The 143,622-nt window shown below is 41.9% G+C and overlaps 5 protein-coding genes and 1 long non-coding RNA gene across 16 annotated transcripts in view; 3 read left to right on the plus strand and 3 right to left on the minus strand.

Annotated features, from left to right (window-relative positions):
* The window catches only part of DYNC1I1 (dynein cytoplasmic 1 intermediate chain 1), a 196,646-nt gene extending 158,153 nt beyond the window's left edge, over positions 1 to 38,493 (minus strand). For 2 of the 7 annotated variants that reach the window (XM_042889253.1, XM_042889251.1), the window contains exons 1-4: positions 22,789 to 22,842; positions 7,627 to 7,744; positions 5,670 to 5,784; positions 2,884 to 2,941 (exon numbers count right to left, since the gene is read on the minus strand). In XM_042889253.1, coding sequence (XP_042745187.1) covers positions 2,884 to 2,941; positions 5,670 to 5,784; positions 7,627 to 7,734 — 281 coding nt within the window. In that variant the 5' untranslated portion in view covers positions 7,735 to 7,744; positions 22,789 to 22,842. Of the gene's footprint in view, positions 1 to 2,883; positions 2,975 to 5,669; positions 5,785 to 7,626; positions 7,745 to 12,196; positions 12,258 to 22,788; positions 22,856 to 38,474 lie in introns of those variants that run through there. The other 5 variants (XM_042889252.1, XM_042889246.1, XM_042889250.1 and 2 more) reach the window with 4 other exon arrangements.
* An 11,026-nt stretch (positions 38,494 to 49,519) lies between these two features.
* Positions 49,520 to 59,127, plus strand: PDK4 (pyruvate dehydrogenase kinase 4). Its single transcript, XM_042888418.1, has 11 exons — positions 49,520 to 49,768; positions 50,280 to 50,421; positions 51,390 to 51,461; positions 52,058 to 52,242; positions 52,688 to 52,777; positions 53,267 to 53,344; positions 53,923 to 53,999; positions 54,642 to 54,740; positions 55,034 to 55,144; positions 55,746 to 55,859; positions 56,593 to 59,127. The coding sequence occupies exons 1-11, from the start codon at positions 49,612 to 49,614 to the stop codon at positions 56,722 to 56,724; spliced, it is 1,257 nt and encodes a 418-aa protein (XP_042744352.1). The 5' UTR covers positions 49,520 to 49,611; the 3' UTR covers positions 56,725 to 59,127.
* Positions 59,128 to 66,657: 7,530 nt separating this feature from the next.
* On the minus strand, positions 66,658 to 97,222 carry ASB4 (ankyrin repeat and SOCS box containing 4). 4 transcript variants are annotated; one of them, XR_006181907.1, is made up of 7 exons: positions 97,116 to 97,221; positions 81,885 to 82,172; positions 78,493 to 78,792; positions 75,223 to 75,713; positions 73,901 to 74,014; positions 70,161 to 73,693; positions 66,658 to 67,674 (listed from the first exon to the last, which is right to left on the minus strand). XR_006181907.1 is itself a non-coding variant. In XM_042888993.1 (6 exons), the coding sequence occupies exons 2-6, from the start codon at positions 82,096 to 82,098 to the stop codon at positions 73,505 to 73,507; spliced, it is 1,308 nt and encodes a 435-aa protein (XP_042744927.1). In that variant the 5' UTR covers positions 82,099 to 82,119; positions 97,116 to 97,222; the 3' UTR covers positions 72,812 to 73,504. The 4 variants fall into 4 exon arrangements, 3 of the variants coding, with proteins under 3 accessions (XP_042744927.1, XP_042744926.1, XP_042744928.1); XM_042888993.1 differs by lacking the exon at positions 66,658 to 67,674 and having other exon boundaries at positions 72,812 to 73,693; positions 81,885 to 82,119; positions 97,116 to 97,222; XM_042888992.1 differs by lacking the exons at positions 66,658 to 67,674; positions 97,116 to 97,221 and adding an exon at positions 85,079 to 85,148 and having other exon boundaries at positions 72,812 to 73,693.
* Positions 97,223 to 97,283: 61 nt separating this feature from the next.
* On the plus strand, positions 97,284 to 112,194 carry PON2 (paraoxonase 2). Its single transcript, XM_042888794.1, has 10 exons — positions 97,284 to 97,387; positions 101,630 to 101,700; positions 104,916 to 104,971; positions 106,117 to 106,282; positions 107,324 to 107,450; positions 108,245 to 108,445; positions 109,079 to 109,160; positions 109,705 to 109,833; positions 110,700 to 110,866; positions 112,011 to 112,194. Exons 1-9 carry the CDS (start codon positions 97,314 to 97,316, stop codon positions 110,856 to 110,858), a joined length of 1,065 nt encoding a protein of 354 aa, XP_042744728.1. The 5' UTR covers positions 97,284 to 97,313; the 3' UTR covers positions 110,859 to 110,866; positions 112,011 to 112,194.
* Positions 112,195 to 117,543: 5,349 nt separating this feature from the next.
* PPP1R9A (protein phosphatase 1 regulatory subunit 9A) overlaps positions 117,544 to 143,622 on the minus strand; it is a 126,449-nt gene continuing 100,370 nt past the window's right edge. The window contains exons 7-18 of one of the 2 annotated variants that reach the window (XM_042888792.1): positions 143,499 to 143,552; positions 140,906 to 141,135; positions 139,539 to 139,635; positions 139,244 to 139,415; positions 133,334 to 133,491; positions 132,478 to 132,778; positions 127,789 to 127,876; positions 127,618 to 127,695; positions 124,620 to 124,818; positions 122,160 to 122,279; positions 118,972 to 119,154; positions 117,544 to 118,017 (exon numbers count right to left, since the gene is read on the minus strand). In XM_042888792.1, coding sequence (XP_042744726.1) covers positions 117,805 to 118,017; positions 118,972 to 119,154; positions 122,160 to 122,279; positions 124,620 to 124,818; positions 127,618 to 127,695; positions 127,789 to 127,876; positions 132,478 to 132,778; positions 133,334 to 133,491; positions 139,244 to 139,415; positions 139,539 to 139,635; positions 140,906 to 141,135; positions 143,499 to 143,552 — 1,893 coding nt within the window. In that variant the 3' untranslated portion in view covers positions 117,544 to 117,804. The remainder of the gene's footprint in view (positions 118,018 to 118,971; positions 119,155 to 122,159; positions 122,280 to 124,619; positions 124,819 to 127,617; positions 127,696 to 127,788; positions 127,877 to 132,477; positions 132,779 to 133,333; positions 133,492 to 139,243; positions 139,416 to 139,538; positions 139,636 to 140,905; positions 141,136 to 143,498; positions 143,553 to 143,622) is intronic. The other variant, XM_042888793.1, reaches the window with a different exon arrangement.
* On the plus strand, positions 122,373 to 125,063 carry LOC122189533. Its single transcript, XR_006181848.1, has 3 exons — positions 122,373 to 122,507; positions 123,439 to 123,572; positions 125,020 to 125,063. It is a non-coding gene; the product is annotated as an uncharacterized LOC122189533 (long non-coding RNA).

Raw genomic sequence — 143,622 nt, forward strand, 5'->3', positions numbered from 1 at the left:
TCAGCAGAGCTTCTCTCAAAAGCATTATCTTCTTACCAAACCAAAACCTATGATTTTACAGATTTTTATTATTATTATTATTATTTAAATATCCACATTTTCTTCTGGAAATCACTTCATCAATAAATAATCAGTCTGCCTTCAGCCTGTGTAGCTCTGTTCTGCCAGCCTGTATGCACCAGTTCTTCCTGCAGCAGTGTCAGCAGCAACAGCAACAGATGAGCTGTGATCTCTGAGACTGGGCATTAGCAGTTCTAGAATTAATCTGCTCTCCTCCTGAGTCTATGCTCAGTCTACAGTTTCACAGCCAATTTACAGCAGAATGATAAAAAGGGGGAGATCTCACATGCATAAAATCATAGAATAATTTAGGCTGGAAAAGACCACTAAGATTATCTAGTCCAATTATAACCAATCCCCACCATGCCCACTGACCACGACCCTCAGTTCCAAATATACACACTTCCATGGGAGGTTGATCACACTAGAGAAAGGTGAAGTTCATGGTTTGGTTGTGATTCTTCATTTAGGGTAGCTATTTGTGTTAAACCATCTTTTAGCCACAGAATCATTAATGTTGGAAAAGACTTCTAGGATCATCCAGTCCAACTGTCCACGTACCACCAATACTTCCCACTAAACCACGTCCCTCAGTGCAACACCTACATGCTTCTTGAACACCTCCAGGGACAGCAACCCTGCCATTTCACTGGGCAGCCTCTTCCAGTGCCACAACACTCTTTCCAAAAAGAAATTTTTCCCAATATCCTACTTGAATCTCCTCTATAACTGAGGCATAAGAGATGACATGGCCAATGTACCCTCTTCATAGAGAAAGCAAGATGGAGGGATACATAAAAGGAAGAATAACCTTCCTTATACAGATAAACAGGCATCTGCACATAATCAAAATAAATCAGAAATAATGTCTCAGCATTCCTCTGGCAGAATACAGCAAAGGTGATTTTATCCTGCTTACCTCCTGTGATGACAGCTCTGTTAATATTTTCCTCTTCAAGTTGGGCAACTCTAACACACATGCATGCCTTAGTGTACTGATGCACCCAAACGCATACTGAGTACATCTTCTGCACCCAATGACAAACAACCATCCACTACTGTCCACCAGTTACAGAGACGCCCTGAGACATGGACAGTAACTTGTGGAATTGCCGTTATCACAAGTCAGTCACGCCAGGCAAATACCCATGGCATGATGCAAAACACAGCACTCTGAATACCAGAGAGGATGGCAAGCAAAGCCATGAACGGCAACCAAGGCCCTGGGATTAACATACTGAATTCCTAGTACAGCCACAACAATCTAGACAATTATCCAGAAGGATAGCTCATAACATAAGTACATCATGACCCTTGAAGATGAGAACAAATTCAATTCTCTTCTCTAGAGAAATGTGACCATATGCTGTCATTGCTTGCTGATGGCAGTGGTAGTATAGAACATGTTAAAATAAATTCCTTCAAAATACATTTCATTGTCTTAACATCAAAAAAGTTACACCATTACCATATCATGAGGAACTTAGAAATGTCCAGTTAGCATTTTCACAGCTACTTTATCCTGAACAGCAGTCTACACTTTGCTTAAAAACAACTTTTGAACTCTGCTTTCGTTTATAAATGTAGCATTACATTATTTTACATGTTTTGAACTGCCATATTTTATAGGCTAGAGCTTTCCTACTTAACGACCTCCACCCCTTCTAGAGGGCTGCGCAGCTTTTAGAAGCAGTTTTGCAACTTCCTCATCTCAATGGACAGTGTCTGCATCGGGCTGAAGGGGAATACAATGTACTTTCAGCTTACAGAACTGTGTTTTTTTTTAACCAGAAAGCTGGTGTGGAATTAAATCTAGTAATCCAAGCTCTGTAACATTACTGGTTATGTATGTAGAAGTACAGCACCTGACTATGCATGTAAAAGTATAGTACTGAAAACTGTACACTGCAGAGAGAAATCAGTGAGTTTTCATGCTATTAGCAGAGGTTTTGGCTCACAGATTTGGGTGAGCTGGTTTTATTTTGAGAAAGTTTAATACAAAAGAGCTACTAGGACCCGTGTTTTACATTTTTCAAAATACACAGTATAGTTGCTTCAAACTCTTCTTATTCGAACATATTCCTCTGTGAGCACCAGCATCCTTCTTACTTTTTTAGCAGCATCCTCGTTACTTTTTTACTCCAAACTAGAAATTACTCATAGATTGCCACTTGCATTTCCAATTTCAGTCATATAAACCAAGATAAGAAGGTTGCCCCTGTGCCCATCCCTTACACACACACCACCCTTTTCAACAAGAAGAGAGCTGCTTACCTCCCACCTTACACAAAACAATCTGATAACTACAGTTTCCAAGAGAGGATTGCCAGGAGGTTCTGGGGAATTTCAGCCTGCTTCTTTACAAGCTCTACCCCACCACTGTCAGTGCCGCACACAACAATGAGCAGCAGTACAAGAATCCAAGGCAGCTTGGTGTCACATGTGAACAGTTAACAGAACTTCACAAGGGATTGGTTGTATGCACAAAGATTACTCACATGAATAACAGGGTCTACAACTGGGCACTTCCTCTATTTTTAGCATATATCCACAAAGAATGACAGATTTCTGTGGGCTTCTTTAGATGCATCAGTTCAGTCCTTGCTTCCAGTATACAGCTTCTGGCACCTATCACTTATCACCAGCTTGCTGTGTATGCTTATCTACCTCATGTCTGAGACCAGTCTGACTGGATGGTGTGGAAAATGCACAAACAAAAGCACACATCAGATAGAGCACGTTCTTATTTATGGAAGCGGAAAGAAAAATGGGGGAAGTAAAAGTGAAGCAAACAAACACATTTATTCAACACCACTGTCTTACCTTCCTATGGGTCCCAGATCTCCAGAGTCCTGGCTGCCTGCATCACTGGGTGTGCTCACTGATTTCGAAGAGGGAGACATAGGGGTTGGGACTAAATAATGAAAATAACAGGTATCCCATGTTAACACATGCAGCGACTGCACTGATGAAGAGCAGTGTCAGACAAATCAAAACCAATGGACCAAAATGACAGTGGATGAATGATTAGGAGAGTTTGAAATGGTGAAAGCAAATAAGGAAAGGAAAGAAAAAGAAAAGGAAGAGAGTCAAGTGAATTTTAAGTCTTCTGGAAATGTTAAAACTGACATGAATTTAGACAGGACTAAAAGCCCGATGTGATTCCACAACTAATCAGTGGCGGAGATATCTGCAGAAACAGAAGTTTTTTCTTGGCTGTATTTTAAAGCTGACTTGCAAAAGATTTTAAATGTATGAAGAAATACCAGGGGCTCGTCTTGTCAGAAATCTAAGTGAACTCTTCTGGTAGCCACAGAGGCAAAACAGCAAGCAAGTTTCTCAAATTTTCCGTTTAAATTAAAAGCCGCTGCCCATTAGATATGTTCTAAGACTGCAGTGCAGAAATGGCATCCAAAATAAAAGTTAAATAAGGAAATCCAGCTAAGTTAAAATCATTTCCCAAAGATGGTGAGAATACGCACTAATTTGCTTAGCGAACATCTTTTCTTAAATAATTTAAGTTGTATTAGATTGCCATTTTGGATGATATACGATTTCCACACTCAAGGAAATATTTCCCTTGGCTTAGATACTATTTGCACTCTCTAGAAATGATTTTCTCTTTGGTTTGCTGGGGCTTTTGAAGCATATTCATGCAAATCCAGCCTTGTTTCCTTTAACAGGAAAGGAAGATCACAGCTCAAGGTCAGCCCAAGTTTAAGCTCTTCAGCAAGGAATAACAAATAAAAAAGTAGAAGTATCCTGATTTCTTTTAAAATGGTTACTCAAAAATATTTAAAGTGCAGGAATGGCTCCAGTCAAGATTTAGCACAAGTATTCTTCAAAGCAGCCACACTGAATAAAACACAAAAAGGAGTTCTAATGCAACAGTGAGGTTTCCCATTTGGTTTAAATCATGTGCATTTCTTTTTATAGATTTAACTGAGCGAAACTTTAAACTATTTTGTTACGCTCTATAATGTATAATGACAGACCTGTCAAGAGACTTGGATTTTCCATGTGGTCAAACATTTCATGCAGATTCTTACTAGAGACTGTCACAGAAATGAATGCAGCATGGAAAGTGAATTCATCTTCATGACAGCCCTTTGGCAGGTTACAGGTATGGCATGGCAGTTTATGTATTCCACGTTCACAGAGGGATCTGGGCATCATATGTGAAGGCAGAATTAAGCTTTCCTTTGTATACTAATTGTCAGTGTATACAAAAGGGAATCAAGGAGGACAGAATACTACTGCTTAATTAAGATCATCTTACATGTGAATTTTAATGTTCTTCAGATAGCACAAAGAAAATAGTTAACTAAGGTAAGAACTGTTATTTTGCAACATTAATAAGTGTTCATTTATTATATAAGGAAATGCATCCACATTTTTTAAGATAAATATGAATATTCTAAACGAATAAATACTAAAAATGTATTGAAGTGATGTATTTGTATATACACCACTAGATTATTTACAAAGCATATTTTATGATACGTTAAAATAACCCAACATTTTTTTCTGAGAAGCGGTATTTAAAAGTTCCAATCAGTAGATTATAAGTTATTAAAATGGTAACTTGTCCCAGAAAATGTCGGTTGATGCAAGGTCGGGACTGAATTCCTCAATTCATGATTCAGAATGTCACCATCTACTTTCATGAGGAACTATGCAAGTGCTTTCTGAAACTAAGGCTTCTGCTTTCTTTTCTTTTCCCTAAATATTACAGGCAAGAGTATTTAGGAGTAAAATCCTAGTCTCAATGCCAAAGAACTTAATGACACCTCCAGAGGTGCCAATATTTCTGCTAAAACAATGAGAGTGATTCTATATTCAAAGGAGAGGAAAACACTTGAAAGAGAAGGAATGAGAAAGTGAGAGGAAGAGGGGCAGGGCAAGGCAAGGCAGGGAGGAGAGAAAAAGGGAGAAAAAGGAAGGAAGCAAGAAAGGAAATTTCTCACTTCAGGGCCAACTAATACATCAGATAGAACTTAATCAAGTATTTCAGATAGTATTTTCCCATGTATTTTTCTTAAACTGAGGACTCTAGATTCTATAATTTAAATACCAGAACAGCCATGTCCAAAAAACCATAAAAATAATCTGTTGATCAGCTTTCTGATCACTGTGATTTGCCGTTTTATTTTCTCTCTCCATTTTGCTTGAATTTTAGTGAAATAAATGGGAGTCCCCACATAACTATGCTCCACCTTCCTTAGCAAATGCTTGTATTTATGAAACAAAGATTGGGGCTAATGAAGTGCAGTGTTTATTATATTACTTGTGGATCATCAGGTGTGAGAGAAGATCTAATAGTCCATCAGAAAAGAAATCATTACTGGTATGCAAAATCAATCCTCAATGCAAAAATTTCTTCTAGAAATGAAACAGATGTTTTTGGCAATGGTAAGTGCTCAAAATGCCACGAGCTGGTATATCACAGAATCACAGAATTGTATGCGAATGATATGGTAGGCATTCAAACAGAAGAGTTCACTTCACTAATACAGCCAAAAAATCAAAAAAAGCAAAGCATGCTTTAATAGAAGAATGCATTCATTGTGGCAGAGTCGAATGCTTTACAGTATGCTTCTCTTAAATACCTAGAGGTGGTTCTGGGGATATGCCAATGCTCTGCAACAAAGCTTCTGTCTCTCTTCTCTTGCGGTCTAGGTCAGAATCTTCTTGAGCTGGCTCCTTCTTTTGTTGTAGATCAGCCTCAATTAAAAAAAAAAATAAAATCATCCACATATAATCAGCTCTAACAATTAAGTGCGTGAAGAATATTCACCATTGATTAGGAAAACTTCAAAATTCACTTAGAACGTTTAGGTAGCTAATTCATACTGTTTATATGTCAGTTACAATACTTTTGCCTGACTACATGAGAAAACTGATCTTTGCAAGTATTTTTTACGGAATGCTAATGGACATCTTTTGCCTCTCACATATCAGATGCAGTTACTCTGTAGAAAAATGGTAGCCAAAGCATTCTTCTGACCCCACATACCACAACTTGACAGACTGAAAATGCCAGTGTGCTGACTTATTCAGCGAACATGGACACTGACCATAGAATAACAGATATCATGAACCTGATTAAAAAATTACCCCATCCCTACTTCCTCAGGGATCAAGAAATAAAATTCCATTGGACTTTGGTGATGTAGACTGAGGGCCTACATTAGGTCCCAAGCACTTGCAGGCAGTAAAAATACTGCCTTAGAACTTCAGCATCAAACAGGAGCAAAGAAGAGGACTAATACTTTAAAACAGTATTTTGGCAGCCCCTGACACTGACAGCCAAAATTAACAGTCCACCAGATGTCTTCCTCTTTGCTTAGACAACTACATCTTCACAGAATCACAGAACGGTACTGGTTGGAAGGCACCTGTGCAGGACACTTCAAGGAGCTTCCATGGGTTAGACTCAGTGGCTAGAGCTGGCTACTGGGGTCAGTGGAACATTCCAACCACAACAGGATCTCCACAAGATGTAAAATCAGGCAGGGAACAAAGAAAAGAACTCAGTAGCTTCCTCTAGCCACTGGCTTACCTCCCATCTCTTTAATTCATTAACAGGCTAGTGCTGAACACTGAAAATACTAACATCTAAAGTTCTGCTTACAGAGGACTCACGCAGTGACTCTAGGAGCCTCACTGGGATATGTGCTGGTAATTGCACAAAAACGTCTCAGATGAAAAAAGACAAAAACGATGACCAAAACTGAAACATGGATTTCTTGGATCACATCACATTTCCACAGTAATTCTGTGAAATTCATGTACGATATTAAAGTGTCAGTTTAAAAGGAAACCAGTTATTAGTAAAGGATAACAGGTGCTTTAAACAATAGTAAGTGTTGACATTTGAAGGAAAGGAAACATAATCACTTAATGCTTCTCTGACTTTGCATGAAAATGAATATCCACTCCCTGTCAATTCTCACCTCTGTTCCACTAAGTGAATGAATAAAAAGAAGTACAAATCCCTTAATGAAAAATCTAATGCATATTGTCAAGGACAAATAAACTAATATGTCAATCAAACTTTAACAGAACTGAAGGATGCACCCATGCCAGAAGATGAAAATGCAATTGCAATTATGTTTTACTTTACTGGAGAATAATAATTGTAAATCTGTTACCTTAGCCAGTAATCAAGCTGGTCTTCAGAGAAGAAAATACATATTTAGATTGTAATAGCTCGAAAAAACTCAAGACCTTTTTCTGTCTTTCTGCACTCTCCACTCCCTTTCCATTGAAGGAAAGCCCAGCAAAAAGCATTGTGGCAAATCAATTTTTCTTTCTACACACACATACACATCATGTTGTCTAAATTGTTGTCATCTGACAGCATGTTAGTTTTAAAAGCAATTCCCTCACCCCAACTTTCTTGGCTAAAAATAAGCATTTTGATTTTAAGGTTAGATTGATGTGGCTTTGGAGATCTCATCCCACATGACAGTTACCTTGGAGTATACAATACTGAGATGTCAAAACCTCAGCGAGACCCTTCTGCAGGCATGAGCTATTTAAAAGGCACTCCTGCATATTTACCTCTTTCTTCTTCCTTTCTTCTTCCTTCCGTTTCTTTTCTTCTCTTATCTGAGCCAAGCGCTGCTTTTTGCGCTCAAGTTCTGCTTTTAAATCACTTTTGTCCGACATTTTGATTCTGCTGGAAACAAAATACGGAAACCAAGTTGAAAAGAGAATTAAAAGTTTTCCCTATTTACTGAAAACAGAACCCAACGATATCAAAAATAATGCTTATAAAATTGCTACAAATATACTCCTACATAATTGCTGCCCTTGGAAGAGGCAGGATATTTGGTTTAAACTTCAAGAAATTGGATCAGAATATCTCCAATCACGGAACATATTTCAAAATTGTCTTTATTAGAGAGCCACCTTTGTGAAGCAAAGTTCAAAACAATGCTTTAATATTTCTAATGCACTGAAACTGATGCCCTTCAACTTTCATCAGCTTCAGCATCTCTGCCAGACCGTAAGTTACAGATCCACAGTAGAAGAGGATGTACTTGAACAATCTCTGCCCCAAGCAGCCCTGTGTATCTTAGACAACTAGGAATTTAACTGGCAAAAACTGGAAACCTGGTAGCTTTGCTTCTGCACAAGTCTTGAGAGGCTGCCATCCCAGCACTCCCTCCTGTCCCATGGTACAGCCAGGCACAGGCCACTAGCCCCTTTGCAGCCACGGGATACATACAATACCAATCCTTTACTACAGTCCTTGAGCCTCACCGATGCTGCAAAAATTCACAATCTGAATCACAGATAATGTAACTGCTCTATATCATAATCATTACAGGCTGTCATCTAACTGTATCAACACTGATTTTCTTCTTAGTTACTTCAAAGACAGTCCTGATTATTACAGGCGTTCATGGAAAGAGTTAACTCCTCCCTTGACCACATCCACTACTGCAACTCAAAATCAATCACGTAGATGGCAATATCACATATATGTAATGGAAGCCTATTGCTTGCTGGACGCATGGGAAATTAAATGGCAGCTTTCCATTAATACTAATGAGAACTTCATCCACATTGCTGCCTGGGTGGGATAACAACCAGAAAGTAAACCCATACGGTAAAAATGATGTGGGACTTTCACTTGTCATCAATTGCTCTGCAGTTGTAAGCTTCCTTCTCTTCAGATGACAAAAGCATAATTAGCCTGTGATATGAAGGACATTGGCAACAAAACACCACCTGCATTTTAAGCACAGTCTTGGCCCCAAATGATTTGTTCTCTTCACAAGTATTTTCCTCTTACAGCAAAGACAGATAAAATGTGGAATGAGGAAAACACTGAATGCAAACAGCAGGCATAACAGCAGTGTGAGGGATGCCAAAGGGTTAACCATGTGCCAAACACACTGCTCCACAGTCCAACACCCAACTGAAGCCTATCAGCAAGAATCGCACCCATCCTACCAGGGGTCACCACAGATTCTACATCCACTGCTGTTTGCTGCTCATTCCCACATGGGACCTGCTTTCCTTTCCCAGCCCAGGGCCTTCTGGTTCAACCTACAACACAGTAAATGGCACAGCCAAGATGAACATCAAAGCACCAGTAAGCTGGACCATGGAGTGCTCTAGCTGTACGCACACTGGGTGCACTAGCTGTACACAGAGGACCACTGTATTTTTTTATTCCTCTACCACTGATCCTATTTGCCTATTTGCAATGATATTTCAGACATTGTTTCGAATCGGAGAAAGAGAGATCAAAATTTTCAGAAAACTTGTATTTGATATGGATAAAACCAAGCGGCAGCACCTTCACTAACTCTAATCTGATCATTTGACGTCAGCAAGTTATTTTTCAGGTGGGAAATGCCAGGAGAAGAAACTGAGCTTCTTAATAATGGCACAAGCAGTATTTTGCCTAGCAGCCTGCTCGGGATTTATGGGTGTCTCCTGGATATTGTTGAAATCCTATTTGAAGTCATTTTCCTAATCTGTTGTGCACATTTGAATTCTGATTATGAAGTTTCCCCTCCGAGCCCTTTGGACTAGATAGAGTTTTCGCATCCTTTTAGTTCTGCAGTTTAGCAACAGAGAACGAAATCCTGTTTCTATGCAGAAAATATGCAAATGTATTTTAAAGCTCCTAGCAGAGACCCAGAGGGTTTGGCATCCCTTTCAAGCTGTTTGTCAGATATCAATGAATAGCTTTTAAAAATTCATTCCCCTAATGTCAGGGAAGCTAGCTTTTCCCCTGATTTAGGCATCAGCTACTTAATGCCTGGCCCCTTCTTTACAATGCTCCAGTCAGGGTGATCAAATTCTATTATAAGTTTGCCCTATTTTTAACAAAACAAAGCTTACATACAACAAAGATGATGTATTAAATTTCTTTCAAAAAACACTTACAGTTTTGAGTTATAGAAAGAAATTCATCTCAAGTTACTTTCTTCCTGTCTGCAGCCATTCCTTAGCTGCCCCAAGCAGCTTATCAACCTCCAAACTTGCCACGTACAGTTTCAGCAAAATGGAGCACCACACATATGGAACCACCTTTCTCAGATGTCAGCAAGGCAGCAGTTAGCACAGAGGCAGCATGCTGACGCACTCATTGCTCCGCTTGGCATCAACTACAGTTAGCACTCTGTATTCATTACTAGGAATAAATTCCTAATAATTGTCATTCTGCGTGCTAAAAGGCATGCCACAGGAAGAGAGAGAAAGGCAAGCAGTAAAAAAGGATTTGCTTTTCACGTTCTCTGTGGTGCAAAACCACAGCCCCAGGCTTATGGATGACCTCAGCTTTCCCAGCTGGTCAGAGGGAAACGGTAAGGAGCACATTTTGTAGCAAAGCCATTAAACCATCTATCGGAGTAGGAACACATTGGATCGAATTGGATCCGAGATCTGCATTAACTGTAGAAATAGTTCTCACAGCAGTGCAGCAGCCCAGGGCTCCACTCCTTGAGGGAAGCGCATAATCTTGGATCCAGTTTATTTTATGTGACTCAGGTAACTGTGTCAAGTGACACAGTTCCTAAAGCAGAGTCCTACCAGCCCAGACCAGCTTACAGACCAAGTGCTGAGACACATTTGTGGCTGATGTGAGCTGCCTTGTACAGAGCACTTGCCTGCACTTCCCACACTCAAAGGGAATTATCCTTTCTTTGAGCCACAGGATAAAGCAGTCTGCTCCTTCTGTTATGATTTTTAATGAAACTTGGCTGTTGTATTTCAAAATGCCCTTTTACACTTCATCGTGTATGCCCCAGAGTCTTCTCTCAGGCATGGAAATAAAGGCAATCGCACTTACATATGACAGGGCCACCCAACCCCTCATTGGGACAGCACCCAGGCACATGCAAATGCAATGCTGAGGCTTTGAGAACAGCATTCTTGCCCTTCACCACCCATCATACTCCTCTTGCTGCATCTGCATGGCCACAGCACAGATATAGTGCAGGGATGAAAAAGAGAAACCAGGCATCCTAGAATGTGATTCTGCTTTGCCTAAAGCAGATGTCTAAATGAGGTCCAAAAGCCAACAGATTCCCTCCACTGATGATAAATGGCCCTTGGTTAGTAGTTAAGTTCTAGAAAACCCCATTGTAAATGTCTCAAAGTGAATGAGAAGAATCCTGTCCCTTCTATCCTCCCAGCAGTTCGTTACCCTGTCATACATGAAATAAGAGCTTTTGAAGGCCAATTACTTTAATCTCAAATAATAATGGTGTTTTTGTAAACTTCTCTGCTATACAGAACATACACAGAATGACTCCATCCACTTCTCACACAGGTGGTAACATCTCATGACTATTTTCTCTGTGACAGCAGTAAGCATGTAAACATGGAAGGTGCACATAACAGTGCTCTATACCTGAACTAACTAAAAGCCATGTAAAGCCTTGTACGGGTACAAGCCAGTAGCCATTACAGCTCTACAGCAAACAGCAGGGTTTTATTAATGATCTTTAATCATAGTATTTGAGCAGGTATGTTTTATGAACCGTTTCTATGAACACTTAACAGCAAGAACAGCCACAGGATCTGAAGAAGTTTACTATAAGTGCAGAACTAACATATGAATACTTGCAAGAGTAAACCTGCAAAGCTACAGAGGAACAAACTCATGGACTTGTCAACTATACTCAGTCTGTGGTTTGGACCAAATGTAAGAACAAATAAGCACAAAGAACACAATGAATGGAGTGAAAAAGAAGTCAAAGATGATGACAGGGAAAATTTTTATCAGCAGAAAAAGAGAAGTATTACATCTCCCTGCTCTTAAAGCCGGTACCTTTTTTCTAGAGCATCTCACCTGTATGTTATTGCCAAGCTCATCTGAAAAGAAACTTCAGTTTCCCAAGCTAATAGGAGATGAAAAAGCCTACAGACTTTATTGCTATTTGGCACTGAGAGGATTTTAACACACTGTTCATTCAGCAGGCTGCACTGCAGAACTACATTCACCATCTCATGAGCCTCCAAGTCTTTTCTCTTTGCAATTATCTCCATTCTGATTATCAAAGAGGTTCATCAAACATTGTTACATATGGCATTGGTCAGCACATACAACTCATCATAACTGATTGGTTAACACACTTTTCTAAAATAAATAAGCAAGCTGTAATACCTGTAGATGCTTCACACTAAATGCCTGATAAAAAGCCAGTCACTTTTGAGTCCAAAACTGCAGAATATCTATCAAATGAAAGATAAAGTATGTTACAATAATAAGTATTATATGTGTATATATTACATTATGTACATATATATATGTATACATATATATATTTATATTAATGTAATATACATTACATTATGTATATATATATATATGTGTAACAATAGTAAGTATAATAATAAGTATACAATAAGATTGATTAACCAGTAATTTTTGGTTTTAAAGAGCAGCTTTGTAGAGTAGGAGTACTGTTGCTATTGAAACTATTAAAAGTGGAGTTTTCTACTGGAAGAAATTACTCATTTCTATACTGCATGGACCACTTTCATCTCTCTTCTGTAGAAACAAACACATTTCCTACAGTTATGAGTATTATACATTTTTACAGTAGAAGACATTCCCATGGGATCTAAATTTGACTTTTTAAAGTGGAAAACATGTATTGAAAGTATAAAATTGTATAAAGCAGATCAACTTCTTTGGTCTGCAAGAAACCAGAGGGAGCTGCTACACTAGCATAAATGTATTCTAATCAATGGTATTCATGCTTCAAATGGGCAAGAGGGGCTGGAAATATTTTCCTGACAGCAGTTTTTAAGTAAATACAAGAGCACCTATTTCATCATGCATTACAGTTTCTTCTTGACATCAATCACATAACCCAAATATTTTTGTTAGATAGACGTACCAATGTTTACAAGATCACAACAATGGGCAAATACTTGCAGATGCAAAATCTCAGCGCTGGCAGTGTTTTTAGAAGTGTCCCATAAGATGAATCCAGAGAAACTCTAAGTAAAATTGGAGATTTTTTTTTCTACATAACCTTGTTTCTAGCAGGTGGGCAAAGGTCTTGTACTTTGTTCTGTGAGGGTTTGCAATCACAGCATCCAGAGCTTTGGTACCGTGCTTCCTCCTGGTTGCTATGCAACAGGTCAGTGTACCTCCAGCCTATTTATTTCAAGGCTGACAGAGTATAAGATATGTGCCCACAGCTGCTTAATTACACTTCCCTTATAATCTATTACCATTTAATCTTCTTGCTCCTGTTCTTCCACAATGGCCCCTCTACAAAAAAAACTCAGTTACAGCAGAATGATGGGGTCCCTACACAGCAGCATATAAGCAAAGTTCTTCTATTGCCTATTCTTCAGGCACAGGCCTTAGTGGCAATGAAACATCATCTGCTCATCACCTCCTTCTCTCGTGCCTCCTTATCCTCCTAAATTTACCATGACCTTTCCAATTCCAACAAGCGCAGTTCCATGGAAGAGTCATCAAGGCTGAAGAGAAGAAGTTGCTGGCAACAACCTTCTGGAAGCACATAAGAAACACAGAGCATTCCAGCTAGAATTGTAAAGAATCCCACCTAACAGGTCACTGTTAGGACTACCTACTAAGAGGTAACAAAGTGGTTTCATAGCTGCCACTAAACTTCCTCCCTTTTCACTGAGTACCATGGAACTCACTGGATGTACCACCTCAAAGATAACTACACTATAAAAAAACATCTTTAAAAACCTTCTATCTTCCCTCAATAAACATTAAGAGCACAGTTACAACAATCTCAGGCGTGCTGGGAAATAACCCTCAATAATCCAACATGCACTGATTTGTACCTCCCAGAATCCAACTCAGCAATAGAGCCCTAGTTACAAAGAATAAAGATTTAAATAAAACCGTCAGCTGCATGCTTGGCAACATTTTGATATTGTGGAATATAAGATTTGGGGGAATTTTTGGTCATTTCCCCCTCTATCAGCTTCTGTTATCTTCTACTGTTTGGCTGTATGTTAACTGTTCCATTCTATCTTTTACAAATTTCCCAGCTAACTTCAGAAAGAAACTGGAAGACTTGGCAAGGTGCTTCAAGAAGTTTCTGGATATTTGAAGAAAACCAAATGCAAGTGATAAATTGGTATGATTTCAGAGATGTATGAAGAGATGACAAAATTCTCATCCACAGGCTGAAGATCACTTGCCTAGATTTAAAAGAAGAAGAGCCCCGTATTTCATGGTAGTAATTTTTATATAATACTCATATTTCAATGATATTGGCTGCTAATACCTCTCCACTTTATCACAACCTCTATAGAATATTTGGTTCTACACAAATCATCATAACAGTACCAACGTGCCTCCCAGGATGTCTGTTAGTCTCTCCTGGAGCAGAACGATGATTCATTTTCTCCTTCCAGCAAACATTTCAGATATTAAAACACATACTTCTATTCCTTATTGGGCAATGGAAGTAAAACAGAAACAAGAAATGGAAATAAAAGTGACCTCTCTGACACTTCTACCCTCCTCTTGAAATAATCCCAGTGGTTTATGTCCAGCAACCTGATACTTAAAGCCATTTACCCAGACATGAAAAATACACACTCTAGTCTCTGCTCCTGGACCCCGTTATGACAACGGCCAGATAGATATCAAAGATGAAGGGATGCAGGTTTTCTGGAAGACTTACCCAGGTATCAGCTCTTTCTTAAAACACTTTGCTTTGCAGGTGATGTTTGTGAGTATATAATTAGGTTAAAAATAGTATGTACCAGTTTAATCTCTGAAAGCAATACACCTAAATCTTTAGAAAGATTTAGACTTAGGGAATAGCTCTGGCTGTAAGAAATACGTAGTCTATTTCACATGACTTGTCATCATTTCTAGGGAAGAAAAGTAGAAGGAACAGCACTCTACTCTTCATGTACTTGCCAGTGCCGCTCCTCCAACAAAACAGTAACAAAGCAACATGAATGACCAGAGTTAGCCTTAGCCAGTCATCCCTGTTGGTACGCAGGAAAATGATAGGCTAAGATAAAAAGAAGAGAGTATAAATGCAGATATCTAACGGCATAATTCAAAAGACTTTTAAGAACTGCAAAGAGAACCAAGTCCAGCACTGGGAAGGCTTAGACCCTCTTTGAGGTCACTGACAGTAAGAAAACTTTGAGATTTAAGCTTCAGGCCTGAAAATGGTCAATGCATTTTAATACATTTAACCCAAAGAATATACAATGCAATATGAAACCAGAAAAATATTATTTTGTGATATTCACTATGATAGGAGTGCTTAAAAGATTCGGCCAAGTTGAAGAATGCTACACTCAGTGCCACAGAGACAAATAAGAAGAGACTCTTCCAGTCCTAAGGAAGTTTTAAATCAATGAGTGTGGTGGAGGAAGGATGAGTCATTCCAGTTTTACCTAGGAAGAACTACAGCAAATTAAGGCCAAGGGGCTAAAGCCTCTCAAGGGCTTGTTACTACAATGCTCAGCAAGGCCATTTCAGGGCATCTGATCCTATAAAGATCCTTTCTTCACCCCAGGTTCCTACGATGGCCTGGACTGAGAAGTCATCTCCATGAGCAAGCTATCCTGGCAGCATGAAGCTGGTTGGACACTCCATGCCTCATTACACAGCCCTGCCAGAGGACACCTGCCTATGCTCAGCATGCTCAGTACACAAACCCTTCCCAACAGAAGACAAAAGCTTCTTTCACAAAGGTGAGAAAGATTACCCCTCTGTTTTAGAAAACATTGACAAGAAAGAGTCTGCCAACCTCTTCAGTGTATCTTCTCAGCGATTGCAGCAATCCGCCCAAAAGCAGGAAAAGTTTATTTTCAGGAGTATTCATCTTTTGTTGCTTGTTTGTTTTCCTTGAGAAGACCAAAAGCCACCTCCCTAGGGCAGCTGTAGGCCAACAGATTAGAAAGACTACAGGTATGGAGAGTGCCTTCTCAGCCACTGAAGATGCTTTCCAGTAGTTTATTTTCAGCAGGAGAAGCAGATACAAGAGAGCAAATACTAGTCCCTAACTGAGGCCCCTGGGTCCTAGTCTTTGTTTCAGAGTGAGTTTATATTATACCCAATGACTGTTTAGTTTAAAGTACAACACTGTATTTAGTGTTTGGAGGCCAAGTCATCTCTTGCTGGGTGCTTGATGCAAGGAAGTGAAGAGCCACTTCTCTTTTTCCCCACAGGTGTTCTCAGGTCCAAATAATCTTTAACATTTATATGGAGCAGCTTCAGAAAGCACCTTCTGAAGAAGGCATATAGCTTGCTGATTACAGGACAGACGTAGATAACATTTTTAAGCAAAAGCAAAAGATACCTGAGACTCTTTTACACTCCTTTGGGTTTATCTCCCTATAACTAGGGCATACTGAAAGAGGGAGCATGTGCCATGGGCTAGAGTTCCACATGGAGCACAGTCTGATAAATGGACTCAAGAAATGAGTCAACGAGAGGAAGACAGCAGATACTCAGGTTGTAGAATCTGAGGGTTCAAGGGTAAGAACACATCCAGCAGAGGAACTCTGAGGAGTTATTAAACACTTCATCTACTTCTAGAGCTACATCTAAGCAGAAATTTTGAGGATTGCAGTGTGGAATTTGTTTCTTCACCATTTTGTCAGTCTTGATTTACCTGGTGGTCAGGCACCATAACAACTCTGAATTTGAGGAAGTCAGGTAAAAATCCCAGGTTCAAGATACTGTATGCCTGCACTTAAATCCAAGATTCCTACCAAGGCAAGGCTGGCTGTAAATCAACTCTTCTCTCCCATGCACCAGTTGCCACCAATTATCTTCAAAGGAAGCTCAGTGCTGTAGATATTTTTGGAAAACACATCCAGTTTTATTAAAGGCTTTGAAAATACAGAACCACTGCTGGTGTGCAGCGCAGTTGCAGTCAGCCTGGTTGCCATGCCTGGACTTACCACATCAGAAGGTGACAACTTTAAAGTCAATACCTGCATTGACTAACCCTAGTATTAAACTATATTACAACTTTGTTCGAAAAGATTCATATTTCACATTGACTGCCTGATAGTCTTTACTTCCCTGTCTTCTGATTAATTGATACAATGCGAGTAAACAACAAACAGCCTCACACATAAAGGGCTGCTGTGGAAGGCACGGGGAACATTAACAGTAAAGCTGCAAAGACTTTTTTTTTTTTTTAACCTTAGCCCCTTCTAGAGAACATAATCTACTGCTGCCTTTTGAGTTTTAACTTTGAATGTATGAGAAAAGACCTGAAGAGCAGCATCTTATAATTATCGGCTAAAAAGTACTGAATTTGCACAGGGTACTGTTAATATATGTGAGGAATCCCATGCAGGCTGACAAACCAGGCTTGCCTTTTTTTTTTTTTTTTTTTTTGCTATTAATCAACTTCCTGTGAAAAAGGAAAATATTGTGGGAAATAATGGGACAGTTTTCCCACAGGCTCTTTTGGTGCAAACAGAGAATGGCATCACTGTTCAGGTTTTTTTTTTTGTTTTGTTTTTGTCTCCAGCACAATACCCTCCTACCCCATCAGCACAATTTTTTTTGTATTATTATTACTACTATGGAGATACTGAAAGGCAGGAATACAACATTCACAGGCTGTGCGAAGTGCGGCAGATTACGTACATGAATAGCCAACTGCACACTAGGGGGTATGATTTAGGTCAGATTTCTTACTTCACTCCAAAAGGTTATAGATTTTTAAGCCATTCATTGTTTAATGCACCACACAGTTTGCACCCATGCGCACACAGAACATTAAATATCTTTTCACACATTTTTCCAGAAGTAATTTGTTTTCCCCAGCAATGAAGACAGGCAGAAGTTGATAATCTGTAACAGACTGCTATGCGTGTAACAAAGCTCTATGGGTACCTTGAGCTTGAAAAAGGGCAAAGAAAAAGGAATTTGTTTTGGGGCAAACGGAGATCTGAAATCCTTCAGGATTATAATACAAAACACTTTGTGGTTCAGCAACTGCTCAAAATGTAACGAGAAACAAATTCACAAAAAAACCCACAATGTCATACAACTTTGAATAACATAATTAATGAAAATGGTGATTCTCTTGTATTATTTCAAGAGACAAACACATTATGAAGCTAGTCACATGAGTTGAGATAATCCCCCAACTTTGTCTGCGCTGTGAGAATCAGAGGAGGAAACCTTTTAAGCACTCAGTCAATGGGACAGTCTTTAAAGCAGTACGAACACTACTGAATACAAGGGGACACACCAGATAGCAGCTCAGGTTTCTTTTTTTATTTTTTATTGTGACTCTATTTTGCTACATATTTTAATTTTCTCAAAATTAAATACAATACAATAGCAACCATTTGATATGTCTTTGCCCCAATTACCAAGTGACCTGGTAACCACTCTGATCCTCACAGTGGTGGCCTAACGTGCAAAACATGAAACAAGGACATGCCTTGAATGGTATGGATTTAATACTGCTTTCTATGCACTTTAAAAGCTAAGACCTGTCTTAATGGATACAGAGAGGAAGGGCCAAACAGTTTAAAGCAAAGAGATCCATATTTTCCCAGCAGGTGGTCTAGGACCTCCAGCGAGTCATTCTCAATAGTCACATAGCGTTAGTTTGGGAGATAGATTTTGCTCTAAAATTCAGCCTGAAAATATTACGTGTGTGCATTACAACAGGCTTGAAGATATGGAGATACTTAGATAATGAATATATCCTCCTTAATGCTTATTTATATATTTAATCATTGAGCTGTTTTCCAGTACTTTAACTCCCCACTGTTTGGGCACAAAACACACTATGTCTTTCTGCTGGACTGAACTGAAAAACGAATTACTGACGAGCGGGATTTGAAATTACTTGCATTACACCATAGAAAGAAGGAAGAAAGGATAAGGAACTAAAACCAGTTCTCTCACAGGGAGAGGCGACAAAAGAGAAGGAAAGACCAGAGAGGAGGGAATCAGTATTAGCAAGAGGGCAAAGAAATGTGAAGAGGAGAAGATACCTACGGAAAAGAAAACCTATATCCTTCAGAGATTGCCTGTGTAATTGTTTTCCGCTCAGTGGTAGTAAATGAGCCCTCTCCCTCTGCTGAATTACTCATTAATTATTCTAGGGCCAAACAGGGACAGGCAGACAGCTCCCAGGGAAGGTGCAGCACAAGACTGAACCAGGTCCATAAGGGATGTTTGCTCCTTGAGACAATATACCACGCTCCTGAAATCAGGCAAGCTGAACCGCAGGCATGGCAGCAAGTTAAATATGAAAGCAGATTCATATGTCCTTTTACTCTAAGATTAACAGCCAAGAATCACAAGAGTCATCTGAGCAGTGCCCATTCATTGGGTAACACAGTTATTTGCACATGGGTGGAAGCAGCAGTTACACGAGAACTCTTCCAAAGACCATTAAGCCAGTGCAATCACTCTTGCTGACTTCAGTAAGAGCACGGAGATACCTCATGGCCTTCAAACAAGGTGCACTGCTGATTCCTGGCCTCATTCTGGAGGCCAGACTCACCCCCAGGATAATCACAGAGATACTCCTGATAGGACCAGTCCTCTGAACACCCCCAGCTCTGTGCCTTCTGCTGCTGCAGGGCACTGCCACGCAATCACCACAATGCTTCTGCCTCAAAGCAGTGAGCAAGAAGGGCTGAACACGGTGAGAGATGCCTCGTCTCCATGAGATCTACACGTCAGTCTGCTTCCAGCTTCCTGACTTTCCTGCCATCTGCCTGGAAGTAGCCATTTCTCAGAAAAGTTGGCAAGCTTATGGCACCTAAAATGAACAGTGTGGAGGAGCAGGCTCATGTACGCTGCATACTGCCTTATTTTGAGTGCTCACAGATGGCCAAGCGAACAACAGCTTCCAATGTCATGTCTGAGTAAAAAGAGCTTGCATGGTTTTAGATGGATAATTACCAAATAGTGAAAGGGACATATTGTGTCTATATGAGACTCAGACAGAGCCGGTGTCTCCCTCAGGCAACCTTCACAGATTTGCAGACACATTTTCCCTAAGATTTTTCAGATTTTCTGTTTTTAAGCTGTGTCATTTCTCCATTACCATTTCTTCCTGCCTATACAGGTCAGCCATGCAGATATCACACAATCTCCCATCTGGATAGCAAGCTCCCTTACATACATATGAGCATATATTCACCTGTATCACTTGTGTTGTTCCAGTGAACTAAAGTAAGCTACACTGGCTAATCTTAGCACAGTCTTGCTGTACAAGGTGCACTTGGCTAGCACACTCACACTCTACTAGCACTCTTCCTGGAAAACATCCCTTTTATATACACAGAAGTTTATATATATACAAAGCAAATCTATGGTCATTATGGCTTTTTTTTTTGTGAAAATACAAAAATGTCAGATGAGCAATGCACTAAGGCAATAATGGCTGGCTGCGGCTGCAAAAAGCATGAAAGGCTGCACCTTTGCAGAGGCCAATACTTCCTCAATGGGGACTTCTTTTAAATTTCTCTGGAAGTTAAAGCCCAGGGATATACAAAGATCTTAGGGTGAAGATTCCACCACCACCACCTCCAAGTAGCAGCTTGCTTTGGCACCAGGCATAAGGCTCTGAAAGACTCCCAGTTACTATCTCTGCTGTTAGTCAGACCATGCTGAAGGAACTCAACAAGGCTCTGGAGACACAGCATCAGTTTATGAGCCCAAGCAGTCCTAGAGTATATTCTTCAGAGCATAATTACTTGAGTTGTCAGTGTAAGTTGGTGAAGCTTCAAAAAAAGGCATATACACCCTTTCCCTCTATGCTCTTTTTCTTCTTTTCAGTTTTGCTCCCTTATCTTTCTCCTTCTCCACCCACTGCCCAGCACACTGTAGTAGTGAGAGCTCCGCCAAGGTGCTCTGCATGGCTTCCATCAAAGCAGCTGAGGTCTTGGTTCATCACTTTGAATATCAACACAAAAGGCACCTGCTCAACCAAGGCTTTTATCTGTGAGAGATGACATAACAGGAAGCAGAAGCTGGAAAAACACAGACTGGAAAACAAATAAGTGTATTTCAATGAAAAGAGCCTAACAACCAACCAACTACAGAAAGGTTATCACAATGAAATGCACCAGGCTGCCTTTACTTCTGTAGAAAATTTACTTCTATAGAAAGAGTTCGCAGATCAGATTTGTAAAACCTGCAGGATGCAAAAAAGTGTTTGCCTGAATGCTATTTGAGTAACCAGATTTCTGGTAATCACTGCATGTGCAGGGCACGCCTTACTGCTGCTCCTTGAAGGACAATTCTTCTCTTGAACTGTACATAGGAAGAGCTACAGGTAATGCTTGTTTAAAGGTATGCTATGGTTGGGAAGAGACATGGAGAGCTAGAATAACAATCCTGTTAATCTAAGCAATCTCTTCCTTGTGCTATAACACAAGGTCTTCAGAAGTCTTTTGAATAACAAGGAAGGGGATAGCAAGCCACAATGCTCACAGCAGTCTGTGTCCAGGGAAGGAGGCGCAGAAGGGGCAATACATTTCACATTGTCATAGATTACTAACACTACAGAGCAGCTAATGACGATGACACTGAGTGCTCCTGGAGGCAAAGACCTGGGTGCACCCCCAGGGCAGGGAATGAATACAGCTGCGCTAAAGACAGACATTTTTGCTAAGAATTATAAGGAAATCACAGTGAGAGTGAATGAAATTCATTCCAAGCATGAGACTCCTGCTAGAGAAGTCCTCGTAAGTGAAAAGAAAGTAATAAGAGGAACATAATTGAATCTGAAAGGAAGACACGTAACTTCATCCCATTAACACAGCGAGAACAAGTGAGGCACTTCACCAAAGCACATTGGTAGCAACAGCAGTGAAACTCCTCCCAGAGGCTCTGACAACACCATCTACCAGGAGACAGATGCAGAGTGCTGGGCTTTGCATTTCCATTTGGAAACTGATTTAACAGTACTGTGCTTCATAACATTTAGAGTAATTTCAGAGGCAATTCAACATCCTCACGTGGAAGCGAGGAGCGAACAAAACCCAGCGTGTCAGGGTGAATTAAGAGGCACAGTGCCAGAGCCATGTGCCAACTTCACGTCAGGTCTTTGCATTTCATTCCTGCTGTATTAGGAGGTTGCATTCCTCAGTCTGGTTATAAGCTTTATTTTATGTGTATTCACAGCTGATTTTTTTTTCCCGCTTTTTGCTAATGTCAACATCACTGCAGAAACTTGCTTTGCTCCCATTAATGAGAGAGGGGCTTTGTCTAGGAGATGCCGTGGGGCCTTCGGCTATCTGCTGACCCGGGGCATTCCAGGAGATGTAACCGCAATCACACCCTTTTGACACTGTATAGTTGACCGCCTCAAAAAAAGGCCTCTCACTGATCATCCTCTGGCCCTGCCCGCCAATCACCTGGAAAAGATCTCATTCTCCATCTACTATCGCTGTGGACTTTAACAAACCCTCTGTTGCTCACGCAATGCTAAAAACAAATTAAAGACGGAAAACTTTGTTTTTCCTCCCTCCGCGTTAACCTCCGCGGCGCTGAGGCTCAGAGCAGGCACCCGGCGGCCGCCCTCACCAGAGCAGGTGCGGCGGGTCGGGGTGCTGCCCGCTGCCCCGGCCCCACCTCCCCCATCCTCTGCCGGGGCCGAGCGCGTTCCGCAGCGGCTGCCCGCCGGCCCGGCACCCGGCGGGAAGGCGGCACCCCGGCGTCCCCCAGCTGCCAGCGGAGCCCCGCGCACGGCCGCCTCAGCGCGGCCCCCACCGGGCCCCGCGGTGCCTTACCTCCGTCGGCGCCCGAGCGATGCGGAGCGACTCCCGTTGCCGCGCAGCTCCCACCGAACCCCGTAGCCCAAATGGCCGCCGCCGTCGCGGCGGTGCGCGGTGCCGCCCGTTCCTGCGGCAGGACCGCCGCCGCCGGCTGAATGTGCTGTCTCACGCTGGACAGGCTCCTCCCGAGAGCTGCCGCCTTCCTCCTCCCGCCCCCTCCTCCTCTTCCTCCTCCCGCGCGCCCCCGGCAGCGACACCCCCCACCGCCGCCGCTCGGCGTCCCCAGGGGCGGCAAGGAGGAGCGGGCGGGGCGGGGCCGCAGGGCAGGTGGCGGCGTGGGCCCAGGGCCCGCTCGGACGCTCCCCACTCTAGAAGCCCCCTCAGCTGCTCCGAGGTCTCCTCACTGTCACCTCCCACACGGGCGCAGCCTTCGGCCCGTGACAGCTCAGCCACCAGCTCAGTGGCAGCCTCGTTATCACCCCTGCAAGGGCCTTGCCATCACCTCCTGCACAGTCCAGCTGTCATCCCCCATAGCTTCCTTCACATCTCCCTTACACCAACTCAGCCAGCAGCTCTACCACATCTTTTTCATCACCCTTAAAGCAATCTAAATATCACACCATGCCTGCTTACTCACCCCCTCCTCTACCACCTTGGTACCAGCTCCATGGTGGCCTGGCTATCAACCCCATTATGACCAGACCAACAGAATCATAGAAACCTTTGAGTTGGAAGGCACACTTAAAGGTCATCTAGTCCAGCACCCCTTCAGCAAACAAGGACACCTACAGCTTCATCAGGTTTCTCAGAGTCCCATAGAGCCTAATCTTAGAGGTCTTCAGGGACGGGGCTCCACATTTGCCCTTCTGAGCTACGAGGGTACACTGCTGACTCATACCCAACTGCCATCCATCAGTAACCCTACACCCTTTTCAGCAGGGCTGCACTGGTAACTCCTAACATTCCCCAGATTGTACTGATAGTGCAGGTTGCCACAGCACAGGTGTAAGACTTGCACTGGGATTTGACGAACCTCATGAGATTCACCTGGGCCTGCTGCTCAGCCTGTTTAGGTCTCTGAATGGCATCCCATCCATCAGGCACGTCAGCTGTACCACACAGCTTGATATCGTCTGCAAACTGCAGAGGATGCATTTGATCCCACAGTCAATGTAATTGATAAAGATGTTAAAAAGCATTGGTCACAGTACTGACCCCTGAGGGACACACCTTGTTTGTTTTAGCAGGATGTACCAACACCAGCCATTGTCATTCCAGGTCCAGCCCTGTCCTGAGAAGTGTGTGGTAGATCCAGACTAGTGGAAAATTATCAAGGATTTGCATCTCATCTTGTTTGTGTTAGACCTAGATGGACTGCACCTGGCCAGGAAATGAAGAGCCTTGAAGAACAATGGCACCCATTGAGGATGAAGACATGGTGATGAAATAATTGTTTCTCAGTGTAATTGGAACTGAAGCAGAGAAGATTCGTGTCTTGTTCTCCTGTAAGATTAATTTTAAGACATCTTCTGCTTGTACAGCCTGGGGCACGTGGAAAAATTCTGTTTTTAAGTGCACATTTGGGGCAGTTCATAGTCATTTCTGAAAGTAAGGCCCTTCCAAAATCAGATACTCAATACAAATTTGGAAACTGCTGGTTACTTACAAAAGCCTTGGCCTTGGTTTCAACTTGAGCGTCAATCTCAAACTTGTCTGAGGTTGTTGGGGGATTGTGTCTCTTTTGCAAATACACTTCAAACTTAGCTGTCATTTAAATTATTCCTGTCTGGTTTCTAAGAGGGCTTTGGATTCATTTAGTACTCCTGAGCTGACAAATCAGATTGGTTTCTGATGAGGTCTGGTGAGGATTCACTGTGTTAACATGATATCTTACATATGTGACAAAGATATGTTGGTATCATATACATACAACATGGCATCATATGGTACAGCATGCCATCATGCTGTATGAACATATCAAGTATTTATCGAGTGTGAATGAGCACAGCGTCTCTTAACTCTGCCCTTTTGACTATGATGGTCAAAAACCTACACTGTTGTGGCATTTTCTCAACTATTTCATATTAAATGTCCATAGTAGCTATTAGTAGCCATTAAAATAGTATTTTTAAGCACTATTTGTACATCATAAATAAGTCTGTAAAGCTGTTGAGTCCCACGTTTTTGTTACAAAGTAATAGCATTTTATGTTCTATTAACAACTCACATAGGAATTTATTTAAAACACACTGTAAAACCCTGTCCAATGGGACACAGTTTTGATACTCATTAAAAGTGGCAATATTTGCTGGGGTGGTCCACTGTTTTTCAAGTATAGGAATGAAACATCAAAATGGTAATGTCAAAGGAAAAGTGAAAACAAACCAACACTTATGAAACACAAGAGGTCCAGACAAAAGCTCATTGAGTGGTGGGAGATCGTGTACAAAAGTGTGTCAGTGGCCCTATTAGCACAAAAAAAAAAAATACACAGCTTCTCTTCAAAATTACCTACTGTGAGGAGATTTGGAGGGAAGCAAGTCCAGCTCTGTATTTTTAATAGGTGATCCCAGAATTGGCAGAATTTGGGAACATGAGAAAAATATGCAGTTAGTCCCATTAAATAATTATCTGAAGGAATATCTAATTTCCCTACAAGCAATGCTCTGTTCTCTTTGACCTCATTCCCGCCACTGTCTTCCATAATTTTCCACAGCATAAGCTCTTGTCATTTTTGTTTATTTCTTGTTCTAAAGTAATTTGTATCATTACTAATTTTACAAAATGGGATAAGATCTTTACATTTCTAGAAGTTTTTTTTTTTTTTTTTAACAAAAAGTCGTCATAATCAATGGCACCTTTTTAACAATGCTTCATGAAAAACATTCAGTCATTTCAGTGCACCACAGGACATGCCTTAATTTTATGTTTTCTCAAACAAATCCATAATATTATCCAACTCCTTATATGCTGCCAGCAGGCATTATGTGATTATGTATTGGGCTTAATTACCAGGTGAATGTGCAGCAGGGCAAAGTTTAAATTTAAAGTTTTTAAAATAATCTTAAGTTCTTGCTCTGTGAACTCATAAGGTAGTATTTTAGCTTCAAACTACGTAATTAGATCAAGAGGGCAAAACAATTAGCAATTACGCACATCTGACAAGCAGCTTTCTCTTCAGCAAAGGTCAGTTGTACACATACACACTAACCATGGCACCATCTAAAGAGAAATTGGAAATTAAGGGGAAGTTCGGAGCTCATCACAGCCTACTAATTGCATGGGATAAAAGTCTATCCTTAAAATACCCAAAGCACATTATTTGCCTGTCTCCCCTCTTCCAACTTACAGAAACACAATTTTAGAGGTTTCTGTGAACATTTTGTGTAATATATTTGGTTGCTAGACTTGAAATGTCTAAGGGAAGCAAATTGACACCATTTTGTTTTGAAGTCACTTTATGTAGAGATGTTCACATGCAATTTACTAATGAAGATTGGCTTAAGTTGCTGTGACAGCCAATAACCATTTATGGTGCAATGTGAGACAAATGATTATCAGTGCATTGTATTTCCCTCCCTTAGGCACCAACAACTCCTCCTTCACAAAGTGCAGTAACAGTCTAACAGAAGTAGGCAAACCCTTTTGGAAATTTGTGCCACAGGAAGATTAAAAATTAATTTCAAAGCCAACATTTGCAGGGCTTAATGTAAATGATGCTACCACTACTTTTCAGATGCTTTGCATGATAGACCTCTGCAGATAATTGAGGATGTTAAAAAATGCCTTGCAGCTTTTCAAAGGCAATGGATTAAACAAAGGATCAAAAGACAAAAAAAAAAAAAATCAAAGCACCCTTCAGAAAAAAAATGTAGAATATCACTTCTAAAGTCAGGTTTATTGTTATGGCACTAATGTCTCTGTAGGGCACTATTACACATGGCTTTAGAAATCTTTTCACAGATGATCTGGTTGCTGGTCTTTCAAGAAATGCATGGGCAGTTGGTTAGTATGAAAAAGTAGTTTAAAGAGAGAGCATTGGAGAGCTTTTCTTAACTGTTTGCTAAAAGCACCTAGTTCTCCAGGCACATCACTGGGTCTTGGGCTGAAATTTCTGCAAGCTGGGATAGTCTGAATATTCACAATAGGCTCTAGTACCAAACAATGAATCTAAAAGATTTCTGGCACAAAGTCAGTAATAGTTCCTCTAACAATTGATTTGCAATTAATAGATTCCCATTTGCTAGATCTTTGCTCAAATACATGTGCAAAGCTGAAAAAACCTTAAGTACCTTAAAAAGAAGAAATTTTCCCCTCAGAAAGGAATGGCAAAATTGTGAGATGTGATACAGAAGTAGAAGGAACAAGGATATCTCTGGTAGATGAGCAAGTTCCATATTGATTAGAAACAATGATTTTTGTGACAGAATATTTTCTAAGCCTCTTTTCATATTTTGTTCTTCACTTTCCTGCAGCTCTGTCACCAAAGAGATTAGTTAGAAGGACAGATAATAACAGTTTCAACAAAGTTGGACTTTGGGCACCCATCTGTACATGCACATAGCTGAGGGACCTGGAAGATAAGGTGCTGGTTTCAGGATTTGTAAATCAACCTGATAGCAGTAAGGCATGAGATGCATTGGGTGTCTAGCACAGGAGTAGTAAGTCTGCAACAAATCATTTTATTCTTACTGCTCTTCGAGTAACAGAACAGAAAATGAAGGAGAGCTAAGAGCAAAAAGAATGGCACTTGCAGGAAGGGAAAATGCCTATGCACAGAAAGCAGCATTTCTCACAGAGCAATCCACATGAGTGCTCTTCTTTCCATCCTACCTTCAAAAAATAGAACAGCAGGCTGCGTTCATAATGTTAACCATACACTGTGATTGATATACGCCCCATATTTGCTCTTTATATGAAACTATAAATTCCAAAGTCTACCTACCTATAGAGAAGTTAGTTGATTCGTCTATCAACTGTGATTGAAAAGACTTGGTAAACTGTACTACAAACATGAAGTGATAATAAGCACCAACTAAAACAGCAATTAACTGGAAGTTAGATCTACATCTCTGTAAATTAATGAAAGGAAGCTTAGCAGAGATGCCAAGCAGCATGACTGTGGAGTAAAGTTGGTTCTCAAGGTAAAATTAATCGTATGGAATCCTACTCTTCCCATGAAAGATAACCATAATTCTCCAAGAAATTCTTTTTCATGTCATCCTAAAACTGAGCAGTACAGCACATCTGAAATAGGAATTATGGACATGGCTTCCTGTTTGAGGCTCTGCCCATTCAAACACAGCATTACCCAGGCTTCTGTTTTTGCACTTTTAACTGAGGCATGGAAATGGTACACAAGGAAGAAACGTCTGGAAATTTAACTACTGCCTCTTTAAATTGCAAATGCTTGCCACGTAATGCAAATTGTTCATTTCATTTGAAAAGTTTTGGTGTGCTGGGAAAAGTTTGGAAACTTAGCAGTAAACCAGGCACTTTGGGAAGGAACTGAGAGTTTCTGAAAGACACTTTCCTGAGTGGAACTCAGCGGCTTCTAGAAGAAGGACTTGAGACTGGAAGGATTTCGCAGTGTTTTGTTCCAGCTTGTGCTCTGAATTGCTGAGGAAGCTGCAAAAGGAGAGTTCTAGAGCTTGTATAAAGGACTCAGAAGATAAATAGGCTGAAGTGCCCCAAAAAACAACACAAACCAAACCAAGGAACTAAATGGGAGAGTCCACTAGGGTCTGTGTCAAGTTCCTTATGACTCAAGAGCTTGGTCAAAGGGGAAGGAAAAATGGCTGAATTTACAGAAGCATTAGCAACTCATAGATCTCTACAGCAGTTCTCTTCTCTTTGCAAAATCCTATCTAATTTCCCCACACTACCTAGTTTAAAATCCAGTCCTTTGTATTTGATTAAAACAATAGCTTGCATTGACACAGACATGAAAAGGGATGACATTTCTGTGCACAATTCCAGAGATATACTAAATATTAACTTAAAGCACAGCCTTACCAGTCCAAGTTAAAGTCTGCTGTACATATAAGGTGCTCCCTGAATTTAACGTATCTTGGAGATGTATTAGGATGTAACCTGGTAAATGGTATTTTTGACAACAAACTGAAACTTATGGCACATAATTCTTGTGATTGAAGGAAGCAGAAATGCATACTGGAGAGAAGATCCTAAAAAAAAAAAGTGTTTATCTAAAATGTCTCTTTGAAATACTTGTTATTTTTTGTACTTCTGCCTAAGACATTGCTGGCCTCTCCATTGTGCTTTAACCATGAGTTGGACTGACTATTGGTGTAAGTTAATCAGAAATTCTAGCTTAATATCCCATCTACAGAGACAATAACAGGGACTTATTATGGAGGTGATCAGGATCTCTTTAGAACTGGCTATCAACATTTCAGTGCCTGACAAAATTTTCAAGAGGTGCCCTGAGTTTTTGCTATGTATAGCATTAAAATATGTCTTTTCTGTATAGCTGTTCTAATCCATACCCGTAGCTTGTTGACAAGTAAGTCTGCCTTTTTTGCTTTCTCTTGTTTTCCCTGACTTGAAGTCTCCAGATGAGGATAAGCAGCTATGCTTGCCTGGAGGCCTGGATGGCACTCACAGAGGGAAGATGAAAGCAGCAGAGAAATATAACAATTTAATCTTCTTAAAAGCGGGTGGATGATAAAACAGTTCTGGGTGGAGTTTGTTGCGCTGCTTTAAATTGCTGCTTGGTTAAGGGAATTTAATGTTGCTGTGTGTGAGCATGATTATTTCTACACTGCTTCTGATCCCAAATAGCTGTCAGTATCCAGGATTGTAGATAGGTATTTTTTTCTTACTTAATTCTAAAAATAAATAGTGGAGGAGCTGAGGAAAATTACTACTGAATATGATGAGCTTTCAGACAAAGTAACCATCTTAGTAAGGGAGCCTCAGGGAAAAGATAGGGCAGCACACATTGTTCCACCAACACAGTGCAAATTAGCATTCAGCAGGCAAGTAGCCTTCGTACCATTTTATACCATACATACCACAGGTCCTTGCAAGATCAAATCACTTATGCACATCAGGCTGGAATTTGGTGGCTGGCTCATGTAGCCAAAATTAATAACCTATCTATCATAATAAACACCCAAGCAGAAAGTTGCATGTCAGTGGCATAAAAAGGTGAGGTGATTTGGGATCCCTCAAATTGCAGATCTGAAAGCCAGCAGGCTTCTAGCACTGTTACTGTAGTTGTACAATCAACGAACATACAGATGTTATGGTTATGAGATACACCAGAGAGCTTAGCTACAAAATTATTATACCAAAGCAGAATAGATAGGATGCTTACCCATATCCTGGGCTCACTATGAAACTCCAGCAGAGAGGACCTCCAGAAGAGAGCCTTCCCCACTGGTAGTCAGCTCTTAAATGGGTCCAGGAGAGGTGCAGCACAGCTGAATTGCCTTCACCTGTGTTCCTGTGGCTGACTGGTTGCTCGCCTCAGGTGATCAATCAGAGGTTCAGGCCGTGATTCAGCAGTTTCCATCAGTAGTACAAGGCAATTCTTAATCTTGACTTCTTCCCCGCAACTGTACTGCACATCCATCTCCTGCATTGAGATGTCTGTTCTTGGTGTGCAGTTTGATTCAGACATTTTTTGGTCTGAGGAATGCCTATATCTCCCTCATGTATACGAATGTAACTGACAACTATCCTCTAAGCCACCCCTTGTGATGTAGGCATTTCATGCCTGATGCCATTCTCAAGGGCTGCCTGTCCACCCCCCTCAAGCATAACCCAGCTATGCCTGCAACAAAAAAACATCTCTAGAATAATGTCCTTGGGGCAAGAATGAATTTTGTCCACTGGTAATAAAAACTCCTGCTCCATTCTGCTTAGCCTAGAGGTCTGCAAACACCACAGAAGAGATGGAGGAAGCAGGGTTGTTTAGGACATCATACACTAGATTGGTATGAAGCTAATATTTTTTAAAGTAAATAGGGATTAAGGTGAGTTAAGGCCTCAGATGAACTTTAGGACTGGACAGAGTCAGAACAAGTAGCTGTGCAAGATTTATGCAAGGGTCCAAGAACAGTAGGGCTAGAAAGTGAGAAGGGTGTGAAAGGGATTGGTGTACCCCTCCTTTTTCTCCTAGGACTGTGGGTGGAAAAAGCCACTCCGAAGCAGCAGAGACAGCAATCGTTCTGTGAATAAATGTCAGCAGTCACAGTGCAATCATTCCCTGATCAGTGAAAGGAGAGACAGTGACAGTCAAAGATGAAGCTGTTGTGATTTCAGGTTGAGGCATCCCTCTAGCACGGCCCAGATGATGTCAAGTCAGTGACAGAATGAGGAAAGAATTGTATCTGTGTTTCCACCCAAGAAAATGGAGATATCAGCATGAAATTCATGGCCCCAGGAGGTGGCAGCTTCTCTTACCTCTGGAACTGTGGTCATCAAATGCAGCAGGACTATGAAGGGGCTTTCCTTCTGCACAACAGGTAAACAAAGTTTATTACTGCGGGAATTCTAGGATAGTAATCCTGGAGAGATGGACAGAAAGATATCTGTCACAGATATCTGTTGCAGTAGTGCTCTGTAGTGTCAAATTGATCCCACACAGCTCTTTGAAGTATAGCTGCTGGCCTCTGTTTCCTGGAGCAACTGGGCAACTTCAGAAAACAACAAAGCTGGAAATGCTAATTGAAAAGTTAAGACAAAAGTCATCTTTAAGGAAGAGTTCTCTCTGCTAGAAAGCTACTTGCTAGGAGAGATGGGCTACAGTGGAAAATAGGGAGGGGTATTAGGGACATGAAGGATTGTATATGCAACTCCGTTACTTCTTGGACAGTTAGAGGGTGGTGAGGCTTCCTGATGGCCTAATCAAGGAAGTGCCCATCCTCAGACCATATTCCCATGTGGCCCATGAGACATCTGACAACAGTGCATGCAGAGAAAGGAAAACTGTACAGTCTGATTGTATTGAGTTATTTGTTTCATGCCGTACCAGTGCACAGCAGGAACCTCATGAACCCACGTTCCCTGCAGGAGTATGAACATAATGCAGGGAATGTGACAGTCTTCAGTCTATCTGTTCACAATGCCCACTATAGAGGAGGAAAGGGAGTTCTTGTCAGGGTTGTGCTGTCTCAGATGCCCCACACCTTGCTGTTGCGCTCCAAAAAGCGTTTTATCCTAGTGGTGGGAGCAGAAGGCTTGCTTCAGAGTGACTAAGACAAGTGCTGATTCCATGTGTGCGTGTCTGACCTACTTACAGCAGGGCTATTCAGCATCACCCAGCAGGGCTGGTGCAGAGCTGCTGTGGGTCTCACTGGCTGTGTGGTGCCAGTCAGCCTAGGAAAGCTGGGAGAGGCAATCTCTTAACCTCAATTGAGGATCAGATTTGTTGCCCATGAAATACTGTGTGTCAGCCACAAAATCTGTCAGTGCTGTCCTGACACTGCTGCGTTGTTCCCCAAAGTGCCTCACTATGAGCCCACTCTACCCCAGCCTTTCCCAAGACAAGTTGCTTCCGCTCATGGAAGCTGAAGAACACCGAAGTTTGCAAATGCACTGGAGACCAACAGTCCCTAGAAGCACAGCTGTCCTTCATCCGTGCAGTGCTGCTGGCATCTCCTGGACCCTGTGTTACATGAGGGTCTCATCTGTTGAAGAACAGCATGGGCACAGATATGGTAGGTGAGGGAGAGGCTGAGGGGCCTTGGCAAATAGCTCAGGGAGGCTGCAGCACTGCCCAGCTCTACTTGCCTCCTTCAGAGCCTCCAGGCCTCCCTCTGAGTGAGCAGAGCAGCTGGATAGCTGCTGCATGAGTGAGTGCAGTCCTTGGTGCTGGGAGATGCCTGTAGCCTAAATGCGGATGACATCTTTTAATCAGATGAGCTGCAAATCAACTCTACCTGTCTATTGTAAAAGATCACATAAATACGTGTCGTGAAAGATTCACCTCTACCCACCGCAGTTCTACCAGCCTGCTCCTGCATGGTTGCCACTAGTCACTAGACAATATACATTCATCTTTCTCCAGCAAATAAAAATCTCTTCTGGGGGTGCCCACATATTCTGCTTTCCACTGGTTCATCTATGCATGTACTTTCTTTATATCTCTCCTAAAAAAGGGCAGCTAATATTCTGCTTTATTAATATAGGCTTCATATCATCTCTTTCCTGTTTGCCTAATAAATGGCTCTCTGTGTATGCAGTAAACATCATTTCAATGAATTTCAAAGCATGCTGAGGCAGCTCTTTCATAGTGCACATTTTGATTTCTATGGGCTTGCTTCATATCCAGGAAGTATCTATCCTTATCCCCACACCTCTGGTGAGCTGTGAAACAGGCTGCGAAAAATTTCAGTGAGCGGCATGGATATATTCCAGAGCAGTGCATATACATGATGCATCAGAAGGATTGGAACAGTCACCAGTCATTTTTTATTCTTTGTCAATTTAAATTCTTGTTTAACTGAGTTTTGTGTCTAAAACAGGAGATAAGAAAACCAGCCATAAACGATTACAAAACCACTGGAGCAGTATTTTTTCCCCCTTACCTTTTTATTAGCGTGTGTTCAAATACTGCTGATTTGATGGGACTGCTGCACTGCTAGTAAAATACAGTTATTCAATACTCTTGATTTTCCTATTCATTCAGACTTCTTGGTATATACAAGAAGGCTCTGACATCGATTGATCTTTTACTATAAAGAAGTTCTAATGCATGAAAAAGAAATGACTAAGAGAAAATAATAGAAGTGTGAGAATTCTCAAGAAGAAAGTGTAACACTTAATTACTGCTACGTAGTGAGATACTGCCACTAGGCGGCAGAACGATGTGCTGTCTGCTGCCTTACATTTGTCTCTTCGAGCCTTTGAAAACTGCGATGGAATTGTAAACTATTCTGTAAGAATTGTACACTTGTTCATGTCAGTCATACTTAGGAGCTTCCTAGAAAATTTACATGCAAAGAAAGTATAAAATGGAGGGAGATCAGTGGGTATTGTCAACCTGGACTACAGTAAGTTCTTTGATGCTATCTCCCAGAAGAGCCTCATCTTGGCCAGTGGGGTAGATTTAAAACTGGCTAAGCTCATTTGTTCAGATGGTGGTTGATGGTATGAGGCCTAGCAGGAGGGTTTTGCCCTGTTAAACATCTTCATTAGCGATGTGGAAGACAGACCTCCAGCGAGTTCAAAGGTGGCAGAACTGGGAAAAACAGGGATACACCCAGAGGGCCGTGCTGCCACCCAGAGGGACCTGGGAGGTCTGAGACATGGACTGATGGAGCCACCCCAGCATCAGGACTCACTGGGCTGGAGAGCAAAAAGAAATGTGGGGTGCTGATGGATATGGAGTCCAACGTGAGCCAGCAGTGTGTCCTTGCTGCAAAGAAGGTTAATGGTACCCTGGGCTGCCTTGGGAAGAATTTTGTCAGCAGACTGAGGGAGGTGATCATTCTATTCAGCACTGGTGGGGCCTCACATAGAGTGCTGTGTCTAGTTCTGGGCTCCTCAGTGCAAGGCAGATTAAGGTTTACTGGAGAGTCCTAATGAAGGGCTGCAAGAATGGTGCAGGGATTGGAACATCTGTGCTGTGAGGAGACAATGAGAGAGCAGGAGCTGTTCAGCCTGGGGAAGGAAAGGCTCTGGGGGATCTGACCGATGTGATGAATACCTGAGGGGAGGGTGCAAACAGGACGGAGGCAGGCTCTGTTCATTGGTGCCCAGTGCTGGGACAGGAGGCACTGGGCACCAAGTGGAACACAAGAGGTCTCTCTGAACACCAGGAGCACTGCTGTGCTGTGTGGGTGCACAGAGGGTACCCGCAGGTACCAAAGGCTGTGGGATCTGCTCAGAGACCTTCAGAAGCCACCTGGACATGGGCCTGGGCACCCTGCTTGGGGTGTCCCTGTTGAGCAGGGGGTGAGCCACATGGACCCAGAGCTCCTGCCCACCTCAGCCGTTCTGAAATGCTGTGATTCTGTCTAGTGATTTTCTACCCTTTGAGGAATACTGTAATGATTCTGCACACTTGACTGTATTTGTCATAGGTAATTTGCAGGCTTTTTCAAAAGCCTATTTGATAGTATTTTGACAATACAGAAGAGAAGAACTTAATGTATACACCAGTCTATCTATATGATGTAGTGCCTCTGTCAAAAATATCTTATTTGACACTATCTGTTAGATTATAATTCTTCAAAATAAGTACTATTTACTCATAATGAGTACCAAATGTGTCTCCTAAATTTTCCCATTTATTTTATTATATGTAAGAAAACTGACCACATGGATACACTGGGACTATGCACTGCACAACATCTAAGCGACCTTCCTAGCAAGTAAAAGGATGTAAAATTTACTATATCTTTAGAATTTAAGAGAAGATTTCTACAGATGGATATTTAACATACTAACTATTTATCTTCATTATTATCTTGCAGATGTTGCCATCTGACTTTGTCCTACATGTTGACCTCCAGAACTATCTCAGATTCCATTTGCCAAATTACTTGACAGTTAATACCTCTTTGGGTGTGGGTGAAGGGACTTGCAGCTGGAGCCCTTCTACTATATTTTTAATATTATGTGGGCGAAGGATTCTTGTTTTATTTTAAATCAGTGCTGCCACCATCAGAAACATGAGCTGGTCTGCAACTAATAAGAGAAGCACTGGACAAAATGATCAGGGAAAAGAAAGATTCTTTCTCTAGAATTTGAAATAAAATCACCTGCAAGTCACAGCTTCCTCATACACTGCCTCTTGTTCATACATAACAATGATATGAGAAGCTGCTTTTTGTGTATCTTGTGACACACAATGCAGGAATGTACGAACTAGAAAAATAAGGGACCACTAAAGCAGCTTGAAGACTTTTCCTGAAAATTTATTTGTTATTTCTACTTAGAAATCAGCAAATAAAATTCCAAGAAACTTATAAAATATATATAAATTCTTTAGTGAACATCAAAGGACACTGCAGTGACCAAATATAAGCACTGGAAACAAATATAAACAAAATCTGGAAAGCAGGGTGTTTAGTATGGCTGAAAGCAACCAGGCACATAAAGGGTGAGCATAATAAAAAGAATTATAAGGATCTCAGCAAGGAAAAGACCTGAGCTCAGGCAGTTCCACAAAAACTGGGTTAGCTGTCACAATATCATGCATTGCCACACAGGGCTGAGTGTGGGGTGTTTTGTGGAATAGGAGATAGAATTTGTTTACTGCAGTAGTTTCAAACCCTTTTTCTGTCTGTACAATAGTTTTCCTCAACATTTTACCTCTTTGTTTATTAAAATGCAACTAATTTCAGCTCAGGAGGTAGCCAAATTCCACCTTTTCTCTCTGATTATTTACCAAGAAAGGCTACAACACACATGTGACTGCAACAGCCACACCATACCTGCAGAGTGCACACCAAGATTTTTCACATTTCAGGAGTGATTTCCACTTAAATGCACTTAGCAGAAGCTCTGGGTCAAGAGGAACAAGCAGCAGCTTCCCTAATAAGTATTTCAGCCCCCTAAATGTGGGTCTATGATAGTGTCTCATTGCTCATTTAACTCTGGAAGTCAACACTTTGAAAGCAGGATTAGTCGTTTGTTTAACATGCTTTAAGTTATGTTTCCAGGAAGTTGGGCATATAGAAGGTATTTGTCAGTTCTAACAAACATGTCCTTCTATTTTTTGATAAGGTGCCTACACAGAGGTTAGTGGCAGTACTGTCCCCTACTAAATGCTTAGCTGGTATCTGTTTAAACAAAGGGATAGACTCACAGTTAGTGAGAACTGGCACAGATTTGAAAAATTTAGGTAGGAAATGCACAGAATAATTTCAGAGGAATCATATTGAATTTCCATGGAAGTTTTGATTTTCAATGCAGAAGAGAGCGTTGCCCCACAAAATGTTATAGAATTTCCCTGTCTTAAAAGAGAAAAGAAGATACAGTTTGACCAGAGGCCTGGACTAGGTCTCACAATGACTTTTTAAAATCCTAGATGATTAACTGTTGGTGTGCACATAGGTAATGTTTTCTCTTACCATCTCTGCGTAAACACCAAACAAAAAATAAGCTGTGCTGTATGGGGACACTGTGACATGCAGGCACACCAAGCTCCCTGACAGATATGGGAACTGCTTCTTTCTGAGGTGGGAAAAGTGTACCGGCTTAGGGAGATGCTGACACTGTGCCAATGGGAAAAACAAGGCATCCTCAAGGATATCAGGCATAGGGAGGGGGATAGTTTCCTGAAATATTAGTAAAGAATGTTTCATATTTTGTTGTGTTCAGTTGCAGGGCAATATTTAAACACCATCTCTCTCAGTGTAAATTAGGAATGCAACAAAATTTTATAGATTCAGATTTTTCCTAAGTAGGACATTTTTAAAGGATTAACACCTAGAACCACCATGCTACCAACAGAAACAGATTGTCTGAACTGTTTGTTTCTCTCTTTCGTGCTGTCCTCAAGCTAAATACTTTCCATGTATCTGAGCTAGTAGCTTTGGGTTTATGTCATGCAGCAGATGTAATCCAGGCTCTAACGAAGCCTATATTTAGTTCAAACGCTCACAGCCTGTTTGCATGGAAACTAGACAGTAATATACTATTGTGCTTATTGTCCTAGCCGCATTGCATTGCTGGTGTAGAATTGCAATGAAGTTCCTTACAGAATTAGGGTCAGTTCACACCAGTATTCTGTGAGCTTAATACTTGCAGAAAACTGATATCTTCAGAAATACTGCAGTTCTCAGAACAGGTGGGGAAACATATTTGCCTTTTTTTAGCAGCACAGAACCTGAGCTGGAGAAACTATCCGGCTGTATCAAAGCTTGCTCACAGCCTATAGTAGCTAAAACTGTCTAGATCTGAGGGGAGTTTGTTGTTGTTTGATTTTGTTTGTTTAGGTTATTCTTCTAGATGCTGTTTGTTATGTTATGTTATATGTTAATATAGCGCAGCCTACCAAACTGTTCTGTAAAGATCATCAGAAATCCAACGTTTACCCCACGTAGTTCAAATCTGACCACAATTACAAAGGTCTTATGTACTTGCTTGTCATCTTCCTTTCCTGACACAAAAACTTTTGTTCTCCAGATCAGAAAGATGGTTTGTTTCTCTGCCACCGGAAGAATATGACATGCTAGAGGAGTCAACACAAGTACTGTATAAAGAATGCTGAAATTTTGTGGTTGACTTACTGGGTTGGTTTGCTTGATCTTGGCTGGTTTGAGGTTCTTTGTAGAGGCAAAATATAGAAAGATAGACTCATTAAGATTGAAAAAGATCCCCAAGATCATTTAGTCCATCAATCAACCCATTCCCACCGTGCCCACTAACCCACATCTCCCAGTACCACACTTACATGTTTCTTGAACGCCTCCAGGGTCAGTGACCCCACCAACTCCTTGGGCAGGAGGATGCTCCCTGTCCCAAGAGCAGTAACTCTTTTGGAGAAGAAATAGCCTCTCTGTTCACCTGATATGGACAAACAGGTTGCATGCAAATACTTGCTGATCCATAGCAGAACTTTTTTGTGTGTGCTAACATTATTATTTTTTAATTTCACTTACTGTAACATTAATAGGCGATGGTAAATTTTCTCTGAAAGAAGACTCAGGAAAGGTCTGGAACTGCTGGAGAGCAAATAAACATAGGTGGCAGCAATGTCTCACCCTGGAGATTACACTCACCCTCAGCAGTGTCTCTACATGCAACATTTCAGACAGATATTTTTATCCTGAAAAAAACAGACAAGGAAGAACCATAAGACATGTTTCATCATGAGACAAAGGATTTTTTTTTTGTGGAATTAAGAGGAAAAAATGTAACTCAAAATGTGTTTTAAAACAAGGCTTCCTGATGTAGAAAGAAAAATGAGCATAAGTAAAAATAATTATTTTACCTCCTTCATTTTAACTGCTTCTTTTACGGAAAAACAAACAAAATTAAAACACAAGTAAATATTTATTAAATTATTTTTTAAGCTCTGGAAGGTTTTGAACCAGATTCACGGTATTAAAAAGAACTTTCTCCTCAATTCTTCAGTTAAACAAGACCAAAATATGTAAGGAAGATCACATATGATTCTCTATTTCCGTTTATCCTTTCCTTTTTTCGTTCCTTTTTCCTTGCCTTGCCTTGCCTTTCCTTGCTTTGCCTTTTGCCTTGCCTTTCACCTTGCCTTTCCCTTTCCCATCCCACCCCTTGGACAAGTTATTTTCAGACACAAATCTGTCATTTTCAAAGCAGTTCAGAAGCTTCCTTGTAATCATATTTGTAGAAGCTTCTCTGTAAAAATCAACTGGAAGATCATCTTTAAGCCCAGAAAAATGTTATGAAGGAAGATAAGCACTCAATCTATCAGTTGAAGAAAATGAAAAAGATACACTCTAGCAGCAAGCTTAGGAGGTGCAGAGGGAGTATTTTAATTCTGAACTTCTGAACAGTGCAAAAAAAAAAACCCTCTTATTTGTCCTGTAATATTAGGGAACAAACTGAATTTATTGGTCTCAGCAACATGAGTAGTAAAATTGTTTTTCTGTTGATCAGTGCTTGGCGTGGAAGTTGTACTCTTCCAGCCATATTGGAACTAGGAATTGTGATTTTATGAAAGACCTGACCCCAAAAGCTACGCTGTAGATGGGGACCATACCACAGGTATCACTGCTATCTTTGTACCTGGAAGCGTTAGGAGATGCTCCTCAGAACACAACTTGCTGCACTTCCTGAAAAAAATTGGATTATGACTGCTGGATCTGAAAAGTCTCTGACTCACAGGTCATATGAAACATTCCTTCAGTGCTTTCCAAGCCCAGTCCTTACTTCCCTTGACCTTTACTCAAACGCAAAGCCACCCTACTACCACCTATCCAAGTAGTCAAACAGAAATGGTTATTTGTCCAGAGCTTCCTCTTACGTGGCTCTCACAAAGAGAGATACCTTCATGGACTTGAATCTTTGGACTTATTAAATAAAGTATTAAAAAAAACCAAAGGGTTTCTTATTTTAGCCATGAAGAACAAAGCACAGAAAGGGATTTTAAAACAAGCACATAAATGCCTATCTTATTTTCTTTCACTGTAAAGGCAGCCTAGGTCACTGCTTTCCTCAAGTTAAAGAGTGGTAAGGAAATAATTTTCAACTCATGGAATTGGTCTATGTGTGATATATGAAGCTGAACAAAAGGCAAATAAGATACCAAATAATTTTCTTATAAAACAAAACAAAACAAAACAAAGCCTTAGCCTATCTTTTTCCTTTCCCAAGTTGTTTTACCCTCTCAGGTTCAAGAGGCGTTTGATCCAGTTCATACTGAAGACTTCAGGTAAAATAACTGGAAACACTTCACTGAATGCAGTGAACTTTGGGTTAGGACTTCATTCGCAGCCGTTGATGCACCACCTAGTAACTGGAAATAACAGATAAACAACTTCCCTCTTGCTGAGATGATAACCCATCTTTTCGGGGATGTCCCAGTGATCCCCTGTGATACAACGTGTTGCAATGCCTATATGTCATACTTAATACTATTTGCAGCTGGCAAGATTTCATGCCATCCAGTTGAAAATCGTACGCTTTACGCATACATGAATGCGTCAGTCATTATCTGAACTCCGACTAGTACAGAACACTGCAGCAGCTCCACAGCAGTGCAGTAGATAGCGAGCACACCAAGCCTGTCCTTTCCAGCAAATAAATTCTCCTTAACTTATTTTCAGATAGACAGCTGCCGGGTGTCCCTGTGTACTCAGCAAAGAATTTGTAAGTCCGGGTTGAACACTGCTGGTGACAGCGCAGTTTTGGTCAGAACAAATCTATAAGCATTAAGATTTTCTTATAGGCTACATCAGGGCTATGCAGTACAAGCACACAGCAGCTGGGATCACACTCTCCGTACATTTCTATTGGAGCCAGAAAATGCAAGTATTTGGCTGTGTTGTAAACTGTACATGAGACATAAAAGTTTATTTTTGAAAATGTACAAACTAGTCACTTTCCTAATGGAAAGAATTGGAAAGCTAAGGTAATTACATAGCATACTTCTGGAAAACATGTTTATTGAAACCAAAATAGTAGGACAGGACAAGATAGGAGCTGTGGAAAAAATAATTCAACTGACGTGATTGCAGGGGAATTGTTACAGGGCTATTTAAATCAAGAAAGATGATGCTCTTCTAACTCAGATCTGGACTCTCTCCACCAGTTCCCAGCATCTAAGACACAGAGGCACTGTCGGGTCATGGAGTATTTCCAAAGGCATGCTACTGCATTTTTGGTCTCTTATCAAGATCATGAGAGACACTCCAAATGCCACCCTCGATGCTGCAGCAGTCAGCATGTTCACTGTGTAGAACTGTGAGAGAAGCTCCTAAGGAGAGTCCAAATGTCACCTGCATAGCTAATGCATCTGAAATGGTACCTGCTATGTACCGATGGGATGCTGGGATACATGATGCTGAAGTGTTAACCATGTCCTGCAAGCTGATCAATACAAGAATAAATTTGACAATGCTAACAGGTGTTCAGACTACTTTAATAAAAGCAGTAAAAAAAAAAATTGCATCCAGAAAGACATAGAAAAGAGAGCAAGGAAAAAGTTCTTATCACAGTGCTAGGAAAAGAGCCAGAGACAATGCTTTGTATGAGCAGTACCTTTGCCTTTATTGATTCCTTTGAAATAATGGAATGTGTTTCTTTACACTAGAGGAGAAAGTTAATGGCAGAGTGGATGGATGGAAATAACCTGAAGTGATTTGTGTTCAGATGAGGGTGGTGAATTGTGGCTCCCATGAGCAGGAGCATTTAGTCTCTAAGGTGTACAAATAACATACTTGGAAAACTGTAAGTTGCAGGTTGTAGCCTTGTTTTATTTGGCTGTCCTAACTTTTAACTGGGGTTCAATAGATCCAATTTTTCAATTTCAGACCATTAAAGAGAAGGAGAAAGAGAAGCTGTAATTTTTTTGTCTTGACTACCTCATGATCTTTTCAGCACATAAAGGTCACCTACAGCCAATATCAATAATCACACTCTTTATAGTTTCCTTAAAGTTCATCATTTTAGTGAACCACTTCACAGGTTACTAAACCAAACCAAATTACTGCTCTGCAAAAGTGAATTGGTGCCTTTCCTATATAATTTTATATGTTCCCTCTGGGTCTTCTCTACTCCGAGGCCTTCAAGCATTTGGCACAAGATTTGAAACATGAACTGACTATAAAGGGCTGGAATTATCTGGATGTTTCAAAAGTACAGTATCAGTCAGATTTTGCTAGGAATGGATAAACATGGAGCACATCCCCCTTTTTTTATTTGAAAAAGAGAACTGGGAGTCAGAATGCTGCAATTTATCTGTACACTTGACTTGGGGTAGAAATTTATCCCACGTTTTCAAAATGCAATGAAATTCAGGATGTTGGTCAAGCCTAGCACATAATTTTCCAAGGTGAAATGCATTCACCAGTCTGACCTGAGACTCTAGAGCTGCGGGGTCTCATGGCCCTTGTTAGGCAGCCACAGCTGAGTCACACACAATTACAGGCTGCTTTGGAAAATGCAGTTTTGAGCTGTTCTTGTGGAAAGTGCGGGGCTCATGCTACATATATCGTATTTCACAAGAGTAAAAAATGTACTGAGGGTTTGACTAAGTTTTTTTTCAATGGGAAATATGATAGAAGTGATTCCATTAGTTCACTGTTACACAGCCTGATTGTTTTCAAGCCATTCAAGAAAGTCATCTTCAATAAAGTCACATTCCAACTAGGATCCTTTAATCCAGCAAGGATTTTACTTTTTGATTTAATACGTAAAATTTAAAGGTTCTATGTTCCCATGCATGAGAGAAGATTCACGTTTACATCACTTTATGTGCATGCTCTACTCTAAGACAGCCAAAAACACCTGTAGAAATAAATACAGTTGCCTTCATTTACTTCAGCGTAGCAGCACCATTCCAATATCAGCATATGTTACTCAAATTATTGCTCTGATCTTGCTGGAACTACACATGCATTTCTTGATAGCTTCCTTTCTGCTGTTTCTTAAGTTTCAGCATATGGGCAGCTGCAAACAAGGATCAGGTTCTGAAGCTTTTACAACAGAATGTCTGGCATGGGACACAGAGGGTTATGAAAAATTCATAACTCTTCCCCAGTATTGAATGAACCAGGGAGTAAGCTTATGATCTTTCTAGGAATGAGAAAATCCCCAGTATTCAAACTTATTTAAATGTATTTTAATAATGAGTAGCCATGAAAAGGAATGCTTGACAAATCACGCTTCAGGAGTAGTTGTGTGACTGTATAAAGGGAAACTGCAATGTTTCCCATCAGGATGTAAATGGAGACCTTACACATTTCTAACAAATATAATTTTTTTGTGTGCAGTGAAAATCCATATTGATATTATTTCCCCCTCCCCACCCCCCACATCTAATCTCATAATTCAACTGATCTTGTGGGATTTAAAAAAAAAAAAAATTCACCTCTGTTTCACAGATGTTACTGCTAGTATACAAAAATACTATTTATTTCAGAAAAGGCTTTATGAAATCAATGCCTGCAAATAAACCACTGTTTGTTTGTACTAAGACTCTGGTTCCCCGACAAATGAAGGGTTGTATTTGCACATGTTAAGAACATTTTACAAATAGATGAACAGATCAGTTAAAATGCTACTTTCATCTTCCAGTGTTTTTGAATGCCTAAAGTTTTTCTCCCATGCAGAAACTAAATAACACGTGTTTGTGAATACTTGCACATAAACTTCATTACCACAATGCATTTGTTGCGCTGGCATCATTTAAACCAGTGAAATCAAGAAAAATAAAACTAGATGTTGGTTTGGCTGGCTGGTGGTTGGTTGGTTGGTTATTTTGTTGTTTCTTTTTTACATCACTTTACCTGAAATCTTGGAAATCAAATACCAGCACAGCTCTGACTGTTTTATCTTTCATTTCAGTGACTATTAGATGAGGACTGCACCAAAGATTTAATTTGAATAAGTCAGTGTGGATAAAGTAACAAAGAAAAATTAAAGGGGTTACAAGAAGAAAACAAGCACTGCATAGTGAAACTGTGTATTTTGCTAGTCTGATGTGCAAGAATAAAACAATTCCACAATTAAAGAAAAGCTTCCCTTGTTTAGGCTGTTCTTGATATTCCAGCGACACTGGAGTAGATGATTTACCCCTACTTAAATATTTGTTCATTATGTGACACAGAAATGTTGCAGTAATTACACAAAAACAATGACAAAATTTTAATTGTGCAGCACAGAGGTTTTTTCTTGTCCTGTCTCTTTTCCAGGACTATTCCAACAGGTATACTTCATTTCTACATGTAACTACAGCCATTATGACTTAGCCTGCGGTTATGCATTTAATCAGATAAGAAAATTCCATTAGCTTGCTGCGTGAATATCTTCTGCACAGTATGTTATGGGAATTCAGCATTCGAGTAGTTATGAGTTCACGCTTGAGTAGTAACAGTCACAATGTTGCAAATAAGCAACAAAGTTCCTTTGGGTAACCTGAAACATCAGGAGCAAGTGGCATTCTGGTAGTACCCAGGCACCCTGCATCCCTTCTGTAAGGATGATGAGATTACGCCACAGTGATTCCTCTTCTGGATGATGCCTCACATCTTAAATCAGTACTTCCTAGACTATATTTCTCTATCAAGTCCCTATACTAGGCACTAAATAAAACAAAATCTTCCAACTGGGGAAACAAAATGCTTTCTAAGATCAGCCTCAGACAAAATAACCTAGAGTAGTGGCTCAAAGTTGCTCTGAGCAGAAATTCAAGCCATTACCTCCACTTCACCAAGTGTCCTGCTATAGGCAAAAGTATCAAGGACAGCTGATAGAAAAGAATTAGCAACGCATCTTCACTCAGAGTGATCCTAGCCGCGGCCGCCCCCGCCCCCCCCCCCCCGAAAGAAAGCAAACAGTAAGTGCATCAGTTCAAGGCCCAAGACAACTGCAAGGGACACAGGTGAAGCTAGAACTCCTTCTCATAGTGCTAATCCAAAGCTTTTGGATTGAACCATCCTGTTTTATTAACTTCCTGTATTCCCACAGAACTGTATGTGTGTGTATGTGTGCATCTATGTGCATATGTATGTGTATATGTGTATGTACAAACTGTTTCCTAATTCTGCTGAAACACATCCAGGACTTAAAAGTTATATTGTCCCACTATCCTTCAATTTTGTTCTGGCTCTGCTCGAGCTGCCCACCTCTTTCCAGGAGCTCTTATGTGGGGCAGGGCTGTTCAGGGGACAGGCAGCCTTAGCCCACGGTGGCAGCTGTCCCAATGGCACTCCTCTTCTTTCTCTGTGTCAGCAGCTCTCACAGAGGATGACACACTCACTCCCACAAGAACTGTTAAGGTAGCAACCAGGCCTAGAGAGGGCCATCCGCCCAGCTATATACACACTTAAGGGCAGCTCCCACCCATACTGACAGTTCACCTGTCTTCTGCAGTGGGATTCTTGGCTGAATATTGAACAACACTGAATACTGTTATTATCTGACATAGTTAGCAGCTTCCTGAATTGAACAAGCAGCTTACTGCCCCAGTGACAAACTTTTCAACATAAACAGTATGAGTGAGGCATATCTTACCACAACTTGAGTCCCAACCTTTTTCCTGAAGGGTACAGCTATATTTCAGAACTGTTTTCTTCCTCTTTCTACACTCTCTACCCTCCTGGTTTAAAACAAATACACTCAATGCTGTGCAAACCTCTAGAAACATTTTGGAAAAGCAAGGTCTGAAACCAGAAAAACCATCACCCTTCTCCCTGATTTTAAGGCAGTTAACACAACACTTCAGACATGAATTTCAAAGGCAGAGAAGCAGAAAGGAAGGCATCTCCCACCGTGGCCGCTCAGTTGCCACGAGCACGCTAAAGGATGTTCCCAGCTCCCAGACTGCTGCTGGCCAGAGTTCCAGCAGTAAAATGATCCAAATACTGTACTCTTGACTCCTGGGAGATATGAGCAGCCAGCGAGAACAGCGCAAGCGCAGTGCAGCACGACCTTTCCCTCAATGAACGCGGGCGGCAGGGGCAGCCAGCAGCCTGTTTGTGTGCTGCTGCACCAACTTTCACCTACTTCTGCTATTTTGATCGCGCCGGGAGCCCTTGGCAGCTCCTGCAGCTGCAGCAGTGGGTGATAGAAAGATGAGAACAGGAGGATATGAGCCTTGTTTGTAAGGCTATTTCTGTCTTTTTTCTTCTTCTTCTTTTTTTTTTTTTTTTTTCCACTCGAAGGAACATGTAAATATTTAGAAAACAAATGTGTTCCTGGATTAAAGTATCAAACCGGCCGCGTAATCGCAGCCCCACACACAGGGTGAGTGCTTTGTCTGTGGCGCTGCTGGAAGTTTCATGGTGCACGGCAAGTGCTGCTCGTGCCCTTCGGTCAGCGGATGTTCCTTCCACTGATGTTCAAAACTTCCTGGTGGCACTATTCATTTCCAGCCCGATGCACTGCTCATTCTAGGTCACTGTTTGCCCTTACTTAGAAATGTTGAATCAGAAGTTGGCTTTGTCCCTAGTAGATGTGTGGGGAGGTTAGTCCGATTTCCTAAGGGAAAGAACTTCAGTATTGCCTGCTCACCTATTTGCCAAGCCATCCACCTTAACTACTGGCCCATTTCAGCCTAATTTCAATAGATAATTTCTCACAAGCTTTGTGCAAACTGGCAGATGATTTAGGGAGGAGAGATTGAAGTTTTGGTCCGCGCTGAGGAAAGAGCAGGTGAAATTCAGCCAAAATTCATTCTGCTAGAGTGCAGCAACCCTGTCAGTTGCCATCACCTATGTTCTGGCTGGTCAGGAGAGAGGTCTCACCCCAGTGCAGTACATTATGTCTCTAGTGCTCATTGGCAGGTGGGTTAAGAAGGGCAGCCTTACATTTGTGTTCCCACAGAGGAAAGGTAGGTCTAAATCAGCCAAGATAGTTTCTACTAGATCTCAGCAACACCAGCTCCTGTCACGTATTCTGGCTAGCTGGGAGAGCTGCTCTGACCTAAATAAAGCACACTGTGTCTTTGGCACCCACGATGGCATTAGTGACATCAAGGAGAGATAGCTAACTGTGATGGATGACATTTAGGGGACAAATGGACAGGAACCCAGGCTTCCATCATTTGACTGTTATGGATGTTGCTGTTGTGCAAAGTAATAATAATAAAATGTTAACACAGCTCCATTTTCTTAAAGATAGCCTGCAAAACATTACTGTGATTGAGCAGCTGAGAGCATTATCATTACCTTTTCAAAACATGTCTCAGGGTAGTTCAGAAGAGGAAAATTAAGATACCAAAATGACAGAAATAAGATTGTATCAGATAAATGCTGCAGTTCAGATCCTGACACTGTTCTTCACTATCAAAACCATTTTCTCTAACATCAGCATTTTGCTGTGTGCACTGGGGCTTCAAGAGGAGGGGGAAATGGCTTTATTGTAGTTAGGGCAGCTTGAGAATTTACTTCAAGTGGTTTAATTTTCACAGCCTGGTATTCACATGCAGTTTGGCTGATAATGAATCCTGATTTAGTGCTACATTTTCACACAAAAATTAGCTTTCTTGGACAGCATTCAGGGCATCCTTAACAATTGTGTCCCAAATACTTCACTTCTGTCTACACAAATGGAAAATCATGTTGCTCAGAATGCACTTTGTTGCATCATGTCTCATATGAAGAGCAAAAAGCAAATTTGTGTTATAAAGGAGACACACTTCTCCCAGAGTAATAGAACTCTGTTAGTAGAAGGGCTGCAAGTATATAAAATTCTTGTAGAAGTCTGTGCTGTTTTGAGAAATGCCCAAGTTTTGAATGAGCCTTGCACTCTCAACAGTTGGAGAAGGCAATGTTTCCTATATTTCCTGCATTTGACTAAAAGGAAAAGAGGGGAAAAAAATGTGAAAAATGAAAAAAATGTGAAAAACAGAAATTGTTTCCAGTAAACATTTTTCTATTCAGAATAGAATCTGTAATAAGCCTACTTATAGAGGTAATTCAAGTTATTTATATTAGCCACAGTCAGCTCACCAGCAGATTAAAATAAATTATCTCAATAGAAACAGAAACGGCGACCTTACAAACTAGAATAACGTCCAAGTGCAAAGAACTTTCTTGATTCAAATTTGACTGCAAAGTGTTAGCCTTGAAATTCTTGCTTCCCCTTCATTAGTAGCTCCAGGAAGAGCCTAATAGAAAACAAAAGCTGTTACACTCATATTCTGTAACTGAAACCACTTTGTAGGTTATTTTCAATTCCATGAGTCATCTGCAACATGCAGGTAAATGAAGTTAAACAGACAAAAGCAAACCCCAACGTCCCTTGCCAAATTTTCAACTTCTGGCAGACACCAGAAAAATCAAAAAGGTTATGTTTGTCTTGATTAGATATCTTCATTTTGCTTCATTACACGTTTTCATATGCCAACATTCTGTCACTGTGGTAAAAATCTGATCCATCTGATGGAAAAATAACCGAGTAATTATCCCGTGGGGAGCAATAAAATAATAAAAGAACAGGTAGAAGAGAAAGCAGGCATAATAGACATAATGACTAGAAAGAGAAAAATGAGATAAAGGTTCAAGAAATGATAAGGTGTTTTCTTCTGCATGTTAAAGTATATGGAGCTCTTTTTAGGAAATTATCTTCCTTCCCATGAAAAAGTATATATATATTTGTGTTTAGATGTATAGAAAAGTGCATATAAACGTTTGTATATAAAAATTGGACTAAGTTATATTCAAGTATTAAAACCAGATTGCTGTATCGCTGTTTCATCGTTACATGCTAAGATTTGGGGTACCAGGCACTCTTCTGCTGAAGGTTACATTATTAAAACTGCCTACAATGTTGTAGCCTTAACTTAGGAAAATGCCGACCAGGTTGGAGATCAAAGATCACTGAAGAGGTGTGCAGACTTTTCCCAGCCCATCTGCAACCCTGAAAGATTGGCTAACAGTGAGAGAGCAGTTTGGCCCACCAATTAATGGGTCAGCTCTAGAAAACATAAGGGTTATGTGGAGCTTTGGGACCAGCGCGTCACCAAAGCAGCTGTCTGCAGAGATTTGGCCACTATTAATCCCGGTCACGATGCTGACCTACACGTCAACCACTGAATCATGGGGTTAAGATCAAATTTTGCTCCCTTTGAGCTTCAGTGCACCGATCCTAGACTTTTTGTAATTCCACACTAGCATCCCCTAGGCTGACCACAAGGCAGAGCCTGCAAACGTTACTGTATTTTCCTTTTTGGCTAACCGTTAGCACCGGCATGCTCCAGGGTCGGCAGTGCAGCTGGAGCCGGTAACAAGGCCCGCGTTTAGCCCGAGGGAGCACATCCAGGCAGGGCACAGGCAGGGGACGCTTCGCAGCCCCTCAGCGGCCACGGTGGCGCGACGGGCCGCCCCGAGCGGGCAACGGGCAGCGCGGAGCTCTCGGGCCTCAGCGAGGCCGCACGGGGCTGACATTGCCCTGCCACCAAGGTCAGCGGGCACGGCGCGGCGCCAGGGCGCGGGGCAGCCGGTGGCACCGTCACTTCCCCGCGAGGCTGGCGACGCGCCACCGCGAACGGGACGGGACGTACAACGAGAGCAAGGGGGGCCGTCACGAGCTCCTTGGAGAGGAACGTTCCGTCGGCGGGGCGGGGCGGGGCCTGCGGAGCGCCGCCCCCCGCGGGTGTAAATAGAGGCGGCACGTGAAGGTGCTCCCACAGGCGGAGGGGCAGCGAGAACCCCGTTGGTAACTGGCGCATCGCCGACCGACCGAGCATCCCCGATCGCCACCTCTGCAGCCATGAAGGCCGCCCGCATCGCCCTGCGTACCGCTGTCCCCCTGGCCGGGTCTGGGGCCGGGGCCGGCAGCGTCCGCAGCAGCCGCTTGCCGCGGGAGGTGGAGCAGTTCTCCCGCTTCTCCCCCTCCCCGCTCTCCATCAAGCAGCTGCTGGACTTCGGTGAGAGCACCGGGGCCGGCGGTCAGCCCGGGTCTTGGGGCGGTGGGGGGCTGCGGCTCTATTTGGGGGTGTTAATGGGGTGTGGGAGGCAGCAGTTAATGGGCTGATGGATGTTTTCGCGTTCCGCGGCGCACGTTATTAAGGAGGAGTCATTAGGCTTGTTCCGAGGGAGCGAACAGGCTGTACCCGGATCCGATTACGGAGCTGGCAGCGTGAGCTGTGCTGCTCACGTGGCACGGTCAGACCGAATTGTTTACGAAGGCTGGAGAGCTGCTTCAAGAGGATTACAGAGTCACCGTTTCCCTCCTTCAAAATAGGAAATGCACAAGTATGGAGCGGGCTATGTCTTACTGTCACATAAATGCAGCAGTGTGCACATAGGAGAACTGGCCACTGATCACGTGCGCCTTTGCAGTCAGTGTGATCCTGAAGTCTGGGGAAAGGTGGCAGTTTGTACTTGTATATTGGAGAAAAATAGTTCCAACGTGCTTTTCCTGGATTTGTTTCATAGGCTCGACTAATGGATGTGAAAGGACTTCCTTTGCGTTCTTGCGACAAGAGCTCCCCGTGAGGTTTGCGAACATACTGAGAGAGATTGAGCTCCTTCCTGATAAATTGCTAAGCACCCCATCAGTGCGGTTAGTGAAAAGCTGGTAAGTGAAAATGGCCTGGACTGAGCCTGCAAAAGAACACGGCTTCAACAGCTCAGTTGTCATGGATGTGTTTGAGTAATGGAAGACAGTAATAAAATACAGAAGGAATGCAGTTTATTCATCAAAGCTGAACTGCAAGCTGTTTTACCTTGTCCTTGACTAGCATGCAAAAGTTAAACTAAAAAAAAAAAAGCGTCTCTTCAGCTAACAACTTGATGTAGCAAGGGAAACTTGCTTCTACTTCTTAGCAAGCAAGAAGAGAGTGAGTCTGGATGCCATGTGAAAACAGAGCAGAGCATATGGAACTGGAAGATCAGGCTGTATGCTTGTTTGGGTCCCTCACTGATGGGATTGCTAACAGGACTTCCATTCTGTAGCAAATTGCCTTGACCTGTGAGGTGTTTATCATTCAGTTAACATCCACTCTGTAGGGCAGTGATTAGATCAGAATTAACCTTGTTCTACTGGCACAATTGCAGCACTTGCATAAAGAGCAAAAGTAGTAAAGTAAGATCCAGAAACTGTTCTTAATCTAATAAGCTACGGTTGTGCCTTGGCAATATGCGTCAAGGCTGTCAGATGCCATTAGCAAAGAGGATCAAGTACTTAGTTTCTGTCAAAGCTGATCAGACCTGGAAAAACTTTTGCTCAGGTATTTTCCTAATGATGATCTTATTTTGAAATGCCTGTCTTACCATCTTGAATTATAAGAGAATAACACTGACATGTTATTGTGGTGATGTTTTAAATTTCTTTCTGGGTGGCAAACGCAAGAAGGCTTGTGTGACGTCTAGGATTCAGGCAGAAGTGACTGTCTGTGTTCCTGTACTTAAGTGGAGCTTTGTTCTGGAGATACTTTTGGATTTCTAACTAACATGTTAAGAGTTATGACTATAACAAGACACTGATCATCTTGTTCATACTAATAAAAATCAACTGATAACATGTTTCTTCTGTGTTTTCAATAGGTACATCCAAAGTCTAATGGAGCTGGTTGAGTTCCATCAGAAAAGCCCAGATGACCAAAAAGTCTTATCTGAGTAAGCTTTCAGTGTTTTTTTTTTTTTTTGGTTTTTTTTTTTTTTTTTTTTTTTTGGACCTTCTGAACATACATTGAATTTCTTACAATGTAGTCACTTCAGAATGACCATTGTCCTGAGATGAAGTTGATAATCTAGTATGAAGTGCTGAGCGCAGAGCAAATTGGTAGAAGTATCTGATTAAGTTAAGCAATACTTCTCAAAAGATCTTACGTAGCTTTGTTTCTGGGCACACTGCCCCTCAAACTGTGACGACATAAAGATCAATGAAAATTATCTCGTGTCAAATCCCAGCTTCCTTCTATGATTTCAGCTAGGGGTCTCTTAACCCTTCATGCAAACTGCATTCCCCTCTATGCAAACTGTTATGAATGAGTAAAAATGCCACAAATTTGAAGTGGATAATGATTATGCAGATTATATTAAAATATCAAACTCAGAATTCTAAGTCAGTGAGGAATTAATTTTAAAAAGAATGGAATAAGAAACCATATTAAGACTCTTCCAGTTATCTGTGCTGCTGGATTGGGTAATAACTTTATACTTGCTTTCATGTAGTCTTAGAGTGATGTTCTAATAAAACTTTTTTGATCTAGATTTATAGATACGTTAATTAGAGTTCGAAACAGACATCACGATGTAGTCTCTACAATGGCACAAGGAGTAATTGAATACAAAGATATGTTTAAAGTAGATCCTGTCACCAATCAAAACATTCAGTACTTCTTGGATCGTTTTTACATGAGCCGCATTTCCACCCGGATGTTGATGAACCAACACAGTAAGTAGAAGTTCTTATCTGTGGAAAGGCTTTAGAGAATCATGGAGGGACCTTAAAGATCCTCTAGTTCCAACTCCTGTCTTCAACCAAATGAAAAACAACTGAATGTAAGCACAGCTCAGAGCTGTCAGAGAGAGATCCGTTTCAGATGACTCTGTGAGACACTGGAAAGTTAGACTGCCTGACTTAAAGTAATGGGAGAACTTACAACTAGTCTGTAGTCTAGAAAGTAAAGTCTCTTGTGGAAGATGAGGTGCTTTTTTTGCATTTTAAAAGCCTTTACATCTTGAACTGCACATAAATCTGCCAGTAGATTGCCTTTCTAAATCTAAAAAGGGCATAAACAGTACTGATATGATTGTCTACTGAGATTATACTCAATATGAAATTGTTTTGTAGTATAGCAAGTGTGATTAAGTACAGTATTTGTTTTCATCCAAAACAGCCCTTCTTTTTGATGATAAATCCAGATCAGGTCACCCGAGGCACATTGGAAGTATTGATCCTTGCTGTGATGTTGTTGAGGTAGTGAATGGTAAGTGTTCTGATGTCTTTAACATGATCAGCATTTGGTTGCAGATACTTTGGATAGGCAGTGTGTGTAGCGTAAGATGTTGAGTTTTTTGTTGAAATAGCTGAAAACAGTCTATCGAAGCATGAGTTTTTATAGGATATAATATACAAATTAGCAGTTAAAAAAAGAAGTAGCAGGCCTAGCAATTGTCAGATGTGATAGGAGTGAAAATCATCTGTAGTGTTGGAATCAGCACTACCTAATCGTATATAATACACCAGATGCATCACCAAATTGTGCTGAAAACTTGCCTGTGCTGCTGTGATGTCCTGTTTAGTCTCACTTTTAGTGCACACAGTGGATGCATTATCATGCCCTGTAAAGCAAAGATTTATAGTCTGTATCACCTTAGCAGCTATCACAGTTAAATGTTGTATGTTGCCATGCATTAGAATGTTCTACAATATGTAATGCTCCATTTCACTTGCTTTATTTAAATAAATATTTCAGATGCTTTTCAAAGCTCCAAGATGCTATGTGACCAGTACTATTTAACATCTCCAGAACTGAAGCTTAATCAAGTAAACGGTAAGAAGAGGGCTTATGTCTTACTTTTTATTGTAGCTAAGTCGATGCCTTTAATGAATCAAAAGGCTCTCATTTCTATAGCCATGGTGGTACAGATCATTTGACCTGTCTTGTGGTATTTCTTCTGCACTTCGTTACAATCACCTCACTTAAGCTCCCGTGTCAGATGTCACTGCATCTTAAACGTGAGATTTCCTGAGGCTATATTTACAGACTTGAGTACAAGCCTAGTTTGTACTTAAAAATAAAATAAGTTGCTGAGAGGAGCTCTGTATCTGGGTGGAAGAAGTCTGTCTACTGACTGAAGAACACATGTTCTAGTCTAAGCTGCAAATGTGGGATCTTGAGCATGTGTCAACCTCTGAAATACTTTGTGTGTAGAATGGAATTAATAATTAGTAAGCTGGTGATAATTATTACCTGAACAAAATTGTTCAGTTGTGAGGAAACACTCAGAATTTAAATATTTTCTTGTTTGTTTTAGTGAATAACTTGCTTATTGTAAAATTTGGATGCAGTACCAAAGACAAACAGAACTGTCCCCCTCATAAGTCTTACTTGTCTTTCTCTTCTTCTAGGAAAACTTCCAGGAGAGCCAATTAACATTGTCTATGTTCCATCTCATCTTTTTCACATGCTTTTTGAGCTCTTTAAGGTATGTCAGTATATGTTGCTTCTTTCTTCTGTTTTTCTGAGTGGAAGTTTCATTATTTTCTGGCTAGACTTGAATGAAGTAGAGTTTTTTGCATGCAACAGTGGGATTTATAAAAACTTACTGTGTGTGGCAGTTTCTAGGAAAATATTTGGACACTTTCACATGGTGGTAGCAAGTGGGACAGGATATGGTAGAGAGGGAGTAAGTGGTACATGGGGTTGTGACAACCATAGAGCAGTTTTGCTCTGGGTTAAGTAATGCATCTTCAAGTAGTAAATAGGGCTGAACTGATGTCCTGCCAATATGGAATGCTGAGTTCTGGCAGTCTATAGTGACTACTGAACTCAGTTTTCCCCCCACAAGCATACTGACTCCAAAGGGTGTGAGTTTATTTTACTTAGATTTGCCTGGCTAGATATTGGTGAAAAACACATCTTTCAAAAAAAGTAATCTTTTAAAACGTAGAGGTGTTCTTACATGTGAAAGCTCCTGCTCTCTTTATGTTACGTAAGTTGCAAAGTGTTTCTCAAAGCTGGTAGTAATTGGTGGTAACTGTGCTTAACTTCTGTGACATAGCAGAAATATTAATTTGATTTTAATGCATAGATTCAACACTGATAATGGCAACCTTCATTTCCATAGAATTCAATGAGGGCAACAGTTGAATTTCAAGAGAACAGTCCTTCCCTCCCTCCAGTTGAAGTAACAGTTGTTCTAGGACAAGAAGACCTGGCCATTAAGGTATCTCATTGGCCATCTACTATATGGCCTTAACATAATCCTTATGATTGCATGTGCTGCAGCAAATTCCATTAGAACTTCCACAAGTTCTGTGACAACAGATGAAAGATAATACGTATGAGCTTTCTGTTGATAGCATACATCTAGAGCAATTATCTAATTGAAAGTATTACTGAAAAGTAATATTCTGTGAAACAAATAGCATTTATTATTGTTGGATTTGTTAAATACCAGTACTTTAAATACTGGGTTTAGTGCATGATCCTAGTTAACTTTATTTTTCTTTAAATCAGATCTCTGACAGAGGAGGTGGTGTTCCAGTAAGGAAAATTGAGCAGCTGTTTAGCTACATGTATTCCACAGCACCAACACCAAGGACGGATGATGGTCGACAAACTCCTCTTGTAAGATGATTTCAATGCTGAAGTTGCCATAAGTATTGGGCAGATTAATAATAAATAATGAATGTTATGTCTACCCTGCTGCTTTGTAGGGTATGCAAAGATTGAGCCTCATAGATAAGAACTATCATTCTATGAAATTTAATATCTAGCTCAATGAATGTGCCTTTAAAGGTATAAACAGAGACAAATATTCCAACCTAATCTGATTTTTCTTCTACTCCAATGACAGTAATTAATTGTCACTCCCATTCAGTCATCAAACTTACTAGAAGTGCTGCCTTTACAGAGGCGAGCACAATGGGATACATTTAGATATCCACTAGTAAAAAACTTACACTAATCAAGCTGTACTAGTGAAAACTGGACAAGGAAAACACAGAAGCGTAATGCATGGAAGTAAGACTTGAGTAGATCTATGTTTTCCCTCCGTGATGGAGGTTTTTTTTAAGTATTCAATTTTTATATGAAACTGATTAGAGATATCTTCTAATAAGAGAAAGTACAAATGACTTCTGAAGTCTAGAGTTTCTGAAAATTTTCTGGCTATTTATTTCTAAGTCATAAGAGCTAACACAATTCATTTCTGTACTGTACTCTTTAGGCTGGCTTTGGATATGGCTTGCCAATTTCCCGTCTATATGCCAGATACTTCCAAGGAGACTTGAATCTTTACTCCATATGTGGCTATGGAACAGATGCTATTATCTACTTGAAGGTACGTTTTACGTTTTTGTGTAAAAACTAAATAAACACTGATAACTACTGTTAATGCAGTAAAGTGACTACTTCAATATCATATTAAAGGTAAATTAATTCTCTGAGCAGGAAAACTTTTTTTTTTTTTTTTAAAGAAATGCCAGTATGTTTAAACAAGCTGTTGCTTTCTTTTTGTTGTTCAAGATACTTGGCTGTATCTTGAGTCTCTACTGATGAGAGCTTGGAATGAAATTCAGAGATTCTTATGTTAGATAGATTTGGTGTCTTCTGGTTTATAGAATAGGAAGTACAAAGGTAAAATGAAGTAATGGAAATGAGATGTGAGTAGCAGATACTGTTTCTGTCACTGTTCGTTCTTAACTCTAGACAAAGTCTATGTAAACTAATCATGAAAGAGTCTGAATAAGCCCTTAGCTGCAGAATACATAGGTAGGAAAAGATCACATCTTGAAGTTTCTCTGTAATTCTGTGTATTTCTTTTCTGGTGCCTTCAGGGTTTTTTTTGAAAACAGGCTACAGAATACCTTTTTAGGGCTGTACAAATGCATAAACATGATCTGATGTTATGCATTTGTCCTGCAAAGCTTAGATTGTGAACTTAGGTACTGGAGTGGGTTAACTGTTGCAACTGTTACAGAAATGTTTGTGTAAACTTATTTTGTAGTGTCACTTTATCAATCCTTGATGTATACTGCATGAATATTCTCAGTGTAATTTCTATTTCTTTTTAGGCCCTATCAACAGAATCAGTAGAAAAACTTCCAGTTTTTAACAAATCTGCTTCCAAACATTACCAAGCAACTTCAGAGGCAGATGACTGGTGCATCCCAAGTAAAGGCCCAAAGCAGACCGCAGCTCTCTGAAGGGAAGTGGCTATAAAGGCATCCAAGGGGATCAAGCTGGCTTATTAGAGTAGTGTTTGGAAGTACTCATCTACCTCCAAACAGGCAAATTCTTCTGTTGCAGGACTGGCAGAAGAGGAAGCTAAAGATGTTATAGCCTAGGCTGTATACATTAAATGCAAAATCTTGCTGTGAACTTCAGGCTGAAGAAAATAGAAGTGCATATGTCTTTAAAGAAGGGATATGTGTATAGAGGAAACTCAGGCTATTTTTGTTATGATCAAAGACTTTGTGGTGGAGGTGTGCAATTTGAGTCCTGTCTAATGCTTGAATTTTGATACTGATAAATACATCAGTTAAGCTGGTATATATTTTTCTCCTAGAGTAGATATCAGCAGCTCATTTTACAGAAATCCTCAGGTAGATAGAAGTACCTGTATTAAAAGCTGCATTTAGAACATCTGGAAAATATTCTTTCACCTTGCTGTAAGACTGCCATGTTATAAACATCATCCAAATAGACCCTGACTGGAAAAGAGGGAGGGAGCCCTGGTAAGAAAGAAGTGTTTTTTTCCACTTGTAAGGAAGTCCTGTCTTAACAAAAGAAGCAACCCGATTTTCCAGTAATCATTAAGTGATGCCTTGCTCTGAGTTACACTTCATTTTGTGTTTCTTCAAGCTGTTGATGGAAAAGCTAGTGAAGCAAGGCTCCTGTGCATAAGGTAACTAAGAAGAGAGATTTTAATGAAGCAACTTGATATCAACAGCTATGAGGCCAACTTACATCTTGCCTGTATCTCAGTGCTCATGAAAGTATGTGCGAAGTTAGTTAGGATTTTCCAGGAACTGAAGTCAGATGTGCAAGTTGAAATGAAAGGTTTCGATGATGCTTTGTTATATGGGCATGACATGGGAAACAGCGTGTTTAAAATGTTATCCTGTGATTCTTTTTTGTCAGTCTGTAAGATAACCAGTGGGTTCAGTGCACTAAACCAAAATTTGTCTACTGCCATCTTTGTCAACTATGTATTGGACCACGCTGTCTAAAGTATACAGGGATTTGACACCTTGAGAGCTGTGATGGATGCTGAAATCTGTTAGGTTTTTAGGAAGAGTGGCGTTGGAGTAGAATGTTGTTCTAAGCACTGTCCTTTGTAGTGGAAAGGTCTTAGGAAAAGAGACTGAAAATATCAACAGCACTGATAACTTTTTATGATGGTTTTTATGAACAACAAAAGGGGAGTTGCCACAGGAGGAGTGCCAGTGGGAGAGAGCTGTTGAGAAAATGGTCCATTCTTAGTAAGCTGCTACCTTTCCCATCCCTGTGGATTTTTCCCCTCCTCGTAAGTAAAGTAATGGAATTTACTCAAAGTAACAAATTGCTCAGCTGGACAGTCAACAAGCTTCACTAGGGCTGTGTAATGTTACTTGAATTGTTATTGGCTAACTAGCATCAATATCCTAAGTGTAAATCCTTCTTGGAAGGAAGTTGCAAATACAGTATTTAAAGCATCCTGCTCAGTGATGTGACAGTTTTCTAAAGCAGATTTGCATTTGTTGGGCAGAAATCTACTCCACAGTCTACTGTGAATAGCAAATGCTTTTTAAGTAGCAGTAAGAGAAAGCTAGATCTACCTTTTGTGTTCTAAAAGCTTTTTGGGGGTAGATTTCTCAGTGGAAAATAAACTAGTATTCTGTTCATTTATTTCAAATAGGAAGTTTAGAAGTAATGGTGATAATTACTGAGCATATTGACTTAAATACTGCATTGAAGCAACTCTTACCCCAGTGAATAAGCTGTGATCACCAAAGGTCACCATTTCAGGAGTATTTTCACTCACTCAGTGAATGAAATGGATAACAAAACTGAAATATCTTTGTCTAGAAAATACAGATGTGAAAAAACTGCTTTCACTGCCATAATGTACTTGAATACTCTGACCTTGTATTGAATATAAGGTCACAAAAATATGCCTAGATAGTTATTAAGTAAACACAATACCTCTTTGCACTCAGTTATGCTTGACTGTGATTTATGATGTTGTGATAGACTGTAGATTTGTAACACAGCTTCAGCTACTGCAGCTTGAAGTTGTAATGTCTGTTTTTAAAAGCATCTGAAGCATGTGAGTGCTGTAAATGAATGTCTGTAATAGTGCTTGCAAATAGGGGCTTTTTGGATAAGTGTAATCTCAAAGTTGTATATGCAGAACATACAATGAAGACAGATGTGTGTAGCACTTTAGGAAACCTTATGGAGCCTCCTTTAGTATTAAAAACTTGTTAAGGGCTATCTGCCTAAATAAAATGCTGTCTCTTTCAGCCTTTACTGAATTTGTATTTCTGGAAATAGAGCTGTAGTTTTAAGCCTTTTACGTGTTTGTTGATACTGAAATAATTTTGTAATAAAATCTTTCTAATGATTGTCTACTATCTTTATTTCTGTTAAGTACACTGCAAGTGTAGACCAATGTGAAGTTTCAAAAGACATCAGACATGCTGTATGTAATGTAGCTTAAGGTTGTAAAGAAATCTGCAGTTAAAACAGCTGTTTAAGCTTCAATTTTGTTACCATGAAAACTTCCTCTTGTTTGCTGGCACATAAGTCATTGTGTACCATATTTGCTTGCTTAAGGAATTCTTTTCAATGTGATCATATTGATCTGTTTCAATTTATTTGGATTTGATTTTTAACTCCTGATCCACTCCTTGTCTCATCTGATGTGATTTTCTTTTTGTAATCAGTTATTACAGTCTTAATTACTAACATCTTGCCTACAAAAAATGCATCCTGCCTCTGCAGACTCCTAGCTCCAGAATAAGGTATGCAAGTAATCTTGAAGTCTTAATAGAGGAGAAAATAAGAAACAAACAACTTGCATAAGATGAATCAGTGACAGTCTCAAAATGAGTGGTTTCAGAAGCCAAATGGGTAAGTGACAAGATTCTTGTCTGCCATTCCCAACACTGTTGCTGTGCAGCAATTGTGTGGGAAAATCAAACTATTTCACTGCCAAATGAAGGTTCCTAAAAACTGCACTTATGTAAAGGCTTCCCACTGGAAATCTAGGTGACTGTCTCCTTCCTTGCATGAAACATACGTTGTATAGCTCGGGAACAATAGGACAACTGGGTTTTAAGGGCTGCTTTAAAATGGAACTATGGCTATTGGTCAAAGCAGTCTGCTGCAATAATACAGTCCTATGCAGTCCTGGTCCTTTCACTGACCTGTGTTTTCCCAGCAATATACAGCCTTTGCCTGAGTTTCAGTAAGATGGCCTAACCCTTAGGGTGTGTGCTGTGCAGCTGTGAGCTGGGCAAGCTGCAGCTGTGGGCAGCCTGCAACAAGCCTGGCAAGCATGTGGCCCTAGCAGGTAATGCATGATCTCCCTCATGCTGTTCTCAGGCAACTTGCTTTACCCCCAGTTCTGTTGTCCAGAAGGCTCCAGTAGTCGGAAGTTTTTTCCTTCCTGCACATAAGCTTGTTGAATGCAAGTGGCCATGCACCCAACTCCTGACTCAGCAAGCCTTGGAGGTACTGTGATTGGCTTGCTTTCAGCATGTCAGAGGTGCAATGAAATCAGTAAGTTTAGTCATGGCTGAATTACATTCTGGTTTCACACAAGATAAGCAGATGTTGCGCTTCCTAGCCTTTTACCCTTGCTCTGGACATCACAAAGGTTCCTGAAGTCAACAGAAACAACATCAAAACATCCAGTGTTTTCTATTCCAGGTTGTTAGATAAAATGCTTAACACTGATTCTGTTGCTAGTGCCTTGGGCACTCCTCCAATTTAATTTCTCTGTTGCCTGATAAGGTGTTGTTCATTATCATCTCTTTCCTATCACTTCACCAAGCTCTCAAATACACCAGACTTTGCCCTCAGTGTGTGGTAATGTCCCTTCCATAGCTTTATTATGAAATAGGCCTCGATAGCTTTGATAAGGAGAGCTACCAGACTCAAAAAACAACTTTGTCTCCATGTAGTGGTGCTGATGATCTGAGTAATCAGGTTATTACCCCAATAACTCTCTGCCATTAAGTCCTTTTTGGTAAACAGAATGTAGAGACTGGCATTTGTCATTTCTTGGCTCAGCTAATTGGTGGAGGCACTGGAGAGTCATTGCAGTGCAAAGTGGAAGGGACTTTTCCGTTGATGTCTGATTTTGCCCTTCCTAGAAGTTGGCAACACAACTCAAATTCCTGTATCCCAATGCTGTATTACAGGAAAAAAGTGGTGTTGTGTGTGGCTGTGCTAGCACGCATGTTCAGGACAGAATGACATCATGTAGCGCCTGGCCAGATGCTGCTCCTCCCTCCTCTCATGCAACAGAGAGAACAGGGCATCCTGGTGGACATCTCTCCATTCACCTTATGGGAAGGAAGGGCAGAAAATGCTTGCAGGGAGTCTGAATTCTTTTTTGCCATCTCAAACATCAGATGGCACAACAAAAGGCTGGAACACAGTCCTGTCTTTGGAATATTCTCAAGCTTCTTCATGTCATTTTTTTATACCAGTACAAAAATATGCATAAGTTATCAAAGCTACTCCTCACCCCATCTTCTCTATATTCCTTAAGAATAAACAACTAATCAAGGTGCAGTGAATTGCCCCATGCAGAATTAGCACAGGTTTACACATCCCTCCTCTACTTCATGTGTGAGAAGTAGCATCCCAAATAATGAACCTCCCACTGCCCTGTGGGAGTCATGTCATTGAAAACCCAGACAAACGTGTGACTCTGAAATACAGCAAGAGGAGTAACCACCATTGCAGGCTGCAGTGCATCCTCATGGAGCTGAGAGGGACTGCAGTTTTGGATTGCAGGGACCTCTAGGGATCAACTATTCCAACCCCCTGCTAAAGCAGGTTCCCTGCATAAGTTCCCTTTGTAAGTTATGCAGGGAAGTGTCCAGACAGCTTGAATATCTCTGGAGAAAGAGACTCCACAACATCTGGGCAGCCTGTGCCAGTGCCCTGTCACTCTGAACAGTAGAAAAGTTCTTCCTCTTGATTGTAGTAACTTTCTGTCTTTCAGGATTTTGTCCATTGTCCCTTGTTCTGTTGCTGGGCACCACTGAAAAAAGTCTGGCCCCATCTACTTGACTCCTGCACTTTACATACTTAACAAACAATGATGAGATCAACCCCTCAGTCTTCTCTCATCCAAGTTGAACTGTCCTGGATCTCTCAGCCTTTCTTCATGTAGGAGATGCTCTGAGCCCCTTTTGTTTACAAGTTGAGCCTTCTGTACTGTATTACCTTAGTTGACAGGACCTGAAAGTCAAGAGCTTTGGCAGAAGAAGCACACCAAGTACAGTGTGTTATCACAGCCCTACATAAGTATGCATGTACATATGTGGGAGCTGACTAACTAAGCTCCCATTCTGTGACCAGAGCTGATATTTCCCGAGGACCTCAGAAAGCTTATCCTGGAGCAGACACCTATTAGCCAGCTGAATAATTCTCTCATCTTCAGACAACTCAATTAACTGTGATGGGATCCTTGGTGCCCAGGGCATACGCAGGCACCTATTCTCAGATGGCTTCAGCTGTGAGCTAACTCCCAGCCCATTTATTTGCCTGAAAATAGAGACCAGTGCCATGCAAGATTTGGTGCAATCCACTTGTCTCCCATCTGTTGCTCTAGAAGAAGAGAAGTCTGTCCCAGATCCTTTGTCAACTCTGCCAGGCCCATGCAAATACCTTGTATGGATGCTCTTGGCTTTCTTAAGTATCAGCGAATGTATCTGTTTAGGTAAATGAGTCAAACTGCCCTGCTAATTCTGGATGGCTGTGGGAGGCTGCAAATACACAGAGTTCTAAACAGCGTCACCACTGTCATTGCTGGATGATGGAAAATCCCAGACAATATTTATTCTGCAGCAGATGCCAGCAGGAGCACTGCAGAGCTGTGTCAGCTGGGGGTTTGTCTGGCTGCAGTGCCTCACAAACAGCAGCAGGCAGTAAGGCTTTTGCAATGTGAGCACCTGAGAGCTCTGCCCAAGATTCTGCAGCCTGCTGGAGCCATGCTGCCTCTGCCTGGGACACCCAATTACTTGATAACTGTCATGACTTCACAGAAAATTAGGAGTTAGCTGTAATTTATGCTGATAATTAAGACTTTCAAGAAACTAGACGCACTGAATGCACTTTCTGAGTGTTCATTCTTGTGCCTGTGGTCCCCTGTTTTCTAGAAGCACTGCAATCCATGACACTTCTGGTTGATTTTTAACAAACTATCTGGTACGTGGGCAGAATACTTGGCAGGGTTCCTTGCCCTTCCCTCCGTTGGGGTAGCACACCTTTCAGTCCATAACATGCACTGCAAAGCGTATTGGTGGCCTGCAGCCACTCCCCTGCTTGCAGAGGGTGTTATTGGAGGAATTCAGCCTTTGTGATGGGGTCGTTCAGGTAGTTTATGCCTCTCTGGATATTAATGGGTACGTGTCATTGCTTCACAGACCATAGGAAGCTGTTTGCTCAGGCATAAAACTTAGTGTTTTTTTGTTGACGTTTGTGCTTTGTTAGGAGCTGACATGAAACCGTCTGAACTCACTTGACAGCTCTCCCTTGTTTCTAATCAGCTTCACTTCAGGTTTTACGTAAGTACACAATGAGGAAAGCTTCAGTCTGAAAATCTGACTGGGGAGACTCAAGTTCTCATAATTTGTATCATTTGTGGAGCTGCCCAGAAACAACCACTGGTCCAAATCACTCCACCTGCAGGGCCCTGGGGGTCCTGCCTTCCTCTTCCCCTGTGCTCCCCACTGCTGCTTGGGTGCCAGCCTGCACCCTGTGCACTTATCTCTTGTGGCCACCCACGTTAAAGCTGCTGGAGAAATGGCAAAGCTATTCACTGGATCACCACCAACTGCTGCAGGCAGACCGCAGAAATTATATTACAGAGATTAGCATTCAGAGCTGACTGAAAGAGATGTTTTTATCCTTCTCTGAAGACCTCTTGTTGCCTTCTCCTTTGCTCTGCAATGGAATTATATTCTCCACCTGGTAGTATTGATGCTAAGGGAGAGGATGTGCCCTGACTTTAAATCTACACCACTGCAGTCAAACAGATCAGAGAAGAACCACAGATCCTCCTATTTCCTTCCAGGAATGAACATATCCACTGCTACAGGAAATGAGAGTTCTGTCTTCAGCAGCATGAACTGTCAGGGGACAGTCAGTTCATTTCATGAGGACAGGAGATTCAGGCAGAGCTGTTGATTTTGCTTTACTGTTTCTTTGAATTATGCTAATGCAGCAATTTTTTTTCTTTTTCCTTAAGACATTTCTAGCATAAACAAAGTATATTTGTGTATGTTGTATTGTTTTCACTTATAAAACTTCTTTTTTAAGAAGATAATACTTTCCAGCAGTAGTTATTCAGTTGTTCTCACTTGTAAGAATATAGGTAAAATATCAATACTCTGCCTCTAATCTGGTTTGGGAACTTCTGCTGATTTGATTTCCATAATGAGCTCTGTTCTTTGTAACATGATTCTAACGTACACTAAACCTTTTTCTCATTTTCAGTCAGTACAAAGTGTAACAATGTGATCAGCACACTAACCAATGTAAATGTTGAACAACAGTAGTGGCAATTAATTTTCACTCACCCTATGGCCACTGAAATCAATGGCAAGTTTCCAGTTGACATCAGCAGATCAAGAACAGAGTCAAAACAGCTCAAGTTGCTAATCAGCAGGGAGACATAGGTGTTCCTGAAGGTCTCTAGAAGATAAGAAGCATACTCACTTCTAAGTCCTCTAGAGCATAACCTCAGGAAAGAGTCCGGTCTTACGGCGTCATCTCCCTATGGACTGTACAAAATGGGAAGCTTAGGTGCAGAGCTGCTGCTCGCCCTGAGAGGCAAAAGCATCCCTGTCCAGCAGAACAAGGAGCTTGTCTTTGTGTTCATGCCACCACGAGCTCTGCTGGGATAGAAGGGCTTTGTCTGCACCTGGACTCAGAAGGACAGGGCACAGCACATGGCAGTGGCCAGCCACAGCTGGTGCTCATCTCATACAGCTGAGACTTTTTTAGAATAAAGGATTAAGAGTGTCCAAAACATGAACAATGTGAGGACCTGCTTCAATAAGGTTAGAAGATGATTCCAGCTGTTCAGGGCTGGGAGCCTAAAAAAAGCTAAGCATGCCTCCTGTAGTCAGTGTAGCTCCAGATGCTTGGAAGCAAATGGGTGGATTGAAGGAGAGGGCAAGTTTGTGGCTGGTGCTAGATAAAATGACACAAAGCACTGCTGCAAGCAAGGAGAGAAAGATTATAAACCTTAAAAACAACCTTCAGGAAACTCGTGGCTGCTGTTCAGCTGTTAGCTGCTGGCTCCTTTGTTCTGCTTTATTCAGCTTTCCATCCTTTTTTTTCCCCCCCAACAAAAACACTGTGTGCATAGGGGCCGCAGGAGGCAGCAGCGGCCTCTCTTGGCACTGCTCTCACATTCTCCAGAGAGAGAAGCAGCAAAATGACAGGACAGCATGTACCCTGCCAGCCACAGTGAGGACTTGAAAACATGTTTGTGTCAAGTCAGCAAGAGGCCACTGGGCTGATCACACCACCGCCCTCCATCTCTTCCTCTCAAGGCTGCTCAAAGGAGCAGCGTCAAAGTCCAGGCCCACGCTCAAGGCAAGCACAGGTGCTGCTGGCAGTTTGATCTTGACAGCGTGGAGCCACTTGCCCCACTGTAACCAGTACACCCAGCTCACCCCAAAAATAGCAGGAACTGCCTCTCTCCCTGCCCCAAGTTGGAAAGAGCTGCTCAAGTGGGTGCCAGCCACCAGGCAGGACCTGATGCTGGCTAACTGCAAACCCAGCAGCATGGCCAGGTGATGTGCCCCCAGCCATCTCCAAAGCTTATGAGGATATGGGAAAGACAAGGATGTTAGAGGTGACACAGAATGTGCAACCCCATGACAGCCTGGGCCAGGCTGGGCTAAGGCCTACAGCATGGAAAGATGCATGGATGGTGATGGTCAGGTGTTGGTGGAGCTTCAACCAACTGGAAAGGGAAGAAGAGAGAAAGCTGTCTGTCCCCCACAATCTGTCTGTGCACCCAAGCAGTAAGGAACATTTAGCTGGACAGACTTAGTTTCAGGAAGCTGGGTAAACAAGGCCCCATGGCCTGCAGAGCCAAAGAGATTGAGAGGCCCCATAGTCCAGCAGGCTTCCCTCCACCCTTGCTAGAGGAGGGAACAGATACAGAGAAGATCTAGGGTTCATGAGCCACCCTGTGTCAGGGCTTTTGACATTCACAGAGTGGCTAGGTCAATCCATTTTCTTCACAGAGGAAAAAAAATTACTGCTAAACTTGTTTTAAAAAATATGAGCTTCAGGTGACTGCATGATGCTGCAGGGAACACAGTTTGAAAGCAGTGAATACCGAAAGTCACACCCAAATGCGCAACAGCTAACACACACAGCAAGGTGACAGTACACAGCTCTCTCCCTCCCATTTGCATCCTCCAGAAAATTCAGCCCCCGAGTGCTGGAGCACACACTCAGAAAAACATTGAAATAATTTGTAAATATTGCCTGTATAATCAATAGACATTAAGATGTTACAATCACAAAATAAACAAGAGAGTTAGGCGAAGTAGATTATGATAACAGAAGAGAATAAATGGAAGGCTTACCCTCAGTTGGGCTCATCACAAAACACCAGAAGGCAGAATCTCCAGACAAGATCCTTCCCCTCTGGTAGCCAGCTCTTAAATAGGTCTAGGAGGAGCCAGGCTCCACCCCTTCCGGCAGCACAGGAGAATTGCCTTCACCTGTGCTCCTCGGGCTGACTCATGGCTCGCCTCAGGTGGTCAATCAGAGGTTCAGGCCGTGACTCAGCAGTTCCCATACACTGCCTTATCAACAGGACTGGGAACACCTAAATGCTATTATGTTAAACCCTCCAAATAATTTCAATGCCAATCCAACCCAAATAGTAAAGCAACTGGCTCTCCGTTTTATTCTGGAATGTCACACAACCCACAGATCCCAGCATACCTGATTGCATTAGGGAACTTTAAGACTGGGAAAATGCAGCAGCACATACTGTACTGCATCTACACAGCAGCTGCAAATTATACAATCAGTGTCCTGATATATGAGCAAACAGGTGTAAATATAAAAGTTAATTGTTCTTCTTTCCAGATGGTCAAAATTCCTTCAGTTGAGAAGAATCTGACTTGGTGTGTGCATGGGCCTGTGTAATTCATTTCAGATTATTTTTTTCTTCTCTGTAGCAAAAAAGCTGCCCTAAGCAAAAGCTACCAAAATACTGTAAAGGTGAAAGAGAAAGTTATCACTGAAATTCTCTGGATTTATGATAAAGGAAAGGCAAGGCTATGGGAGAAATGGGCCTGAATGACATGCTGGAATTTCCAGCAAGGCTAGCTCAGAGCTGCTGGCAGTGAGAGATTTGTTCAGTGCTGACCCAGGCAGACAGCGTGACCTTGAGTTCATGAGAGCCATGCACACTGGGAAACAACAGGAGCGACTCACAGAAGCGTTGGCTCAGCTTTAGTATGTAGGTGTAATTCAATGGACTTCTCTATAGTTGGCCCTATTGGGTGATTCTTCTCTGCACGGATGTTAAAATACCTCTGTTACTTTCTGTCAGAAAACAGCTTTGTACTGATCGCAGTGTCTCCTCAGCCTGGATCTCCAATGTGCTGCGTGCCTGTGGCCTGCCAACGTACTGCCTTGCCCTTTTGCAGCACCTCTGTTTTTGCACTGCTTGAGCCAGAGTCCATGCATTTATAAGTCCCACTATTCTCTTTCCTCTTTTATGGGGCATTATTCTGAAGCAGGCTTGCTACTCTTCTGTTCCTGCTTGTTTTTCCTCAGATCTTAAGAGTTATCTGTTCTTGGCCCCTCACCAGCTGGAGGGTTTTGTGAGGTTATCAGGAACAGGTGAAGATTTCTTTTCTTGATCAAACTTGTCTGCATTCAACATCCATCTACCAAAAATAGACAGCAAGCTTATTGCTGTACCCAGTGCAGCTCCCTGTTGACAGTCACTATTGACATAATCTAACCCAGTGCTAATTGCAGTGTAAACAGCCTAGGAACCATATCAATTGCACTGATAAAAGGCTGAAGTGCAGATGTATTCTGGTACCAAGCAAAAGGCTGGTAGCAGCATCCCTAGCTAGCCCTCATTGGAAAGAACACAGCAGTTCACCAGTGGTGTAAAAATCATCCTGTGCCTCTCTGTTCTTGTTTTAAATGCCTTAATTGTAATTTAGCAGTGTTTCATGGGGTGCCAGTGCAAGGCAAAGGGCTAAGGAAATGTTAACTGTATATTAAAATCAAACAGGTCATTGGAATGCATAGTAGTCTTAGTCACCTTTCCACTTTATGTGCTATGAAGCTTAAGGTGCATTTGGAGAAATGGTCAGGAAAAAAAATTTGGAGCAGCCAACAAATTTCATCTGACAGTTGCTGTATATAGCAATCTTTTCTGACCCACTCACTCATCTGCTGTAGCAGAAGTTCCTGCCGTTCCCAAATAAAGACCGTGGTAGATCTTTCCACTACTTTAATATAATCCTTAGGGAGGTTAAGGTGTCAGGCACTAGCTAGGCTTTGGCATCTCTGCTAATAGCATGTTCTGCACTGTCATTTAGTAGAAGTGCAAACCCTAGGGAGCACAGGGAAATGCTACTTCCATATCCTGAAAGTAAATGGAAATATTGCTGTGTCTGACCCATCTGTATCTTGCAGCATTTCAGAAAAGCAGCAGCAGCCCATCAAGAGCCCTGCAAAGCTTGGAGCATGCTGAAAAGCTAGCATGCCTCCTTGGCTTTTCCAAGTATAATAAAGGTATATAAGAGCACAGGCCACCCCAGACTATTTCAATCTTCCTTCCAATCTCGAAAACTGAACTCTTGTATATTTAATTTACAGGCATTTGTCCCGCGGGCAAAATGTACTGCCAAAAGTCATAGTGCATTTTGAAAGGGCATTCCTATAATATGAAGGAGCAGAGTCTCTGATCGTTTTAATTGGCCCAGCAGTACTTTCAGCTAAAAGTAAAGCTGCTGCCTTTCATGGCAGACCAGAATCTTCCCCCTACCTCTAATAATTGTGTTTCTGACATTTTATAGAAATAGTTGTCAGTCTTGCTCTGGTTGGGAGATATAAAGAAACTCACAATCACAGCATTTGATTCTGTCAGAACTGGAGTATAGGCTGTAACAGATTGCCCCATGGAAAGAAGTGATCTTTCAAGATGGTAAGTGATTTTGAAGAAAGAAAATTTCACTAATGCCAAAATTCTTGTAGAAAGTATTGGTTTCAGCCCTGACACCCTAACTTGAGTTGAAAAGTTCTGTTCTGAATTAGAGCAAAGATTTGACTGGAATATCTCTCCAAGTCTCTTTAGATATGAAGAGTCAACTGCCTGAACTCTACAAGTACTTGAAAGGAAGTTGTAGTAAGGTGGATTTTGGCCTGTTCTCCTGTGCTATTAGCTATAGAACTAGAGGGAATGGTCTCAAGTTGCACCAGGAGAGATTCAGGTTGGATGTTAGGAAAAGCTTCTTCTCCAAAAGAGTGGTCAGGTGCTTGAATGGGCTACCCAGGGAGGTGGTGAGGTTACTTTCCTTGTAGGTATTCAAGAAACCTTTAGATGTTGTACTAAGAGACACGTTTTAATGTGGGAATATTGTAGATGGCTGGACTAGATGATCTTGGAGGTCTTTTCCAGCCTTGGTGATTCTATGAATGAACTCACATGCCAGTGCACATACAGACCATACAGTCTGCTTTCTTCTAGTCAGCAGTTTTGGTCCTAAACTTTTCAAGATGATTCAGGTAGCAGCAGCATCCTCCACACTGCCCTGGTGCCAAGGCCATGTAAGAGCATGGGAAGGGCTGCAGCCAGCTTGGCTCCTTCCCTTGCTGGCTTGTCAAGCACTGAGGACAGAAAGAGACTGAGATCCTGGTCCCAGAGCCCTATATTTACTATCTGGGCTTTGAACCTTTTCTTCTTTATAATGTAAGTTTGTCTCAGTGCACTAGAGTACTTAATGCATGCTATCAGAGGAGTGAGGGATGTGAAATTAGCACCAGTTGTGCTAAAGACCTGAGACTGACTATTGCTGCCATTCAATCAAGCAATAGACTCTTATCAGGTAGCCTGTGTTTGAAGGAGGATTTTGTACTGTTGAGTGTTGAGTATTTAAAGCAGGACTGTTGAGTATTGCTTTAAAGTATCAGTACGGAGTAATGAAATACATTCTGCTCTAGGACCATCCTATATGCAGACAGTTGTATACAAAGTCACCTCTGCAGAGAAAAACATACTTGCCTCATTTTTAAGCCTTGTGCAACTCTCAAGGTCTTGGTAGCTCTGCACACAGTGGGAGACAACAGAGAAAATAGCTTTCCCTACCATCTAGGAGCAACATTGGAAAAGTAGCCTGTCTCAAGGGTGACTCACTTGCTACATGCTGAGAAGGAACTGAGTAAGATGAGCTGCTTCCTCTTGCAATTTCCCGAGTTGCCACTTTGCAGTCTCTGGCTCCTCTCCTTGGCATGAGATGGGCATGATCAGCAGCAGTGCAGTAGAGCTTCTCTAGTCACACTGTTTCAGGCTCACTGTCCTGGTTTCTGAAGGCTGAAAAACGTGAATAGTTGTTTAAGATTTTGAATGAAAACACAGTCCTGAACACTTTTAGATTGATTTTGGTTTCACCTACATGCTTTCTCCATGGATAAATCTGTGGAGTTTTGAGTCAAGCTGGAACAAGTCAGACATCAAATAGAGAAGGTTTCAAATTATTATAAGAGCAGTATACAAAGTGAATGTCTGTGAAAAACTGGATTATGGCTCTGCACTGGCCCACAAAAACATGTGGAGTGTCTCTACGTCTATGTTCATAGATGGAATAACAAAGTACTTGGCTTAAGAACGTCTCTTCTTATGCACCTTCTAAAAATCACCAGGTTGTTTATTGACAAGTCACTAATGGAGCTGCGGGAAAGGGCTGCCAGTGGGAACAACAGTTCATTGTTTGTGCTCCTGTGTGCTTTAAATATTCTTACAGGCTGTGAAATGCAGTGAAAATTTCTCAGACATGATTACATTTTTACTGAGAAGACAAATAGCACAAATAAATAATGAAGAGAAGGGAAAGGAAGGCAAGGCAAGGCAACACCAAGCAATGCTAAAACTAATTTTCTGTTATTTTAGCTCATGATTAGGTTCAAACTTACAGCATAGGGGTTGCAGCCTGGTCTCTCTCTATTTCCATTTGCAGCCATCCAATTTGTTGCAGCTTTGGAAACATACAGGCATGATCAGAAGTTATATAACAGCATGAATCTCCAATGAATCTGCACTAAGAGTAATAAGACTGTGCACCCAGTAAATTTAGCAAATATCAGGTGCCCCCATGCCTCACTTGGGCAGCTCCATCTAGTGCACAGAAACTGGATGTATTTAGTCTTACTGTCACTGCAGTGAGATTTAAAAAGAAAGAAATGTTAAAAGGTAACAAATAATAAGGTTTGCTTACTGTTGTTCTTCTAACTCAAACAACAAAACCAATTAAAGTGCATCAATTAGTCTTTTTCTTTCTGCAGTGGGGATGTTCTCCAGTGTTTTAACAGCTTGCAAATTCCTATGACTATAATCAGCCTGATCCCACTGTGCTCTCTGTCACATCCCACAATGGCTGTAATCTGGCACCTGCTTGGGTACAAAGCTTGGAAGTGAGGCTGGGTGCCTGCAGAATGAAAATTAAGCTTGTTCAATGTGAAGAGGGAGGATCAGGGGGAATTTAGGAACAGTGGTGACAGTCTTTTTTCTTCTCTCTCAGCAAGAGAGTCCTCACTACGACAGGTCAAAAACAGTGCTATTGTTCTGCCTTAAACCTCCCTCTTCCAGATGCAGAATATCACATCCTGAAGCCACCAGCATGAGTATGCCTGCAAAGTAAAACCAGGCACCTCCATCTGCCTTTTCTGGAGGGTGCAGCTAGTCCTGCTGTCAGACTGTTCAGAAAGAAACAAATATTTTCTTGCCTTGTCCAGCTGGCAAGTCCTTTTCCCTATTCCTGACTTACACAGATGCATTGCTTAGAAAAGCAGTGGCTTTATATTATGTAGGCTTTCCCAGTCCCTCAAAATTCACTTTAGAAACCTTTCATCATTTTAGTAAAGTACAGGGCTTGATTGGCAGAGGGACACGGTGTGGTGATGGCACTCAGCAGGTCAGGTTGGTGGCTGGACTTGATGATCTTGAAGGTCTTTTCCAACCTGTGCGGTCCTATGACTCTCCAGTGACTGTGGGACTGCCTTTGATATAGATGTAACACTTGTTAGGCCTGTTACTAATAGTAAGAGCTCTTATCGCTGTGCTTTCTGTCAGCAAAGTGATTTATAATACTAAATATTCTGTGCATCTCTTTGGGTGCTGTTCTTGATACCTTGCAAAGCACAGAGACACTGAACAGCTTGGCTGCTCCTGTACAGGTGGGAAAAGCCCAGCAAGATATGGGATCTCTTGCAGAGAGTTAATAATGATAGTAAGGAACCACTGCATCAGCCAAAGATGCAGTGAGAAGTCAGGGGCTGCTGGCTTCTGATGATGGGCCCAGCTCACCTCCCTTCTATCAGAGCCGAGAGTTATCGGAGTCTAAATGAAGAACAGTGCAAATGGACTGCATAAAACTAAAAAAAAAGGGAGTAAAAATGGCTTTTATCAATAGGTCAAATTATACATTGCTGTTGCTGCAGGATACCTACAGTGCACCATGCATTTCTTCCCCTGCACTGGAGACAATGGCTCTGCCAGGACAAACTGTTTTGTGGGAAACAGCATCAGCACGTTCAAAGGCACCAAGCAGCTGACAAGTCTGAAACAGCTCAGCCCAGTTTCCTGAATGTGAAAACACCTTTCAGTTAAGGTGGAATTCTTTTCACCTGTACTTAGCTGCTCAAAAATGAGCTATCTAGTCCACATTAATAGGTTAGTATCCTTTTGTAACCAATGGACAGAAATTCTCGTATTCTTCACAGATCCCACCCACAACCATCCTGAAGAATGTGTGTATGTGAGTGAGCTGACACAGGTAAGTCCAGGGCATCTGCCTTTTCCACACCAGGCTGTGAATTTAATGCAGGTCACGATGAGAGTGGAAACAGAGACAGCATCTTCTAAAAGCTACCAAAGCAAGGCATGAACAAGAACACACAGAATTGTCAGTGCTGCAGATTTCAGTCCCGTTCCTATACTAGGATGGATAATGGAAAAAAATACTGCAATTAAAAAGAATAGTATTATGACAAAACTTTAAGGTACAGACAGCTGTAGTGAACAACATATTAATCCCAAATTCAGTACTGATCCATAGGAAACTACTGCAATCCTGACTGTGGTCATGATACAAATCAGTTTGCCCATTTCTTTCTGGGAAAGCATTCCAATGACTAATGAACACACTACTTTTTGACAGTATCCTCTTACTCCTAAAATGACAGCTAAAGAAAACTGCTGTGAAACAGTACAAAGGGCTGCTCAGATTGAATCTAACCATATCACACAGTGGAATAAATACTGATAGAAATGGAAGCATCATTGCTTGGGTTGTTTATGCTAGGCTCAACAAAGCATTGAGGGATGTGTTCATTTGGTTGTGCCTTTCCAACTCTGCTTCTCCAAGGAGGCTCTGAGGAGGGCCAGTGAATGCCAGCCAGCCCTCAGGCCACACAGAAGTGAAGGTTTGTGTGAGCACAGGGCCTGCAACTCCATGAAGATGCAGGCAGCAGCAGGGCACTGGCTCAGTAGATTATTCCTTCTGGTTCCAGCAGCAAGTACTTCTTCATGGACAGTGGGATGGAGAGCAAAGGGACGCCTCGGTGGCATCGTTCTGACAGTGTCATCCGAATAGCACATCTGCATAAGTGCATGAGGGACCGTGGTGAATTGCTGCACACATTGAATAAGGAGTCGTAGAAATCCTGGTGCCGCTGTAAAACGCAAAACAAAATGAGTGGTTCAGGGCACTGAGCTTCTCTCCACCTCCCAACACACAGATCTAACCAGGAGGGAAAAGCCCATAGAGCTGCCCTGGTATGTTACTCACCTTCAAAAGCATACTCATTTTCCTGTGGCCAGATAAGGATAATAAATATCAAGCTTGGATTTTACTCCTTTGCAACCCAGTAAGAGCTTACCTCAAAGACATCATCAGGTATGGCCGCTTTCCACTTTGATGTTGATTTGATGTGTTCATAGGTGTTGACAACCACCTCCACAGCCCTGGGGTAGGAATGACAGGCTTGCAGCACCTGTAGGCAGGATGTACAGGGATCATAAGTACCACCAAGAACCTGGGGCCAGCCTGTCTGCTTGGCGAGAAGAGCATAAGGACACACTAAAATGTACACATTTAAAACATAGGATAGGATGCAGTTGGTGCTGGAAAAGACAATCCCATCTTCACTGCTTTGTTCTCACTCACATTCACGGAGTAATGCTTTGCATTCACACCATACTATGTACAATTTTGACATACACCATAGGCAGACTTTCACAAACAAAGCTGTAGAGCATCCCCCTGGGTTAAACATCATGCTGCATATTGTACAGATAGCAAATTATAGATTGGATCTGTGCCCCACTCCATGCAATAGGGGAAAGATGGAGGCAGGAAATGGAGACCCCAAGTCTGGCTCTCAAGCAGACTGTAGAAAAATTTTGCTACAGAACCAGGGCATCTCAGTCTAGGCTCAGGAGGGTACAGCCAAAGTTTTGGCAGTTTTTCAAAGATTTCTGATTGCTTGGCTTGTTGAAATGTTGTGCATACAATGGAGGAGAAGCACAGTTATGCTCAGGGCAGAGATGAGAGAATGAGTCCTGACCACAGCAAGCTTACTTTGTTGCTTCATGTAAGAAATTACAGTGCTTTGGGTATTGAAGACCTTTAGAAATTCTTTGGGAGGGATCCTGCAATTATTGTTTCTTTTCCTATCAGCTATGAGCTCAGATTTGGAAATTCCCCTTAATTTTTCTCATTCCCAGGAATAAGCCAAAACATCACTGAGATCCATCTCAGTTTGAATGGATTTGTATTTTTAAAGGTCAGAATGGACAAAATGAACTGTCTTATCTTTTTTCCAGTCTTTGATAGAGGCAACAAAATATACATTTCCTACAACCCAGTTAAGTATATTTGGAGCAAGGTTTGATGAAAGCATGTCGATTTTCTGAAATGGTAACGTCAATCAGTTCTGAAAAATTGAGCCAACATTTAGACTTTGTATTTTCGGACTGATTGGGAATGAAAATTGGATCTGCATCAAGTTTCTGTCATTAACAATGATACCAGTCTTACAACAGGTCATCTCACAAGATTTTGGGAATTCTGGGACTATAGTTCATAGGACTCCTGCAAATCCCAATATTATCAGACTCTGAGGTTTGGCTCTCTCATCTCTCTCCTGTTCAAGTCATCCTCTCTCTCCATCTCTTTGCTCTGTACAAAACCATCTTTAACCTTGTGAAACTGCAGGGGATATATCCTGGCTGCTCCATGATTCAGTAGCAGCTGGTAGCAGACATCAGGCTGGGCAGCTGGCCTCACAGATGTCACTTTTATGATATACTGTAGGGGTGCACAGCCATTGACATCCATGATGTTGGCTTCTGCTCCTGCTTCCAGCAGCATGTGAAGCAGTACATGATCACAGTTCCAGGCAGCTTTGTGGAGTGGAGATTTGAAGTCCTCATCACGAGTGTTCACTTCAGCTTTGTAGTCTAAGAGCATCCGGCAGATGAGGTGGTGGTCGGGGCTGTATGTCTGGTCCTTGTAGTGAAGGGCCCAGTAGACTGCACAAGCCAGGGGGGTCTCCATGTGGGCATTGAGAGCATCGACCTGCGCCCCTTGTTCCACATAGAAAGCCACGAGCTCGGGGATACCCAAACGCGCAACAGTGTGCAGAGGGGTCTCCTCATCTTGGTTGTTGGTTTTTATGTTCACGTTGGCTCCTGACAAGGAAAGATTATGGGAAACAGTCAAGGCAACAAAATCCTGGTTCAGACACCTCTGTGCTAGAGCTGTGCTACCCAAGGAGATGGTGCGGATGGACATTTATCTTGAAAGATGCTTGTAGTAATGAAAATAGTAAGAGATGTGGATTCTGCATTTCTTAGGCCTCTGGGAAACCCTTAAAAACTTCAGATTCTTGGATCCCTTTCCCAGTGTCATAGATTGACCCTGAGCTGATAGAACACCTTACCTAAACATAGTTTTGGAGCAGCATTCAGGTTCAAATCTATTTCTAAAGTGCTTTCTGCTATAAAGAACCAGGGGGAAAATGAGATCACTACTCCTACTCCATAAATGATATTTGAAAAAGGAAGGAAGGGAGGAAGGCAGGGAGGGATTCCCTATCTGAGGGTCTAGTCCTGTTTCTGAGCTGCTAACAAGGCTCAGGTTGGATATTAGAAAAGATTTTTGTGGAAGAGTGATGGTACATTGGCACAGGTTGCCCAGGGAGGTTGTGAAGACACTGTCCCTTGAGGTGATCAAGAAGTGTGTGAATGTGGCACTGAGGGCCACGGTCAGTGGGCATGGTGGGGTGGGTTGGGGTTGGACTAGATGATCTTAGTGGTCTTTTCCAGCCTTAATGATTCTTCGACTCCACAGTGTAACAAGTCTGCTTGCACCGAATTTATACCCCTGTTGCTGAAGCAACATCGCCATCTGCTGCTCAACACGAGAGCTGCCGCAGGACAGACGGACGAACAGGCCTGGGCCTCGAGCTGCAGTTGGCGAGGTTTCCGCCGAAGCAGCGCAGGCCTCTGGGCTCCCGCCCGCTCGGCAGGACGTTCCCTCGTCCCTTCCAGCTATCAGCAATTTGCTCTAAAGGAATGCAAATTACTGAGGGAAAGAATACTGAACACTGCTTATTAGAACAGAGGAAAGGTTGGCAAGACCCCATTCCCTGGAGCAAAGAAAAACTGCAGTATGAAACATATATTTGTAGTGTACACATTGTGTGTATACATACTGCTACGTATCAGGGTACAGCAGAGCCAGCAGGCTGGGGAGGGCAGAGGGTTGTTCCAGTGGTGGAAGGTGTGGAAGTCAGTGCTGGCAGCTGGGTGGCCGAGAGCTGCTCCTCGAACCCTGAGCTTTGGCGAGCAGTTGATGAAGCGCTCATGCAAGAGCAAAAGCAAGCTGTGTGGCCGCTCCTCTCCAGCCAAGCAGCCCTTACATGGCCAAACTACACTAAGACTGAGGAGTAATGACTGAGAGGGAGACAGAGGAGTCAGAAATTACTGCTGGGCTGCGTGCTAATCCCTTTAAACCCAGCTGGGTGTTACTCACGTTACATGTCCGTGAGTGTATCAGCAACATAAGCTCGGAGGTGGTAAACAAATCTGGGAAGAGCTCTGCCTGGCTGGCTGGTTGCCCAAGCCAGAAAGGGCTGAACTGCCTTTGCCTGAACTGACCTGGTGTGATACCACCGCGTGCAGACGGTGGGATGGGAGATACCTCTGGAAACCTCAGCTCAGGGCATCAGCAAACACCTGCTGACAGCTTTTGGGTGGTGCTGCATGCACACACCTGCCACGATTTGCTCCAGACTGTGCCCATTTTTGTTTGCCTGCTTTTAGCTCACATAGAAATTCAAGTTTACAGAGCGCTTAGGAAAAGAGGGTGGCTTGCAAAGCACTGTTATTTGCTTGCTGATAGGTGGGTGGAGAAAGCCTGTAGAACACATCCTTTCATTTGCTGCATTTTGTAACAGTACATTCGACTTTTAAGCTTTTCCATGGTAGCAAAAGCAGCTCCTGCTGTCAGGCCTTTTTGCTTTGGGCAGGATATAACTGGCAGCATTTATTTTCCTTTCTAACAAACAAAATAATATATATATTCTCAGCAGAAGTAATGCAATGTGGTTATTCATTTGTGGTTTCAAATCCCCTTGCCCACAAATCATACTTGGTCTCTGCATCTCAAGACAAGCTTTCAATAACAACATATGTAGCAAAAAGCTAAAGGTATTTGTGTTTGTTGTGTCACAGTGTGACAAATAAGGGAATCTGTCTATTTGTAACTCAGGACTCGGAGCTGCCTGACTTTGCTATACCCTTTATATCTGTCTTTAAAAGCCCAGAGTCAGCTTCCTTGTGTTAAGGACACAGTAGAAGGGACATCAATATATTTATCTGTGAATTGCATCTATTCATAGCTTCATTTGCTACAGCCAATCAGAGATACAACATATCTAGCTTCAGGAAAACAAAATCTTATATAATAGCCGTTTTCCCATATATCCTACAGAGATGTGAGAATTTGACTGCTGGCAAACTAAGAGACAGTATGAAAAACTACACTTCTTTTGTCAGGGCTAGGTCTTAAAACACAAGTGGGTGAAAGAATTTATGGAGAACAAGGAAATTTCTTTTGGAAGAAAGAAGAAGCTAGGGGTGCACTTTAATGTGAGAGCCTTTCAGTAGTAAATTTAGATGAGAAAGACAGAAAAAAAAAGTAGAGAAAAAGAATTCCCTGGTTCAGAGGAGCTCTGCTGCTGGGGACTGATCAGGCAGTGGGCTGGAATGGGAACCAATCCTGGAGCAAGGGCTGGTGGCCATGGACAGGGAGGGAGAGAAGAAACTTCAGCTGGTCAAAGAGATGGGGAAAAGGAGTCAGAGATGAACAGGCAAGTCAGCTGTGGGTGGGAAGGATAAATATACAAGGACTTGGAAACTTGCTTCCTAGGAAAGACCACAGAAACCATCCAGAACTTTCCCTTACCTCTCCAAATCAGCTGCTGGGCACAAGGAATGGAGGTTAGTGTTGTACAGAAGTGCAAGGGCGCCTGCCCACTCATTGAAAAGCAGTTCAGCTTGGCCCCATGATTGCAGAGGATCTTGAGACACTCAACATTTGCTGTTTCACACGCTATGTGGATTGCAGCTTTCCCATTGGGCCGGCAGTTGATCGTAGCTTTGTGATTGAGCAGGACTGAAAGACTCTCCAGATGCCCATACATGACAGCCAGATGAAGTCCAGTTGCCCAGGATATTTTTAATTTGTAACTAGGCAGCCAGTATCCTGTACAAAACAGAGAAGTGTTACCATCCTTGGCTAAGATTTTCCTTTGCATTATCCATCTACTGAGAATAATTGAGGAGGAAGATCGGAGCTTTGGTTTAATTTGCTGTAATTTTACCAGCTAGAGTTCAGTGCACACAAAGTTCTCTCAAGCATAACTTCACTTTCATTAGGTACTTCCACTGTGTGTGCTGAATAGTCTGCCTTTTGGAGTGATAATTCCCATGTAGATGTACTGAAGGCAGCTTTTGTTTTTCTAGTGACCTCTGTAGACTGAATAATAACCTTTAAAAAAAGCTCAGAGCATTTGAAATACCATCACCCAAAAAATATGTTGGAAACGGACTCTTCAATCTGCCAACAGCTGAACAAAGGTGGTATTGGAATAAGAATGTTGAATCTGCTTAGGGCTGTGACTCAATGAATAGCTCATCCTGCTGTTTCTGCATGGGACACTGCAAGAGCACATGTTCAGGGAGCTGGATTTGTACTCCCAGTGATGCACTGCATGAAGATGATCTCCAACAATGTGGCAATGTGGCAAAGTGTCCCTGCCCTTCTGCCAGCTATTGCCCATGAGGGGCATGGAGTGAGGAGTTCTGATGCTGGTGTGATTTAGGTGAAAGAGCCAAATGGAAGCAGAGGCAGTTCAGCATGAAATTTGGCTCCAAAATGTTCAGATTTTTGTCTGAAAACTTCACAGTATTCTTACAAACCTGTGTAAGTACACTTAGAAACATGTGTAAGATCAAAGAACACTTTAATATTTGTTCCCAAGATACTTCTACATGTTCCATGACTGCATAGAGACAGTCTTTGAAATGATTACTATGATCAGTTGCTTTAAAAAAGAAAACTATGATAGTACTGCAGAAGGTCAGGAGAAGACTAAAACTTCATTTTTATCCTTTTCTATATTCATTTTTGAAGTATAGCAGCTGCTTTTTAGCTAGTATGTGCCTATAAAATGTTGTTGGTTTAATTTATCTCCTCGGGCAAGTTTCTGGTAAACATTGTTATTATTTAAAGTACTTTAAATAATAATTTAAAGTAAAGAGAGTACTACAGATGTGTAATGAGGCCAAATTAATTCAGACCTTAATTTTTGAGTCTTGAGCTCCATATTTTCCACTTTCATTTCAGACAGATACATCTACAGTTTCATGTGCACTATATTAGATAGGAAGAGAGATGGAGAGAGGAAAGAGGTAGACAGAAACAAACTGCTGTTGGCAGAGAGAAAAACTTTTTCATCATATGCCCCCAAGCTTGGTGCAAAGTAGGTGTGCTATATCCCAGAGTCTACGCACACAGCATAGCAAGTTTCTTAAGTCATTTCCCCACCTAGATTCACATTTTGCTTTTCTCCTTGTAACCAACCTGATCCTACACTGAGTTCAGCCTGGGGGGGCCAAAAATATACATATGTGAGCCATAAATGATGTATGTATGTACAATATGTAATGGTAGGAAAGTGATCCTTAAAAGCTAAGTTATCCCATCACACAGCCTTAGTTTTCCTATCTGAGATCCCCCTTTATCTCCTTTGTGCTGTTGTGAGTGAGTGGTGCACACTCCACACCAGACATCCTGAAGGAGCATCTCCTATGTCCTCTGCCCAGAACCACAGACATCCCTGATCCCAAAGGGATGAGACCTGGCACTGGGCAGGCAGCTGGAACAGCCCATATGGGGGCGTCTTTCAACTCACCTATTTGTTGGGGTGAAAAGAAGCCATAGTCTCCAAAAGGGGGGCCTTTTGTAAGAGAGATAGCAAAGCCCCTCTGCCACTGGTGGCTTCTTTCCCCTTTGTATCTTGGGGCTGTGGCAAAGCTCAAACTGTTTGAATGCTTAACAGCATTCGCTCCTCAGGGAAATCCTCCTCCCAGAAAACAAAATTTGCATGATAGCTGATGGAGCGCCTTCTGCAGATACACTGCTGTGATTTAGGCCATGGGGTACATTTATCCCTTACCATTTGAAAAAAGGAGAGACTTGTCCAAAAGAGAGGTTAGTACTTCTTGCTGAAATATCCACAATTAAAAATTCAAGCATTACTTCTGTAGTTTCAAACCACAACCAAAATGCATTTTAGCCAGCTGAGGACAGAAGAAAATGTATTTTAAGGTACATTCATCATTGTGTGGGTTAGTTCAGATGCTGTCCCCAGGGGAACTCCTGGCTGAATCATCCTCACCCTTATGTGATCAAAAGAGCAGAGACTGATCATTAAATATCAGGTAAACACAGGAAAAGAGAAGAGGAGGGATGTTGTCCCTCTGTTATGTCACAGAAAAAAAAAAGGATATTTGCCGTGCTGCCAAGACTGGTATTCATCTCCATGCACATTTAGCTTCTGGCAAAAGCTGGTCATTACTGTCTTCCAGATACCCATGAGGAGTGTTTTCATCAAGTAGGTAACAAAGTACGTTGATTTTAGCAGAAAGCAGATTTGTTTCATTGTTTTAAATTATAAGTTTCCGGAAATTCTGTATCTGACAGCTGGTTTGGACTTGGTAAATTCCAAACCTGGTGGGAAGTCTTGCCTGGTTATGTTGTTTCTCCAGATGACTCCTCTGGTTTGATGAACTAGCACATCTTTGCTTTCTGTGAGCTTGAAAAATACAGCTTCTCCCCAGCAGCAACATTCAAGCCCACAGGATTTCTTTAGATCCCCTAAGCTAAGCAGAATTCCTTGCACTATTGAAAATTGAAAAAGGAAGAGATTAAATATTTTGTGTTTCTAAATGTTCTGTTAATGTGATGGAGAACATGCAAGAAATTTGTATACTTCACTTCATGGGCCTGTGCTGGGCTTTGCACTCAAATCCTCTGCGAGGAAATAGCAAAGGTCTCCTCTTTGCAGGGCTCTGGGAGGTGCAGAGCCTGGTGCTGCTCTCTGGCCTGCCCTCCGCCAAGGCCGGCAGCACAGCTAAGCTCTCCTCCGGCAGTGGTGTGGCCACATGAGCCTCCTGATACCGCTCCCTGTGAGCCACATCATGCTGCAGCTTTAGAAGGGACACAAGGCCACAGTTTCTGGAAAACTCCACAAGCCCACCTACTTCCTGTCCTGTCAATGCTGTCACATTTACCTTGTTTGTAGGATGCCAGAATCAGATTCTCATCTTCCACTTCAAACACCGTGTCCACATCTATTTTCTTTTGGTTCAAGAGCTCTTCCAGTGTTTCATAGTCATTGGACTTCAGGGCTTCCAGAAAGTTCTTTTTCACTAATTTTGCAGCTTCAGCTCGAGTCATTTTCCCCTGAGTATTCTCTCCTTTTTCATACGCCTCCTCCACCTCCATTTCCAAACGTATCTGTTTGTGCTGTGAAGAGGGGTACACTGAGGTCCCTATAGTGCGGTTACATGCTGAAGTTCCTGAAGACCAGAAGGTAATTTTATCACTTGGTCATGCTGATCTGCTTGTTCTATTTATATGAAGAGCATTTCAGGCATCAAAATACCACTCTTAGATATCACCACACTCTTTTTATGAAAGTGAGGACAGACTTACTAGCAATAACATCAGAAAAAACAATTTCTCTACAGGTTTTATACACATTAAGCTTCATTAACCACATGGTTAACCTCTGCTCCTGCCATGTTATATTAAATGACATTAGTCCTGGGTGCTGTTTCTCAGCAGGAGAAATACACATTTCCTTTCATAGTTACTACTGGTGACTTACTGATGGCAGTAGGATGTGATGCTCTCACTGCTTTCTAACGCATTTCAGAAAGAAAAAATCACTTCCCAAGGCACCCTTCCTGTGGGAGCATCTTGCTTTTCTCAGGACAGCACTGGTCCTGTTGGTCCTGCTTCCATTTCTCTGGCCATAAGACCGGGCCTCTACTAGAGCCCCCAGTATGCAGGGCTCACAGCTGCCCTAGTATGTAAAGCCTTGAGCATGGCTGTGTTGATCCAGCCCGGTCCCCTCTATAATGTCCTGAGCAGCAGGAGTGCCTCAGTTTGCTCAGAGACCATAGCAGTGGCAGGTGAAAGTGCCCCCAGAAGGAGAAATACTGCAGAGGTGTATGATTGCAGGATGGGATGGGGTCAAACACCCCATCAAACACCACAGAGCCTTTCTGCAAATGAACTTGTGCAAGCTGAAGAGGCCGCACAGCTCTATAGACAGTTTAGTCCTCCCACCCTATATACATTTAAATACTCTGTATCCCCCAGCCACTCCACCCTCTGTCTCACAATCCCAGCAACCACTGAACACTTCCTCCCTTTATTTTCTAATTGTGCCAGCCCTGTCCCTGTGTCACCACCGGTCTGTGTCGATGCAAACCCATGACTCAGCCAACATGAGCTGTTACGAGGCCTCATGTAGAAGTGGCTCACATACGCATCTGCTTGGGCCATGTGGTGGGATCATAACTAGCAGAATGATCTTCGTACTTGATTTAAACAACCCAGCTGGGCAGACTGCACACAGTCATGAAAAAGAAATCTTTGTGTCTACTTTTCCTGTGACTTTGGCTTCCAAGCAGACTGATGGAGACATGAAATCTGGATAATGCTCTAAGTCAGGGCAGCCTCTGTATAGGTGTTCCAGGGGCTGGGGTCTTCAGACAGCTCCATGAGCACCTGCAGCATCCCTGATCATGGGATGCTCACTAGCTCTCTCCTACAGCCAGTGCTCACCAGAGATATTACAGGACAGCAGTTCATGAGGAACTGAGAAATCTGTGAGTCTATATATAAAAAATACTTTGTATTTAGTATTCTGTAAGTATTACACTCAGGCTTGTAATAAAGAAAATGGAAGGAAAATGTCTTGCCTCAGTGCTATAGGCTGCATGCCACTTGTCTGTGTCTTTCTGGGCTTACTTAAGTAAGGGTCAGCATCACGCTTGCCGTATGATTACACTCCCTCCTGTCCCCCTCTTACTTTGCTCTTCTCAGCAGATAACTCCACCCCATGTTTTAAGAAAAGTGTTAATGCTTGTCTGGCATGATCAGAGGGACAAATGTGAACCCAGATCCTATGGACTTCTTGTTACTCACACTATTTTATTTTTTAAACCACTATGTTCCTGAGAAGTCTTGGATGCACAAAGCACTGATACATAGTTGACCTCAGTTACACTTTTCGGTTTGAAATGGACTAGTTTTTAATCTGCCTACCATGAGCAGCATTAGATGTCACGAGAACATTCATTCCAGCCACATTCCAGCCACATTCCAGCCAGCAGAAAAGATCATGCAGTGCATCTCCATGCAGCTCTGACACCTGAAGGCTGAGATGCACAAGCTGCACATCTGCTGGCCCACTGTGCTTGCTCTTGGTTGATAACCAAGGTGAAGTAATTTGTGAGAGCTAGGCCCGCAACGAAAGAGAAAGCTGATTACAATCAGCTCTCATTTGTCATGGCCCACGAGGATGCACAGGGAGTGCACCTCAGATGCACTACTATTTGCTCATCTTTAGTATCTGGTATGGCCATGCTCTGATTCTCATAAAAATCTCAAGACAAATGAGTTTAAAATAGAGAAAGGAAACAATGATATATATCTATTGCCATTATATCTATGGCTCTCCTATAAGCATTTTAATCTAACCTTGAATATCTATTTGTATAAGTCCACTAGTGATTTCAGTACAATTACATATGAGAATAAGTAACTGGTTTGGTAATTTAGACTGACAAATAATAACAAAAGACCAGATGAACTTTCTAATGGAAGAAACAAATAATATTATTTCATCAAAGTGTATTAAAGTTACATTTAAGACTACGTAAATACGGCAAGCCATTGGTGGGGCTAAGAGACCAATTTTTATGATGTATCTCTATTTCCGCTGTACACGATTTCCTGCAGATTTCTCGCCAGCATGCCACAAGGTGGCAGTTTGATTTTGAAATTTAAAACTGATGCTGTTCAAGCTCCTGGGCTGCCAAATACTCTGAACATCTCACAGCGAAACAATGGCTCATCACTTGTTTAATATAAATAACGGTACCAGCATTAATTTTATTTATAGGTTAGAGCTGAGGCTGCTGTGACGGCACTGTGCAGACGCACACACTACATCCACTAAGAAACATGGTTGATGTATTTAGAATCAGTGATATGACACAGCTAACGCGGATGTGCATTTTCAGAGGGAAGACAGCTCCCACCCCCCATCTCCCAGGCCTTCCTTCAGCAACATGGAGTCACCCAGCACCCCTCCTCACAGGACAAACCACAGGCTTACAGACGCCTGCATCTCATTGGGCTGGCTGGGTCTGCACCTCCTATGTGACTACAGCAGGGCAGAAGAACTCACTGTGAAGGGGTGCCACAAGGAGAAGGGAAGGCCATCCTTTTGGGGTATACTTCAGGCAATGTGAGTGCCATCACTGACTGCAGATGGGCTGCTGAGGCCCCTCTTTGTCCAATAGGGTGGGTTATTGCAGGCTTGCCCAAAGTCCACTGAAGTCAAGGGAAATATTTACACTGGTCTCAGTGGGCCACGTGTTCGATTAGGCTGGGCACCGAGCAGCACTGCTGAGCCAGGGAAACCTGCCCAAAGGGGAGGGCATGAGGAGCATCAGGATGATATGAGAAGAGCTTAAATGAAAGCCAGCGATGCAGTAATAAAAAACAAAGATAGATTTAAGGAGAAAGCATACTGGCAGGCTGTGTGAAGTGTGTCTCCTGAGGAGGCTGGGGGAGCCAGGCCCCTTGCTGCAGAGGTTGCAGAGCAGCAATGGGCTGCAGCCACAAAACTCACACCTCCCAGCAGTACTGGGAATGACCCTGATTGTGGAGATCTGTAGGTCAAGATCAACATCCCGAACCCAATGCTGAGGCAGGCAGACAGCCAGCAAAAGGAAAAAAGCTCTACAAGAATGGCTGTGATGCAAGTGGAGGAGTCATTCTCAGCTGCAATACAGCTGAACCAGGCAGATCCCATTGCCGGTCAGTGGCGGTGCCAGAGGGAACCATGGAACACAGCATGCAGCCTGCAGCTCTGAGCCTGGCAGCAGAGTGTGAGCTGGTGAGACTTCAGCTCTGCCCTTCCCCCAGCAGGTTGCTGGCTAAAGCGGGTTACTTAAGCAGGAATAATACAGCCTCCACGTGACACGGTCTGCACTGCTCAGAAGCCTGGCATGTTAAAGAAGGAAACGTACTGACTTTCAGGTCTGTGGCCCTGAAGCAAGAAACAGATCGTTGAGTTAATCCTATGCTTTCATCTCTTCTGAACAGTACATGTTCTCAAAAATGCTGTTGCAGAAGTGATGGCAACCCTCACCCTGCTGTGACTTACAGCACCAGGAGCATCAGGCAGACTCTGCCACTCTGCCTCCCACGCTGTCACAGGTCCCTTGTTTCTCCTTGGATGCTCAGTTCCCAAGTAGAGTTAACCACAGTCCTTTTACTCACTTGTACCACAAATCTTTTTCCAATATTCATATTGATCTTTTTTCCTCGGTATATATACTTCTGCCTGCTTTAGACAGTGTTATACTGTATGGGAACTGTTGAGTCACGGCCTGAATGACTGATTGATCACCTGAGGCAAGGACTGGGTCAGCCAGGAGCATAGGTGAAGGCAATTCAGCTGTGTGACCGGAAGGAGTGGAGCCTGGCTGCACCTCCCCTAGACCCCATTTAAGGGCTGACTGCCACTGGGGAAGGGCCTCTTTCTGGACATCCTTCCTTTTGGAGTTTTCTACTGTAAGCCTAGGACACAGGAGCGTGTTTCATTTTTTATTGTCTCTTTCCATCATGATAATCTTTCTAACCTGTAAAATGCTATCCTAACCATGTCACTCTTCTAACTGTACAGTTGTTAACTGTACATATATTTAATCAGATTTTCTTCTTCAAAAATGCTGGCTACAAAGGTTATGTAGAACTTCCTACTTTATTTCTTAGTAGAATAGGTGCAAACTGTATTCTCTAGGTGCTATTCTCTAGGTGCTTGTCTTGTGAGCTATCCTCTGAGAAAAATCCTCGCTGTAAACTCATCCCTGTGGATGGTTAACTTGAAGCCAACTATGTGTCATCATCTTGAATTCCTTCTCTTGTTTTGTGCTGAATTGTTCCAATCTTGTTCTCATTTGCTATGGATGGGGGGAAAAAAACATAATCCCAGATCCTCAGAGGCACTTAGACATCAGAATTCTGAGATATTGGCAGTCAATCTTAGGAGCAGGGAACCTTCCAGTGTATGGGCCTTCTACTTCTGTCTTCAGTAAAGCAAGTATAATTTTGAAATATGTATCAAGGGCATGCGTTATCTTAAGGGATATATATTATGAAACCAAAGATGGATGCTAGGAGTCCTGAATTTTGTTCTCACAGAGCTTCAGGACTGAAAGCTTTGTAAGAAGGGTGTAGCTCATTTTTCCATGGATTTCTTTGTGGTTTTCACGAATGCTATTTCCATCTTCAACTCCAAGGATCTGTTTTCTTTGTTTTTGCAGATTATTCCAACCTCTGCTATCAGTGTGCTTATTAGGTTGTCAAAAAGCTATAGGCTATTAGAGTTGGCTTACCTATTGGTGTTACGGTCTTAGCTGTCAAGTTTGGGATGAGACAGTAAGGAATCGTTTCTCAAAAATGACCCCTAGTATAGTTTACTTAATAGCTGTTGTCTTTCAAAAGCTGCACAAAACCCACTTCCTTTCCAAAACAATTAAGTTACATCTTTATCCACATAAAAACTTGCAGGTTCTCTTAGGTTTTAGGAGATGAATATTGTAAACATGATACGTACATATAAAATCAGATCAACGGGATTTTCAATGAATGGGGAAAAAAAACACCATACCAAGTATATTTATTGGAAAATCCTTCTTTTCTATTTTTTAGTTGTTTATTGTAGCATCTGACAATATTTAAAGCAATGGGATTTTGTAAGCAAACATACGACATAAGTCTCTTGCACTTCATTCTGATGAAAAGGGGCATGAACTACAGGCTTAAATGAAGTCTGTAGAAAGCAATACTTTAAACACAAGTGTTGCTTCACAGCAGTGAGACAAAACCAATTCATCGCATGGAGGAAGAGCCCCGCGGGCGGCTGTGTCTCCCCTGCCCTCTTTCAGGCCAGACTGTGGCTTGGCCGGGCTCCCTGCTGCTGCACTCTGACAGTTGCTGGCTGTGGGTGAGACATTCTCACCAGGCTGTTTCAGCCACTTCTGCCTTGCCTGCCAAAATCACACTTGCGCAGAGCTCAGCTGGTGTGGGCGAGATATTTCCTATATACTAGGTATGTAGCAAATAAGGTGACTGAGGTCTAAGGACAGGCAAACAGCCAAAGCGTGGAAGCATTTCCAGTTTTGCAAGCGTAGCAATGCTCTGAAACACCAGTCCTTTAGGGTCCAAACACTGAGGCATGAAGGCATATTAACACATTCAGCAGAAGCAGTAGGCTCTGAACAGCCATCAAGCATCCAGCTGTTTGCTAGTCAGAATAAGACTGTTACTACTCTGAAGGACTAAATTTGAAGTGATGTCGAAATAAAGCATGTGGAATAATCTGACAAAAGAGTGGTATGTATGAAGAAGGAAGATGAGATCTGCACTGCTGTGTTAGTGACAAACAACAAGGTTATTTGAAGTTGGGATGCAGGTAGGGACAGTGCAGGCCTGCGGTGGTTCGTAATCACCATTCACTCATATGAATGTGCCAGAGGCTTTGATGAATGTTTTCAATCTCTCCTGTTGCCTATGTTTCCCACTGTTTCATGATAAATTAGTCACTGATAAACAGTGGTTTGTTTGCTGCATTTCTAAGCAACAGAAGCTGTTAAGCTTGCTCTCTTCTAGTATTAAGATCTACCTTCCCTGAATGTGACAGACCAAATCATTAGTTAAGTAATAGGATAGAAATGTTAGCCTAAAAACATATGCATATTAAATGCTGTTTTTATTGAATAAACCTTGTTCACACTGCAGGACTTCTGGCTCTTATTGACAGGTATGAGAACTGTTCACGAATGATGCAAGGTTGGCTTAGCCTCGGCTCTGTTGTGAGAGCTGCAAAGCAAAGGGAGCAAGAATTCTTACAACGCCACTGGCCATCACAGTGGAGGCTGTATGAACAAATTCTTCTATTGCACAAAAACATCCAAATATGTTGATCCATCTTGAGTCCATTAATATGAAAGCCAGGAAAACAAAAGTAAATATTTCTCCTTTAAGTTCCCTTGATTTGCACCAGTTATTAAAAGATTTCCCGAGGAAAGAAAATAATTGTTACCATTTGCCTCTGATTGTTTGAAGCACTAACATGGTAAAACCATCCACATCTTAGAACCATTTATATTTTGATTCTTCATGTGTTGCTGTCCATAACATTATATGGAATGCCTATTGCAAAATTAAATTCACTTTAATGAGGTCTGAATACATTTACTAGACCTGCATAGCAAAATGTGCTTGCAATATTAAAAGAATTTTATTTCCATTTAGAAATCTGTTGCCATAGTGACCAATCACAATTTCCTCAGTAGCCTTGTCTAGGAATAGGATTTAGGCTTTATTTTTGCTTTGCTTTATTTTCTTTCTGCTGGCCAAGCCCTCATTTAACTATTTTTTTCATTCTTATGTTCTGTCTTTTTCTAACCAATTAAGTCAGTAGGAGATTGGATTGAGTTTAAAACAAAGGTTATGACTTTGGCCCTTCCTTTTCAATAGTTATCTGAGAACCAGAAAGACAAAATGCTGCAGTTTCTGTGATTTCTCTCATCAACAGAGCACAATAATCTAGAAAGGGTTCTGAAGTACCAAAAGCCTTGGGAGACTGGTGCCTTTTAGTATCAATATAATAGTCATGTCAGAGGTTTGGTGAATTGCATCTAAAGCTATCTAAAATTGAAAAGCACTTGGAGGACAACCTTCTATTTCAAGAAAGCACTTTATAACCAGCCATTAACAATATCAACCCACTTATCACCCAGTCACAGCCTTAATCTTGTCAATAATGTACTTCCCTTCGAGAAACAGTAACTTGAAGTGTTTTTTATATTCCTGCTTGAGATGTATCTTCTCCCAAAGAATAACAGTATGAAGGAGCCTGTGAACCACTCTATCCTCTCCTCATGAGGCTGCTGTAAGATTTTTCCCACTGCGAGAGGCAGTGGGAATGTTTCTGAGGCAATGGTATGTAGGCAGAAGAAGATGCAGAAATTCATTTTTTGCCATCACCATCTCAAGATCAGACTTCTGTGACCTTGATAAAACGTAAGGAGGCTTATGCAGCAGAACAATGCTCTTATCAGACAGGAAAGGTTTTTCCCTCCATTGCCCAAATATCTACCACGTAGTCATCTGACTCTTGTATTTGCCACATCACCTTCTGGGAGGTTGTGGAGATGTCTATAGGATGCAACTCCACCTGTCTGAAATTGTAAAAACAGATAAGACATATTCTGGGAATATTAAATTTCTTCCATGAAGTATAAGGCAAGCTGAAAACAACCTATTCCTGAAAAGGATATCTTTGCTGCAGAATGTGATATCAAATGCATGCCAGGGCCCTGAGGGCACCAATAGCCCTATCTGTCCTTCTCCCGAGGCATCCCTATCTACCCAGGCACAGGACCCCACGTCAGCCCTGGTGCTGTCAGCTCTGCCCAGTGAGACCACAGCAGAATTGGACTCCAGCTCCCCACAGCCCTATGCTGCCAAAGGCCCCACCAATGGGACCCACGGCAGGCCCATGTCCCTGTCTGTCCCCAGGGCAGTGCCCCGTGTCCAGCGCTGGGCCTGCCCCGCTGCCTGCCAGCTGCTCTACTCCTGGCCAAAGCGCTGGTGTGGCATGGGCTGCCAGGCCTCTGGTCCCTGAGGAGCACAAACCCCACGGTGACCTCACAGTGATGTAAGAACAGTCACAGGGGCCCTTTGGGTGATGAAAGAGAAAGGTCTCATCTTCAACCAGGATATGGGTTTTCTCCGATCTTCACACTCTCACAGGTGGTGCTGGAACTTGCCCGCATCAGCCTGAGGCTCTGGCTGTCATCTTGGCTCCTAATTCGCATCAGTGGCATTACTGGCTAAATGGGAAAGATCTATGTCACCTGAGTAAATTCCTTACACCAATTAATCAGGAGAGCTATCTTCACCACCAGAGTTGGTTTTATTCTGTCTAAAATTCACACAACATAATGGATGGTTTTCTCTTCTGCTTGAAGTTCAGATACACCGCAACCAAGTATCTGTGTTAGGAGATCTGAGGTACTACAGCAGGGCTGTCCTAACCTGCACAAATCCTGTGCAGATAAGCTTCTATAATGTATTAACCTTTACGGTCTGGGAGAAACTATGTGAGAGTACACCAGAAGAATAAGCAAATAATACATTATCTGGACTGTCAATGAGTAAACTAAATTAGTGGTACCTTGTAAGGGCCACATGCAATTAAATATGAGTGATGAGTACTAAAGCTAAGGCAGAAGCACGTATAATCCAAGAGAGTCTGTATAAGAGAGTAGGTAATGGCACAGAAACAAATATTCCACAACCTCCCATGTCTGTAGCATGCTTTTCTATGCGTAGAGTAAATGGAAACAACAACCTGGTAGCCTCAGTGGTTGAATCTGGAAAGGCAAGCCAACTGTGAAAGCACCCTGTCTAGCAGGGAAAGACTTAATAGCAGTAACAACTCTTGTGAGGTTAATAGCAATCTAAACAAGCTGCACTCAGCGTAACTATGTGTGTGCAAAAAGTTGATTGATACAAAGATTAGAAGAATATAATATCTCTATTTTGGTTAAGCTTTTTCACCTGCAGAAACTAGCTCTTGCCAGCTCTACAAACAAAGGAGACTGTGTGGGAAAACAGAATTAACCTTCTATTTTTCAAACAGCAGGTTCTGCTTCCCTTATATTGCAAGAAAGAACTTCAGCTGGAAATTTTTACTAGACATAGATGATGCACAACTTGATAATAGTTTTTCTAGAGATGTAGTTCTTAAAACTCACTAATGTTTTAACAGTTGTTTGTTTTTTCTCTTCATGCGCAGAACTTAGCAGAACAGCACAGGATTTTATTACTAGGAATTCCAGATACAAATGTAATATAAACACAAGTCCTATAAAAACACTGCCAAAATTCTTTGAAAAGTAAATTACAGACGTTTTTCAAATGCAGCACTTCCATCAATATTAGCTCCAGTAGTTGATTTTTAGAACATTTAATAAAATAACACAAAATAAAAGCTTCTTTACTATAAGGTCTATCATGGCCTGATGGAATTCATGTACCACTTGCTCTTGAACTGAATTAGGTCGAGAGCAGAGTCAAAGTTCACATCTGGCATCCCATTTGATGCCTTCTCAACCTGTCACTCATACTTCATGTCCTCCAGAAAAGCACAGTGCATAATGGGTGTTTTTGGACTATGCAAACACCCTGGATCTACCAAGGCCGCGTTCTTTGCTCCTTGGCACAGATTTGCAGACAAGAGGCTATGATGTAGCAACTCAGAGATTGCAGCAAGTTTTGGATAGGATCCTAGATTCCTTTTCACATTATCTCTTCACAGTTTATGCTTATAGAAGAGTAAAAGAGCTCATGAATCCACATGAATGATATCTTTATATGTATATTATGTCATTACAACAGTACGTATCTGTATGTACCCATATGCCACTATATCTGAATGAAAGTATTCTTAGAGCTAAAAAGTAAGAGAATATCAATAAATAGGCATACTGTCTTGTATTTATAGGTATCACAACAATTGTCTGCCTCTTCCAGACTTACTGGCAGTATAGCTTAGACATCTACACTCATGCATCTGAAGCAACTCCAGTAATACAAGAACACCCAGGGCTTGGAACTGTGAGACAAGGTTAAATCAATCTTTGTGGTGTTACACTGGATTAACACTGATGTAAATCTGAAAGTAGGCTTCGGTAAACACATGGGACAGTCCAGAAAGGGAGGAACCAGGTGTAGCAATCATAGTTCATGAAGAAATGAGCAGCACTGTTTCGCCTACATTTCCATTTATTTATGCTTCATGGTGCCAACAGAGTTTAAGAACATTTTGTAAATGACCTGTGCATATTAAAACTCTTGACCAAAGAGCATTCATCTTAGCTCAAAATATCAGCACAGTGTGTACAGTCTTGATTGTCACAGTATCCATGAGTCAAGGCTATTTCCTTTTTTTTCTTTCTGTTGTGGTATTTTTTTAAAAGCTGTTGAATTTCTAAATCTCATTCTTTTTACCGAGATATTATATCCTGAAAATTCAACATTTGCGTTTTCTTTCCTGAGAAACGTTCCTGTTGTTTGCAGTGCGTAAGTAAGCAGTGGTAGCAGAGGAATAATGCTTAATTAGGCATTTCCCTCTTGTTCCTTTTCTGTGTCACTGGGTTGTTCCACTTCAGTGAGGGGCTGTGATGGCATCAGTTCATCATCTGTACATGCAGTACTACAGCAGACAGCAGTGAGCTTCCTGCCTCCTGAAACTAACTCAACTGAAAATCGACATCAGGTGTCTGGTGAGGTTGTGTTGGATTATCCATACCTCTTCTCCTATCACAGAACTCAGCTTTACGCCACGCTTTGTCTGATGCTTGCACCAGTGCTCACACCAGCGTAGTAAGCATGCAAGAGACTTCAGCAGTGGTTAATATATGGCAGTGCTTCGAATCTCAGTGTTCAGGAATTTATCCTGACTTATCTTCAAGAGCCTGAAAGTAGTGCACACAGAATGGTATGATACCTTCACTGCAATAGTTTTGTGTTGCCTGAGACCCTTGATGTGCAGAGTAGTGATGATGACAGGAACTCAGCTCACCTTTACTTGTATTTGAAGCCAAGAGCCTCCTGCATTTCCAACACTGCTTTAATCTTTCAAAAGCTGCATGACCCTCTCCCTCCTTTGCATGACTGTCATCAGTTCTGATGCTCGAGGCAGTTTGCAGCCAAGACAGCAGGATTCACCTGCAAGACATCAGCTCTGTATTGCAAGGCATGCTACTAGCTCAGCACACTTCTGCCTGGAAAAAGACAGCACTATTTGCTTTATGCTTGCAATATGGCTGAACCATGGCAGCACGATCAAAGCCATCAGTAATATTCTGCCCACCCAGTGTTCTGTCAGCAGCAAAGGGCAGATTGCCTGGGAGGACCTCTCTGACTTTTTATTTAGCCTGGCATCTCTCCAGTTTAGCAATTCTGCCACCCATAAAATCAGTAAAGCAGCTCCCTTTGCTGCTGCTTCCAGATGCAGCAAGAAGCACTGCTGCATAAAAGACAGTAAACAAGAGCTGTGCTAGGACATAGCCTTGCTTAGGGCTGTTTTTGACAGTCACAGGTTTTGACGTCTTGTCATCACTGAGAACCTTTGCATTACCCCACACTATCATGAAATAAGCAAAATATATTCCCAAACTTGTTTGGACATCCAAATTTATGCAGCTGCCTCTGGGCTGCTCGTGGCTGACAGCGCTGGAGTCTGTGGTGAGCTCCACAAATGCCAGGTACAGACCTTGACTCTGCTCTTCTCAAACTAGGACAAGGCTGAAAACCAGACTGTTCCTACAAAAGCCTTTTCAACAACCAGCAAACCCACTGATGTCATTTTGACATGGATTTTTCTCAACAGTTTAGAAAATTGATACACCTTGGTCTCACTTACAGGAATGTTTTTACCTTCTTTGCAAAAGGCACTAAGAATCTGTACACTTGAACCCTTGGGGCACCATCTGTTCATTAGGTTATTATCATAAATTCCAGTTTTCTAACTGTTTGGTGACACTGTATTTACATACAGTGGTGAGGTGCGAGCGGAGACTTTGCCTTGCTCTATGGCAGCTGCTCAAAACAGCCGTAAAATCTCTGCTCCCTGCTCCTCAATGGGCAGCCGAGCAGAGGGCTGGACCTTTTTTTAGCTCTGGCAGAACTGAAGAATGCAGAGCTTAAGAAATTTGAGTAAGCAATCTGCAATTTCCCTTCAGTCAACTAACAGGGTTAAAACTGTATTAAGCCACAGCCTTTGCAAAGATTTTTGTAATTTTTGTGTGAGGCAACTTTTGAAACTCTTTCCCTCACCTTTATCTCTCAGTACTCAAGCCAAAGGCTTTGCTAGTGCTTTCTGCCCGGTTTTGTGGCAACCTTTTTGCTTGCTTGCCAAGTTTTATTTTTACCTGAAGCTGGTGCAGCACCTGCATGTCAGCAGCAATCTGATGGATGTGTTCTCATTAACCCAGTCCACAGATCTGAATTCAGCAATACTGATGAGTTTCGTTTAAAATCTCAGCAGTCTCTCTTTGAGACTTTCCACTCTGTGCTGACATCTCATTGTTTCTACAGTTAAGCTGTAGCAGCACCAAAGTTGGTTTCTGGCTGCCCTGCCTTGTCTTCGTACCCACTGGGCCTCCTTTGAATTTGGTTTAGTATTGGTGAAGCAACTCTTGAAGGGTGACCACTGTCTGACTTGTTTCTGCCTGAAGATTAGGTTTGCCCTCAGTGCCTTCCCTATCTTGAGCACAAAAATGATGTATTCCTAAAAATTTTGCAAGCATTTTCAACATAACTAAGACATCATCCTGAACAGCCTTCCAAATTACTAGTTATTTGTGGTGTGTCTAGTTAGAATCATAAAATCACCAAAGTTAGAGAAGACTTCCAAGATCATCCAGTCCAACCTTCCACCTACCACCAGTATCTCCCCACTAAACCATGTCCCTCAGTACAACATCCTAACGTTCCTTGAACACCTCCAGGAATGGCGACTCCACCGTCTCCCTGGGCAGCCTATTCCCAGTGCCTCATCACTCCTTTGGAGAATAAATTTTTCCTAAAATCCAAAGTAAACCTCCCTTGACTCTACTTGAGGCCATTCCCTCTCATCCTATCACTAGTTATGTGGGAGAAGAGATCAACCCTCATCTCGCCACAACCTCCTTTCAGGCAGGTACAGAGAGTGATAAGGTCTGCCCTGAGCCTCCTCTTGTCCAGACTGAACAATCCCAGCTCCCTCAGTCGCTCTCCCTAAGGCTTGTGCTCCAGACCCCTCACAGCTCTGTTGCTCTGGGCACACTGCAGGGCCTTCATGACTTTCTTGTAGTGAGGGGCCCCAAAACTGAGCACAGTGTAGGAAGTGACTCGGCCAGATCAGCCTCCACTTGAGTGCTCTAGAATCATTCTGAACTTTATTCTCAAGTGTAAATCCATTCTAACTACTTTGGCAACGCTGATATCAGTGAACTTACTTCAGGTTAACATTGGCATGTGAGAGACCAAAATCTGGGTTAGAGTTTCAGCTTTTTAAAAGTCAGTTCAGCAACAGATTGTGTTTCATTAATGATTCAAACATGATACATTTGGAAATAGTCTGTTGTGAAATCCAAATTTGTTTGGGCACTGCTTCTATATCTTATCTATTAAAATATAAGCTGATATGTGATAGCTGGCATAAAGGGCATACCTTCCCCATATGACATACTTAGGACTCCCAAAGTTTCAGTAGAAACTACTCCCTTTACCCTTAGCCATATAAGCGCTTCCTTTCGTCTTCTCATCAGGCTGGCTGACATCCATCTATCATGAGCAGAGAAAGACCGCCATCCCAGGATACTGCTCACCTGACTCACCATTGTGGCTCCAGATGGAATGAATCCCCCTGGACATGCTTACATGCTTACTCTTCTTTCCTTGTTTCGTTTGTCTCTCCAAACTGCTCAGTCAGTGTAAAACTCATCCCACCACCCTGCTCTGCTCTCTCTCTCCACTAGTATTTTTCCCTTGACATAAACCCAGCACCTGGTTACATGCACACAGGTCATTCCTGATTTCAGCCACTACATCACATGGGAGATTACTCCCAGGCCTCTCCTGCCTGCCCTGAAGGCAATGAGCTTGGAGGAAATGGCGACAGAGCAAGAGCAGCAGGGTGTCTGGCAGTGCTGCAGCTGCTCTGCCAGCCCACAGGGTGCTGTTGGGGATTTCTGAGCTTGAGTTGGTCCCTGAAGTCTCCTTGTCTAATGAATGCAGGGTAAAAGCCAATCTTTAGAGAAGACTGGTTATCTGTTTTAGGTGCATTTCAGACGAATTATTGCCTAAAAGTAGCTGTTTTCCCACCCATATAGGGTGTCTAGGTGGTGTTCTATCAGCAAAGAGCATGATAAATTAAAACCACCACTTGCTTCAAAAGGGGACTACTTGAAAGACACCTATTGTTACTGAACAGTTAAGGCTGTTCAAATTGAGCTGACAATGACTGAGGGGAAGTACTCAACTTGCCCCTCATTTTCTTACTCTTCCTTAACCCTCTGTGTACACGCGTTGCCGCTGAACAGCCCGGGGTCCGACCCAGCACAGCCACACTTGGTCTGCAGCTCTTGCTGTCCTACCTGTACGTTAGAAAACACGTCCCTCGACGTGAGGGAAACTTCGAGCTCGGCGCTGGCGTACTGCCACGTGGACCCGACTGAGGGCTGCCCCCGCAGCTGGCCGCGTCGTCCCCGCGGGAGCTGCGCGCTCCCCGCCCCCGTGCGGCGCGGCCCAGGGCGGGGCGGGAGGCGGCGGGCAGCGCGGAGCCGGGAGCGGCCATGGGGAAGGTGCTGGCGGCGGCTCTGGTCGGGATAGCGGCGGCGCTGGCGGTGGAGCGGCTGCTGGCGTTCCGGTGAGCGCGGCGGGAACGGCGGGAGCGCAGCCGGGGCGCGGGGCGCCGCCTCGTGCCGCGTGCCCGCGAGGGGTCCGCCGCTCGGGGTGTGCGGGCTGCCCGTTGGCCGAACGGGACGTGGGAATCGGGGCTGCGAGCAGCTGCTGCGCTGCGTCCTGCTGAGGCCGAGCTCTGGCTGATAGGCCGCGTGCTTGTGAGGTGCACCCCGAGTTGGAAGCTAGCTGTGCCCTCTGAGTTGAGCGCCAGCGCTGAAACGAGTTCACCTGGGTGCTGAAGTACTTCGTTGCACGCCGGTGCATCATTATCATTAGGATCCAAATGCTGAAGGATGTGCATCCAGCTCTTGACAGGTCTGCAACCTGCAGCTGCTGGCAGTCAGGTAGAGGCAGGTCTCCCACTAAAAACAGGATCCCCCGACGCCTGCGGGTGGGTTTCCTGCACGCTGAGCTCTCAGCAGTATCTGTAGGGCCACCAGGGAGCTACTGGTATCCCTGGGACCACCTGGCTGGAAGGCAGGAACCCAGCACAGCCTTCTGCTGCTCGTTGAGTTTGGTATATTGTGCCATAGTACAGGAGTCCCTGAAGTGCTTCAAAGATCAGGCTTGAGGAATTGCTACAGATCCTACAGACCTCATTCTTCTTAAATCAGGTTTGTTTATACAGCTATTATCTCCCTAATAGGCCTTGAGTAAAGTTCCTGTGGCAGAAAAAGAAGTTATTGTGTGCTTCTGTCTAAAGTTACACAGATTCTCTTGCCGACACGCTGCAGCTGCTAACTGTTCCCCAGAGAAAGCTCTGATCAAATTTGTAAAAGTTGAACAGGAGTTGAGCTGGGTTGTGCTGGGTTACTGTTCTCCTCAGAAGAATATATGTAACTTGTTCATATACGCACACCGTGTTCCTACGTGTATACAGAAACAGTATGTATGTAAAGGATATCTGTTGTTCACTGGCATGCACACGCAGTGTTATCATGCCATGACACTCAGTACCGTGTACCCCCCAGCCTCTGTGCTGAAGCAGCAGCACGCTGCCAGAAAGACTAAGGCAGTTTGGAGGGAACTGGGAGCAAACCCAACAATTAGAGGGGATTTTCAGTCCTGTCAGGTAGGAAGGAAAGTTCTTGGGCTGCTTAGCCTAGAGAAAGGGAATAGTGAAAGAGAGGGCTTTGAATATGTGACGGGTCGCTGCTCAGGAGAGGGATTGCTGCTGTGTGCCTCAAAGTGGGTCGGGAGGCGGGGGGCTGGAGCTGGAGCAAGGAGAGGTGCCAGGCGCCGGGCTGCACCAAGAGGCAAACTCCTGTTTTCCTGAAGCTGTGTCCCCTGATCTGTGGGTCCGACATGTTTTCGGAAGGCTGGTCAGCTATCTAGGCCATCTGGCTCGGTAGCTAAAGCTGCGTGAGCTAGATAAACTGACACATTTCGAAAAAGCCTCTGTGTATGCTGCAGGCTTGTGACCAGTGTCCTTTCGAATTACTCTCATTCCAGTTCACAAAGTGTTTCCCTGGGAATGCCGTCGGGATATCATCATCTCCCCTCGGCTGCTGGCTGTGCTCCCGCTGTGCTTTTGGCACTGCGAGGCTTGCAGGCCACTGGGGAAGGGCTCCTGCAACAGGGAAGGCAGAAATCCCAAGAAAGCAGCAGCATGAATACAGGACATGATTGCCCTGAGCTGGGGTCTTGCTGTGCTGGGGGCTGAGATCCCCCCTGGGTGCTGGGAGAGCTGCTGCAAGAGCTTTTCTTGGCTCCTTTCCCTTGCACTCCTCTGCCCTATTTGTCCTTTCTCCTGGCCTGAACTAACGAGGGCAGTTCTAACAGCGATGCTTCCTATTTCATTATATTGGCTCATGACATCAGAGGTGGATGTTGGTGGTCTGGCAGCTGAGGTTGAACCTTCCCACCAATACGCTATTACATGTTCTTGCCGTGTGACGGATGGCAGCACAGGGGCAGTCTGACACAATGGCGTCTGACGTGGGAGTGTGTATGAAGTAAAGGTGTGACACTGACTTCTTCCATGCAGAAGGAATGGCACCCACTGATACTCACTGACACTTGGTGAGCGTTTATGGAGCCCCAGCAGTGAATGTGAGCGCAATGAGGTGTTTGGTGGTGCCTTTCAGCAGTGGTAACAGCAACATGGAAGATAAAGCCACATTCCGGACAGCCATGCACAGCTGTCACACCACAAAATGAAGACTGTCTTGGTCATCTCATCCACATGAATCAGTTGACAACAACCAAGGAACAGTATATGGAGCTGAATATTAGTTTCAGTGCTTTGGAAATGCTGGTGCAAGTGTCGGAATATCCCAAAGTTTGTGCCATGTGGGTCCCATGAATTCTCACATAGGAACAGAAAGAACATACAAGTTTGTCAGGATCTGTTGAGCCAATACAATGCTAAAAGTGACAGTTTTCTGGATCACATCATTACCAGTGATGAGATGTGAGCCACTATGAGCTGGAGTCAAAAAGTGTGCCATGGAGTGCCGACATGTGAATTTCCCATCAAAGAAAATACTCAAGCTGCAGCCCTTGGTGGTTAAAATGATGTGCACTCTCTTTTGAGGTAGGAAAGGGGCGATCCTTCTGGATTTCATGGAACCTGGAAAACCTTCAGCTCTGACCGCTGCATTGTGATGCTGACTAAGCTAAAGGCTCCAATTTCTAGAGTCTGGCCAGAGAAAAAACAATCATTCTCCTGTAATGCAGTAACACCATGCGCCGTTTCAGTTTGAAGACCATGGGGCACATTGCCAGTCTTGGCTGGACTGTCCTACCACATGCACCATATGGTCTGGTTCTGGTGCCTTCTGACTTCTGTCTGTCTGGGCCAGAGAAAGATGGAATGTGGGCAACATTTTCCTAGCAGTGACACCACCACAGTGGCTGTGGTACAGTGGGTCATTGCTGCTGGTGCAGATGTTTATGAGTATGCAGGCTCTTGTTCACTGCTGATGAAAATGCAGAGCTAGCGGTGGTGACTGTGTTGACAGTGTTATGTAGCTGAGAACATGTTCTATCAAATAGTGTTATTGTGCTCTTTGAATCTGTTGTAGCTTCCATGAAAATAAATAGGAGGCATTACTTTCAAAGCAACCTACCGATGATATAAATGTGGATAGATTTTGCCATGAGATCTTTGCATTCGGAATTTCCTGTACGTGGAGCACAGTATTAACATGTGTGCACAGACTGTATGCAAAGGAAGAGTAAATGTTAGTTTAAAAGCTTTTTTTTTTTTTTGCAAATAAAATCTAGGACACCGGTTTGACATTTTTACATAGGAACTCAACATGCATCCTTATGACACTGCATGCTACCATGGTGAAAGACAGCAGTCCTGGTGGTGAGGGGCCTTTCATGTATTAACGCAGGTGTAGTGCAGTGGTGGAGAGGAAGAGACAGAAATCTGTTTAATTGCCTGTCTGTCAGTGCCTCATCCTGTAAAGCATGACCTGGGGATCTGTAGGTGTGCTGGAGAGGCCATAAATTGTGCCAGTAGAGGTTCAGGCTGCGTATTAGGAATAACTTTATCTCGGAAAGAGTGGTGAAGGGACTGGCATAAGGTGCCCAGGGAGGTAGGTGTCACTGTCCTTGGAGGTCTTCAGGAATGATGTAGATGTGACACTGAGGGACGTGGTCACTGGGCATGGTGGCGTGGGCTGGTGGTTGGAGTAGGTGATCTTAGAGGTCTTTTCCAACCTAACTGATGCCATGATACTACGAAATCAGAATGGCTGACAGGGAGTGCTGTGAGTGAAAGAAAAGGAGAAGGGACAGGGAAATTAATCCTGAAAGCTGTACTGCCAAGTTTTGTTTGTTGTTAGGATGTCAGCAGTCGTGCCTTGCAATAACACTGCTGCTGCTTTTTAATGCAGAATGATAAATGGAGAAGTGCAGGCACACTGGGAATGGCTGTGGGCTGGGGTGGGAGGCTGCCCTTTCCCACCCACAGTGCTGGTCCTGGCTGCAGGATGCTGCTATACTTAATGGCTGAAACCTGAAGAGAGCGTGGCTGTCATTTTAACTGGGGCGGGTGAAATCACGAAAGCTTCATCTCGGGAAGCACGTAACCATTCCGGCTGTTTGGGGCACCATTGCCAGTTCTGGGTTTTGCTTGCTCAGTGTTTGATTCGTGGCTGAGTTATGGCAGGCAATAAAGCAGAGATAGCCAGGAGCATTACCTGCTCGGCAGTGGCTGCGTGTTAACCTGTTAACCTGCTCTTTCCTCTTGCAGGAACAGACTCAATGCTACACGAGAAGTTGACCCTGTAGCCCTCCCGAATTGCCAGCTCATAAAAGGGATCGGTAGGTGCTCAGAGCCCCTGAGTCCGCTGCTTCTGTCTGGTCTTCTGAAACTGACTGCTAAAGGCAGCTTCTGAGCCTCAGCCCGAAGGCAATGTGTTATTTCGCTTGCTGGCACGCTTTCGTATTTTGCCAAGCAGAATTTCAGGTGGAGAAAAGCCACAGGAAGAAAATTACACTGAAAAATTCCTTTGGCACCCTTCTTTTTTCATTGGTATTTAATGCTTCAGTAAGTATATACGTATGTATTGAAGGGTCATACTTGTCGTCCCAGTCCGGTTTGTGAAGAGGTTCAACTGAATGGCTGCAATGTTGACTTTGAACTCTAGGTCTTGTGTTTAGTGCATGGGAATGTTTCTGTCTTACTTTTTTTTTTCCTCCTTCAGTATAACCCGAGTGTCAAACGATTACCTTTAAACACGCAATCTGACTCCCTTTCCCCTGGATCGCACTGTTTAAGCTTAGTAGAGGCTTATTGGTGTTTTTTTCCCCTCCTGTAGTGTTACATTCTACTGAAATTGCATGGATTTTGCATGGGTGAGGAGTCTTCAGGTGAGACTGCAGAGCCTCGCCTTTGAGCTTGCTGAGTCACCGTGTCATTTCATAAATCCTCATGTCAGAATCAAACATCTCTAAAGTCCAATTGCTGCAATGAATAGCTGTGTGCAGAGTTCCTTCGCCTGAGGTTATGTGTGGGAGAAGTCATTAGAAATCGCCTTTGAAAAAATCTTTTCAAGTCTTCAAGACCGAGCTGTAATTTACTCATGCAGGACTCAGTCGTGCTCGCTTGGTGATGATTCATACAAGAATCAGTCCTCAGTAATTCTTTTAAGCATATTGCTCTTTACTTTTACTGTTGAAGTCTTTCAGGACTTTTGCAAAACGCACTGATGAGGAAAGAAGAGCTGGAAATCACAGCTATAGCTTTGTTTAATTTCCAAACAGTATCTTAACTTCTGTGCCTGACGTTTACATGGCAATCAGGTGAATTCTGGGCACCTGGCTTTCCATGGAGGCTGCAGCAGATTTATTTACAGAGCCTCAGTTCTGTTCCTGCAAAGGAACTTTTTCACAGCGAGGGTGACGGAGCACTGGCACAGGCTGCTCAGGGAGGTTGTGGATTCTCCTTCTCTAGAGATATTCAAGACCTGCCTGGACCCCTACTTGTGCAGCCTGCTGTAGGGGGCTGCTTTGCAGGTGGGGTTGGGCTTGATGATCTGTGGAGGTCCCTTCCAGCTCCTACAATTCAGTGATTCTGTGAACTGGACCCTGAGCACTGAGCTTGCCCCTCACCTCAGCTTCCTTCTGTCGCAGTATTCAAAATGTGAAGCTAACTTGGCCTATTTCTGGCAGAAATAGAAATAACAATTTTGCAAATGTCTTCCAAAATTAATTCCAGAAGAGTTATGATGCTAAGCCCTATAAGCTGCAGCCCTAGCATCTAAGTGCTGCATAGGTAGTGCTGTTCAAACCAGGGCTTTTGCTGTACTCATATCTCTGAGTTTGTTCACACTTTGCATAAAGGTATTTTTCTGTGCATCTCAGTCCTCCTGGGCCTTTTCCCTTTAAAATGCGATGATACCATTGAATGAAGAGTCTGTCACTCTTTTAAATATTAATTATATTAATTAATATTAATAATATATTAATTTAAAATATTCCTTGTGGCCTCGTAAGTGGGGCACAGGTGATGAGCTGGATCAGCTCGGTGCAGAATGTTCTTCAGCTGCACATGAAAACAGGCAGCTGCTGCAGTCTGTCATAATTGCTTTAAAAACGATGCATCTGTGTTAAAGGAAGCAAACCTAGAGTAAATGGAATTCTCTAGCGGGCCCTTTTATTTCTGCACAATTTCATCCTTTCTCTTTCTTTTTGAAGACTTTGATCTGTTCTGCTTGTCCAATATTGTGCAATATAGGCAACATGGAACAAACAAAAAAACTGCATGTCATCTTAAACTTCACTCACAAATATGTGAAAAGGGCCACGTTTGTAGAATCAGTGCTACCTTCTGAATTCTGTGGGGGTCTAATCACATCACCAGTTCATAATAAACTAATGGTGTGTCCTGAAACAATTGCTGAAGTTCCAGAAGTTGCTGCAGAACCTTCTGGAAATACTTGCATTTTGGAGAAATTCATGGGATATAGGCATGATACTCACTTCCTTTGGACACAAAACCCAGATATGGCTTTTGTCAACTGCATCAGCAGAAGACATTGTACTAAGATAAAATAAAGAGCAGAGTAAATCATGTTTCTAGCTTTCTAGGTCTGTTGAAGTTTTCTTTAAAACCTACGTAGATAATGTGGTGAATAAGCCTCTGGTGTGGCACAATTAGGCATGATGAATCAGTTCCTCTCTCTTTTGCTGATCATGCCAATGAACACAGAGCCCTCCCACCACGGTCCCTTCTCCCTGCTGGAGCTGAACCACCAAACAAGCCAAGCTTTCCTGGCTCTTCCTGCCATGCTCCTCTTTCACATATGCCATGAGATGGCTGAGAAGTGCCCGAATTTGCTTTGCTCTGCAGTTTTCCTCTAAGCAGTAGTAAGTAGTTCAGGGCATTGCTCTCCCTTCATTCCTCCCGAAAGTCCTCCAAACTTGTGCTTTCTAATCGTCCATTTCCAATTAGCTCTCTCTTCTGTGAGCTGGTCTTTCTTTTTTTCTAGCAAGAACTGGCAATGCTGGAAGTGATTACCCACAGTTAAAAGCGTGGTCTGACTGAGACAGCCCTCAGCTGTTAATGATGGAGCAGGCTCTCTATCACTCAAGAGCTTTAACTAAATATTTGCTTATAATACTTAACCAAGTGTCCCAGCTCAAGTGCAGGAGCCAGTGTGTGAAATTCAGTGGGCTGGCTTATGTGCACATAGGGGCTGAGTGATCCCTAAAGTGCTGCCCTGGAAATCCCTTAATCCAGAGCCTGCGCAGAGCAGAGCTGCCAAAAGCAGGCGGCTCGTTCTGCATCACACAGGGCATGTGGTGCTGGGGGGACATGTTAGCCTCCAAAAAGAAGTGATTCCGGAGCTGTTGCTTAACCTAGAGTGCTACTCTTGCTTTTAGTACTCTGCTGAATTTTTCTGCTGGGCTTTATCTATCAAGCAGCTGTATGAGACAGTGGCATTGTGTGAGCTGGAACTGTGCTCAATAGGAGATTTTTCAGTGGGGAATGTTTTATGTATTTTGACAGAAACTGTTTTATCTCTGTTTTGCAGAAGCTGGTTCAGAAGACATTGACATCCTTCCTAATGGACTGGCTTTCATCAGCTCCGTAAGTATCCCTCTCTGTGCAGGGGCAGGCTCTGCCTGATCTGCAGAGGCAATAGGTGAAGCCTGCAAAATGGTTTCTTTAGTTCCTATGAGCCTGGATGTCAGCCCAGACCTGACTTGTGTTCACCAGTGTTTCCTTGCTTGAGCAAGTGCACTCCTCAACACAACAGTGGTGGCTGCCGATCTCACACATGTATCCCATTGCACTTGTGTAACCTTGAATTTCGTTCATGCTGCTTACTTGAAATGTTGAAATGTAAAACCTCTCCATTGCAGAAAAGGTGTGCTAACTCCTTATTGTCTTAAAATAAAAGCAAAACCAACACCACAGATTTTGTGTGGTGATTTTGTTGTTTCCGGTTGAGAGATTTTTTTGCTTCTAGGCTCTCTCTCAAACTTCTCTTTGTAATCAGGAAGAGAGGCCTACAGATTATTTTCTAAAACAGAAGCTGATATTGTTTTCATTTGTGTGCTCTGGGCACATCTGAATGTCTGTGTCAGAAGTGTGAGCTGCCCCAGCCCTGCCCTTCACCATGACTTTACCATGTTTCTGTTGGATGCGTTTGGCTGTGCTGGTCTTCCAGTTCATTCCCCCAAGAGCATCTTTGCATGGGGTGGTTTGAAGCACAGGGAGAGTCTGAATAAACTGTGCTGCCCCACAGTGGTTGGGCGAAGGCCTTGGGCTTTGGCGTCTCCTGGTGCAGCAGTCCAAGCCCTGTACCTGGGGCTCTGCTCAGTGCTGGCCCATGGAGACACCATGGCCTGGCCAGGGATGCTTGGTATGGTGTTATGGCACCATGGTGGGGCTGCTGGCACCTTGATGGCAGCTGTAGGATGCGAGGAGCTTGGAGGAGCAGCAGGAGAACTGTCCCGTTCCCACCTGGGAAGTACAGGAGGTGAGCCAGCACAGGGTAGGAGGCCTTGTCCATGTAGCATGGACCCCAGCTTGTTCCCTCTGTTCCATGGCCTCAGGGCTCACCAGAGACAGCAGAGCCTATCCCCCTGCTGCACTGCAGCTGGTGGCTGGAGCAGAAGGCAAATCTGTGTGTGCTTGCAGACTCCCAACAGGGCTCCTGCATTTACAGTCGTGCTGTGCTCCTCTTGCCTTTCAGCCAGAAATGATCTGCTTATGTTTTGGTTTTACAGGGTTTGAAATACCCAGGATTGAAGAGCTTTGCACCAGACAAGCCAGGTGAAATTTTTTTGATGGATTTGAATGAAAAAAAGCCAAGAGCATCTGAACTGAGAATCAGCCGTGGATTTGATTTAGGATCATTTACCCCTCATGGGATCAGCACTTACATAGACAAAGGTGAGGAGAACTTTAACCCGTGATGGTAGTAAACCTCACCCTAAGGGCTACAAGCAGAAATCTCTCTGGGGCCTTGCACTGTACCCCCAGTAACCAACATACTGTGGGAGAGAAAACATTTTTCAGGCACTTGGTCTTTTGAGGGTTCTTTTCTAAAGGTTGGCTGCTGAACCAAAAGCTTTTGCACATCAAAGGTCTCAAACTGTCCAAGACAGAAAGATGCACTCTATACTGAAAGGAAAGAAAGCATGGGAGATGTTTGAAAAGGCAAAAGCCACGTGAAGTTAATCTTGCCAGTTTACATCTGTCATCCTTGGGTTCAAGGGTCTCCAGGAGACACGTGCTTCACTGATAAGCAGTGGCCAGACAGCGGGGAGGCAGCAAGTGGCTGTCCATGACCACCCCTCTGTGCTGTCCTTCCCCTCTTTTCCCCTGTTGTTTCACTGGAGCTTCAAGTAAGGCAATTAGAAGTCCTGAATATGCTCAAAGAGAGCCATTCCTGCAGCTTCACTGGCTTCCCAAGGCAGGCACCCTTTAAGAGATGTTCCACTGGAGAAATTGATGGCCAATTTAGGGTCTCACCAACACAGCTGGGTAAAGGTACTGCAGTATTACATTGTCAAAGCGAAGGCTTGACTGCAGCTTTCTCGGAAAACATGGTAAGTAAACCAAAGGGACCGAATTTGCTGGGGTTCTGCCCCTCCTTCCTAGCTGACTGTGGCTATATTCCATACAACCAGCCACTGTAAGGCATCAAGCTGTGAAATCCAATGGCCTGGGCACTCATAAAAAGTCCTTATTTTACTTCCACATGGTAGAAACACGGTAGTAAAAGTTTTGTTTACATGGCAATGCTCTGTAGCTGAGCCATGTCAGTGGATAGATGGAGATCTGGATCCAGTTGCATTGGATCCTGCATTAGTTTGGTAATCATTCTGCCTCCGAAGAACCAGGAGGGAAATGCACCAAATCCCAAATTGTTCCACACTACTGTTGCAGAGATCTAGTGCAATCCAGCTTTTTCCTTTTCCTTCTTTTAAGATGACACCGTGTACCTCTTTGTTGTGAATCATCCACACCAGAAGAGCACAGTAGAATTGTTTAAATTTATGGAAGAGGACAATTCTCTTGTACATCTAAAAACCATTCGACACGACCTTCTGACAAGGTATTGGAGCTGAAAGAACAAGCTTTTTTAGTAAAATCCAAAGTCGGATATTCTTGATGTTAGGGTGTTATTAATACAGGCTAATTTGTCTTTAACCAGATGTCTGGTTTCTCTTTTTAATGACTTTTTATCCATGCCATTAAAAATGGTATTCCTCCAGTCTCTTCTGTAGTGAGAGTTTTAACAGTTGTATCACTAAGTCAGTCTTAAGCTCCACTGTGATTGATGCCAGTGAATTAGCTCAGTTTGGCATCCTTTTCTTCTCTCATGTAACCCATTCTCAGTTCCCCACAGATAGGAATCTTCAGATACTCTTTTATTCTGAATTGTTATTTTGTAAAAGTAACCATACTTCTAGCTTTTTCTTTTCTCTCATTTCCTACAGAATTTTCTTGGTCTGTACTACTACAAAATGACTGTAAGATAAAGGTAGCCTGAAAGATAAAGCTGTCACAACTCCTACTGGTTTTCTGGTTTCCAGCTGAACGTAATCAAAAGAGAAAAATTTCCATGGTCTTGTAAGCAGGTAGCCAGATTTCCTGTTTATGTCGTACCATCCTGTTCAGCTTTCAGCACTGCATAATTCTGGTGCATAAAAAAAGGAACATAGAACTAAAAAGGGAGGCTCTAAACAACACAGTGATTGCCAAAGTTGTAATTTGATGTGAAAGCTGTAATTGCAGCCCCTTTGTGACCATGGATTGTCTGTGTTCTCGCTGGATTCTGTGCAGTCTTACAGTGCTTCTTCATACCCCTCATTTCGTTCTTTTCTTTCTTTCTCTTTTCTTTTTCAGTGTGAATGATGTAGTAGCTGTGGGGCCTGACAGCTTCTATGCTACCAATGACCACTACTTCTCTGACTTCATCTTGATGTTCTTGGAAATGTACTTGGGTTTAACTTGGTCAAATGTGGTTTACTACAGTCCAAAAGAAGTTAAAGAAGTGGCAGCTGGGTTTTATTCAGCCAATGGAATTAACATTTCACCCGACAAAAAGTAAGTTTCTTCTTGCCTCAGATTTTATTCAACCACACATAAGAATCCCCAAGTCCTAGGTGGACACATAGGACCCTCTGTGGTCAGTGGCTGCCCTGGCTCATGAGAGGCAAGATGCTACCTGTAGAGCATAAGTGATGCAATGGGTTTGTAGAACAGAAGCCACATGTCTTTGTCTTTAGCTGCAGGCAGTGTGTGTTCTTCTGTATGGTGGTTTATACGCAATGAGAGCAAAGGCTGTTGCATTCTAACCAGCTGGTACAGAAAGTCATGTGTGTTGTTTCCAAGGATTAACGGGGCAGGCTTTCTGAAAGTGAGGAAGGCTGTACAGTCCTACAGTCTGAACCCCCGTGTCTGAACCAGTCGTGTGGTTTAGACTAAGTTAAATTTATTTAAAAAGGAAAAAAAAAAGATTTGGAGATATGATCCTTCGAGGCCTGCTTAGTAGAAGAACAGTGTGGAGCAGTGTTTCAGCAGGCTCAGTGCTCTCTGGCCTGCTTGACATTTCTGTTACTACACAAGGAGTATAAGGTGAAATTCCTTGCAGGAAGAGCTGGGCTTACACAAGAGGAACTGACTGTTTTTGGTGTTTGCTTACTTGTGCACATTGCTAAGAGGCGCTTTCTTTTGAAGGTACATCTATATTGCAGATATATTTGATCATAATGTCCACGTTATGGAAAAGCATGCTGATTGGAATTTAACCCATGTGAAGGTAAGGTGCTGCAGTTCCAGAGAAAAAAAGCATATGTGAATTTTGGACAGAGTAGTCCCTATGATGCTTCCACTTTTAACCTGCTCAAGCACGACGTTCTGGTTGGAACGGCTCTTGCCATGATGATCTTTAAGGTCTTTTCCAACTTGAGCAATTCTGTGATTCTATGACTCCTACTCCTTGCAGAGCTGTATGACTCCTACCAGCAGGTCCCGCCATCAGAGAAGGGTCTTGCAGGGGAAGTCTGCTCCAGGCAGCCTGGGTGTGTCCTCAGAGAACAGAAGTAACCAACATGAGCATGGTAGAAGGTGGAAAAATCTCAGAGCAGGCTTCCGGCATGGAGGAGGGGATAAAGTGGGCAGGGAAGGAAGAGATCATTGAGGGAGAAAATAATGACATACAGTCAGGCTAGGTTATGTGAGATGAGAGTCTTGGATAGGTTTATTGTTTATGACTGAAAATAAGACAGTCTGATATTTAACTTCCAGGGCTTCTGACAGCTTTAACATCTCTCTTTTTCTTACTCTCTCTCTGTGCTGGACAGACGCTGCAGCTGGACACTCTTGCCGATAACTTGTCTGTTGATCCTGACACTGGGGATATCTGGACAGGATGTCATCCAAATGGGATGAAGCTATTCTTCAATGACCCAGATAACCCTCCTGCCTCTGAGGTGCCTTTTGGGAGATGTCTCTGGGTTATCTCTGCGCCAGAAAGTGCCATTGTCCAAACCATCCTTGTGTAGCTTAGCTATGGGTTACAGAGAAAAGTGCCTGGACAGCCTCTGTGAAGGCAAAGACTGTGCTTGCTCCTAGCTGAGAGCTTCTGCTCTCACGTGGGAAACCTGAGTAGCACGTACTCAGTTTACAAACACCTATTTGGATCCTTAAGAGACAGCTGAATAATTCTCACATAGGAGTTCAGTCATTCCAGGCTCCTTAGGCTGCTTTCTGTGCAGCTGTGGCTGAGCAATCAGATTTTGATGGACTGCGTTAATTACTGAGCCAGCACCCCTGAGCCAAACCAAAGCAGCGCTGAGCGCAGAGCAGGGCCAGGAGCACTCTCCCTGGAACGATGTCTGCAGGCGCAGTCCATCAGCAGGTGACATGCCGTGCTTCCTCCTCCTGGCATCGGTGAGGTGCTGGCAGCAGGGCGTGCAGGTGGCTGATTGTTGTGTTGTCCGAGGCTTCCCATGAGACACGAGTCGAAACGGTCCTCGTTCGTAGCTGTAGATTTATGATAGTGGGCGGCTGTTTACTCTGTCTTGAAAGAGATTGGAAATGAGAAGATGTTGAGTAGAAGGTGTTTTAGCCTGGAGGAAAACAGGCGCATTCCTCATGCTGGGGCAGCCTCTCTATTGCATTGAATCCAAACAGCAGGTCTTCCTGGACCGTGCTTCCCTGAACCTGTGGTCCTATCACAGGAGCCACATGGTGAAGTCATCATGGTTAGCAGCAGCAGATGATGCTCATTTGTTTAAATTACCATCCTGATGTGCCCTCTGCCTACAGTAGGTTTCAGTATCTGTGTCCCTGGCAGGTCCTGCGCATCCAGAACATCCTGGCAGAGCAGCCCACGGTGACGCGCGTCTATGCTGAGAATGGCTCCGTGCTGCAGGGGACCTCGGTGGCAACAGTCTACAACAGGAAACTGCTCATTGGCACCGTCTTCCACAGAGCCCTGTACTGTGAGCTATAGCTGTCCTGGTAAGGCCTCACAGGGAGCACAGGTGGGCACTTTGTCGCAATACACTGCAAAGTGAGCCCCAGCTCAGGCTGCCCAGGGCCCCATCCAGCCTGACCTCGAGCACCTCCAGGGATGGGGCTTCCACAGCTCTCTGGGCAGCAGTGCCACTTGAGGCTTGTGTCACTATTTGTTCTCCAGCAGATTAAGTGCTTTGTAATAAAGAGATCACGTCCTGAACCAGAGCTGCTAACACAGCTGAAGCGCTCCCTGTGCTGGGACTGCATTTACTTTGTGGCTGTCTAACAGCCAGCATTTCCCTCAGCATTGTTGCGAACAGCTGATCAAAGATATACTTCACCTTTGCCAGCAGTGTGGAGCATCTCCAGGTGTAAACCAACAAATTGCTGGGGCTTGTCACACTCCTTTTGTTTTAGGCCATTCACAAAATGAGGAGTGTGTTCTCTCATGGCTGTTAACTATTCCCTTGCAGCAGGTTTTTGTAGCAGCCTGCCTACAGGTAGAGGCACAGCAAGGACATGAGCGTAACGCCTCCAGTCTCAGGATGCTGCTGAGCAGACACATTTTACATGTCAGTTTTGGACTTCCAGACACTTAACACTTCAGTGCATCTGTTTTAATTAAGTTCTTCTTGCTTATGGGTTGGGGCTGCTCTTACACCCTGCAGGGGTTGTTTGTGTCAGTGGAGGGAAGCATCAGTGATGTGGCTGCTGGGCAGCCCAGCTGAGGCCCCAAGGCTTCCCATCCTGTGCTGAGCTCCTGGCCTGGGTTCTGCCAGGGGTGAAGCCAGCAAGAGACCGACAGAGCAGACACTGTGTGTCCCCTTCCCTAATTTAATGCTTTACTAATATAGAATCAATAAAGAAAGAAGATAGATTACTGTGTTGAGTAGGTGAACTGCTGTGCTTTGAATGTGTGAAACGCTCATTACAGCTAAACTACACTTCCATGTAAAATATGAAAGCAGCTTTTAGAACAACAAATGCTGACCAGCATCAGTGTGAGAGCAGCCAACCTGGACAGCAGCCTGCAGCAAAACTGTGCTGTGTTCCATCCGCTTACCAAGAAAAAAGGACCGAGAAAAAAAGTCATTCTCTTTCCTTACCCTGTATATATTTATATTTACTTCTTTTTGCATCACTGCAGACCATAAATGAGATCCAGTCTGAGGCCCAGGAGCCACACTTTGGCCAACAGCTGGGATCAGAACAACACAGAAGGAAGGAGAGGACAAATGCCGTGTTACCATTTATTACTTCTGGAATGACCAACGAATGGGCAGGAAAGTGAGGACTCGATACAAATTCTAATAAAGATTCAGGATTTCTCATTTTATTGCATTCGTTGTCTAACAACAATAATACTCATTGGCAAGAAATTTATTTACACTAACAAATTAACTTCAAACCACGAGGCTTTGTTGTTTATATTCAAACTGTAAGAAAACAAAGGGCCACCATGATGTTTTGTTTTGATGTCTCCAAATAACTAAACATTAAAGAAAATCATCTGGGGGAAAACTCAACGATCTAGAGAAATTCCTATTGACTAAAGCACAAGGGGACAAGCTCAGACATGGCACTACCGCGTCCTTCATGCAGATGATTCGACACCAAGATGTACAAACAGAAAGCTCAGGGTTAAACATGCACTTCATATACATTTGACCTCTTTAAAAAAACAACCAAAAAAGGAAAAAATGTGAAGCGCAACCACCTCTTCAACCATATAAAAAGGAACAACATTACAAAGCCAATTTTTACAGTGAGCACAGTGCATTTTAGTCTTTTAGCTGCCTGGTCTTCTAGCAGTACGTACACCGGTGGGTGAGCATTGCAGCGTGGTCGGAAGATACAAAAGCAGCAATTCAGACACTACATGTGTGCAGGGAAGTCCAAGGGCAGAGGAGCGATCCACGGTCAGTGGTGACCCTGGGGGAAGTCACTCACAGCCCACTCAGAAATGAGCTGCCCAAAGAGCTCCAGCACAAATCAGGCTTATAAAGTGTGAGAATGGGCTTTTCTTCCCGGAATACCAACAATGCAGTACACCAACCCTGCCAAGCCTTCCCCCACCTAAAAACCAACACGAGGACATCACGCAGGAAGACCTACGGAAAAACACTCCAGGTTTTAACAGAACTTTTAACACTTTGGGAGCCACAAAATGCACAAGGCCCCGCAAGCAGAGCAAAGCCGATGCGCCGGCTCCATGCCCACAGCCTGCAGCAGCCCACCTGCTGCTGCTAAGGTGCACACATCCATGTGCACAGACACACACAGACTCACGCCTGTTCATTTCAAGAGGACCCAAGCCAGTCACTTGGCCTCTTCATTTCTGAGCCACTTCATTATTTTGTGTTGTTAACGAACTCTGAAAGGACCCATCCAATTGCCGCCTGCACTCAGCTGGTAAAGACTTCCAAGTTCATTAAGCGTGTGCCTGCTTTTATCCTTTTTTTTTCCCCAGTGTTCTGGCTCACAGCTTTGGTTTCCTGAGGCTTTAAATGAGGGAAGCATGGGAGGAGGGAATTGCTACAGAAAGGGTCCAGCCTCTCTGCCACTTGGATGACATTGCAGGGGAAGAGGCCACGCCTCAAAAAAACAAAATCAGGTTTTCCTTTCTGACAGTAGTTTTCCGCCGTAAACATGTGGCTAAATAATTAATACATGATTTAATTCCTGCAAACTTCCCTTAAACTTCAGCACTGAGAAACAGCACAGACCACATTGCAGAGCCTTCTAAGACCCACAGCTGGCTATATGCAAAGCTTTTCTTTTGCTTTTCAATGCTGGGGTGACACAGTGTCACCCACCTCTTACTTGCCAGCACACGAGCAGCTCAGAGGTGGAGCAGCTTGAGAGGCAGGAGGCTTAGATGAAAGCAAGCAGCTGGAGTGTTAGAAATCCTGATGCTAGGTGAATGCTAATGAGAGCGGAAGATAGGCAAACCTCAGAGTTGCCTGCTCAGTAATTCCTGTAAAACCTGGATCCTTGCAGTATCCCTGCAGCAGACCAGAGTCATGGCACAACAGATGCCTTTGCAAAAGGAATCAAAACTAAACCAGATTTGCATACGCTGAGATACAAACATCGCCTAATTCTTTTCAGCTTCTCAGTAATGGCTGCTGGTCTGCTACACAACTGTAGCCCATGAGGTAGAATAGGCTCTACCAACAGTGAGCACCACCACTCCTGCTGGAACCACTGGGTGAAGTACATGCAGTGGCAAGCAGTGCTCTGTGCACTGCACATACCAGCCTGAGCTCCTTCCTCATGCCTGGTCCACCCAGGCAGATGGAAACCTCACTGGGAGCTGTAACTCATGTCACGCAGAGGAAAACACAAGCTGGAAGAGAGATCCAGAGACCTGGATAGAGCAAAGAGCCACTGCGCTCCCCCAGAACCTCAGTGCAAGACTTCAGGACTCCAGTAACCTGCCATGCTGCAAGCACTTTCTGCTTTTCCAAGCTCCAGTAGCTCTCCCTTCTCCTCTGTGGGCTAAGCCTGCACTCTTCCATAAGCCAGATGTGTGCATGCAGGCAGATGGGCACCACCATGGCAACAGGAGCAAACCAGAGGTCCCAGAAGCATCCCTGTGCTGCCCCAGCAGCAGTCACCTTCTGCCAGCCGTGGGCAGCTGGGCATGGAGCAGGCGCAGGCATTGCAGAGGCATGGAACCACCGAGCTGCCTGCACAGCGCTCTGTCAGCACATCCAGCACTGCAAGAATGATGCAAAAATGGGCTACAGATACTCCTGCAGGTGAGCCAAGAGAAAGTCTCTGCAGTCATTTTAGGGTGGAGTTCTGCGTTTCTTATTACATACACACACAAAACCATTAGTCTGACTTAGCATTGGTTTACAGGAAATTTAAATTCACGACGATGAGACAACTTCATCTTCTGTTTCATAGATGCCGTTACACAATAAAAGGGGAAGAAATGCCACACAACTTTAAACATCCTATAGAACAGCAAGAGAGGTTTCAGACTGCACTGCTTTTTATGTCTGTAGTCCAGCACATTTGTCTGTGCCCCGAAAATGTGATCATAATAAAAGGAACCGTATAAATCTCTTTTATCACAGGAAGAGGAGCGAACTCCTGACATTGCTTGGTTTGTTCTGTTTCCATGTGTTGATCAATATGCATTTTATGGTTTTATTTTAACTTTAAGCTACTGCTTTTTAATTTTTTTTTTTTAATCGGAGACTAACGAAGTACCATTACCACATAGCAATAAAAAACACACAAAGACTGTAAGGATTTCAGTAGGTCAAATTAGTTATTCTGCAGACTAAGAACCTGATTTACAAACAGATTAACGAGGCACTTTTCTAAGCTGCAAGAATGAAAACTCAACATATAATGCCAAGCAGCCTGCTCAGGTTCCTAGGAACACAGACAACATAAAGCAGGGACACCACCTCAGATTACTGCATACAACCACTTAAACATTACTATAATGTAAACACAACTTAAAGACATCAAATGCATTTTATCAACATTGTATTTAAAATATGAAATTTCCAGTTTCTTCCAGATAACTTCTCTCACTTGAGTACAAATTTATAACCTCCTCAGATGACAGAATGCTACTTTTATCAGCCTGTTAAAACTTTTGTGTATTTTTTTTTCCAACAGAGAGTGCACAAATATTCACTCCAATGTGGAATTCTTGTTAGCACGTCTATTTTTGCCTGTGGTCTATCTCAAGAAAAATATCAGAAGCCATTAGAAATATTAGAAAGTATCTCTGATGCTAGTTTTGTTCTTATGTTTGAGTAAAATATACATCAGAAACTTGTAGAAATTGGATTTAGAAGCAAAAACTAAGGTAAGACTAAGTAGATATGCTGTGTAGTAGCTTTGAATGCAGTAGGCTCTGTCAGTGTACAGACCATTCTACACATCAAAGAAATGATTATGATCAAAGACATTTAACTCTAAACATTGCACCCCAACTGTTTCAAATCTGAATTTCAGAGAACTTGACAGGCAAATCTGAATGTCATAAAGTACAGAGCAAGAGAGAAGCCAAGCCAAACTAAAACAAACATTTTCTTCCAAGGAATTCAACGTTGGCAAATTTGAAGTTCAAGTTTGTACCTTTGCATCAACATCTTAAACAATTTCCATGGTAGCACGACTGGCCAGATGAAGGCTGCAACTTTCAGGATGCACAAACAGAAAGTGATGTTTCTCAAATACAAATGCTGCTGCATAGTTAGCTCTGATTAAAAGCAGTAATGTAACACCTCCTGTTTCTTGTGGTGGATATTTGCCACTTGTCTTTTCATTCTTTTGAAGAAATGCTGAATACTTTAATACCACTCTTAAGAGGCAGTAACATCACCCAGTGCGAGTTATGCTCTGCTTCTGTCACAGTCAAAACTATTCAGCAGGCTTTGCCAATGGACTTAACAAGCTGGGAGAACAGGAACCTCTAGCATATGTAACAAGACTGTTAAACCATCCAATTGTTCTGCAGCCCATGCCTATAAATTCAGGTTTTAGTAGAGATATTCTTTCAACACATCAATCAAAACAGTTAATACATGGCAGCTTTGGATTTAGTAACTTTTGCCTCCAAGGCAGCACTGATCTTAGAAGCAACGTACTGAATTCAATCCTAACCAGAATCCCTCTTCTTCCTCTGCTTAAAGTGCACTTCTGTAAAAACTGAAAGTCTTCAGCAGACTCAACTTTGATAATCGTTTCCAATGACAGCTTCCTAACAGCACAGCACAGAACATACACTTCCAATGCTTACTGGAGAACGCATCTGAAGAAGTGTTTTTCTTGGAAAAAAAAATACAAAACAAAACAAAACAAGCCCAGTTTCCTGTTCAAAATACATGAAAAAGAAAGCACAGTGTGCTATAAGAAAGTTACCTACACACTGGGAGCACAAAGAAATTTATACAGATCTATACGCTGTGCTCTAGATAGAAATTCATCCTTGCTCAGATATCTAAAGGATAAATGTTATCCTCAGATTTCTGTGTAAACCCACGTAATCGTTTAAGGCTTTGCCTCCTTCCTGGATTAACTACTGTACAGTTAACAGAAAGAGTTCCACCTCCTGTCTTTTACCCAGGGGGGATATCCACTCTCCTGTCTTTATCTCCAGTGTATATTAAGCAGTCACAGAACAGTTGTGTTTCCAGAGCAGTGTCCCTTCAATGTACTGTTGCAAGATGAAACTTACTCCAGTAGACAGAATTGAGTATCAAAACACTGCAGAGAAGCGCAAATTCCAGTTAGAAAGTTAAGTAAGTCATCTTTCAGACAGAGAAAAATCCTTTTACTCAGATGTATAAATGTTCACCAATCGCTTCGACTGGCCATCGTGTTCAGAAGAGGTGATGCAGTGGACCATGCTCCTCAGCATCATGCTGGTTACTGAAGTGACCGAACACACAGAGCTCAAAAGAAAAGAGTAGTTTGGAAGGAAACACTGCCACACAAATTTCAGAAAGGGTGGTCAGGCACTGGAATGGACTGCCCAGGGAGGTGGTGGAATCACCGACCCTGGGGGTGTTCAAGGAAAGGCTGGATGTTGTGTTGAGGGACATGGTTTAGTAGGAGCTATTGGGAATAGGTGAACGGTTGGACTGGGTGATCTTTTAGGTCTTTTCCAACCTTAGTGATTCTATGATTCTATGATTCTATGAAATATGAAACCTGTTAGCTGTCAACAACAACAAAACAAACCGAGGGGTTGGGGTTGTTTAACATGGCAACAACGAGCGAGAAGGGGATGTGCAGGAAAACAAAACTACACAAGATAAAGTTCCCAGTCATTCTATGTATAGCTCCATTTCTCTGTACACACTCGTGTAATGAACGGCAAGAAAGCTGAAGGGGCACCAAAGCAGGTGGGAGTTTCTCTTCCCTCGAAGTGCCTCCAAGTTACAACGCAGCAGCACTTCTGCTTGTCACTGCTCATTAGTGCCCTCTGTTGCTTCTGACGAAGACTTGTCTGTTTTCTTCGATTTCCTCTGCAGTTGCTCTTGTTCCTTCTTCCGAAGCTTTTCCCTTTGCTTTTCCATTTTCTCTTGGGCTTTGCGAGCTTTCTCCAGAGACGCTTTCATTTCCTTTAGCTTTTTTTTAACGATTGCCCTGTCCTGGGAAGATGTCATACCAAGAGCCTGAGATAGGGAAAATTTAAAAAGATTTTCATATAGTTTATTCTATCACCATTTTTTCCCTATTTTTTATATCCTGGTAAAAACTCTTCTCAGAGAGAAGATGATCACAACTGAACGAATTTGTGATATTGACTACCGAAGTCAAATTTTAATAGCATTTTATACTTCTGAAAAAGTTTCCATCCTTCCACTTATAGAATATTAAAGGAGATTTCTCTGCAACCAAAGTTCTACTATATTCATTTCACTGAGGCAAGAAGGAAAAGAAATATTAAACTATTTGCCTGAGGTCATCTAAGTCTACAAAGAACAAGACTTCCCAATTCTCACTGCTATTCCTTAGTCAAAAGTTCCCTTGCTGTCTTCCAACTTTTTGGGGTGATGTTTCAGGGAGGAAACACTGAATTTTGACTTTCAGATATGCTGAGCCTCCCCCAACGCCTTCCTATATTTATTTTTTATAAAACTGAGCTCATATTTTCACTGCATGAACCAATGCATTCTTATACATCAGAACTGTATTTAATTCCAACATAGTACAATTGGTGTCCAGCTTTTGACTCTCCAGTACCACATTTTACAGTTGCTACTTCAGATGCATTTTTATTTACAATCTTCTATGCATTGCCCTGTTGTAAAACAGAGCTGGACGAGAACTATGTGCACGCAAATACCATTTACATATGGTCCCTTATGATTTATGCAGGAAACATTGGTACACTGTACCTACCCAGAGTTTTCACCAAGCCAATTCCCTCTGTTTCTGAAGCTGCCGAACCTAAGTGCACATGAGAATTTCTCTGAATGCTGCTCTGGCTTTCTACTCTATGAATATTGCTCAAGTCTATCATGATTCCACACACAGAAGCCCTCTGCTTTCTGGCAGAATTCTTAATTCCTCGATCTCAAGTGACAATAAATACAGTTAACTTTGCATTCCGCTCAGTCAGTTACCTTAAGCTTACTCCCATCCAGCTGAAGGAGATGCTCCCCATTAATGTTTTGGGCGCTGAATTCAGAAACGTACTGTTCAAGGTTCAGGCTCATTAACCAGTGGGAAACCTGCTGCACAGTCCACTCTTGCACAGCCCGGTTCTGGCACTGACTGTGTTTTGGAGACTGTCCGTCATCGAGGATCTGTGACAAAAATGTGCCGCCTTGTTACGAAAAGGGCAACACTGACCAGCAGTAGCATTTTTCTGCACAAACCACCAGCGTCAGAACACAGGTCCCCTACTACCCTTATCCTACTGTAACAACAAATTATCTGCACTGTGTTGCACCTGTATCTAACCAGGTATCTAAGAATTGATGCAAGGTACCTAAACTTTTCCTACTGATAGACAGGAGAAAGGAACTGGCATTTCTTTTAATCCAAAGGGGTTGAAATGGCCAGGTGGCACAGATCTAAGCAAGTACAGCTCCCACTCCCTCACAAGATCTTTATCCTTCAAGTTACAAGGTTTCTAATGGACGCAGAGTATTCTGCAATCCACTTCCCAGGCACACTCATTCATCTTTATTGTGTGTTTAAGCTGCAAAACAAGAAATTTAGGGGAAAAAAAAAGCCTCACAAAAACCATTCTGAAGTTCAAAGTGGTGACACCAAACAGCCAGCGAGACCAATGCTGCCTACAGAAGACTATGAAATGACACAGGAACAGTAAGGAACACACAGCAATCCCACAGCCTCCGCCCTGCTCTCCAAATATTGTCCTGCCCAGGAGAAGAGCACAAACAGCACCAGCAGGGGCAGGTGGGCCTTCAGCTGCTTCAGCCCTGAGTGTCCTCTCTGCCACTTCTTTCCACCCAAGGGAAAGCTGGTGGGGTCTGAAACAAAAGCCACTCTGTGGAAACTTCAGCCGGCACAGCAGCTGCTACAGGCTGCTGCAGCTGTCTCCTATTTGAACAGCTTTACCACTGGGTTAGATGATGCTGGGAGTTCTTTCAGCCTCTGGCCATCCATTTCTCAGGGATGGGGAAATGACAGTTTAAGCACAGCTTTTTCTGGCAGCCAGCAGAACCTCAGTGCAGCTGATGCTTGGCCTGGTGGGTGTGCTCTGGCACGGGCCCTCCTCCCCCTTCTAACATACCACAAAAGCTGCAATTTGCCATGGCCTTGAAAAGAGAGGGGAGCTGAAGACAAGGCAGGCGGAGCCAATGACATCTGTGTGTTGTGCTCAAACAAGGGCATTTGCCACACAACACAGGGAAACAAGAAGAGCAAATCTGCAAATGAGACAGTACATTGCCACACGATGGTCACACAATTCACCACAACAGCACACTGGTATCTCACCTCATCATCAATCATATCCAGGCTCTGAGTGAGGGAGCAACAAAGAAATGGGAAAGAAAAGCATTATAGAAACAAAATACAGAACATGTAACAGCATGTAAAAGTTTGGGTAAGGGTAGCACCAAGATTTGCAAAACAGATAAGGCTACTCAAAAAACAGAGATTTCTTTGAAAAAAAATTACTTCCAGAAGCAGAGAGGTTATGTTGAAAGCTCAGCACACACACGATTTGGCAGCTAAGCCAGAGATTGTGCCAATGAAGCCCCATGAGTTGATAGTCTTGACACACTGGAACCAGTGGGACCTTGCCTGATGGCTCCAATTGCAAGAGCAAAAACTACTTAGAGGACAACAGACCACAGGACCTGGGTTCCCTTCCTACCCTTTCCTCTCATTCTGCTTCAAATAATTATGTGAAGTCTGCCCAAGAACCATGAGCAAGAGAGCACTTGCAGCAATGCCCTACATCACGTCCAAGCAGCAGCCTCACCATGCCAGGGCACAACTTGGTACAATACAGGGTACAGAGAAAACCTGTTCATTTTTACAGACCAATTCAAACATGGCATTTTAGAAGCATCCAAATAGAAACAAGCCAAATGAAAGCATTTTCCAACTACTAGTTCTGGTTAGTTTCAGTGGGAACAGTTGCAATAAAATATTTGATAAAATGGGAAGGAAAATTATAAAAGCATGAAAAGTATTATCAAGGTAGAATTAATACTAAACAAAGTATAAATGATCTCTTTATTGTTTTCAGTAATTCACAGTATATGCAGTCTCCTACCTACTACTCTCCTATGATTCTTCTAAATGTTTACCCTTTCTAATCTGTGGTAAGTGCTACAGAATGACTGGCCTTGCAGACTTCCATTTTGGCAAACGGGGTTGGTACAGAACGGCTCTCATTCTTTAAACCTGTGCAAAACATGACAGCAGTAATAACACAAGCTTGTCATTGAAAAGAAAGGAAGCCACAGATTCTTGAAGTTCCTCCTCTCTAAAAAAAGCCTTGGCTCAAACCTTAAGTGAAAATTACGAAGTTCTTACTCAGCGTTTGTAAGAGGACAAATGCATGGGTTTCCTGAGTCCACAGGATGTACAGCGAGCTGTCAAACTGTGCAGTTTCATTGACTCGAGCCAAACAACAAGTATCTTAAAAATGTGCATTCAATATATTATATTCCACTCAATTCTGTCACCAGTTTATAGGGTCAGAAACGCTTTTTCACATTTTCACAGGTCAAAAGCCATCTAGTTGAAGAATCAAACTCAAAATCCACTGTGTATGTGCAAAGCAAGCACAAAGAATGCAAACTGGATTGACACATACACACTCTAATCACTATATACACACTGAGGTACAGAATACACAATAACTGCATGTACAGGTCATTATTATTTTAATATATCGTGGTAAAAATAGTCTAGATGCAGGTGCTTTACATTTTAACTATGTTTATCCAATTACACTGCATCTTTATCATCTGAAAACTGTCTCAATTATGTTTATTTTAGTGTATAGATAGGTCCACACGTACACATACAGAACGCAGGAGCAGTGTATTGAAATGTGTGAGGACAGAGCAGCTCTAAAGAAACCAGCTGCATTTAACAATACTGCACAACGATCCTACAATAATACCAAAGGCCACAGGCCAATTGTTTAAAATAATTACTGTATGAACAAGAAAAATTGAGATATTGAAACCAAGATTAATTCCTTTTCTTCTCCCTTTATATGCCTAAAACCATCCCTTCACTGCTTGAGTAATTATCAAGGGAAACGCTGTGGGAGAAAGAAGACAATCATTTCCCACCTTAAACAATGCCAGCAACATACCTCATCTGACGACAGTGCTAAGGAGTGTGAGAAACCTGGGGTTTTGGGTTCTGCTCCTAAACCACTCAGATCAGCTGAACTTGTGCTGCTGGGACTGAAGTCATCATTGAACGTGAAATTCTGTAGGGAAAAAAGATAATTTAGAATAAACAAATGATCTCAAATGTGCATCTAAAAGGGAAACTGCTTTTCTGTCTTCCAGGTTGGCACAGTTCAGAAGTGATTGCTTACCGAATCAGTCAAAATACACATGAGGAAGCACTGCTTTTGCACTGCTAATGATGAATAGAACATGCTATATGCTTTACCACTCTGTACAAGAGACTGCTCTGCCAGCTTAATGCCTCAGTGAGTAGCAAAGTGGTCTGAAAGCAGTTCATAGGCTTGCACTTAGGGAATTGGGTATCATCGTGGAGATAAGTTATTGCTTCCGCTGGTTAATCAGTAACGTGCTGCTGTCCTTCATATCGTCAGGACAAGCATAGCAGTAGTAGAAAGAGTAGGCCAGAGGATTAATTAGCAGAGGGAAGTGAAAACTGCTATTAAAAGAGCAGGGAGAATATCTTGTGAACCCAGTTCTGATTCCTCCCTCTTTGCCTATATTTCTTGAAAAAATCAAGTTGAAAGCAAAAGATACATTTGGATGCTGAATGTTAATTACTGAAGTAATAACCATAAAACAAAGATCATTTTTTGCCTAAGAAATTAATAACAAACATCACATCTTGTAGCAAACAATAGCAAGATTGTGTGCCTTTTTCCAGGAATGCAGCAAAGTGATCATTAGAAGAGTACAAAAATTAACATTTTAGAGTGGGAAAGTTGGATTTGTGAACCACAACAACTAAAACCTAAAACAAGTCACCGTGAAGTTTCATTTCAATTGAATAGACAGCTGATGATGCAGTGACCTTTGTTAACTCTTTTGAGACCTCTAATTTTTCCTCTATCATCTATATAAATAACAAACCTGATCCATCTCTGTCATTCAATTTTAAAAAATGGATCCAAACATCAAAACCAAAAAGAACAATAACATAAATTATTTTTTTATCCCCCCCTCCAAAATCTGATGTATTTTATCTGACAACAACAGGCCTTCTAAAAATACCAAGTGATGGTCCTCATGAGGTGTGCTGGAATTCCAACTGCACAGGTACTGGAAATTTAAGAGCTTGCAAACTTAAGAGAGGACAAGAAACAATCAAAAAGCTTTGCTGTTCAGTTTTCTCACACCTACTTTCAGAATAAATGTCCTGCTTTTCTCATCTCCTTACAGAAGACAAGAAAATCTGAACACTTTGAGCCCCGACGGCATCCTCAGGCCAGGTGTTCAACAGCTCCAACTCCTGCTCTGTGAAGAACACCTTCTTCCTCTCAACTATTCTGATTTTTATTTTACCTCTCTTTTCTGTAAGTTTCACATTTATGATTAATTTTAGCTTTTTTCACTGTCTAAGGGAAACACACAAGATAGCTAAAGCCTACTGATGATACCAATAATGGGAGAGCAGGACAAAGGAACACAGAACAAAACAATTTTCACAGCTTAACAGTAATTGTAAGAAGCGATGCTTTTTCCCATTTCAAAATTACTTTTACTCAGTGTTTGTTTAACAGCATAAACAGGATTTACACATCTAACCCTCATCTTTCTTATAAAAAGAAACTGAGTAGCTGATCAGCTGATTCAAATTCCTGTATATAAAGTTGAGAACTATATCTCAACTGGTTTCTTCTTACCAGACAATGCAAAAAGTAAACTGTTACAAGTTATGGAGGATCCAAGAAAGGATAAAGGCAGAGAAATACTTTCCAGAAGTGAAAATACACAAGAAAAAGCCAGTACTAAAACTAAGGGTTATATAATGAGTTATCATGCTGAAACATCCATGCACACAGAAAGGAATCACACAGCTGTATTAAACTGCAGTAGTTCCTGTTTATAGTTTGAGCATCTTCATATACAGAATTAAATCCAACATCCATGCATGCATGACGAGCAGATTTCAGTACTGGGGGAGAAAAAGGCAAATGACTGATGGCATACAGCATTTCTTCACTTGCAAACATCTCATCTGAATACGTTAAGAACATGTAGGTATTCCTGCAATCAGTCCTGAAGAATGCAGAACGTATCTATAACTGAATACACAAATCTAGCATTTGTTCAGTGGATCCAAATGCTAACTTCCACTGGCACCATTTGTGTTTGTTACAGTACAGCACAGCACGGTTAGTTTACTGAATTAATGTACATTAAGAGAAAGACAGAATAGAAAGGTAGAATGTGGAATGGTACAATGATGGAGATGCTCTGTTCAGATGAGCTTTTACCGTACAATGAACACCATGCACTGTTTATTGTAGTGTTAACATATTGGCCCGTTCTTCTTCCAGAAACATGGAGCCAATTATGCCACTCAACACAGTGGGAACAAGGTAGTTCTTATTTTCTACCTTTGACCCTTTTTTAGCCGGGCTTATGTTTTCAGAGGAAGGTTCTGTTGAGCTGGTAGGTGATGGCAGGTTGCTAGAAGAATTGGATCCTTTGCCACCCTCTCCATACCATGTGAATGGTACACAGTGTGGGAGAGAGGAGGATCGTTCTGTTAAAGATTTACTGTTGGCTGATTTCTGCAGCATCTCTCTGGTGGTCCTGCGTAAGAGAAAGGAATTTGTGTTAGAGCATAAAATACAAAAAAATGCTACAGAGGTAGTTAATTGTAAAAAAAAATACGACATTCCATGTAACTGTGACTAATCACCACAGTGGCATGCAGCTGGTAACCGCAGTCTTGAGATCTCTCTTGTAACAAAAGGAAAAAGTGTGTTCTTTTGATTTGTTTTCTAACTTTAGTTCTTCAGATAACACGCATGCAGCAAATGGAGACAGATGCCTGCACAAAATGCCTGTGTCCCTGTGTTTTGGTGTGAACCTGCTCCAGTCAAGAAGCCACACACTGCTGGTACCACTGGGGCTTGGTATCTCAGCATGATCAGACTCAGCACTGACCCAGGCAGGCTCTGCTTTCCTGGGTCTGGTTTGGATTTGGAGCACAGGCAGAAGGAACCAGGTGTGTCTACACACACCCACATAGATGTGTCTTTGTTACAACAGCTAAATACTGAGAGACATCCTGTTGTTGTTTTTTTGTTTGTTTAATTAAATATTAAAAATACAACTATAGAAAAAAAATGAAATAAACGTTTGATATTATCAGCTCGCCTTTTCATAGTAACAGTATATAAATCTTCCCTCAGCTTCTAACTTATGGTCAGCTTCTAAATCATTACGGATATAATCACTAGCTCTGTGCATTGGGAAGCTTCCTTTCTGCATGGATGAAATGGAGGCTGCCAGAGAGCCCCCAGACAGCAAGACAGAACCAGAATCCTCTCTCCCTTTGGCTTCTTAAATGAAGATGTGTCTGATACAGTCCTGTGCTCCCTCCTTGTGCTCCAATATTGCTTGAAAGAAGACAGAAAGAAAGACGTTGTCCAAATCACCTATAGCTCCAGGCTAAGGAATGTAAGAATATGTGCTTTCTACTTAAATGGGGGGAATTTGTTTATAGGTTTAACATCAGTGATAGTCTTCAGAAATAATTCAAGATTTTCTTCTACACATCTTCAGTTGTTTCTTGGTGGTGTTTTTTTTTTTTTTAACATGGTAAAATAACACTTGCAACATAGATCTGACAGCGTGATTAATTCTACATCAATCTCTAATGCACTAATAGACAAAAATAATTATAACAGGATGCTGTCTTTTGATCATCATCTTCCTTCTTTCAAAGAGCTTATACAGCTTTGGACTGTAAAGAAAACATCCTCAGATTTTTCTCAGGCAAATTCTTTGGAGTTACTAACAAAGGAAGTGACAACTGGTGTTTAAAAAGTTACACCGAAACAACAACATTTCAGTTTACAGAAGCACAGCAAGGATTACAGATGCTCGTGAATTTTGAGTTTCATAGTCCTCAACTTTGTTTTTAGCAACCGTATCCAAACTCAGAAGTATTCAGTGACAAACAGTGCAAATAGCTGATTTATCAGAGGGTCTCATAAGCAACTGATCATCTTATGCTGGTATGAGGAACGTAAGTTCTATAGAGGCTGCTTCTTATAAAGAAGCATACCTTCCTTCTTCCCAACCTGTCTGGTAGTTAAATGCCACCTGGTGTTAATACCTTGCTAAGGGTACTGGCTGCCTTACAGCTAAGCACAGGTGCACAGAGTTTGGTTAACAAATCCCTCTTCCAGTACAGAAATACAGCAATGAACATTAACTGTAGGACACACTGCAAGCAGAGAATGACTGTTACAGTTTGTTCTGGCACCAGCACAGAGATGCTGACTGCTATAAGATCACCAAAGAGCCTGCCAGATATGTGCAGAATGTGAGTGTATGCTGTGTTAGAACAGGAAACTTGCAGTTCAGTACAGTATGCCTGAAGGGGTATATCAGAAGTCTAACATTTCTTCTGTTTCTGTGATTTTGAAGAGACTTGTCCCTGGGACAAGTGTCAGACTGTCAGCAAAACTCTCCAAGCTGCTACTCAGTTTTTTAAATGCATATATTTTTGGTACAGCATGTGAACTTTGCTTTCTTTAGCAAGCTCTTTTATCGTATGTGCTTTCTATTGTATTATTTTATGTTAGAAAAAGTTAGAGTTGCTAGAACCTTAGGACTTTCAGAATATATTACATTTGCTTAGCACTCCTGATGTTTACCTGAATGCTTGCCCCTCATACCTGGAGCCACATATGGCCCCTCTGGATGGGATTATGTCAGATTCATCACTAACACAAGGAGACCTTCATTAAAAATCCACACCATCCTCTGTAGAAAAGACTGTTTCCTGCCATTTTGAATGCTCATTTATTTATTCAGAGGCCAGATGCTGATGGTCTCATCAAATCTCACAGATAATTCAAAATTCCTTGACTGAGTTGGTGACATGACCAATGCAGTCTGTATTTCTTCTATCTGCTTTCAACTTATGATGTTCATCTTTGGAAACAAAACCTTCTGAAAGCATTCCTGAAGTGAGCACAGTGAAGCTGCAGGGAATATCTGCTGCTCAACCTTGCTCTTGGGACTTTTCCTCCAAAATACGTGGAATTGTGTCAAGGTTTCTGAATCAAGGCTATTAATAACTTAGTGTTTATCTGTGTGTATGCATCTTGTAGGCCAGCTCTAATGAACTATTTCTGCAAATCTGATCAATAGATGTGATAGCAATAGTGATGAAAATCTCCAAGTATTTTTAGATTATCGGTTAGCCATTCGTTAGTTAAGAAATCTAAGTTTGTAAGCTCAACGGGTTGCCTCAGGGCTTAAAATTTATTTCTATGAAAGCAGTGGGACTGGCAGAGTTCAAGTTTTAGGAATATTACATTTTCTCAGCATTTCTGCTCTGCCATTTCTTGCATCCTCAATCTTTTACCATACCTAATGCCACAGGTCACCCTAATAGCTTCTTTCTCTTTCCGCTTCTTGCCCTTGTTTGAACTCCTTCGCAAGGGAGCCCTACAACAACATTGGAAAATATTAGAAAATGTCCTTGAAATTTTATTTTTAATTCTTTATATAAAATTAGTATTTTAAGTAACGAATGCTTACCCAAGATTTGCAAGTTTTCGCTTTAGTTTTTCTGCATGCCCTATAGTAGGAAGAGTAGTTCTTGCTGCCTGGGCACATGTGGCACCATCTAGGATACATTTGTACACGGGAGAATGTACATTATTATTTTTAATTGCTACTGATCCTTATTCCACTTTCCATCCATCCAGAACAGTCTGCGTATCTGCTCAGGATTAGATATATATACACATGTACACATCTGTAAGTACACAGTTTCACTGGGTGCATTCTTCTCATTTTTAAGAAGATGGTGAAGAAAGCAATAAAAAATTAACAGTCTCAGAACTTGAAAATACACATGGGGAAATCTTATTTTAATCAATATAAATGACAAAAGTTAACCTTGGTTGAGCTTCAGTGAATATATAGTAAGAAAAACAACACAGAAGATTTACACACACAGAAGATAAACATTACAGCAAATCCCTTTTTAAACTCAGCAGTGGCTGCTTATTTCTCCCTTTGCAGAAATCACGTGGTATGTATGCTTTCCTTCAAAAATGATTGCTGAAACTCTTTCTTGAACTTTGGAGCAGAAGGTACTTTTATGACAGACAAACTAGACAATAGTTATCTGCTTAGCTTGAATATCTTGGTTAAAATGAATATTTAACTTGAAATCCAACCACTTCCACTAAGAAAATTTGAAAAAAAATTTGAAAGTAGTATCTTAGTTAATACATTTGTCTTTAGTCCTCTACTGATTTCTTATCCTTTCTACATAAACTGTTAACAGCTAAAGAGGGACAGGCTGCAAGAACCTATGGAGTCAAAATAACAGCTCAAAGTATCCAAAACACCCTGTGAAATCTATATGGCAGCTAAAACACACACCAACTGAATAACGCAGACACGGTTTCTGTGATTCTTCAACACAAAGAGTGCCCCCAAATCTTCTAGAGGAAGCAAATGAAGGTCAGTCATTCACATCACTTGCAATTTGGTGACTTTACAACGTGACCTCAGATTTACAGTGGCTTTGGTTAAAAGCACTGCTGTGTTTGTGGATTTCTCCTAAGGAGGCTGACAAAGATTAAACCCTCAGAATTAACCCACAATACCACAGGACAGTAAACCATGCACACAGAGGAACTCTGTACATTGCTCTGTGGATACTGTTTGGCCAAGTTTTCATTCAGGTAGAAAGTTCAGTGTGGAAAGGACTCATGAATCATTGTGGAAAAAGCAAGAAAACAAGGCTCCTGAGATATTAACACTCTAAAGGACATGCATCCTACTTCTACTAACATCAGCCCTACTGACAAGTAACCTCAGGTCAAAAAAGAAAACACACAGAAGATCCCCATGAGGAAAAAAAAAAGCAATAGGCAACCTTAGGCAATGCATACTTTGCATCACCTCTACACTGCGCACGCTTCTCTCTTCTCAAAGATCTGCTTATGGCTCCTCTTTCATCTTTAATGTATGCTTTTCATCTAACCACTGTCAAAAGCACTACTTGGAAGAATTAAAGATTGCAAAGCTTCCTTTCACACTTGGTACTCACAGGCAAGTGGCTGGGGGGCAGAAGGCTTTTTTGAGAAACATCTTAAAGCAAATGAAACTACCAGATACATTAACTTTGTGGTGGGCAAATAATATATTTAGTAGCTGGAGGTTTTGCTGCTGTGGTAGTACTCTGCAGAGCTTGGCAGGAGCACAGAGCAGGTATAAACTCTATCCAAGCTTTTGTATTACTTTGTTCTCACTCACATGCAGCTGGGCCGTGCTGGAGCACTTTGGGTAATGAGGATTTGCTGTGAAAAGCACTCATGCTGGCCATGAGATACTGAGGAAGATGGATGGGCTAGTTTCCAGCAACAACTTCAGTAGAGATTTCAATCTACTGGGCTCGCATAGGTGCAGGCCTGCACTGCTTAGCCCATAGCAGCAGCCATGAACCAGGGCTGCAGGTCCCTGCCTTGGCAGGAGGGACAGTTGACCACCCTGGAGAGGAGCACCTTCTCTGCCTCCTTCAGGTTCTTCTGAGAGGCTGAGGGAATTCTATTTCCTGAGGATCAGTGACACAGAAGCCATTTAACCCATCACTTTCAGCCTGCCAGACTTGGTGTAAGTAATCTGCAGCTGATGGGTGGCAAAGGAGCCCAAATCCAATTTTCTGTCCCATGGTCACAGCACAGCTGAAGCCATCCCTACACCAACTAGAGATGGCCCACAGAGATCACCTCAACTGCCTTGTCAAATGAAGTTGCACAAAGCAAGCAGAACTGAAGAAATTTAATCATGCTCCTATATGAAAAAGTCATGCTCAGAAGACAAAGAAACAAAATTCCTCACCATTTCTCAATGAAATGGAACTCCTGCCATTTCAGCTCTTCCCACAGCAATCATGCGAAAAAAAAACAGTGAACTTGCTAAAGCTCACTTTTGCTGATCAGTGACTAGCCATGGACCCATGACCACAAGTATGTGATCTCCTTCTATCTAAAAAACCAACTAACTAAACACAACATTTTATGTTCTTTTTATATTCTGCAATGTAGGAGTTTGACAGCCCAACGATAATAAAAATAGTATCACTACGACACTTATAGAACAACTCCTTTAGGATGTTTCTTTTTCCTAGAATTTATTAAATGTAAATTCCTCATCTGAAAGCAAATTGCTCTATTTTAGCTTCCGTGTACCCATTAGGATCAGAATACACCCAAAAGCATTGGCTGTTTACGTAACAGTCACAGCGGGAAAGCATGACACCCTTCCTTATTTAGACACAGATTATTTTTCAAACCTAAGTTGGGAAGGAAAGAGCACGGTGGGTGGAATGTAATAACCTATTTCTTAAAATATAAGGTCTAGTCTCCTTCAAATTTTTATCAAGATATTTTTCATACATCGGATGTAAAAGCAGGATTTAAGATTTCATTGATAAAGTAATCACATGCCTACGCTGAAATAAGAGTTGAGCAAGTCATGTTCTTATGTCCACATCCTAATTTTTTAGTTGTAGAATTCTGGCTCCGAACTTAACTTTGATTCATTAAAAACTGTACAATTAGCAACTATGTAATGAGATCAGGAATATTAGAATTCAGCATATATTACACTGCATTATATATATAAACATCTGCATATATTAACCTATGTCAAAATCAACAAAACTTGATCAGTCTGTCTTAAGAATCGCTGTGAAAGCCCTGTATGATGATAAAGAAAAATAGGTTGCAAATGAATGGCAAGTCTTTCCATTTACAAAGGTAGAGAACAATCTTTAACAAGTTGTGCTTTATTTCAGTTATTTCCATTTAGCCAAAGTTTGTTCTGAACCTATCCAAACCTATTTCTGCAGCCTTAGAAGCGATTTTATCATCTAGATTAGCTTAAGTTACAGTTAGAGAACACACCATGCATGGACAAGAATGCTTAAAATGCTTTAAATTGCTAATTTTGACTTCATAAGACATTTGAAATGGAGGGCTCAAAATTCTGTGCAGTAGTGCACGTAGGTTGCTCTGAAAGTAATGCCTCCTACTTATTTACATGCAAACTACAACAGACACAAAGAGCATAGTAACATTATTTGATAGAGCTAGTTGTCAGCTACAAACCATTACTCTTCAATACTGTCAACACCATTAGCTGTGCATTTTCACCAGGGATGAACAAAAGCCAGCCTGCTGCACTTGTAACAATCTGTACCAGTGGAGGAGACCCACTGTCACTGTCATCACTGCTGAAATGCATCACCCACCACCTGAGTTTGCTCACATCCACTGCTAGGTCTCCATAAATGCTCTGCAAACATCAATGAATGTCAGTGGGTGCCATTTCTTCCACACGGAGGAATTCAATTCCACACTTTTACTTTACATGCACTTCCACGTCAGAAACCATTTTGTCAGACTGCCCCTCTGCTCCATCTGTTGCATGGCAACAAACTGTAACAGAATATTGCTGGGATGGTTCAATCTCTACTGCCATACTAACATCTGCCTCTGATGTCATGGGGCAGCATCATAAAATAGGAGGCAGTACTTTTGAAGCAAGCCTCACATTATGAATGCATTGAATAAACAAGAATTTGAAAAATGTACCTGAACTAGGTATGATTGTATCATGTCTTATCATGTTTACATTTAAATAATCTCTACTAAATAAATAATGATGTGGCCAACCTTTCTAACTAACCACTATTTTTTTCTCCTATAAATACAAACTCCTCAGCCACCGACCTCCTGTTTAACCAAGAGTCTGATGGCTCTCAGCAATTAAAAACTACAATCTGTTATTTTTGCTTTATGCTCCTTTCCAAACTTCCAAAAAAAGCACTTAGCAGTGCCAAAAATCACATAATTCATAAGTACAATGCATTTATTAATCATGTTTGTAACACAAAAATGGACTGAGGCCCAATAATATTGTTTTGAAAAAAATAGAGAATATTTTCTTAAAGGAATCTTCCCCCTATTTTTTTCAGTGAGCTCTAAGAAAGAAATAAAAAGAAAGAAAGCAGCTCCTGATCTAATTCTGACTTCGTCCTTTTCTTATACCATCATACAAGGTCAGCTGTAATTTTCTGATGTCCAGGTAGACAAAAGAAGTTATGAGAAGATGACCTAGTTGCTATGGTTTAACTACACAACAGTTCATAATGTAGATGTAAGTAAGCAAATGGATGCACCAATTTATTGTAAAAAGTAGTAGTACCTTGATCTTGCAAAACATTCCTGCCAGCTGGGTGATGCAAAGGAGATGCTTCAGAGCTGTGCCCAGATTTTGAAGGAGAAGAAAGTGGAGTGTCTCCCCGAGCACACAGGGAAAGGACACCTCCTCTGTGGTGCTGTCCTTCTTCTTGATTTTCAGTTAGGTTGTCAAGGGAGATTGCTGCACTGCTAGCCACTGGGGAGAGGGAGGAAGCACCAGAATCTGATGCTGGTGAGGATGCTCTCATGCATAAGGGCAGTGGTGATTTTGAAATGTGCATGGGACTACTGTAACTGTTTGATGGCTGTTGGCATAAGAGATTATAAAGCAGGTTATACCATTTAGTAACTGATATAAGCAAGGTTTACTATGAACATGCAATTCTTTTATTCATTATTCACTCTTTTATTTGTAAGAAACACATTAGTGATTCATGTAATTACCTTTCGATGTCACACTGTGTTTATTGATATTTGCTTTCAAGCAGAAGTCAGAATCAGATAAAACAATGAGTAAATATCATATCAATAGTGATAACAAGAAATAAAGGAAAGTAGCATTCAAGTTCTTTTCACCTCCTGCATGTATTAAGGACCCACTGTACATCACAGAGCACACTTATTTCAGAAAACCCAGGATTCCTGTTAAAAGAAAATGTAAAAAAAAACTAAAACCAACAAAAAACCCAGGTGTGCTGAATCAAAGGAGACTTAAACTTCTCTCAAGTGCAGTCACAGCATACTGGCCACAGAGGAATACATACTGCCTGTGCTACAATGCAAGGACAAAGACAGAGGATAAAAAGAGGGGCAACCTAGCGTTCCACAGGAAGCCTGAGAGAGGGCAGAGTCCTTCTCACCTTTCGTTCAAGGCTGTCCTCTCCATCAGTTGAGCTGATGCTGTCATAGAGCCTTGTCCTGGTTGGCCTCTGCCGCTTGTTCTTCACTGAAAGTTGAGCTCGGGTTTTCAGAGCTTTTGAGTCCAGCCTCTCTGTTTCTGGCACTGCCTCATTGAAATCTGTATGAAAACATGATTTAAAGTTATTTGTAATATATATATATTTTGGAATTAAATGCCTTATCCGAAGATATGGCCTGCAACTGAGAGCACACGAACTTTGCATGGTTTACTCACACCTGTATTCAGAATTAATAAAGAGCACGTGCAAAAAAGTGATTATGTGTCTAAACCATTAACAGATCCATATCCAGTAACTGCATTGAGGAGAATCAACTGCAGAGATTTTTAAATTCAGCAAACGATTGCCATTGTGACATGGGACCACGCCAGAATAAAACTGTTAAACGCTGTCCTATCCCAGAAAACAAGTCCACAGACTCCCTCAGACCTACTAACGTGTGTTTGGTCTACAGAGCACTTCTCCGTCACACTATTAAGCAAAGGAATCCTCATCTCCTTACTTTTCAGCAGACATTTTCCAGCATCTGGATGAATATCTCAATTTAGACACAGTGGGCCAATTCATTTATTTCCAATCCTGCCCTTTTCGGTCACCTGAAGAGGACATACTGTATGGCTGCTTTCTTCAACATCTGCCCCACTGTTTCCCTTATAACTTCATCAGTTCTGCAAGCTGCTCATCAAATTACAGAAGAAATATACAGAGCTATCCTCAGGCTGCTCTACATTTTATTATAACTGGAATGGCTTACAAATTTAAAGAACCTACTTTGCTCTCTCTCCTGTACCAGGTATCCCCCAAAATAACCTTGGTATAGTATGTGCAAGTTATAAACAAGCAATGTCTGTAGTCAGTAGCAAAGAAAGAGTGATAAAGCCAGTATCTAGATAATCAGATAATGATTTTCAATTGGATTGATTTACAGGCAGCCTCTCACAGGATTATGAAACAAGTGCTAAACTCATTCCTTAGGACCTACAGTGAAACTGCTTGCTGGCTATGCCATGTGCTCCATCTTAGGAGGGGACAGCAGAGAGGAATCTCACCCTATTCTGGACATTGAGGTCATCTGTTGTTTAAAATTGATAATACAAATCAGGTGCCCCAATTGTTTGCTCCAATTCCTCTGCAAGCAAGACCACTTTTTTATTAGTACCTGGCAATCTCATTTGTTATTTCCTCCTAACTGCACTGCCCACAGTAGTGGGCTGCAGTACTTGTAGATTCCTCTTTACTGTATTCAGAATTCCTTCAAACCCCTAAAATGCAAGAAAATTTAGCTAAACTTAAGTAAAACACCACTGACAGAGTGATACATCACAATCTCTAATACAAACCAATTACTAAGACTGATCTAGCTCAAGTGGAGTTGTATCTCACTTGCACTCATATCACATAAGGCTCTCTGCCAAGCTCTATTCCTTAGCAGGAGACTAGAGGCTGCAATCATTACTGTGATTACCAGAATCTACTGCAGCTGACTGGTTTCAGCAATTGAACAGCAAGCAATGTGTTTTGGCAAAACCATTAGTGAGCTTGTTTTACAGCTTCAGTGGGCTGAAATAAATTTTCACTGCAACCAACTGCCAGTGGTGTTCAACAGAGTTTGTAACGACATTCAAAATGAAATGAAATTATTCCACCTAGAAGCTCCATGAAAACATTCTGAACTGTAGCTATTCAGAACAGGAATGGAAAGGCCAACTGTTGTATGTGTACAAGACAGAAGGGACACTGTTCTACTTGACTAACTTGAAAAACAACTATATACTGTGTGGAGCAGGACACGGGCTGTTAGATCTGTTAATACACTGATCTAATAGCTCAGAAACTGGGAGATCTGCAACAAGCAATAATTATCCCAACAAAAAACAAGACAGTCATCAGAAGACTTGTGTGAAGGCTGAGAGATGTACTCTACAATAACACTGCTTAACCCTTACAAAGTTCCTGTGCTTTCTGAATGAATGGAGTTTGTGTAGGAGATGCTGTACTCTACCATGTATGCTTTAAAAGATCAAAATGATAAAAAAACTGTAATTCATATATAATCAGGAAAAAGCTGGACACTGTCGCTCTCACACCTATTTGCTGTTGTCTTCATTCATGTAGCTTTCTGCTAGAATAAACAGCCAAATCTGTTCCTTGTTTCTTCTGTTCTGAAGGCAATTTTACATCTTTACACTTTGATCTACTGCTCCAACATCGTTACGAGATGCATGAAAATTACAGAAGTATTTCATATAAAACAATGGAACTATGAAACAAATTTATCTCCTAGTTTCACAGTCATCCCGTACAACAATGCCTTGTGAGCAGACTAAACACTTAATCAGTGACTTGCCTCTACACATCAAGCTGACATAACAGCTGCTTTCTTAGCAATCAATCATCCACTGAAATGATACTTGAATATTTCAGCAAATTCAACAGTTCATAAAGCTGAAGTAAGCTAAAACATATTTATGAAAGGTGTTCTCACATTTTAAGCCAGACAAGGAATTTTTTTATGGTTTCAACTTTCTTTTTTTGTTTGGCAATCCTCAAAGTAGAAATCAATTCATCCGTCAGGCTAACTTACTTATCTAAGTACTCTATTCCTAACACACTAATTAATTGGAAGATAATCTTACGGACATTTTTGCTTAAAACAAAGAAACAGAGACATCTTAGCCTCACTGAATCACCAACTTTAGGAAAGCAGAAATCTTCCCCTTGCTTTCCACAGTATCCTGACCCTCACTCTCAGAAGACCTGATTCAATCAGGGGTGCAAACATCTCAGTGACTTTCTACCACCACCAGAACAAAGAGCTCTTGCTGTGCAGCCCATTTCTTCCATTATTTGCATGTTATCACAATTTGAACTGCTTATATTTCTTCCTTCAGGTGCACACTTCCATGCAACCCTTCCTTTTGTTGCTCAGCTAAGGCAAATCATTGACATATTACTGTGAATGTTGATTCATGTAAGTGGTCACACTGGCCTTATTCAAGCAAAATGCCACCTGGGCCCAGAGGCTGCTCTCTCTGCTTCCCAGAGCTGGGCTACTACCTCTCAGTGCCACCTCTTGACCTAGCCTTGCTCCAACATGTTGCAAAGAAACTGCTCAATAGCATCAGAAAGTGCAGTAACGTAGGAGTCTTCCAATCTACTGTCGAGCCGGACAAATATCTTACAGTAAAGTTGTAACAGGTTCAACATTGCTCATGGAGACACTCTAATTAGACTTTCTTTCGGCAGGCCTTAAACCATTTGACTCCAAGGGCCTTCCCTTTACGTTATTTCAATACCACTGCACAGTGGGAAACAGCTTGCCTGTCCACCCACTGAGTTTCCATTATACACGCTGATGGATTTAAAAATCTTTTTCTGTGAACTGATGCACCCCTGGGCATCCTAACACACTCAGCACAGCCAGCAGAGTGCCTCAAAGGGGCATTTGCATAGAGATAAGCAAGTACTGGCCAAGTTGGCGTCAACGGTGAACTGTCAACTGATTTCAAACCACAGGGTCCTTCCAGGACATCCACAGACAGTTTGTTTCTCTACTGCAGACATAGCTCATGACCACTACAACTGAACGTTACACTTCACTTCATCTGTTTTTCTGCACTCCCAGACCTAATCAAATATTTGTAAAAGAAATACAACCCTCAGTCTTCTGGCGTTCCAAGGCAAAATAAAGGAAAGATTCTGGGCTGTAATGGTTTAGATTTTCTCCTTGTAGCTTCCACTGGTGATCCTGGAAGCCTGCCACCATGAGGTTATGTTGCAGCCAGAGGAGCCGTGCTGTCTGACGGGATGTTGCAGTGCCCAGGCCGCTTGCAGGCAGGGGCTGCCATGCTCCTGTTCTCATGACAGGCCAGTCACACCCATCAGTTGGTCCAAACATAAATACCACACGTAAATATAATCAAGATCTCAGTTCACGCTGAAGCAAAAACTCATCTTAGTGTCATTTTAATTATCAGGATATCTGAAATAAGAGTTTTTATATAAACTGATTGTTAGGGAAGACATACCTGCAAAGTTCAAAGTAAAAATTATAGTGTGTGGCTGTGTATGCCCAGATCCACTGTAAAAACTTAATGCTGATGCTGAAGAAGAACAGAAATGAGAAGAAGTACCAAACACTGGTCAACATTTCCCCAGGGAATGCTTTTCCAGAGAAAAATGGCAGCTCTTAGAAAATTATCATGCAAATACATCAATTGAAAAATCTGGTTTGGAAGTACTGACAGTTTTAGTGCTTTTAAAAGATGTTTCAAGATTTTTTTTTAAAAGTAGAAATTTCAAGTTCTATATATATATAAAAAAAAGGTAATATCAGAATTTTGCTTTGCAGTCTTGTTTCAACAGAGCGTTTCACTGAATAATAGAAAGTACGTATTTCAGATGGTGCTCATGAATGGATTTCAGCTCCTGAGCCATGGACGTGTGCTGACACTGCTAAAATACGTAAACCTGATTTCTCCAAGGCAGGTAGGTAAAGCACAGTTTACTTATGCAATCTACTGTAACATTTACTGAGTTTCAGTGCAGAATTATGGACTTCCCTGTCAACCGGTGCGCTGTCCTGAGATCTCAGGGTAATAAACACTTACTAAAAAGAAGCAGGTATGTAAAGATTTGTGGAAACCAATTCCACAAGTTCTATCTATCACACATATACTGTTTCAGAAGGACAAACCCTTTTTATGCACATATATTATGTTAATATATGATTTATATTGATTTGTTTGCAGAGCAATATTCAATTTGTACCCACACATGCAATAACTGCTAGAATAGTAACCCTAATAAAACATCTCTGTGATTGCTAGAAATCAGTTTAATTGGAAATGCAATGCATTTTTCTTCACCAGTGGAATAAATAATATTATAGTTTATTTAAAAAGAATATATTGCTAGGAATGGACCTTGGTGCTGATTTCACAGACTGTCACTAAATATGCAGCAAGTATTGTTCCTGCAGCGAACAATTTTCATCCCAAGGCTGTGAATCTAAACTTGGATTCAATTTTGCATATACTTCAAGGGTGAGGAACCACTCACTGAAGAAGTTACTGAAAACACTAACCAAAGGAATGGATATTATCTGTATATTTTCACTAACATAGTCTTTAAAAAAAAAAAGGCAGTTACCTTTCCATGCAAAACAAGTAAAGCTTACAGTTACCCTGTTGACAGCATCTTAGTGTTATCATGAATTGTTTTTTGGTGCTTTGGTAATGTAGAACCAAGTTTTACAGGTCCTTATGTTTTAAATCAGTATGAGCTATAGAAGACTATTATTTTAATGAATGCGCTAGTAAAGAATTTGCATTCTGCTCATAAAGTGCTCCCTACTGAGAAATCATGAGCTCCACCTACGTGATTGCTTTTGATGTCAGTACCAAGGTAGGATCAGAAACATGCAGAGCTCCATTCAAAATGCTAGATTCAAGACTGTTTTTTCTCATTCTGATAATTTTGTTCTTGTTCAATCTTTGGTTTTTGGATAATTAAGAACAAAGTTAAGAACACAAGAAAGCACAATTTTCTTCTACCTTATTAAGATAACAGAAGCGTGGAATTAATCCTGAGCGTTGGTGGACTGTCATTGAAAATTCATTTAAGCTTCAAGAAATCAGGAACCATCTTTGCTTTGTTAGCACAGACTAGTCACTTCTATTTCTTAAAGAACTTACAATGTATAGTTTTCCTGGGCCTTTACATTTATAATTATTATTTGTGAACTTTGGAAAAATAACAACATCCCTGTTGTTACTGTTTCCTTTAGATCCTAAATGATAACGATATTTTTTATCCACACATTAACAGGAGTTACAGGTTCACACAAACCTTGACTTAAGCCATCCAGACAGGACACTTGCTTAGTATCTAGATTTTCCACTGGATCTCCTCTAGAAACTTCTCCAAAAGATGTCTGCCTTTCAAATATATTGTTGTTATTGTTAACCTGGCTCCCATTTTGCTTCAGTAGCCTGAAAACTTCTGCTTCCAAGTCTCGTATCTGAAATAAATAAAGCCCATTTTTACCTTTAGCACACATACACATCTATGTTGTTGTTTTTTTCCCCCAGATTATCAGACAGAATTATCTCATTCACCAAAGACAAGAGTACATATTACTCACACGAGACTGTAAGCCTTGAACCTCTGCAAGATGTGCTTTCTCCAAATCTTCTATTTTCTTTCGTTCAGCTTCCTGGCGTTTGAGGAAGTCAAGTTCTCTTAGGGAAAAAAAAAAAGTGCATTTACTGTCATCAAAACAATCAGATTTGAACAGAAAACATGGTATACTGTGTGTTTGGCTATGCATCTGGAAATTCTGTCTGTAACAAATGTTTAGTTCCTAACCTACAAACGACTATGAAACTACATAATTACTTATCAGTCTATATGAACATGCTAGTTGAAAACACAAAAATGAAAAAAAATAAAAATCTGAGTTCTGCTGCAGGAAATCGGATAGACTGTGTTTTATGAGAATATGACTGATATTTTTTTTTTAAAGGAAATCCACGAGTTTCCAGGTACAAATTTAATTTTCTACTAAGTTTAAAGGAAATCTATTAGGTGTTTTTTAGGAGTCTGAGATATTTTTAAAACAACAGACTAAATCTTTTACTACTACAAAGTAGAATAGCAACAGAAAAGCCATGCAAACTCATTCTAGCTATTTTCCCTATTTTTTTTTCACTTTGAAAATCTATCATATTTGTGATAGAAAGTGAATGAGATGCCAATTAGCTATGGAGCAGTCATGAAATTCCAAGCTAGGTAACAACATACTGACTCTCTAAAATGCTTTTTAATGGGAAACAACGTTCCCTTTGGCGCTCCCAGCTCTTGCTTAACACTGGTGCACATTTTTGGGTATTCTTTTTTAACTGACTACATTTTAGCATTAATTTAAAAAATGCTGCAGAAGAAGAAAGTTTTGAGAAAGGTAGCTATGTAGAGTGCTATTCTTGCTAGCTATCAGGAGGAGGGAACATATGAAACAAAGAGGGCCAGTAATCATCACTCAGCTCAACAGCTCAAACACTCCTGGCATCTACAAGAAGAAGAAAAATAGAATATGAAAGAAAACAAAACAATTTTCTTTTGGATGTTACATTAGTATACAGCAGGAGGGAATTCAACTGACATGTCACTATAAATTGCCGCAAACATTTCAAATCAGATGTTTTACTAGGATTACTTGTGGCTGTGTGCAACCTCATTTAGTTATCTTGTAATCCTGCAACATTTCAATGCAGAATAAGGCAGATTAAATCTTTGTTTAGTTATAATAAGTAGTTTAGCATTGCTAAACTAATACTCAAATAATACTGCCATTTTTTCTGCAACAAAGAACTTGTGGTTTTCACGATAAAAAAAATGATAAATACTGTTTACCTTACAGTTGTTTAATAGAGGTTTTCATATTTCAAAATTTATCTTACACGCTTCCTATCTGGCACTTATTCATTTCCTGAACCTGGTGTAGCTACTTACTTTTGCTGAAAATCCTTGATTAACTTCTTTGCCTTGTTATATTTCTTCTCCAGAGCTTGATACTGGCTTTGTGTCTCCTTGAGGTGCTCGTTCACTGTATGACACAGGGTTTGGGCCTCAATCCAGTAACTCTCTAATTTCATCATCCTCTCCTTATTCTCCTCAATGTTCTGCTGCAGTTGGGTCTTCTCCAGTTCCCACCTCACCTTCTCATTCTCAGCAGCCTGTAGCTGAACAGAACAGTGGAGAACCCAGTTAGTAGAGGGGTGCAAAGTGCAGCTTAATAGCTTAGTTTGAGTTCAGTCAATGTGAATAGCAAAAATCATGAAGAAACTACAGAAGTAATGAGCCAGCAGAGAAAAGAGCATTCCAGGACAAATACATCTGCTGATACATACATTATTTTTCCGCATAAAATGAAGCAGAACCTTTGTTTTTTGTTACAATGCAGTCCCACTGCTCTCCGAATGTGAACACATTTAAAAATGTCAATAGCGGAGTGTTTCTGTAAACTGCAGCATTAATCAACCAGCACTGGTTGCTCTATATACCTGGCTGAGGTGTTAGAAAGCTTTCACACACTTCCATAAAATGAGAAATTTCTTCTTTGAGAGGAATCTGCTTTCCAGATTCTATATTTGATTTAAGAACAATGAGAATACAAACAGGAAAAATGCCAATTATGCCCAATTTAACTGTTTTTCCTTCAAATTAGTAACTATTGAATTCTTATCATTTTTCTTGCTTTTTTAATGTCCTAATCTTGCTTAATCTAGTAAACCCAGAAAGAAAAGAAGCTGGGAGTAGAATAGAAAATTTAACATCAGGTCATAACCTAGGACTATTTCTCATTTAAGCAGGAATAGAGTTTTACACATGACACCGTAACTATGCCAGAATTATTACAAGGACAAAGAAAACCTGTTATATTATTCTTGTTTTCTTTAAAATTGCTTACCGAGTTGTGAGTTGTAAGGAGCTAATACTAAAAGCAAAAATATGTCCTTGCTGTTGTAGATTTTTGCCCTTAAAGGTGCTAATTCTGCCAAATATCAGTGCTGCTTAGCTTTCTGATCACTGCTGTTTCTATGCCCAGTTTGGCATCAGTAAAGCCCAGTTTTTCCAAGTGACCTCAGAGAAGCCTGAATTTCACTGCTTAATTTATAATAACACTTAGCACCCATGTTATTATTTTTTGTTGTTGTTAGATTTTGTTATTTTTAGATTTCTTACTTTCCAAAAGCTAGCTGCAAGTTTCAATGTTTGGCACGGAATGAGGGTAGCGTTCAAGGTAGGATATTTTAGCTGCTAGAATTTATGGAAGGAAAGCACATCTTACATTGTTTGCTTATCAATATTATTTTATTTGCTGTAGGCAGTATGCTGGCACCATGGATGATGCATGCAAAGCAAGAATAGGCTGTTTGCAGTTTTAGTAGTAATATAACTGAAGTAGCCATAATTTCTTCGGTGCTATTCAAAAGACCACGTAATGAAGTACAGCACAAGAAGATACATTAACCCTAATCTTGTAGATGGATGTGCACAGATGAATGTTTACACCGATGCTATGAAGTCAGCGGGTCTTGGCACAATCCCCAGGGATTGACCATGCAGCTCCGATTGCTGCACTGGAATTGGAAAGCAGAAAAGATTTCTGACTTTTTGAACTAAAATAGTATAACAGAAATTGTCATTACAGAAAATAACTGCATTCAGAACTGGATTCTAACAGCACTTTATGCAAATTTGATAAACACAACACAAAATACATGGTAAGTGCAAATAGTTGCTAGAAAGAAATAATCTTCAAAAATATTTGTCTGAAGTGCAATTTTTACTTTGTCTTCCTTTGATTTTTTTTTATAATGTACTCAAACTCAAAATGAAGGATGTCATTATAAAACCTGTTAATACACAACAACAGAATTATCAGTTGATTTCCCATAAAGCTTATCCTAGTACAAAAAATACAATTTCTTTTTATTGCTATTGCAAATTCAATCTAATAACTAGCAACCAATTGCAAGATGTTTTCCATTAAGCTGGTAAACATTTTCCTTTCTAGAGCATCTTTTAAAGAGAAATGCAACAGTAAGAAAGTGTTCTTTTTCTTCTCTATATAAAAAGTATTTTCTATTAAACATGTTTAAATAAATTAATTTTTTCTAAACGTAAGAAAATAAATTAACATAAACAGGACATCTTCTTATCACTAATAAATAATAAACCTAATAAGTAAGATTTGAATATTCAATCCAAATGCAATTTAAAAACCTGAGAAAATGTACTGGAATTGTAAAACTGGGAATCTGCCATTTAGTCATTATGATAGCTCTTAAAATGTATGTTTAATTGAAGCTGCACAAGTTGGCAGTTTCTCTTAATAGCAGCACTTAGATTTTACTTGAAACTTTGAATAGAGAACATACACTAAGACAAGATTTAGCTGAGCCACCGTGTTTCTTGATCAGCCTTTAATAAGGACGTTGATTTCTCCACCCACATAAAGATACATGTCTTCAGATCTGATTTTGCATGAAAGCAAAAAAAAAAAAAAATCAGCATGTATTATCTGCATATTGATTCTTACCTTCGTCTTCAGCTTCTGAATTTCAGCTTCTGTAACTGCATGTTTGATTTGCAACTAAAATTGAAAATATAAAATAAACAAGTGAAGTCACAGAGTACTCCAATATTTTTAAAGCCTGTGCTGC

The sequence above is a fragment of the Lagopus leucura genome, unplaced genomic scaffold (genome assembly GCF_019238085.1).
Source record: "Lagopus leucura isolate 7727_CA_CO unplaced genomic scaffold, USGS_WTPT01 Super-Scaffold_100157, whole genome shotgun sequence".
NCBI classification, from domain to species: domain Eukaryota; kingdom Metazoa; phylum Chordata; class Aves; order Galliformes; family Phasianidae; genus Lagopus; species Lagopus leucura.

Coding starts and splice junctions, on each gene's coding strand:
- PDK4 (XM_042888418.1), top strand. CDS start 49,612: ATGAAGGCCGCCCGCATCGCCCTGCGTACCGCTGTCCCCCTGGCCGGG. Junction 52,243..52,687: donor GATGTTGATGAACCAACACA/GTAAGTAGAAGT, acceptor CATCCAAAACAG/CCCTTCTTTTTGATGATAAA. Junction 52,778..53,266: donor TGTTGTTGAGGTAGTGAATG/GTAAGTGTTCTG, acceptor TAAATATTTCAG/ATGCTTTTCAAAGCTCCAAG.
- ASB4 (XM_042888993.1), bottom strand. CDS start 82,098: ATGGAGGTGGAGGAGGCGTATGAAAAAGGAGAGAATACTCAGGGGAAA. Junction 75,714..78,492: donor CCAGCAGCTGATTTGGAGAG/GTAAGGGAAAGT, acceptor TTTCCTTGTCAG/GAGCCAACGTGAACATAAAA. Junction 73,694..73,900: donor TACCTGATGATGTCTTTGAG/GTAAGCTCTTAC, acceptor TGCGTTTTACAG/CGGCACCAGGATTTCTACGA.
- PON2 (XM_042888794.1), top strand. CDS start 97,314: ATGGGGAAGGTGCTGGCGGCGGCTCTGGTCGGGATAGCGGCGGCGCTG. Junction 101,701..104,915: donor CCAGCTCATAAAAGGGATCG/GTAGGTGCTCAG, acceptor TCTGTTTTGCAG/AAGCTGGTTCAGAAGACATT. Junction 107,451..108,244: donor CGACACGACCTTCTGACAAG/GTATTGGAGCTG, acceptor TTTCTTTTTCAG/TGTGAATGATGTAGTAGCTG.